This window comes from Cervus canadensis, chromosome 6, assembly GCF_019320065.1.
Source record: "Cervus canadensis isolate Bull #8, Minnesota chromosome 6, ASM1932006v1, whole genome shotgun sequence".
In the NCBI taxonomy this organism is placed as follows: domain Eukaryota; kingdom Metazoa; phylum Chordata; class Mammalia; order Artiodactyla; family Cervidae; genus Cervus; species Cervus canadensis.
The window spans coordinates 4,629,578-4,772,781 of NC_057391.1; the positions used below are offsets into that span (position 1 = coordinate 4,629,578).

At 49.1% G+C, this 143,204-nt stretch overlaps 1 protein-coding gene across 2 annotated transcripts; it reads right to left on the reverse strand.

Moving 5' to 3' along the window:
- Positions 1 to 6,997: 6,997 nt before the first annotated feature.
- CPLX2 (complexin 2) lies at positions 6,998 to 94,199 on the reverse strand. Of its 2 annotated transcripts, none has more exons than XM_043470671.1 (4): positions 93,923 to 94,199; positions 12,196 to 12,314; positions 11,889 to 12,064; positions 6,998 to 11,146 (listed from the first exon to the last, which is right to left on the reverse strand). In XM_043470671.1, the coding sequence occupies exons 2-4, from the start codon at positions 12,224 to 12,226 to the stop codon at positions 10,949 to 10,951; spliced, it is 405 nt and encodes a 134-aa protein (XP_043326606.1). In that variant the 5' UTR covers positions 12,227 to 12,314; positions 93,923 to 94,199; the 3' UTR covers positions 6,998 to 10,948. The 2 variants fall into 2 exon arrangements, with proteins under 2 accessions (XP_043326606.1, XP_043326605.1); XM_043470670.1 differs by lacking the exon at positions 93,923 to 94,199 and adding an exon at positions 19,428 to 19,681.
- Positions 94,200 to 143,204: the final 49,005 nt, after the last annotated feature.

Consider the following 143,204-nt stretch of genomic DNA (forward strand, 5'->3'; position numbering starts at 1 on the left):
AACTAAGAGGAGACCTGGATCCCCATTCTGCTTCTGCTGTGGGCTTGATGTGTGACCTTGAGCAAGTTACTTCTTAACTTCTCTGGGCCTGGCTGTAAAATGAGGGGGAGAGGTGGGATGCTTTCCAAGGGACCTTCCAGCATCAACAACCCTACCACTTGGGGGCATTTCCCATCTGTTTAGTCCATCTGTTTTCTTATGCCTCTAGATGCTAGTAGTAAGAATTCTTAGAAAACCCAGTAATTTCTCTGTGGGGGAAGTTTTGAGAATAGGGCTAAGTTTGGGATCTGCAGTAGGGCCAGAGATACTTAATCTTCCAGACAAAGTGCTGGATTCATGTGAGAATTGGGGGCCTGAGCAGATGGTCAGGGACTACCAGGACTTAGGGCTTGTCTGCCACTGGGGCTCAGCCTCATCCTGTGCCTGGTGTCAGGGTTAGAGTGTGACCAGGTGGGGGTCTTTGTGAGAGTTGGGTTCATATACGGCTGAAGTGGAGACTCAGCCTGGGTCTGGTCAGCAGTAGGGGGCAGCTGCTATAAGCTGGTGTGTGGGTGACCCACGTGTCATATAAAGGAGGCTCTAGCCACAGGTGACTTTTCAGGCATTTATTCTCATCTAGCATATTATGTCTTTTCCTTATAATTTTGTATCTCATCTGCCTCTGATCAGAATGTCAACTCCATGAGCTCGGGCACTGACTTTGTTCTTTGTGGACTCTCCAGCTCCTAGAATAGTGCCTGGCACGTTGTCCATGTTCAGTAAACAACTGTCGAGTGACTAAATGAGTGTGGAGGGACATGCATCTAGGTGAAGTTACTGCTGTGTGCACCAGACGAGCAGTTCTCCAACTCTGCTGCCCATGAGAACCTCCAGGAGAACTGATGAGACCCCCAGTGCCCAGGGGGCACCCCTTACCAACTGGATCAGAATATCTGGAGGCCTGAGCCAGGCATCAGTGTTTTTTAAGGATCCCCAGGTCGTTGCACTTTCTGCAAAATTTGCCAACTGCTCACTACATTAGACCACGTGAAGTGTGGGTGTGTGTGTGCCAGGGCTGGGGCGGGGGTGCCCATGCCACCTCGTGGGGACACGCGAAGCAGGCCACACACAGGCAGGAGAAGGGGGACCAGCGACGAACAGCAGTGAGCTCGGGTTCTGGGTGGCAGGATGGAGACTTTTGTCCTAGATCTCTATCACTGTCTCCGCACACCTGCCACGGAGGTGATTACTTTGCTATCACAGAATAGATTTTGGCTGTGAGTCAAGAAGAGCTCTTGCTTCCCAGCTAAATGATGGCAAATCAATTTGAGGTCTCGGCCGGAGCTTCTGATTAGGGCTGGCAGCCAGGAGCCTCAGGCTGTCAGAGTCACCGCAGGGCTCAGCTAGGCCTTTGGGAGGAGGTGACAGGCAGGACCCAGGGGTCAGCCTTGGGGTCAAAGAGCCCCAATTTTCTCTTGCTGGGCAGGGGAAGCCTAGATGGGGCCACTGTCCAGATTTGGGAGTGCAATCTCCATTTATTTAAAGTAATAATACTGAAAGTATTAGTCATCATTTATTGAGTACTGAAAGTATTAGTCATCATTTATTGAGAACTTGCTATGTGCCAGGTATTTTAAGACACTTGTTGCAATTGCTGGCCAGTGCAGATACTATTATCGTTTTGTATGGAGGCTCTGAGGGGTAAAATAACTTGCTCAAGGTCAAATGGCTTCAACATTACAAGCTGGGTTTGGGGCCAGAACTGATGGGAAAAATCCAAATGTTTGCTCACAGTGACTTACCATGTGTTGGTGTGTGTGTCTGAATTCTCAGCTCTTATGACTATGTCATTCAGATTGGAAAGTCAGTGCCTAGCCCAGCATTTGGCCATGAGGAGGCACGTGGGAAGAGATTGCCATGTGGATAGATGAATAAAGGAATGTTTGTTGACTAGAGTCTAAAGGTGGGCTGAAGTAGCCTACCTCCAGGATGCCTCCCAACCTCCAATGCCCTTTCTTCCTGGTGCAATCCTGGGCAGTATCCTCCCACATTGAATCAGAGCTAGTTTATGTGACAAACAGAATGTTGCAGAAGTGATGGTGGTGACTTCTGAACCTAGGTCATGGAAGATGTTGCAGCTTCTACCTTGCCCTCATGGATTACTCACTTCAGGGGAGGCTGGCTGCCATATTGTGAGGACATTCAAGAAGCCCTCAGGAGAGGCCCTCCTGACAAGGTAGCCTGCCAGCAGCCAGCACCAGCTTGCCAGCAGTGTGTCTGAGCCATCTTGGCAGGGGATCCCCCAGCCCCAGTCAAGCCTTCAGATGAGACTGCAGCCCCAGCTTCACTAGAGATCTCAGTCCAGGACCACCAAGTCAAGTCACTCCAGAATTCTTGACCCATAGCAACTGTGAGAGAAAAGAGATGTTCATTGCTTGAAGCCATTGAGTTTTGCAGTAATTTGCTATGCAGTGACAGATAACTAATACATATTCCTAAGCCTCTTTTGAGCTGAAGAGAGCTTATTGGAAAAGACAGTTACTCCCTTCTGCCTTCCTTCTCACTTGTGACCCTTGTCTCCCAGCTTGTCTTGTGTTACAGTGAAAAGACATGAAATGCATTTGGCTTTAAATCCAGGCTTCTCAATTTACTATGGAAATTAATTCTTTTCCTCTTCATTTCCATATCTTCTCCCTCCTTTCCCGTCCTCCTCTTCATCAGTCTGCCCATGGTAGAAGTAGCATTTTGCAGTAATGGCTGTCACTTTTTAGGTACCTGCTCCATGCCGGGGTACTGTGCCAGTAGACCTACAGACATTATTTTCTTTAATTCCTTCAGAGACCCTGGTGGTGTTAGTCAGGTTAAGCATTATTGTACTCAATTTTTTTTTAAAGATAAAGAAACCAAAGTTCAGAGATATTGAATCATTTATCCAAGACCAGACAGAAAGAATCAGGATTCAAAGCCAGGTTTGTCTGAAAACCAAAGCCTGTGCCTATTCCATTATAAACCTCTACTTCTGAGCATTGGTGTTCTCATGAGGAAAATGAGCACAAACCTGACCTCAGAGATTCCTGTCAGGATGAGCAGAGGTGATGCCTTTTTTTTTTTTTTTTTAGTTCTACCAGTTTATTGCTACCAACCCATCTCCCTCCACCCTTGTGCACACATGCTCAGTCATGTAACCCTATGGACTGCAGCCCGGCAGACTCCTCTGTCCATGGACTTTTCCAGGCACGAATACTGGAGTGGGTTGCCAAGGTGATGCCTTTAAAGCAATCAACCCTGTGGATGCCATGTAGCAGGGGCTTAGTAAGTGGAAGCTTCCACCCCCTGCCCCATGTACTTTAAGATGCACTGCTTTGACCCTCTTGTAGACAAGCTCATGCCAAGTGCCTCTTACTATGAGAGTCAGTGTGAGTCAATGTGGCCAAGACCTGGAGACCATGGGCCTGTCCCAGGATGGAGTGGATGCCTGGCCCTGGAGCCCAAGGAGGTGGTAATAGCAGCCCCTGGCCCTACCCATTCAGCCTGTACCCTGCGTCTGTACCACTTGGTGCTGGCCTGGAATGGGGACGAGCCCTGCAGGAGCCTGTGGCCACAGTCAGCACACCATGGAGAGGCCAGTGTGCAGAGACAGCTCCAGCTGGAGGATCCCAGCTAAGAAAACATTGTCCTTGGGGGGTATCAAATCATCTCTCAGATAAGGCAGAAAGCCCCAATTAATTACAGGCACTAAGTGAGTGGTTTGAAAGCAGAGTTTTGCAGCCAATTAAAGGGAAACTGGAGGAGGCTTCATTAACTCCCTGTCTCCTGGCAGCTCTTGGTTTAGGACCTGTCCACTTCTTTCTGTAAGGATCTCTCCCACACTGTGGTGGTGGGGACGTGCAAGCAGAGTGCCCTTTACCAAAGATGGCACAGGAGGGACTCCTGAGTAGCATAGGAGGATGCATTTGACTAAATCCTCTTCCCAGTCCAGGTTTCTTGATCTCCTGTGCTTTGCTCCCTGTGGTGAACTAAATGGTCAAGGCATCACTCCATTGGAGGGCTAGCCCAGCAATCACATGGTTTGTGCTTCTCCTGCCCTCCAGACTCCCTACTGGACTCTTCCCCAGGTGCCTCAAACCCAGAAACCCAGACCAGACTCATTATCTTCCTCCACTCCTGTCTCCTACCACCATTATAGATCTTGGAGAATGGAACTATTAATACTTAAGATGGAGACACAAGCATTGGCCTACACGCTCCTTCTCCAGACCCCTCACAGGCAATCCTCAAGTCCTGCCAATCTTCCCTCTTATATGGCTTTCTGGTCTAGCCACTTCTCCCCACTCACTTGCCACTGCCTGAGGTCAGGTGTTGCCATCTCTGATCTTGATGTTGCCCCAGTTCCTCCCTAGGCTCCTAGTTCATCCTCTTCACAACCCTAATGGTCTTCCTCAATATGATCAGGTCACACTCTTCTAAGGACCCTTCAAGGGCTCCCCACCACCTACAGGAAGCGCCCAAGCTCCACTGTGGGACATCCCACCCTGATTGATATCCTGACTCTCAGCTTTTCACCAAGAACTCAAGTTCCTGTAGAAATCTCTCACCTCTTCCTACCCTACTGCACCACCCATGTCAGACAATGCCAGCTCGTTTGCCTGCGGGGTCCTCCTTCTCCACCAGCTTGACTCTTCCTCATTTAAGACTCATTTCAGATGCCACCTCTTCCAAGGACCCTTCCTCAAGTGCCTGGAGTTTGCCTGTATCATTGCAAATGTTTAGGTGGGTAATAGGTCTGTTTGTCTGCCTGTTTATTCCACTAACAAGTAGATTTCTGGATGGAAGGGCTGTTAGTTGATGTTCTTGGTACCTAGAACTACCTAGTGCTGCCTGGCAGGTGGTGGGAGCACAGTAAGTACTATTTAACTGACTCTTTAGGACAAGACATTCAAGGCCCAGAGTCAGAGGATTTCCCACAGGGCACTTTGGGGTGCATCTGAGGTAAAGCAGAGGAGAGGGAGGCAGAGAATAAACATCTGGATGCCTGGAGCTGTTAGTGTGCTGAGGAGGGCCCGGGGCCTTGGAGGGACACTGGCTGGCCCACTGGTGAAGCACACAGGTGGACTCCCAGGGAAGCAAGAAGCCCTCACAGACCATTCTTCTCCAGCTCCCAGACTACGAAAGAGCCTCGGAACCTCGACCCCAGCTCTGAGAATGGCCTCAGTCTTGCAGAAGCCCCAGGAGAGCACACCACTGGCCCCTGCCCTGCTCTGAGACACTTCCCCCAGCACCCAGGGCACAAGAAGTTTGTGGTTTGGCTCCACCGAAGCCCTGCTCAGCTCCTGCTCCTCTGTGGGGAAGGGCTGCCTCGGCCTCTGTGGGAGCAGACTCTGAGATGACCCGAGTGGTCCCTGTCCCAGCGCTTGTACCCTTGTGTAGTCCTTTCCCTGAACTGTGGTTGGAGCCTGTGACTCCTAACCAATCAGTTTAATTCAGTGCAGCTTCTCAGTCATGTCCGACTCTTTGCGACCCCATGGACCGCAGCACGCCAGGCCTCCCTGTCCATCACCATCTCCCGGAGCTTGCTCAAACTCATGTCCATTGAGTCAGTGATGCCATCCAACCATCTCATCCTCTGTTGTCCCCTTCTCCTCCTGCCTTCAATCTTTCCCAGCATCAGGGTCTTTTCCAGCATCACGCAGGAGGTGACAGTGAAACTGGGTCTTGAGAAGTTAGGGAGGGGGAGGGTCCCATTCATTTCAGCAGAGGGGACAGAATAGGCAAATATGAAACAGCATGAGATGTGTGGGAACTAGTTGGTGGGGGGGAGTGTTTGGAGCACAGTTAGGTGGGGTCAGACCTAGCCAGTAGGGGTCACATCACACATGGCCACTTTGACAATGGTGATGTTGCCCTGTAAACCATTGACGGGTGCTGGGCAGCAGAGTGGCATGGCTAAGTCTGGGTTTCAGATGAGTCTTTTAGGTGGGATGGGGTGGTGGGGAGAGGATGGGTGGAAGGGAAGAGACACGGTTTAGGAGACCAGGGTGTGGGGAATGAGTGTCTATCCAAGCAGAGAGAAGAGGTTTAGCTTAAGGAAGGGTTATGTGGGGGAGGGGTAGCAAAGGTGGTCTAGTCCTGACTCCTCAACAAGGCCTGGCATGTGTCTGTGTCCAGGAGCAATGCTGAATGGCATCCTTTCTCTGAGTCCCTGGCCTCCTGCACACAGCCCAGCAGAGGTAGAAACTGCATCAATGTTGGTGGGACAACAAATGGCAGACTTAGTTGGACTCTGAAGAAAGCTGAGCACCGAAGAATTGATGCTTTTGAACTGTGGTGTTGGAGAAGACTCTTGAGAGTCCCTTGGACTGCAAGGGGATCCAACCAGTCCACCCTAAAGGAGATCAGTCCTGGGTGTTCATTGGAAGGACTGATGCTGAGGCTGAAACTCCAGTACTCTGATGCGAAAAGCTGACTCATTGGAAAAGACCCTGACGCTGGGAAAGATTGAGGGCAGGAAGAGAAGGGGACGACAGAGGATGAGGTGGCTGGATGGCATCACCAACTCAATGGACATGGGTTTGGGTGGACTCTGAGATTTGGTGATGGACAGGGAGAACTGGCATGCTGCAGTTCATGGGGTCGCAGAGTCAGACATGACTGAGCGACTGAACTGAACTGAACTGATGTGACTTGACTCTGTGGCAGGATGCCACACCCAAGGAACTTGTGGGAAAGGGTGGCAAGAAATGGGGCGTGGGGCTTACAGTCAGGCTGAACCGCCAGCTCCTGGGGGTGCCAGCTGGCTTGGAAGGGCAGGAGGATGGCCCTGAATCTCTGGAGCCAGCCCTCACTCTGGCCTCAGCTGGTTTCTGGGGCTCATTGTCAGAAGGTCCCGGCCAGAAGTGAAGGTAAAACGGAAGGTTTTCTGGGGCCTCTCCAGCTCTGTGGGTTGACCCCTCATCTCAGTTGGGGTCCCATGTCGCCCAAGCGGTGCCGATGGACAGAAGAGGACAGACAGACCGAGAGCTACTGTACAAGGTCTTTTCTTTGTGTCATGGTTGGTTTGGTACATCTTAGCATCTGCGTCATACAAAGGGGGAGCAACAGCCATGGCTTTTGGTCAGGTTCGGGGGGCGTGAAGGGGCGCCCCTTGCCTCCCCCCAGGCACTGACACATTTAAAGGAAGCAGAGCAACAAGGACACAGCACAGATGTGGGAAAGGGGGCCCCCACACGAGTAGGATGGTCGTCCTCACCCGGGTCTCACTAGGACCCCCAGCCCCACCTGAGGGCCAGCAGGAGTGCCTCTTACTCTCTTTCCAGTGAAGACGGGGGACACGGGAGTGGGGAGCAGAGCAGGGGCCGTGTAGGGGGAGGCATGTCCCAGTGCCAGTCTGACCCCCAGCCCCTGTGCTGGTCCTCAAGTCAAGGGCGTGAGGAGCCCAGCAGGATGGAGCGGTGGCATGGTGGTGGTGGTCAACCCTGCCAGCTGGGCTCAGGGGCTCCTGGGGCTGCTGCTTTGCCCGCCTTTTACTCTAGCCAGGGGCCTGTGGGGAGGCTGCTTCGCTCACCAGCTGTCTTATCTGGAAGGGACCTGAGCTGAAGTTTTTCTGTCCCCTTCTCTCGCTGGCTCTTGCCCTCTCTCACAGCCGAGAGGGTCTCTTGACCTTGCATTTGGAGGAGACTGCTTCGTAGTTAAGGACACCTCCCGGACCTGGGGTGGAGGATGTACCTGTGTGGAAAGCCCAGTCCTCACCAGTGCCCCACACAGGGGACCTCGAGAAGCACCTTCTCTCCTCTCTGGTGGTCAGCTCCCAGGCGCACCGCAAGGAGGTGGCCTTCCCCGGCAACCTGGCCTTCTGTTCTGCTTTCACTCATGGGCGCTGAGTGCTCCTTCCTTTCTCCTGGCTAGGGGGTGCCTCCCTTGTACACTGTGTGTGTACGTGGGAATTGTGGGGTTACTCCCGCCTTGCCCTGCCTCCTGAGTGTGTCGCAGGCACACTGCCCTGTTTGGGTGTGACATATGCTCTGCGTCCTCCCATCAGCGGGCCTCACGTCCCTCTCACCTCATGTACTTCTTGGGACCATCCATTCCCAGCTAGAGTGCCCCACAAATATTCTGTGCCCCCACAAAGGTGTTGCCCATGACATCCTCTCTGGTCACATATTAGCCTCTCCCCACAGTGAGGTCTGTGTCAGGAACGATGGTCATTGTGTTTCCCTGGACCCAGGAGTCATTCCCTGGAAGTGTATGCCCCAGCAGAAATTCTTCCCATCTCCTCCTCCAGAAAGATGTCTAGTCCTGCAGCTCAGAAGCAGGCTGGAGGAGTCCGGGGTGTACATCAGCCTGAAGCCAGACTACCTGGAAGGCGCTCTCCTCTGGGAAAAGCCCTGAGCCCACTCTGGGGGTGCAGAGGGGCTGTGAAGACTGTGAGGGGCGCCCTCTGAGGGTAGTGCTCCTCGGGCCTGCCTGGGGTGTCCCACATGCATGGTTGGGCTCCCCTGCGCCTCTGGGGCCCCTGGGCCCCAGTCTTCCCTGCTCATCTTGCATTCTCTGTGCCTTGGTACCACCTCTGAGGTCTGTGGGCCCTCGTCAAGAGGGAGGCCTTTCTAAACACTTGGGGTCCATCCCTGTGTCTAGGTGGAACCTACACACAGGGTCTGGGAGGTCTGGGGCCCCAAGATTGGACCCCGCCTGTTTCTGCCTCAGGCCCCTAGGGCCCCTGAGAATGACCATCCTGCCCAGGATAACAGACACAAATAGACAAGCGGACAACAGGGGTGCAAGGTGGCTCCCCATCACAGACACAGGCAAAGACACGGGCCCCCTGGGGGGCAGGACACAAGGGCACAGCATAGGTGGTGGGGGCGGGGGAGAAGGGCAAGTCCAGGGAACTGGAGCTGCTGAGGCCCTGCTCCCCAGAGGAGGGACAGACCAGGGGACTTTTCTGGTTCCCTAAACATATGGATTGTTTTGTCTTGTCTTTAAAGTATTGCAGTCTAACTGATATGGCTTTAACTATTGGAAACAGACAGAGAAGACACATGTCTGTCTCTGAAATAAAAGCATAAATTCACTAAAATGGAAAACCTGCAGAATGCAAACGGGCCAATGGGGCAGGGGTTTCGGGGCAGGCAAGGCGCCCCCTCCCTGGCCCCTGCTTTTGGGGCAGGCCCTGGTGGGGCCAGCATGGCTTCTTGGGCACTGCCTGGGTCTGTCCCAGTGGACTTCTGAGGACTTCAGGCAGGAACCCCCCAAGGGCAGGAGGACTCCAGGCCAAGGACAAGGTCTCCTGTTGGGTGTGGCCACCCGTGATTAGTGGTTTTGGTTCCAAGAGCAGTCATCTTACCAATATTCCTTTTCCCCAAGCACACACCCAGTACACAACTGCTTTTTCAGAGCCCACACACATGCATACAATAGTCTCAGCATATCTGACAGCTCTCTCAAACACATACTTTTACAATATCTATCATGTTCTCATCACTCCTGATGTATACACTATTTCTGAAAACAATTGCAGATGTGAGCTAACTCATGCAAGCTGTAACACACACACGAGATGGTGAGTTCACACATATGACACAATCTCAACTCAAACATACCACCTCAAACAAACATATATATACAAGGCTGCCTGACATACGTGGGTCTCTGACACAGGGATGATGACTAACACACGCATAAAATCTCAAGACACTCTAATCACAGGGCTATGTATATAACCTCTGGACACACAGTTGCTGACACGGTCTCCGCCATGCACATTCATGCACGGCTGGACACACACCTTGCTCTCTCACGTGCTTCCTGACTGCCTTGTTCTCACACAACTGACTGAGAAGGAGACCTTGAAGATCTGGGATGGGGGGAGCAAATGTCCATCTCACATCCCAGAGGAGACATTGTTCTTGGCCAGTGAGATGAGTGGACAGACACCTTCTGTCAAGTGGGAACTGGCTTTTCCCCAAAAGCTTGGGGCTTTGGCCAGGAAGGTCAAAAGTGGTCTTCCTGGGGACTGTGGAGCCCTGGAAGCCTGTGAACAGGACAATGTGAGGAAGAGGGGTGGGTAAGGATGGGGACAGTGAGGCTGTGCCAGTGGGCAGTCCCACGGCACGGGCCATCACTGCCCAATGGCTCCAAGTGTTTTCTGGGGGCCTGGGCAGCCCCTTGGCTGGGCAAGCTGGGCCCAGCCTGGCAGTGGGGCTCCAGACCTAAGTGGAGTGGGGGAGAGACAAGGGGCTGCCCTACCCTGGGGTCCCTCCATAGATGAGTCAAAGTCCACAGAGGATCCGTGTGGAGGGACTGGCTTGGCAGGAGCTGTGCCTCTTTGCGGGGGAGGTGGGGGGGGTGGAGGGGTGCTCCTGGACCGGGTGTCATTAGAGGGAGGCAAGAAGGAGAGCCCCAGCCTCCTGCCCAGCCCCGGGCCTGGCCACAACAGAGCAGGCCAGCCTCAGGCTAGGCCCTGACAGGCCAGACTTACCCAGACTCCCTTTCTCAGAGCCAGGCCACTCAACCCCTGCCCTGACCTGCAGGCCCACGGGGATTCAGAGGCCAAAGGTCAGCATGCTGGGCAGGGCTGGAATGTGTCATTACTTTGGCTGGCTGGGGACAGTGGTCCTCCTGGCAGTGGGGCGCATGAAGGAATGTATGGGGATCACCACACCAGCACAGACCTCAGGCTTTCGGAGGGGGTCTCCAGTGCCTGCCGCCTTGGGCTCAACACCTCCTGTTGGAGAGAAGCTGTCTTCTTCTTTTAAAGCAACTTGGGAGTGAGGTGATGGAGGCAGGATACCCTGGATGAAGGCGGGCGTGAAGGAGTGCTGAGGGGGAGGAGCCCCTGGCCGGGGAAGTGGGGCAGAGGCCAACTGAGGTTTTCCCCTTCAGAACTGAGACTTAACAGAATAAAAAGAAAAGAAAGAACCAAAAAAAAAAAAAAAAAGTAACAAGTGGATGGGGTCGGGGGTGGGGGCGCCGGTTACTTCTTGAACATGTCCTGCAGCGGCCCAGGCAGGTATTTGAGCACCGTGTCCAGGATGCTCTCCTCCTCCTCTTCCTCCTCATCCCCGCAGCCTGCTGGGATGGCCTTCTTGGGCCGGGTCAGGCTCCCCTCGCAGGGCTGCTCCAGGGCTGCCTTCTCCTCGGCCTCCTTCTCCTCCTTCTTCTTCAGCCCATACTGGGGAGGGGAAGGGTGGAGAGGGGCGTGAACGGGGCGAGGAGAGAGCTGAGTCCCACCGTCATGCAATCATGCACGTACAGCTGGGGCAGTCTCTGGGAACTTGCTAAGCCTCGGGCCTCTCATCTGTAAAATGGGCATAAGGGCATCTTCCTTGTGGGACTGTGCCTGTCTTCTGCGGGCTTTTAACAAGAGAGAGACGATGCATGGGACCCCCATAATTTCTCTGCTTTTGTTTGAAATCTTTCAAGATCTGAAAACTGAAGGGTCTCCCACATGCTTGGGGCTCAATTCTGGTGACAAAACTTGTCTTGAACTGATGGAAGGCTGCTTAGAGCCTTGGTTTTTCTGCAGGGCAAGCAGACAAGTATTGAACTGTTTGGCACAGGGTGGCACCTGCAAATCCACCAGAAGCGACACAAAACAGCGCTCAGGGCACTACAGTCCTTCCCCCAAGTATCTAAATTCTGGATTCCAAACTTGTGTGGTCTCTAGGATTTCGGGCACAGGGTATGGACCTATAGCAGCAAACATTCGGGAACACTTACTATGTGCACTGTCTTATTTAATCTCCAAAAGGCCCTTGAGGGAGCTGTTCTGTGACATGAATCTTTCTGATGAAAAGAGTGAGGCTCAGAGAGAACTAGGTCTAAGGCGAGCGCCGGGATTCAGGGAAACCCGAGGTTGTGGGGGACCTCTTTTACCCCCTACACTCTAGGACGGGCAGGAGGGCGGCGCTGACCTTGTCTCGTATCTGCTGCCGGACCTTCTCGCGCTCGGCCTCCATGCGCGCGTGCTTGGCCTTGCGCTCCTCCTCTTGCTGCCGAAGTGCCTCCTGCCGCTCCTCTTCCTTCTTCTGTGCGTCGGGGTCCTTCTCCTCCTCTCCGCCCAGCATCTTCCCCATGTCCTTGGTGGCCCCTGTGGGGGACGGGTTGGGGAGGAAGAGGGCGGCGTCATGGCGGCAAGGCTGGCATAGGGAGGCCCGGGGCACTGAGGCCCCTGGGTTTGGACTGGAGAGGGGGGAAGGGGGTGTAGGGCTAGAGCCTCACCTCCAAGGGCCTGCTTCATGACGAAGTCCATGCCTGCAACTCGGGTTAGTGTGCCCTAGCCAGCAGCTGAATTTGCATGCAGCGCTCCAGGCAGGCCTGGCTCGGGGCGATGCGGCTACCTGCAAAAAGAGGAACTGGAGGTCAGATGGGCGAGGCCTCTGCGTAGGCAGGATGGTGGAGTCAGACAGAGGACGTCTCATTCTAGTTCGGCATCAAGCACCATCAGTCAAGGCTAAGACCCAGTGCTTGGTACTTCAGGGAAAGGGGATGGAAAGGAGCTGTTTCCCGAGCACTTGCTTCGTGCAAGGCGTGAGTGCGTGAGCCTGCTTGCTCAGTCCCTCAGCCTGTCCGGTTACTCTTTGCGACCCCACCAGGCTCCGCTGTCCATAGGATTTCCCAGGCAAGAATACTGGAGTGGGTTGTCATTTCTCCCTCCAGGGGATCTTTCTGACCCAGGGATCCAACCCATGGTTCCTGTGTCTCCTGCATTGCAGGTGGATTATTTTTTACCGCCGAGCTATCGGGAAGCCCTGTGCCAGGCACACGCACGCTGCCAAATGCCTTTTGATCCATATTTTAAAGCCTTCATGGTATCTGTATTAATTTGATTGAGTCCAGGAAAGCTGGAGAAAGTGCGGACTCTGGATGCAGGTGGAGCTGGGTTCTAATTGCCACCCTGTAAGACAGAGATGGCAGTGCCTCCTTTCTCAGGGCTGCTGTGGAGACTGGAGAGAATTCCAGCCTGGGTTGCTGCATCAAGCCCTAGAAGGAGTGAGCTTGCACTTGGGGACCCAGCAAATCAGAGGTGGGTGGAAAAATGAGAACAGCCAGCTTATATTGAACATATCCAGACTTCTGAAATTAGACAAATGGAGAAATAAGTTATTTTTATTGCATCATACATGTAAGTTTTGTGTTTTATAGCTTAATACTGATTTTTATTTTGAATTATGCATAGGAGGCTGGAGACTTGATAATCTTCCTGGGGCTTAGGCCTTTAAAGTACCAAGCACTGGGTGTTATAAGCACTCAGCTCATGTTAGTCTTCCTTTCCTTCTCCCTAGATCACCAACCTTCAGTTTCTATTGTATTTTTTATTGTTATTTTTTTGCCTCAGAAGATTTTCTCCAAATAAAATCTTAATGGGAATCTCATTATGCGAAACACATAAAAATGGAAGTATTCCAGCAGCAGTGGGAGTGGACGGGTAGCCCGGAGCCTTTCTCTACCCTTGGCCTCCTTCTTACGCTGTCCTTCCTGCATCCCTGAGAATGTGAACCCAGATGCTCTAACTCTCAGACACTTTATTTTTATTTTAATCGTTCAGTTTCACTGGTGCCTTCGTAGGCAAATCCACCACAAATCCTTTCTCAGGTGTGGAGGGGGACATCAATGAGCTAATCAAAGTGTCGTGTGCCCTGATGGTCAACTGAAGCCAGACCTACTCCCCAAGGCCTTTTATTCTACACAGCCTTGGGGTCTTTATGCTTGGCTAGGAGGATAAAGGGGTCCTAGGAAATGGTGGCAGAGGAGTCAGGCCGGATATTACAACCAGGTTGAGTGCAAGGTCACTGGCTGTTTTCTGATGATGAATTTTCCTCATTTCTTTCAAAATGAGAAGACATATCAGCAGACTGAGATCTTTTCATACAATGGGTCCTGGAAGTTCATCTGAGGACTTCTACGTGATCAGATCGCCTGATAGGTTGTTTTGAGGAGAGAAAGTCATGATGGAGTTGAAAACCATCCCCAGGGACTTTGGTATCAGACATACCTGGTTTGAAATCCTGCCCCCACCCCCAGTCCTCACTGGCTGCAGCTCCCTGGGAAAGCTTCAGGTTGTTCCCTGCAAAATGAAGGAGTGTGAAAGGCTAACCCTGCACTGATGTTAGAAGGGGAAGATAAGATACTGGTCAGGTGCCTGGTGTGTAGCTGGTCCTCCTTAATGTCAGCCATCACTGACTGCATGTTTATGAAGACACTCCAGAAAGGAACATGATTTCCAGGAAATGCAGGAGAACCCACCCTGATCCAGAATTCTGAGTTTGAAGGCGGCTCACTCAGTCAATCAAGATGTTTTCATTTGACTAAAAATATTGTAAAGAGACTGCATTTCTAAGAACAGGAAACGAATAATAATCAAATGATTTCAGGAACTCTTGGGTTCCTCCTCTGTGTTTACTGGCAGCTCAAGGAATTGCCAGGTGGTGGTGGAGGACGCAGGAGTCTAATTTGAGATGTTTCAAATTGGTCCACGGGGCACCTGGGCTTTAGTTCCTGCCTCATCCCTAACTTGCTGATCTGGTAAGTCTCTCTCCAGAGTCAGATGATCTACCGGGCCCTTTCCCCAGCTCTTCTGCTGGAGCAGTTCTGAAGCATTTGAACTGCTCCCCACCCCACTGTATCCTCAACCCCCTCTCCCTCCTTGCTTCTGTGACTCAGTTCTCTCCTCTCCCTCCTGCTCCTTCTTCCCTCCTTTCATCTGCTGCTTTTCTTCCTCTTGTCTCTCCAAGTGGGTTCTCCAGGACTCTGACCTCAGTCCTTGTCTCTTTCTCGTCTCTACTCTTTCCCTGGGGGAACTCATCCTTTCCAGGGGCTTAAACGGGCGCTAACGCTGATGGTACCTAGACATCTTATCTGGGCACCAGACCAGATACTCATTCATCCAACAAGCATTAGTTGAGCCCCACCTACTGCATGTCAGGCAGTGTGTTAGGCACTGGGTAGGTAACAGTGAACAAGACAGATCAAGTCCTGCCCTCATGCAGATTACGTTTTGGGGTGTGTGTGAGTGAGTGTGTGTGTGTGTGTGTGCACACGCGCGTGTGTGTGAAATAGGCAAATTAGTCAAGAACTACACTTGCCTCCCTCTTCAATGCCTCCCCTTGAATGTCCCATGTCACCACTCATACTCAACATGCCACCCCTCTGCCACCAAACCATCTCCTTCTCCAGACCCTCTGTTTCCTGCATTCATTCAGAAAACTTCGGTTACCACCGCCCACTCCCCCGCATGCAAAGCAATCAACTCGAGGACTGGAGTCTTCTCCAGGCTACACCCCTGTCACTCCAGGTGCCTCTTACTCCCCGCTTGCCAGGATCACGGAGCCCAGCTTCTTGGGTCCACCACCAAGGTCCTGCGGCTGACTCCCAGCGTGGCCCTTTCATTTGCTGAGCCATTTCTTCACCCTGGTGAGACTGCCCCTAACCCATCTGAAGGTCCAACCTACTCCTTCCTCATCCCTCTCAGCAGGTGACTTCCTTCTCACTCTGTGTGGTGTGGTGCATCTGAAGGCTTGGGAAGTCTGGAGTCAGGCACATCTGACTCAGATCCCAGATCTGCCGCTTTTTAGCTGAGTGATAGTGAGTAACTGACATAACCTCTCTGAGTCTCGGTCTCCTTTATAGAGTGAGGATTATAATACCCTTTTGAAGGCTTAGAAATAATCTATGGAATGCAGTTGGCATAGGATGGAAGTTCAGTAAATGGTGGGTGTTATCATTATTAAAACAATTACTGTTTTGGTAGTGTAAGCTCCTGCACCTCTCCCCAAAACTCCCAAGGGAGAAAAGTCTCCCTCCTCCCCCCCGAAGCCTATCCATCTGCCTTAGCGTCAGAGTTTCTCTCTTTGCATCTTCTCCTGGATCCATTTATGACTCCCGTTCCCTTACATCTTCAGTCTTTTCTCCTTAGGTGTCTTTCATCCCCTTCCTTCTCCAGCTCCTGCTCTGACTCCCATCTTTCTCTTACTCTCTGCCTCCTAGCTTCATGATCAAGAGGTTTCCCCTTGGTGTCACCACTCTTCCACCTCCCGGTCAAACCCTTGGTCTCTGTGAGATCAGAGACGTGTGACTGCTGCCCTTGCCACTGAAGCTGCCCTGGCCGGAGTTGCCAGAGTCCTCCGAATCACCGGACTCAGGACAGTTTCCATGGCCCTCCTCCCCCTCTCCCTCCATCCCTCTGCAGCATCAGAGGCCAATGAGGACCCCTCACCCCACTTTCACTCGCTCTGCTGTTTTCAACCTTCTTCTTGCTTCTCCTGAATTCCATGACACAGCCCTCCTGTGTCATCATCCTGCTTTTCAGATGGCCTTCCTCTATCTTTCGCTGACTCCCCTCCATGGCCCCTCACTCCCCCACTGTCTCCCTGGGAAATTTCACCTCCCCTTAATGGTTTATACCCTGCTTCAACCCTCTCTCTCTCCCCAAACCTGCGCATTTAACTCTCTGCTAGATAGTCTCACTTTGAATCTATCCAAAGCTAGTCTCATCCTTGCTCTTTTGCCCCTTACCCCCACCGACCACCTTTTCCTTAGAATGCTTTCTTCCCATGGCCTCAGTGGAAAACTCCAGAGTCAGTGAATGCTTCATTCATTCCTTCACTCACTCACACTACAAATGTTCTTTGAGCATCGTCTGTCTGCCAGGCATTGTTCTGGGTGCTGGGCTGCGGCAGGGAACAAGGGAGTCCTTGCATTTGGTCTCACAGCATTCAGTCAGCTGGGGAGGTAGACGCTGAACAAAAACCGCAACGGGAATTGGCAAGTTATAATTGGGATGGGCTTCTGAGGGAGAAGCCGGGGAATTATAGCTTCATAGTGTTCCCTGCATCCACACATCCCCTCTCCTATGGCTGCTAATGCCTTGGTTCAGGGCCTCAGTGTTCTGAGTTTGTGCATAACCTCTAACTCTACCCCTCCCCTACCTTTCATCCATCCTCCACAAGGCTGTCCAATTAATCTTCCTAAAGGGCAGATGTGCTCATGCAAACATACCCTGCAATGGCTCCCCATGGCCTGGTTAAGCCAACTAGAGTCCTTGTGCTGACCTTCAAGTCCTGCACAGTCTAGCATCTGCCTGCCTCACCATTCATTTCCCATTCCTTGCATGTGGCTCAGTATCAGCTATACCTCCACATATATCCTTTCCAAAAACTCCTGGGCATCTGTTCAAGCTATTTCCACAGCCCTGGAACCTCTTAACCTTATCTCTGCCAGTTCAAGCCCTGGCCTCTCAACTTAGAGTGACCTTGAGCAAATGACTTCATCTTTTCTCATCTGTAAGATGGGGACAATAACACCTATGCCCAAATCATGTTGTAAGCATTAAATGAAATAATGCAAATAAAGTGATCAGTCCAGCATTTGGCACATAGTAGGTGCTCAGTACAATTAGCTGTCATCATCATCACCATCAGCAGCAGCATTAATTTTCAAAGGTTCCCTTCGTACATCACTCTTCCCATAAAATCTCCCAGATATCCTTGGTGAAATGTGATGGAGTCTTCCTCTTTTGAGACCCATGGCACTTTCTAGGGCAACCCTGCCTGCCTCCAGCTCAGGCACTCTATACACCTATGCGTCTTTTCCTTCCCAGCCACTCTGAAATCTTCCCAGGGCAGGGCTTGTATCTTGTGCTTTTTTTTCCCCCCCTTTCCCAGAATCTACAACCTCTCCTAGCTAATGGTAGAGCCTCAGGACATGTTTGCTGGATTGAATTGAATGGTGTGTGTTCGCGAGTATGTGAGAGTGTACTCGTTCAAGGTAAGCTCCTGCGCGTCTGAACTTAGGCATCATTGTGATTCTGCGTGAGCGTGTGTGCAGGCGTGCGTGTAGATGTTTTGCCATATGCCTGGAGGAGTGCTGAGGTCCGGCAGGTTGCCTGCCGTTGATGATTTTGGCCAGACCGCCAGGAGGCGCTCCTCAGCGGGTCTGCGGGAAGCTCGGTCGATGCCTGCGCGGGAAGGGCGATGGTGGTGTTGGTAGTGGGGACGATAGGCTGGGGGAGGGGATGCCAGGAGGGGTGGGGGAGGGATGCTGCTGCAGCAGTAGGTTTCCTTGCCCTTAGCGCGCCCGGGATGCAGCACGCGCCTTCAGCTTCCGCGCCCAGACTCTGCCAACCCATCGCAGCCCGAAGGCAGCCGAGGCACCTCCTCAGGCTCGACCATCTGAGCCCCAGGCAGTTTTTAGGACTGGGCCCCGCCATCTGACCAGCAGACTCGAGCACCTGCAGTGTTTGTCCTTGTGACTGTTTATCCGTTTTTGTTTCTTTTCTTTTTTTTTTTTTCTTTAATAGCTCATGTCCGGGCCATGTTCGCGCTGCAACTCAGTTCCACACTCATTTGCTTTTTGCGGGGGACTCTATGCGAATGGCGGTACAATGACAGGGGATGTCCCCCTATCCCCCTCCCCACCCCCGCCCCTTGCTAGACGGGAGAGCACTAGGGGAGAGGAAGGAGCAGTGGAGGGTGGGAATGGGTAAGCAACTGGCTCCTGGAGAAAAGCGGAAGAGGCGGGGGCTTCGTAATTCTCCCAGCAGAAGAGGGGGACCGAAATCCTGGCGCCCCTCGATCGGTCCCCCGCGGAGATCAACGCAGCCGGCTGCTCTACATGGAGCTCGTGGTTGGCCACTGAAAGCGCCCCTCCCCACCGCCCCCCAACACTCAGAGCTCCAACCTCAAGACCTGGCCAGGTCTCAAACTTTGCTGAGGGAGGGGGCAGAGTAGGGCCGGCGACCGTCCTAACTGACCCCAGGCAGCGGACAGGGGCAGCCTCAACCCCGATCCTCCTCCTCCCCTGACAAATAGAGTCCTCTCGATCTCCCACCTCCCGTCGACGTGTGGGCTGTCCTCCCCACCACCTTCGGTCTGTCCGCCCCACTCCCGCCGCCCTCTGACTCACTCCGATACCCGAACCGTACCCCTTGGCGGGTGAGGAGGGGGCGTCGCTCTTCCTGGGCTAAGAGGGCCCTGGCGGTCTCCAGGTTAACCACGAACCTGAAGTAGCTTAGATTGACGTGCCCCCATCCCTCCGCCAAGAGCCCGAAGTTGTTCTCCAGGTTCAGACTTGAGTCGCCCGCCGCCTTCGGGGCGGTCCTGGCTCCCAGGGAGCCGGGCAGTTTGGGGCTTCTGCCCGAGGGTCTCCGGCTCAGGGACCCACCCCTCCTTCCCACTTGGCTAGCGCTTCACAGCCTTTCCCTCCAGCCTGCAGGCGTCCCCTGCTCGCGGGGAGCTGTCCTTTCAGCACCACCGCGAGCGCGCCCGGGGTGGGGGGGGTCCCTGCTGCGGCCGCGCAGCCTCCGCTTCCAGCACCCGGGTAGTCGTGGGGAGCTGTTGTCCCCCCGAAAGCGGTACTCCGCAGCTTCCCGGGCTACGCTGCGGCCTCGAGGCGAAAGCCCAGACCCTGTTGCCCACAGCCCGGCTCCGCCCTCCCGGCCCGCGGCCAGCACCGACCTGGCGGTCCTCGCAACCGTCTGAGCCACTGCAGGGCTCCGGCCGAACTCAGCGAGGCAGTTCCTTCTGCGATTCCAGCTCCCGCTGCCGCCTCGTGCAACTCCGCCCGGTGAGCTGGGGCAGCGGCTACTGCCGCGGGCGGCTGCCGGAGGCGCCCTCCAATCACGCCCGTCAGCCAGGCCCTGACGTGCTACCGCTCCCCTTCCAGATGGGAAATTCAAATCTCTCTCTCTCTCCCCTCTCTCCCCCCTCTCTCTCCGTTTCTCCGTCTCTCCCTCCCTCCCTCTTCCTCCTCCCCCTCCGTTTCCCTTTCCCATTCTTCCTCCTATCCCCTCTCTTAAAAGAAAAAAGAAGTCTCCCCTCTCCTTCCTTCTCCACCTCCTCTCTTCCACCTTCTCCTCCAGACGCCCCCAGCAATCCCTCCCGCAGGGATTCAGGACAGAGCTGCCTATCCCAGCCAGGATTTCTGGACGGCAAGCTTGCTCCTTCAATGTTCCAAGGGGTAGTGCTGGTCAGGAGACGGAGGGAGGGTTTTTTTTTTTCTTCTTTTTTTAAAGCAGAAATCCAAGATCCACTGCTCAGGAAAGCCCACCTTGATTCCTCCAGGCAGAACTGATCACACTTGCCTCAGCACTTGCTCAACCCCCGCTCAAGCCCCAGGCACACCCCTGCTTCTCTATTTGCTTGCCTCTTGGCTGTGAGCTCCTACAGGATGACAGAACCACCGTCAGATCATCTTTGCAGCCCCTCAGCATCCTGTCCTGTTATGTGAACACTCAGGAAACTGATGGATCATATGGGCAAGGCCTCCATAGGCAGTAAGGAACATTCCACATGGACCCAGAGGGAGAAAACTGCTGCAAAATTGCTGTGGACCTTGGGCAAGTCACTTGCTAGGACCTTCTAGATCTGATATTCCGTGAAGAGCAAGGAAAAGGAATTCTTTGGCAAAGTTTATTCTGGAAGGCCATATTTTCTCTCCTTTGCCCAGGGAAGAAAAAGGACTTCCAAGAGGCAGGAGAACACATGCCCCTCCCCCCTACCCCAGCCTTTCTTTCCTCCTCTCCTCACACTCATCTTTTCATTTTATGACTCTCTCCTTATGAGCCTCTCTATTCTGCTTGCATCTTTTGGCTCTAAAATGCTTCCTTTAATCCAGCCCAATGTGTAGGAAAATGGCTTCAGAGAGGAGGGGCCATGCACCAGGCCTTTGAAAGATTTGCAGGAGTTTATGCATCAATCAGGGTTATGTCAGAGTGGAGATGACTCCTGCTTCTGTAAGGGATGGCTTCCTTCCAAGAAGGGAGCAGTAAGAGCAGCAGAAGGACAGGATCTGGGAAAGGCAGGAGGCATGATTTTATTCCAATAAACAGGGACTCTTCCTTTATTCATGTCGACAGCAAAGACCTCAAAATGCGGGACCCCCAACCCCCGCCACACACACACACACACAGACACATCAGAAGTCATTGGAAGACCTACTTTCCTCACCTATGGAGTCACCTTCTAAAGCTTCTCTCTGTTTTCCCCTTCCAGGCTGTGAGACTGGGTGTAGGGGAGTCCCTTCCTTTATGGCTGAGTTTTCCATTCCATGCTGTGTTGGCCCATCAGCAGGCTCATTTAAAATTTTTCTTCCTTTTTCAGAGGCGGACACTAATGGAGGGGGCAGAGGGGAGGTTGTTTGATTAGAGTGACTTAGACTTGCCACTAATGCCTGGAGGGGAGTTCTGGGCAGAGAGATCTGACATCCTGTCATTTCAAGAGTCATAGTCCTCCTCTCTCCTCTCCCCTCCTTTTCCCCTGTTCTCCTAGAACAGAAGCTCAGTGAGTGGATCTGGCTGGCAGCACTCTAGTTGCAATTTGCCTTTTTCCACAGTGGGCATCGCCTTTGACATGGATGTTGACTAAGCTGGGCTAAAAATTCAAATTAGCCTTCAGAAAAATACTAAGCTCAATTTTGGTCACAACACTTTAAGGTAGACTTTAGTAGGCTCAAATATGGTTAGAAAAGAAGCAGGGTGGTTTAGTGGTGGGTGTCTGGAAATCCAGTTAAATGAGGGTTGGTTGAAGGATTTGAGGATGTGTTTTACCTGGAGGAGAGGGTTCTTAAGTGGGATTAGCCCTTCAAGGACTGGCAAGTTTTGCTCAGTTTGTAATTCCAGCACTTAGCAAGCCCCTGATAAAGCAGGGGCTAAAGAATGATTGTTGAATGACTAAGTGACCATTGCAAGGGAAAAAAGAGAACTATCATTCTTCCCAGTGCTGATGACAGAACTGGGGCAATGGGGGAAAGGTAAAGGAAGGCAGACGGACGCTCTAGGAGGAAGAGCCTTCTACCAGCTGGAGCTGTACAACCGCAGTATGGTCTGCCCATGTGAGGTGCTGAGTGCCCTATCCCTGGAAGACAGCAGGTGGGTGGTAAGTGACAGCTAAAACCCCCTTTGAGCCCCAGTTTCTCTGAGCCTATTAAAACTGCATGAGCTGACATGAGTCATGTCTAGCTGCAGAAAATCTTACTGGCGAATAAAAGGGCAGCTCAATCAAGTTTTGGTGGCTTTATCCTTTGAATGATTAAGACATGATATTAGCCATTGATGCTTCCTGTCAAAAAAAGATGAACACTTGCTCCTGTTCATTGTTACCACTGTACCAGTGGACAACGTTCAGTGTTACCACTGAACCAGTAGACATGGTTCCTAAATACTCTTTTATAACTGCCAAAATGTTGCTAAGTATTGTGAACATTTCCTACTGATTATATTATTGCTAATCATATGACCATCAGCTCCAATTATGTTTTAGGTACTCACTTCAGTGCTTTGCATAAAGTACGTTCTTTCCTCTAGTTCACACAGATCCCTATTTTCAAGGTGCAGAAGGCAAGGTCCAGGGAGATATAGTAAGTTTTTGGCAGATCCAAGACTCCAGCCCATGACTGCATGACACTGGGCTCCAGGGGCCTTCCACCAAGCTGGGCTGCTTCTCTTCTGACACATCCCACAGCCTATGGAAATGTAACTTTTGCTCTGCTGATACATTTTTTTACATTGACATTTATCATCTTCCCTGTTCTCCAGTTTCTCGCTTGAAAAAAGAAAAACCTGCTATGAATTCACACTCAGATTAGGGTCCTCTTGTCATGTGGGTTGTCAGCATTTCCTTCATCTCCTGCATCTCTAAGCCAGCCTGCTGAAGTCCCCACCCCCCACCCCGAGCCTTGGACCTTGCAGAGCCTGCTCTGTAGACAGCTTCTAAGAGTCACTTGGTAAAACATGAACGTGGTTCTGCTTAAGGTGTCTTACCCTGGCTAGTGTTGAATTTCTACTTTTATTTATGAGCCCTGTGGGCTGGGGCAGGGGGCCAGATTTGAACAGATTTTTAAAAATGATTATGTATATGTCTCGAATGCTCACTAAGAAGCCAATCAAGAGAGCGAATGTCAGTACTTTGTGTGAGGATTGAGGAACAGTGTGTGAGGAGTGACAGCTGTCAGAGACTGCAAATGTGATCAGTGAGAATGGCTCTTGCCAAAGGTCAGCCCATCTCTTTCCTGCAGCTGCCTCCATCCAAAGGGCACCCCGGCTGCCATGTGGGAGATGAGGAGGGTCTTGCTGAGCTGGCCCTGACCTCAGCTAGGAGTTGAGCTGGTCAGTGCAGGGAGACACTTGGATGCTCTAGATGCTGAGTCTACATCCTGCCATTCTAGCTGGAGCCTGGAGGGGCAGAGCTGGTTTGAGGGGGTGGCTGTATGCCAGAGGCAGGACCAGAGCTATGGGGGTGGTGCACAGGAGAAGGCTCTAGGCCGCCTTACTCCTCTGGTGAGTGCCTCCCCTCTTGTCCCTGATAAGGCTAGGGTGGCATCACTGTCAGGCAGTGAGGTCAGGGTCCCAGTCTCTCCTTCAACATGGAGTGACACGGGGTGAAGGCAAACCCGCGGATGTGCAAAGCTGCATGTGTGTGTGTCCACTTCTGGACACTGTGCAGGTGCGAGTGGGCAGCATCCCTGTGGGGGGATACAGGGGCTAGCGGGGGTGGGTCTGTCTCCGTGTGTGGGGCTGTACCCCTTCTGATCTGAAGTGACTCTGGTGTGAGTGTGTGATTTCGTGTAGAGCTAAGTGGGTTGTTGTTACAGTAGAATATGATAATGGCATGGGGTGATGATTTGAGTGTAAGGCACAGGTATTATATGCAGATAGACTCTTGAGTTATGACCAACCTAGACAGCATATTAAAAATCAGAGACATTACTTTGCCAACAAAGTTCCATCTAGTCAAAGTTATGGTTTTTCCAGTAGTCATGTATGGATGTGAGAGCTGGACTATAAAGAAAGCTGAGCACCAAAGAATTGATGCTTTTGAACTGTGGTGTTGGAGAAGACTCTTGAGAGTCCCTTGGACTGCAAGGAGAGCCAACCAGTCCATCCTAAAGGAAATCAGTCCTGAATATTCATTGGGAGGACTGATGCTGAAGCTGAAACTCCAATACTTTGGCCACCTGATGCGAAGAACTGACTCAGTAGAAAAGACCCTGATGCTGGGAAAGATTGAAGGCGGGAGGAGAAGGGGATGACAGAGGATGAGATGGTTGGATGGCATCACTGACTCCATGGAAATGAGTTTGAGTAAGCTCCAGGAGTTGGTGATAGACAGGGAAGCCTGGCGTGCTGCAGTCCATGGGGTCGCAAAGAGTCGGACACGACTGAGCGACTGAGCTGAACTGAATGCAGGGTGTGCTGTCCACAGCCACAGAGGGTGCTCTCTATGTAGACCATGCCAGGAGCAAAGTTCTGGGGGCACGTCAGCATTTCTGTGTAATGACGGGTGTGCTAAGTGTTCCTGCCCATGAGAGATGATGCCTCATGTGTCAGCATCAGTGTGAGATGGAGCAGTCACTGATGGTAAGGGTGCAGGTATGAGTATGTTACAGTGAGTTGGCACACACGTCACTGTGCGGGACAGAGGGGCTTGCACGTGCAGCCAGGAGTGTGTCCTCACCACCGTGCAGGCAGACAGCCTAAACGTGTCACCAAGGGTGACTGATGCTTTCTTTTCCATTCCCCCACTTCCAGAGAAACCCTTGGTAACCCAGCCTGCTCCGTCTGGGAAGCCAGAAACTTTTGGCTCCCTTCTCCATCCTCCGCTTTTGTTTCTTAGGAAAGGGATCCCAGGTTCCTCAGCTGAATCCTGACCCTTTGATGGCACGTGGAATGTGTGTGGGAACATTCTGAGGAAACCCTCTCTATTCCAGACCCTGCTCCCCAACTGAGAGCTCCTCCCCAGCCCAGCATCTGCCTGCCAGCTCCTCAGAGGTCCTCTGCTACCTTCCTCCCATCCCCAGCCTCCCAGATCCAGGCACTCATTAGCATGTCAAGGCAGTCCTCTTTCAGCCCACACGTTGTACCCTGGGATATCCCCACACAGTTGGCTCCCTCTTGTCCTGGGTTTTCCTGAAACCTTACATTTTCATGTCTGCCAAACCAGTCTGCACATCCCCCACCATCCAGCACAGGCGCGGGGAGGGTGTGGGGGTGCATCCTTCCTCCCTTGCCACAGGCTCTTTTTTGAGCTCTCTGCTTGACTACTGCCTCCACTCTTCCAGCCTCAGCTCTTCCAGCTCTCTGGGACATGGCTGGATCTCTCTGTCCATCGGGAATCCCCCTGATGGTCCCACATGCACGTGTCATCCCAGAGCCAGCCAACACACCCGCCAAGCTTCTTCATTTGAGTCCTAGCACTGGACCTGCTCAGGTAGATCAGTAGAGCATCAACCTTTGTGCTGTGCCCACAGGAAGTCCCCCTTCCAGAATGTCCCTCTAACCCCATGACACTGGGTCCCTTTTTCCCTCCCCCAAGTAAAAACCTTTACTCAGAAAGATAATCTGTAGACCTTGGAATCTTGTTGTTAGGCATATGGAAACAGAATAAGAGTTCCAGAATACTAGAATCATAAGCAAAAGGCCATTTTAGAATCACAGAATCTAGAATGACAGGTTCTCTAAACACTGTATGTCCAAGAGTGGTTGCCTCCTACTCAGATCCCATGCAATGGGAGGAACTGTTAAAAAGATTGCAGACTTTTGGGGCTCATCCCATGTGGATGGACCACAATCTTAGAGATGGGAGCCCAGGAATTTGCATTGGTTACCAAGACCCCGGGTGTTCTGGATACACCTGCTAGTTCCCTGGGGGCTCAGACAGTAAAGAATCCACCTGCAATGTGGGAGACCTGGGTTCGATACATGGGTTGGGAAGATCCCTTGGAGGAGGGCATGGCAACCCCCTCCAGTACTCTTGTCTGGAGAATCCCCATGGACAGAAGAGCCTGATGGGCTACAGCCCACGGGACCATAAAGAGTCAGACACGACTGAGTGACTCAGCACCCATACTAGTTGAAACATCCTTGTCTTGGGTCAACAGAATCTGACTACCATATGATCCTAGGTCTTATAGGAAAAAAAAAGACTGAATCAAGGAATCATAGAATATTTTACAAGCTAAGATTCAACACACACATGCACTCACAACTTTAACAATGTTTTGAATTGTGGATTTGAAAGTGGTCACAGTGTGATTTTGTTCTTGTTCTAGGAGGAATTTTTCTTTCTCAGCATAACTGCTCCTTTTGGAATGGAAAGCTTTTCCCCCTGTCCCTTGCAGGGCTGCCTCCATGGTATTGCCTACATTTGTGAAGTTAAATGTTCTTTCCATCTGGGTGCAAAGGCGGCAGACAGAACCCCTGTGTTTATGGAGCAAGTAAGCTGGAAATGACTTCTACTTTCCATTTAGGACCAGCACACCCTGGCCCACAAAACAAATTTTGCTGCTTGATAAAATGAATCTGAGGGGACATAATCACTGTTTTACTAAAGCAGTCATAGCTGAGGAACATGGACAACAATGGTTAGTAACCTCACGGAGCTTCTTCTGGTCAAGGAAATGAAAGACAGAAAATGCCGAGGGCTATTTTGGAGACTGACGCATGTGGGGTGTGTGTGTGTGTATGTGTGTTTGGGGTGGGGGTGAATGGAGGAAATTAAACAGGCATGAAAAAGCACATGCATTTCAGCAGCACTGAAAAGGTACGTTTCTGGTCTTCTCACCCAATGTAATCAACTCACAGATGAAGGCACCAAAACCCCCAAAGGGGGAGGGACTTTCTCAAGGCCACACGGCAAGTTAATGAAACCTCTAAGTCCTGGGTAAGTAGTCCTTCCCAGTTGTAACTCAGCATCACGTTCTTAAAAACCTTCAGCACGCCAAACACTGTTCTAGGGATGCTGTAGATATCAACCCTTTCAGCTCATGACAACGCTATGTGGTAGGTCTTTTTTACTCAATTATTCATTCATCAAACATGTGTGTAAGGCCTCTGACACCAGGCAGTCTCCTAGGCAGACAAAGATAAGAAGTTTCAGAGTTTCTCTTCTCCTCTTGATTCTGCAACGAGAGATGCAAATATTCCCCAGAGAGATAACGCAGGACCAATTCAGACGCTCGAGATCTTTTCAGATCAGAGGCTCTGATTTGAAGCACTCAGGAGTGAGCGGGGAGAGGTGCCCACCAACAGTCAATGATAAGACAACATACTAAGTGCTATCCTAGTGAAGAGGCCGCTCTGAGGAGGAGAATCAAAAACACACAGCTTGCAAGCCAGATGGGACTGGAAGCCCAGAGCAGGGAAGGACAGGGAGGCTGGCTCCTGGGCTGTGCGAGTCATCTCAGAGGCACTGTGGAGGGGACAGCAAGGGGCTCTGCTCACACAGAGACGTGGGTGAAATCTCAGCAGCTCTCTGCCTTTTCCAGAGACAGAGGCTTTTCTCCGAGACTCAGTTTCCTTTCAGTGAAATGGGTTAACAATCCCGACCTCCCAGGGCGATTGTTAGACTCAGATAAGACAGGGAATCATAGCACAGTTTCAGCAAGTGTCAACCTCTTTCCCTCCAACAGCCGAGGAAGGTGGGAATTTCTTCTGGTGTTTGGGGCAGTGTGATCATTAGACAAAGCCTCTTTTTATGAACTTCGTGGTCAGAGGACTCTGCATCACGAGCCCCCTGAGTTTGGTCAAGTTGGGGTGAGAAAGGAGAATCGGAAGCTTAGAGGAAGCTGGCTTTGGGGAGGGGGATGTTTCTTCTACGTCTTTACCCCTTCTTGGGCTTCCTCTCCAGCACATGTGGGGCTGGAGCATCATGTCCTCACGTGGGAACTGCCTGGTGGAAGTCCAGAGGGGGCTTAAATTCGGGCCTGTGAACATGAAGAATTTTCCACCCACAAATCTAAAAACGGCTGCTCTGTGCCACTCAACCTCCAGTTGTTTCTTTCTGGCAGGAAAAAAAAAAAAAGACACCTTTTATTTGGCAAACTAGCAAGGGGTAGGAAAGGTCTTGGGAATATGAAACCTGGGAGAAGCTGAAGGGTTTGAAGAGGAAGGAGTTTTCATATCCTGAACCTCTCACTGTGCTAGTGATTCATATCTTTATCTGCTTAAATCCCCACACCGACGCCTCCCATACCTTAAATGTCAGCACGTCCACTTTATATTCAGGTAGTGATATTCACACTCAGAAAGGTTAAGGGCTTTGGGTAGGGTAGCACAGCTGAGAAGTGGCAGCATCAGCAGCATTGGAACTTGGTATGTCTGTGCAGGTGGCCTCATTTTCAGAGGGGGACTAGGTGGGTTTCTGGCAACCAAGCCAGGATCTGCAGCTTTGGGGCAACTGGTCCCAGAGGATAGGTGACCCTGCTCTGGCTCCTATACGGGGACCATGCCACAGGCTGGTCCTTAATGGGGCAGGGTGCTCCAAATCTGAGGTGATGATAGGTGATGGGGGCTGTAAGTCAGGGCCCTGAGGGTTTAAATGAAAAGAATCCCCCCTCTGTCACAGTCCTGGGCTCACTTCCACTCAGTCTGGCTCAAGCTGGCTCTTCACACTGGCATCTCACCATTGCTTCTGCCTCTGGTCTTCCTGCACGTTGACTTTCTAACTGGCTTCCAGATCTGTAGGAGAACCATAGCTTTCTAAAACACGGCCTGATTGCATCAGTCTCCTCCTCAAAACACATGGTGGTCACAGCTTATTTTGCCACCTCGCACCCACTCCTCCCGCGCGTGCCATCAGCTCGGGATGAGCCAGCCTATGTATTTAATCTGGAGCCATGGATGCGATCATGTGACCTGGGCTAAACCAATCATCATCGTGTTCTCCTTGCTTCCCCAGATCAGCTCAGGGATGGTCCCAGGGCCCAAGTCAGACCAGTCGGGGCTACAGAGACACTCGATTCTGGAATTACTGCTTGAACTAAGGGACACGGACGCTCTTTCGCTTCACTGAGCTCTATGAATCAGATTTCCCAAGAGCTACCGTGAGGAGCTTCAGAATGGGGACCAGCTCAGAGCCAGTAGAGTCAAGAACAGGAGAAAGGAAAAACCCTAGCCTGGTGACCTTCTTTTCCCCCTTGGCTCAAGCTGTCCCTAGAGCTGTCCTAGGTCTTATCATTTTTATGAGCTGATAACCACCCTTCCCCTTTTTGTTCTCCTTAAAGCTGCTTTAGTTTTTTCTCTTCTTGCAAAGAAAAGGATCTTAACTGACACACAAAAAATTCTTTAATGTCTTCTGATTGCCTTCAGGAGGAAGTGCCAATCTTTTAAGCTGGCCCTTCAGGCCCTCCCGGACCGGAAATGGTCTCCCCAGCTCCATGAACGCCATCTGAGTTGCCCGACCCCTGGAGCTTCTGCACCTCTGCCCATGCTGGCGGCCCCAGCGGAGGTCTGCCTGCCCCCAGCGGAGGTCTGCCTGCCCTATTCCGCTTTGACTGGCAGCTGAAGTAGAAAGGAACACTTCTGGAAAGTGAGGCTGAGTCCAGGGTGTCCTGTGTGTTCCCACACAGACCTCTTCATTGTAGCACCCTTGAGATTTTACAATGGATGTTGATTTTCTTGTCTTTCTCCCTAGATTTTGAGGCCTTTGGGGAGGGGGGACTCCTTGAGCGTGAGGGATTCATTCAGTCAGCGAATATGTACTAAGCTTCTACAACAGGCCAGGGGCTCCTGTAGGTCCTGGAGATGCCACGGAGAGAAAAAAAACAGCTCACACACTTCTGTCTTGTCTGATGGGGGAAGCAAACGCCGCCCCAGTAAACAAACACAGCCCTGGGCTCATCTCAGAAGGCGCTCAGGCTGTGAGGTAACAAGGGGAGGCCTGCGCCTGTCTCTGGGCTCAGAGGCTAGAGGAGAGCCAGGCTCAAAGCAGGCCCTCAGGAAGCAGTTTTTTCATGAATGTCGGACATCCCCAGACAGCCGGGTGCCCCTCAGCCGTCCTTGATGACGATTGCTCAGAACTCGACCAGGACCTCTTTGTGAGTGATTTACTCCCCACCTCCAGCCTATGCCCTCTCTTGTGGGGGTGGGGGCCCCAGTGACGTAAACGGCGTTTTTTGTTTGTGTGACACTCACCTGTCCCCACAGGGGTTAGACAAAGCCACCTTCTCTGTGACTTCGTGGTGCGGCTCCATCCGCAGCTCGGTCCCGCGTCAGAAAGCAGGGCGCGCCTCCGCCGACTTGGATCAAGTCTTGGCCTGGCCTTCGTCTTCCCGGCCCTCACTCTGTCGTCTCCCTCCGCAGGCCTGTCGTCGGCCCTTTGATCGCCTCTGTGACTCTCCTTTGGACTTCATCTGGCTGCATAAAGCCGAGGAGACCTCTTCCCGCTTGTGTAACCCCGGTGCGCTGAAACCTTCGGTGACTCACCACTGCCCACAGCAAGTCCAGACCCACGAGGGCCTCCCCTGGTCTGCGTTCTGCCTCCTGCGCCAGCCGCTCCCGGCTGCGGTCCACTCCACACTCTGATGTTCACTTCGTTCCTCTATTAGCTTATGTATCCTTGGTTGTCTTCTGCTGCTGGAGTGTAAGCTGCTTGAGGGCAAGGAATGTGTCTTGCTCATTCCTGAATCCCCAACATCAAACAGTGAACTTCCTCACTGTGGATGCTCAATGACGATCTCCAGACGCAACATCTGTGCATCGCATCGCCCTACCACTTGCGGTTGAAATGGCTTGTGGGTCTTGAGACCTTCATCTTAGCTGCGGGCACTTGGAGACCTAGGCTCCTTGCTGGGCCACAGACCACAGTAACAGTGCTAGCATCCTCATTTGAACCTTGTACTGCTCCCCACTGTCCCCTTCTCTTTCTGTTTTTCGCATTTCTTAGCCCCTACACATAACCCCCAGAGTCCCTCCCACGCTTTCGCCCCATAACTGTGGGGTTTTGTCATTGGGATGTTTCTGGTGTCATTTGCTGTGGTGACGCACATTTTGGCCTGTTTGGCATCTCTTTGGCATCTTTTTCTCCCCTGCTTTTAGACTTTATGATCCGGGTGGGCGTTAGACCCACAGCCAGCCAATGAGCACTATTAGCTCTGGCCACTGTGGTTGGCTCAGGGTGGGCAAGTGACTCAAGTTAAGCCAATGAGAGTCAGCTCTGGGACTTTAGTAGGAACCAATGAGAAAGAAGCTTTCTATTTCTATGGGATTTGCAAGGTTGGCAGAATGTGGGCCTGAGCAGCTGGACCTTTTTGTCACCACCCAGAGAGAGCCTGCCTGACGGTGATGCCAACACAGAGAAGAGAAGAGCCAAGAGAAGGGAAGGAGACAAATTCCTGATGACAGCGTTTGAGTGTCCAGATCTCGATGTGCCTTCAAGCATCATCTGCTCATGTACTTTTCCATTATGTGATCAGTAAATGCCATCTTTCTGCTTAAATTGTTTTGAATGAGGCTTCTACCTTTGCCACCTACAAGAGACTTGCTGGAATCTGTGATGCTCTATGTCCCCTCCTTCCGAAAACTTCTAATCCAGCAGGCTCTGACCCTGGAAGGACCCTCTGTCTAATGTTCTCACATCCCAGGAAAGAAACAGCAGCTCATCCTGGTCCCAGTTTTCTGTCTCTGTCACCAGTGCAACATGGTCCCCATGGTCATGTTGATTTCAGCGAGAGAAGGAGCTCACATTGCTAAAGCCCAAACTTTATATCCACAGATTCCAGTTCACATAGCCGCATCCCCTCAAAAATGCACATATTTTTGGCCAAGAGCTCTGCAATTTCACCCTTGAGTGGCATCAGCTTTCTTGGGCGGGTGCCATCTCTTTCTGGCGATTTGTCTGCATCTCGTTTGTCAATTGGAGTCAGAACATTTGCCCGTCAGAACAGCGCCTTTGGTGTCCCCACTTCCAAAAAGCAATTTGGGAGCAAGAATTTCCCTGAGGTCCTCCGCAGTCAAGGCTGACACCAAGGCTCCCTCAGATAGTCTGGACTTCTCCTTTTCATCTCTGAGCTCCCTCCCAGAACTGTGATCAGAAAGCATCTTGCTGGTCCTTTATCTGACCTCTTTCCATTTGATGGATATAAAAGACCTGTGATTCTTGTCCCCACAGTCCTTCTCAAGGTGACTTTTGGGGTGTCTTTGCACTGCATCATTTCAAGGTCTCACTGTCCTGGGTAAGCTTCTTGAGCCTAAGACATTAGTTTGTAAAGGTTTTTCAAAAGTTGCCTTTCTCCTTGCAATGCCTCTGAGGCACCTCTCTTTAGCTTATTGTTCTATCTTGTTTTGTTTCTGACTATAGTAGTTAGACCATGCTGAGCTGTGGCTGGGAGAAGGAGGTTCTATGCAAGGTTGATGAGGCTCAAGGAAAGTTCTACCATCTTGATGATGCCACCAACTTGATATGCGGCTTCCAGGGTCACTGTGGCAGGAGGGGAGAGCTGGAGTGTCACAGGGGTTCCCACGGCCTCGGCTGGGCGTCGATCTTGTGGGCTTGCTTCTGTTTGCTCCTCCAGATCCATCCTGCCCCTCCCTGCCCAGCTCTGGGCCCACGAGGCTTATCCATCTGGACCAGTCACCAGGCTCTCTTTGCCCTTGAGCTTCTGGTTGTTGTTTTTTTTTTTAATGAGAGTTACTGGCAGGGATCAGAGGATGTTTAGAGCAAAATGAGAGTGAGCCTTGTCTGAAGGCCACTGCTCCCGTAAAGTGGTCCCTTCCACATATGCACCCTCTCCAGGTTTGGCAGCTACTCCCTCCTTGCCCTTCGGGCTTAGAGGTGGTGATGGCTCCCCAACAGTGCTGCCTGGGGGAGCGGCACTGTCCCCGTGGTACATGCCTGTCCTGCCTATGTTTCCTCATTGGCAAAGGGGGCATCGCCACTTTCTTTACGGTGCACTGGAGAGCTGAGATCGTGCATGTACAGGCCCTGGCACATGGAGGCATGCAGGAAAAGGCAGCTAGAATTAGCCATCACATCCCCACCTTGGAAAGACCAGCGTCCGGGTAACACGGTTCCCCAAGCACCTGCTCGGGGCTGGGTGTGTCTCGGTGCTGGAAGAGGGATAGACAAGACAGAAGAGGTGTCTGCCTCGTGGCGTGTTTCTGGCAGGCGTGGTCAGGCAATTAACAAGTAAATGGAAAGACACATATTTCAGAGAGTGGCGGCTGCACTGACGGACCATAACGGGGAGATTTGAGAAAGAAAGATGGGGTGGGGGTGTCTGGGAAAGGCTTCTGGGGATGACACTGTAGCTTGGCCTGAATGTGGGATGATGTGGGGCAGCAGATTTGGGCCGAAGGAACCCCCCTCCCCAGGCTGAGTGTGAGAGTGGCCTATTCCTGGAACAGAAAGGAGCCCGGGTGGGAGGAAGTGTAGGGAGCCAGGGGTAGAGAGCTGGGCGGTCCTCTGGGTCCTTGTCCGCCACACTGAGAGGCCAGGGTGTTCCTCAGCTGGCATGGGGTCATTTGCTAGGAGGTCAAGGGTCAGGTCAAACGCGCAGAGAGTCTCTGGTTGAATTTTGTTGTACCCAGCCCCAAGTGCCCTGACCTCATCAGCCAGGGTGATTTCCTTCTCAAATGGCCATTTTGGGAGAACTGAGAGCCTAAGCAGATTGCGGATCTAAGCAGATTCCTCCCTCGCTTCCAGGAATCCGACGCCCGCAGTCCCTGGGTCAGGCCGTAGTCCCCTTGGGTCCCCCCGAGGGAGCTCACAGCCGCCAAAACCCCTCTGTGCTCAAGGCACAGTGCAAGCCCTGCATGCACGCTCTCCCCTCCCCTGGCTCCATCTCCCAGAAAAACTGGCATGAGCCCCTCGGCTCCCTCGATGTGGAAACTGAGGACCCAGCACCTCCCGTTCCCTCCTCACCTCAGGACGGCTCCCTCTCTCCTGCAGCAACCCACACGGCATCCTGTAAATAACCGCATGTTCCCAACACCTCTCCTCCTTCTCCTTGGAAACCTGCTCTCTCTTTGGATTCGGGCTGCCTGGTTGTTAGGTTCCCCTCTGTGGTTCCGAGCTGAGCATGGCGGGAGCTGAAATGCTGTATCTAAGGGCCTGGGCTGGGCCCCAGCTCTTCCTCATTAGCTGGGTGACCTTGGGCAGGTCACATCACCTCTCTGAGCCTCAGTTTCCTCACCTGAAGCTTGGGTGGCAGATGGTAACTAGCGTTCATGATGGAGATCAAACGAGAATCTGTAAACAAGAGCCCAGCTGAGTGCGGGACAGGCTCAGGGTGATTCATGAATGTGATTTACCTCTTTTCTTGCTTCTGTCATCAGCTCTGCCTCCTAGATGTTTGGGTCGGGGAGGGGGGTCGGTCAGGGTGCATAGACCAGGACAGCTGTAGGATCAGACAGGTGACAGACAGGGGACACAGCTGAACTCCTTGGGAGTGTCCTGTGAAGAAGCTGGTTCTCTGAGCAGACCTGCAAGAGCCTCTAAGAGGGAGGGGAGCCTGGTCCTTGGGAGGAGGTAGCCAGAGTAGCCCAGGGTTCTGATGCCCACTCCTGGGAGTTCACTTTAACTCAGGGCTGGCTGCAGACTCCCCAGATGACAGGGTCTACTCACTTCGATTTCCTGTTGCCCCAGAGTTTCATATTTCCATCTAATGTCACCAAGTGGAAGGTCAGATATGGCCTTTCATTGGCTTTCGGTGGATGTCCTGGAAGAGGGGGGAAGGGGCTTTATCTGTGGGGAGGGATGAATCAGCACGACCCCTGAGGTTCAGAACCTGTGGAATGACGTAGTGACAGGAGCCGGCCTGACTGAGCTGCTGTATGCTTTATACCTGCTACCCTGTTTATGCCGTGCAACCGCCTTAGGAGGCGTTACCGCTGTACCCATTTCACAGAGGAGGAAGCAGGCAGGGACAGGACAGGAAAGTGGTCAAGGTCACACAGCCAGAAGCTGCCATTAAGGATTTGCATCCAACCTGTCTGGTCCTGGAGTCGGCACTCACCTCTCTGGGACCAGGGTATCTGCCTGGGGTGGGACTCACTCCATGACCAGGCTCAGGCTGAGATGACGCTGAGAGATTTTTGAGCACTGTCAGCGTGTCACCGGCTGCCGAAGCACAGTCCCCCTGTGCCTCTGTGTGCTTGCCGTGGTAGACACGGCTGTCTTATCTTGTCCTGTAGCTTTTATTCTGCTCAGCAGCTTGGTATTCCTTTGAGGATCCACCCTTCCCTTGTCCTCTGGCCATGTGGTTTGGATGGAGTCCTCTGGTCCTCTTTCTCTCGAGCTCTAGGGGCTGGTACATAACCCAGGCCTAGGGATGGATATGTGACTCAAGATGGCCCAGGGACACTCAGTCCTGAAGCTTGTTTTGGAAGCGTTAGAAAAATTCTCTTTCTGTTGGAGTTACTGAGCTGAAAAGGTGTGAACCTAGAGCTAGCTGCAGGGTCATGGTGTGGAAAGAGCCTGCCTAAGGGGGAAGCCTTGCCAGAGAGAAACAGAACTGATAGAGAGGGAGAGAGACCGAGCCCTCATGATAGTGCATGACTCCTGGATCAAGCCTTTCCTGAAATCCACTGCTCTTGACTTCTTCAGTTACACGAACTAATACAATCCTTTTTTGCCCTTAAATCAATCCTTTTCTACCATTTTCTATTTCTAAAATAGAATTGACTGGCATTGTGCTAATTATTCCATGTACGTTATTACATTTAATCCAGTGAGATTATTGGCATGGTGCCCATTATGCAGATGAGGGAACTGAGGCTCAGAGAGATTTATTATATTGGCGAAGGTGTCACAGCCAGTACATGTCAGAGCTGGGATTAGACCTCAGGCATTTTGACTCTAGACACCTTGATCATTTTGCCTTACGATAGAAGGCTGGTTTTACCCCCCAAATAATCTCTTATAATCTCTACTCTCCTATCTCACCCAACTGCTCTCCTTGCTTCTCTGATCCCCTTTAATCCCCACTTCCTATGAGAAAGAAGCCTTTCCCATCTATACCCTCAGACTAAGCTCTGTTTCCTAGCAGACATTTTTATGGCACGATGTACTTTTTCTTCTTAGCTCCACTGAACTTCAATAATGATTTGTTCCAGGTTTATCTCTTCTACTGGGTGGGAGTCCCACGGGGGCAGAGATGACGTCTGTTTGGCCATTCTGCAGCGCTGATGCCTGGCACAGTGCCTGGCCTGTGGTGGGTGCCTGGTAAATGTTTGCTGAATAAATGAATTGTGCAGTTTTTTCGCTCCCACGGTGGCCCTGGATCACTGTGCACCTGTTTGACTGCAGTTTTGTATCATTCTGACACTGCAAAATTCTCTCCTGCTCTACTCTAGTTCACTCCAGCGGAGGGTACCTGTGACCTTGGATGCTGACTTATCGTAGTGTATTTACCAGAGAGTGCATTCTTTGGAGACTGGGGCAGCGTCTCCAACCATCATCCCTCAAGTAGTAGTAATAATAATAACAACAACAATACAAGGAATAACAGTAGTAATGATCACTTACTATTTGCTAGGCTCAGCTCTGAAGCTTTAACTTGCATTGCCTCATTTAATCCTTATGCCAAATGTCTGTGTGCATACTGTGGTGACCCTTTATACTTAAGGGCAAACTCAAGCTCAGAGAACTTATATGGTCTCCTACGCTTCTCTAGTTTACAGCTGAGATTCTGTTGCATGCAATCAAAAGAGAACTTGCTCTCCTAGTGACTTTAGTGGGGGAAGGCAAGTTGGGTGGGAAGGCAGGAGGAGTAGCAGAAAGGCTGAAGGGGGGCTAAAAGGGCCTGGCTGTGCCTTCTTGGAAGGAGAAGCATCTTCACTGTGAAGGTCAGTGGAGGGGTGAGCAGTGAGACGGGAGGGGAACCCTGAGGGCCTGGGAGTGGGGGTAAGCGGGGAGAGCTCGGGGGTGCCGTAGAAAGGGCACTGGCTTAAGCTGGAGAGCCTGGGTTCCTGCCCTGGCCCCAGGGCTTCTGGCTGTGTGACCTGGGGTAAGGGGCTGCACTTCTCTGAGCCCACGTTGTAGGGCAGATGTCAGCCTCGACAGAACACCTGCCAAGTGCCTAGCCGGGGTCTGACACCGAATAACAGGCACCATGCATGGGGTGGGGTGCAAGCCCCTTGTGGGGGCTGCTGTGAGTTCTTCCCCTGCATGAACTCAGGTGCCCCTCTCGAGACCCCTAGGAAGTGGGCCCTGTGCCGGCCCCACCCTGCAGAGCGGGCCTGGCGGGCCGCGCGGCCTCTTGGCTCAGCATCCCCCAGCATGTGCGAGGCAGCTGGACCGCGCCCAGGCGGAGTGGGTCCACACCTGCCTTTACCCCTGTGCTCTTCTCAGGAAGGCTGATCTTGCATTTCAGCGGGAGGAGGGGCCAGGCGGGCAGTTACTTGCTTGGCACTGTCGCCTCTTTGAGGCTCCAAGTTTCTCTCTCCATGGTTCTGCCTTGAGGGCCATGCCCCTTCTCCCTGGTGATCTCAGGGGGCAGGTGTGTGTCCGCCCACCTGCGGGGGCCTGCGTGGCACCGGGCCCAGGAAAAACAAGGCCCCGAGCCCAGCCTGCTCTGCAGGCGGGGAAGTGCTGGAGCTGGCTTCTCAGGGGCCCGGGCAGTCAGTTCCAGGGACTCCGCGTGGGGCTGGTGCCAGCCGCGGCCCAGAGGTGAGGCGCCCGCTGTGGCGGCCTCACTCCCTGGAGTAGCACCTTCACGGGTTTGTCACATCTGTATACCACCTCTGCTGTTTACTGAACGCCACCCTCTAATTCCACTCACTTGCAAAAATAAAACCCTTCACTGCGTTCACTTTAAAAGGAAACCTCGACTCCCCGCTTCACACCGGAAAACCGGTGTCACTTGCTGTAACGGGGTAACCGCGTGCACGCACAAGGAGAAGGACCTGCGTGCGGGTGTCCAGCTCGGGGCGTGGGGCGCGGGTGCACCCCACGTCTGCGGGCGGTGAACGGGAGGGCTCGAGTTGCAGAGCTGTGAGGACTAGGCCTGCCTCACAGGTGCCATGGAACACTGAAGGAGAACTGGAAGGGAGGCGTAAACTCAGCCAACGACTTGCTCTCTGAAGGGGTAGCTCCCGAAGGACCTGCAGTCATCTGGGCCCCGGAAAACACCCGCAGACTCCGCCTGCTCACCTCGCCTCCCTCTGTCCAGAGGCCGCCCTGGCCTCAGTTCGTGCAGCACCTCCATCACCAAGGAAGCCACGACCTTGCAGACTGGTTGCCGGAGGAAAGGCCCCAGGTCGAGACGGCTTTCCCTGTAGCCAGGCGGGAGGGTGCTTTGTCTCTCTGATCCTCAGTCTCCCCATCTAGAAAATGGGGATGGCAGTTCCTATTTCCAGGACTGTTTGGGAAATTAAAATGAGATGCTGTGTGTCAGAGTGACTTTGTATGGTGCCTGGCACAGTGAGCGGGGACTCAGGCGGCGTGCCTTCCTGCCTTTTTATCCCAATCCAATCTAATTTAAAATTCTGCCACCACCTTTGCTGCAATTCCATTTCCTCTCTCACAGGCTCTTGTTTCTTTCTTTCTTTTTTTTTTCCATCTAGAGACTCTGACAGCCTTGAACTCAGTTCTTCTCTCCTTCATGTTCTCCAGGGTCAGGTCACTTCTCTGAGCCTCAATTTGCTCATCTTTAAAATGGGAACAGCAGGCAATTCCCTGGTGGTCCAGTGTTTAAGGCTTGGTACTTTCACTGGCAGGCCCAGGGAGGAAATCCCTGGTCAGGGAATGGAGATCCCTCAAGTTGCAAGCATAGCCAAAAAAAAAAAAAAAACCCCAAACAAAAGGGATCAATAGCAGCCGCCTCATCAAGTTGCTGTGTGGGCAAGAAGACACTGTCATTGGCAAAGTTTGGTACACATGGAACTACTTATTTTTATGATTTGTGACCCTCTGGGATGGGAAGATTGTTGAAGTGTTTCTGAGGTTGGACTGCCAATACCCTCGGGGGAAATTATCTGAGTTTGCGCCCACATGAAAGACTTCTGGAGTTCACGACAGGCACGAGCTGATGGCTCTGCAGAGGGGGATGTCGTGGGCTCCAGCTGAGGCAGCTTCTGTTTTTAGCTGGAACCATTGCTGCTGAATCCTGCCCCCCCACCGCACCCCTCCCCCATGTGGGAAAAGGGAATGTGGTGCAGAAATAGCCCGGTCCCAGGGGCTGCCCATGAGAAGGGCTTATTTTGACTCAGGATGCTGTAGAAGCTGTGGCAGGCTTGTCAAAATACATCTGCCTCTTCCCGAGCGGCCCACGGAGCTTCAGACTAGCGCCAGGACCGAAGCGCTGCTGCCAGACGTGCACATGTGGAACCTGGCCCCTGGGAGCCAAGGACAGGCCCTGCTTTGCTTCCAACAATATCCACCTCCCAGACACCGGAGGGCAAAAATAGATATCCCCTGGCTGCGGCATGAAGGAGCCCACCTGGGTCTCCAGGCTTGTTCATCTCAGTGACTCCCCCACACCTGCCTCATTCATCTCTGCGCAGGGCCTGGCAGTGCCTGGGAAGTGGATGAGAGGGGATCACAGCCCTTCCTCCGGGGTCCTTACAGAGGAGCCTGCCATGAGGGTTGTTATACCCATTGCACAGGTGGGAAACCTAAGGCCCAGGCCTTGCAGGGACTTCTTGTGATGAGACTTCTTCTCCAAGCCCTTCTTTGCAGAGCTGCCGTCGCTTTCCCCCCGGGGTGCCCTGCCTCCTCTTAGGATGGCTCGTGACTCAGGACACACGTCTCCTTCTCTGCGCAGAGCTGGTCCCCGCCTCCTTGGGACTTGCGCCGGTTCCCAGATGGCTCTTGTTTGCCTGCCTGGTGACTTGGCATAGCGGCTCGTCTCAGCGAGGGCAGTGTCTCTGCACTGCTGGGCTGCGCCTGGCCGGCCCAGGCTGGACCTGACAAATGTTTACTGTGGGAATGAATGGCTCTGCGGTGTTTTCATCCAGGGGCTCCCCACTTAAACCACAGGGGCCGACTGAGTGCTCAGTTCGGGAGGAGAGGAGGGCGGGCCTCCTTGAGGCTCCCTAACCCGAGGGTAGCTTCAGGGAGACAAGAAAGCAGGCTCATGGCTTTGGAGGGTACAGACACCTGCCCACAGGCTCCTCCCGTGCAAGGCGCCTCAAGCTGGACTCCTGCACCCAGCATCAGAGCTGTCCTTCGGTGGCGGCTCTGCCATCTCCCTGTTTCCTCAAGCCCACAGCAGTGTGAGTGCCCAGCTCTGAGTCTGAACTGCCCGCCCCGTGCCATCTCTGCCCTCCCTCCTCCCCGGGTACCCCCCAGGCCTCACCAGCTCCCCTGCACTGTGCCAGCCACCTGGCGTGTCTCCCCGGCTCTGCCTGGCTCCCTCAGCCCCACCGTCCTCCACTCCCCTTGCATGAGGCTGACTCACAGCTCCTCTGTGCGCTTAGCTCTGAGCACGCAGTGCTGACCCTGCTCAAAACACTTAGCAACTCACTCCTGTCTCCCCTGGCGTTTTTCAAGTGGACCGTGCAGGTTCCACAGGGATTCTGTGAGGAGGGGAGCCCTCTGTCAGGTGAGTGGGGATTGCTGGGCTAAGTGAAGTCCAACAGATTGTTCCCTGCAGGAATTTTCAGGGCCTTTGATGTGCTGTTTGGATTACGATTCTCTGGGAGGCGACATAGCGCCTGGCATTTCTAGAGCTTATTTGAGCATGGGACTTTCCGGCGTGGAAGATCAAGGCGAGGGGTGTTCTGAGGCCTGCGCTTTGGGAAATGCTGCAGTGTTGGCTGGAGCCTGAGTGCCTTGTTCTGGCGGTCAAGGTCCTTCACAGCACGGCCCAAGCCTGCCTTTCCAGCTGCTAGTCCACTAACGTCCAGAAATTTCCACCCAGAAAGCAAACCTCCGGATGCTCCCTGTGCCGGCTGTGGCTGTCTGCCGCCCCCTCTCCCACCTGCCAGCTCACTCTCTCCGTCTGTCCAGAGCTGCCTTTGCTTCAAGTGAAAGTGAAGTCGCTCAGTCGTGTCTGACTCTTTGTGACCCCAAGGACTGTAGCCCACCAGGCTCCTCTGTCCATGGGATTCTCCAGGCAAGAGTACTGGAGTGGGGTGCCATGCCCTCCTCCAGGGGATCTTCCTGACTCAGGGACTGAACCCGGGTCTCCAGCATTGCAGGCAGATTCTTTACCATCTGAGCCACCAGGGAAACCCCCAGCCCAAATGACAGCGGCTCTCCTGAGTGAAGGCATGGGAGTTCTCGCGCCTTCCTCTGGCCCCACGGTCCCAAATCTTGCTGCCCTCAGGTCATTCTGAGCATGACGTTATTATGGGGAGTTCTTTGGATCCCCTCTAATTTGCTTTGAAAAATTTGCAAACTTGAGTATTTTAATCCATATCAGTGCAGGTCCCTCACTTACAATGCGTGTCTGGTGTATCTAGCTGCTGAGGGTGAGGCTGCTACACAGACAATGCCTCCCCCAAGGGCGACACGTGTGTGTGTGTGTGTGTGTGTGTGTGTGGTGGGGCACTAGGAACTCCTGATTCGCTAGGCAAATAGGACGTTTGCAAAGCCGTGCTTCTGATGCTCAGCTCACAAGTCCATTCCCCCTAAAGGAATGATCTTATTAATGTTCTGGGAGAGGCTAGCGTTTACTGAGAGCTCTCTTGGTGCGTGGCACTGTCTTGACGCTGTACACCTCACACATCACCTATTGGCCAGAAGGGTGCCGGGAGGGGAGCTCCCAGAAGGATGGAGCCACGGAGCGGCTGAGGGAACAACGTGGAATTGTGACCCCAGCCCAGGGTGGCGCCAGAGCTGGGCCTCTGCTCTAAGGCTCCCAAGCAGGACTCACGTCACAGGACTCCTCTTCCAGAAGCCTTCCCTCGCCCCACAGACCAGGCTGCCTACGCTCAGCCAGAGTCTCTGCTCCTGTGTTTGTACCACCCCACTGGGCTGGGAGCTCCTCAAGGTGAAGTCTTATTTGTCTTTACACCTCCAGTCTCTAGCATGGGGTTTGGCTGCATGCATGAAGTTGTGCACATGAGGGAGGGATAAGTGTGTCCAGGCCTAAGGAAGATTCTGGGCTTTTGTGGGAACAGTCCTGAGAAGATACAGGCTGAGGTCCAGTGCCCTGAGTCTCGCCATCACACATTCCTATGAATTTCCCTCTCTTTTGGCTCCAGGGTAGCTGGCCTGCCTGATGACTAAGAACGTCACTTCTAGCTGCAAACAGCCACCTGGAGCTGGCTGGTGACAACAGATAGGTCAGCCCCACCCAAACGAGAGAACTGACTAACATTTGTTCTCTGTTGGTACCTGCTGAAATGTGGACGTGGTTACAGCATGCTCTGCAGCACTGATTGGCATTAAAACACACCAACACAGTCTTCCTGGCATGCGGAGGAATCCTGAGAAAATGCAAATTAGATCATTGCATGCTTTTGCTTAAAACCCTCCATTAGCTTGAAAAAAAAAAACAACAACAACAACAAACAACTACACTTGGAATGAAATCTGCCGTCCTGGGCCTTTCCTGGCTCTTCAAGGCCCCCGCGGGAGCTGGGCCCTCTTGCCACCACTTGCCCCGCATTGTCTCCACTCCGGTCACACCGATGCTGTGTCTTCCCTGCGCTGCGATCTTATTGCTGCCCCAGGACTTTTGCACCTGCTGTTCCTTCTGCCTGGGACACCTTTCCGCCACATCCTCACCAGGCTGGCTCCTTCTTGATATTCATATTTGTCTCAAACATCCTCTCTTTAGAGGCTGCCCCTCTTTTACTCTATCTAAATTCTATTTAAAAGAGACCATCACTTCCTATCGCCATTTAATGGTCTTCGTGTCACTTGCCACTGTCTGAAATGACTTTATCTTTGTTTAGATGTATTTGTCTGCATGCCTATTGCTCATCTCTCCAGCTAGAATACAGTCTCCACGAGGGCAGGAACCTCCTCTGGTCTGTTGACTGCTGTGTCCTGCCGCCTGTTTCAGCCATTGCCAACAAGAGGGCAGTTGGGAGCCAGTGGGGTGGTTCAGAGTGTGGGCTTGGGCTAATGGCCAGGGTTCAAATCCCAGCCTGCCATTCACTGGCAGATGGCATTCCCACTTTACAGATGAGGAAACTGAGGCATGAGGAGGTTAAGTAGCCTGTACACAAAGCACCCTGGTGGCCCTGGGTAGGAGCCATGGTCCCATTAGCTGAGGGGCTTGAGGGTGGGAGCAGGGGAGCAGAAGCTGTGGTCTTCGGACTTTGGACCTGCGTTCTTACCCCGCTGCCTGCACCTGCGCAAGGCACTGCTTCCTTTACCCACCATCCGGCTTGTCCCGAGGCCACCCCCCTGTGACCAGAGCCTGCACTAGGCTGGACCGCCATTCTGGCTCTCTAGCTGGACTGTGGTCCCCTGAGTCCCCCCACCCTCTGTCCCAGATCTGATCAGTGTCACTCCCCCACACAGAAGCTCTCAAGAGCTTCTCCCTGCTTTCCAGATACAATCCTGCCTCCTCCACATGGTAGACAAGGATCTCTGCCATCTGGTCCCTGTGATCCTCTAGGGCCTTAATCCACCTGCACCCACCGCCCTGCCCCGGCATCTCTCCTTTAGCTGCTCTGAGCTGCCTGCGATTTCCTGCAAACATCCCATTTGTTCTCGCCTCCATGTCTGGGCACCTGGCCCTTCCCTTTGCCTGGGGCCCTTGTCCTGTCCCTGGGTTCTCACTGTGCCTCAGCCTTGGACGCTCCTCCGTCTTCCCCACCCTTCTCTGTACCTGGCCCCCCATGCCCCCCAGCTCTGTAAGCAGGTGTGGTGGGCCTTGGGGAGCCTTCCTGAGTTCCTTGGCTGGATGAGGCGCCCCTGTCTCTGGAAGCTGGCTGTGCACCCCTATCACACACTTACCATCCTGCAGCTTCCCACCTCCCACTCCAGCCTATGGGCTGTGTGAGGGTGGGGATCTGTCTAAATGTCCCTTGGTGTCCAGGACCACGTCCGGGACCCAGTGTCCAGCAAGCACTGCAGACGGCTTACTGAATGAACAAGCAGTGACCGTCAGCCCTGGGAGGCGGCTGCCAGGTGGTGGCTGGGAGCCACGCTGACAGCATCACTGGCCGGAAACCTCACTGCAAGAAGACCTGAGCCTCACAGGGCACTGCCCAGCACAGGGTGTGGGGAGGGTCCCGGGCTGGGCCAGAAGCGCCCCCTTCTCCACGGTGCTCGGCTATAGGCAGCTCTTTCTGCTGCTGACTAGTCAGGCCTGGGGAAGCCGGGGTTAACTCCGTCGTGATTGGTACCAAGTAATGGAGCCGGTCTGGATCCAGGCATGTTTTGTATAGGCTGGCTGATGCCTCTCCTGGACTGGAGGGCCCTGGGCTGAGCAAGGCTTTCCACTCTGTCTAATCCTGCCCTGGACTGAGATGAGGGCAGAGAACGCCTATCAGAGACTCAGGGTTCCGGGGACTGGCCCATTCCCACCCCCCCACCACCAACTTCGAGTTTCTGTGACTGCATGGAGGGCCATTGAACTCGATGTCCTATAGACCTGGGTTCAAATCCCAGCTCCCCAGCTTTAGCCGCAGCTCTGAGATGGACTGGCTGGCCAAAGGCAATGTGCAGGAAAGTGCTTTATCATGGTGCTAAGTCGCTCCGTTGTGTCCGACTCTTTGCGACTCCATGGACTGTAGCCTGCCAGGCTCCCCTGGCCATGGGATTCTCCAGGCAAGAATATTGGGGTGGGTTGCCATTTCCTTCTCCAGGATGCCATTTCCTTTGTCATTGCCGAGGGGCTAATGCAGCTCAGGAGAGGAGCCAGCTGGAGAGTTTCCGGGGAGCAGACCTTCAGCCTGGGGCCATAAATGCAAGCTGGGTGGGGGAAGAAGAAGCCCCCAGCCCCAGCCTGCTTCTCAAACTGCCTGGGATGCTGGAGGGCTGGGGAGTGGGGGGGACCTCATTTATAAGTGTTTTCCAGGCACAAATCCTGCTCACACTCCTCCACACAGCTCTTCCAACCCAACCTGTGTTGTGTTGCCAGAAGAATCTTCCTAAAATACTCCCATCATATCACTCCCTGCTCGGAAGCTTCCTGTGGTGGCCCCACGTTGCCTGGGACGAGCCCACCTCCTCTGCCAGCACCCGCAGCCCCCTCCAGCCTCGTGTCTCTCTGTCTCTGTACTCAGGGTCCCATCTGGAACCTCCTTTGTGTCCTTGGCACCACGGCCTCCTTGAGTCATCTCAATGTCCCCGAAGATCAGAGGTGCCCCCTACCCATGTTGTATACCAGGAAGCTGAGGCTAGAGAGGTGGGCTGACTGGCTTTGCTCTTTCTCTTTGGAGCTGCAAGATTCCTCAAAAATCACTGGATCCAAGCTGCTTTCCTTTTGCAGATGAGGGAACTGAGCTTCAGGGGAGGGACTGATCTGCCCAAGGTCACCTCTGCTACCAGTGGGTGGAGAAGCCTGGAGCCTGGGTCCCCGGGTTCCGCAGCCAGCACTGTGGTCACGTCACCCCACCACGGGGCTGGCCATGTGCTCCCTCGAGCCCCCGGGGACACATGGGTGTGGAGCACTGGTGTGTCGCGCTTGCCCTGTGGAGTCACGGGTTGGCATTCTGGGGGTCCCGAACGGCTAGTGCTGGTCCTGTGCCCACCTCTGGGGAGGACTGGCCTGGCCCCAGGCTGAGGGGTGTGTGGGACATGGTCAGCAGCGAGTAACTGTAAGGCAGGCCTCAAAGGGAAGGGAGGACAGCGCCAGGGAGTCCCGTGGAAGGAGGGTTGCTGTCCCCACTGAGGTCGGGTCCCAGTGATTCAGGAGGGGGAGGCGTGAGCCAGGAGACTGGCTGTTTGTATCACTCGGGCTGCAGAGGTTGAAGTCACAGGTGACTCCCCTTTTCTGCAACTAGGACCACCCATCCCAAGTTCCCTCCAAGTCCTGGGTCCCTGGACTGGGTCCCATCTCTGGCCCTAGAGGGTCAAAGGCTTGGGTGATCTTGGACACAGGTCTATCCATCCCTCCCAGCAATCTCTCCTGGGCTCTTGCTCTGGGCCAGGCAGTGTGTCAGGCCCTCCCAACGAGAGCCCTGCCCTTAGGAGGCTCTCCATCTAGCAGGGCCCACAGACGACCCCTAAACAAACAAAAGACAAGGTAATGTCAGTGCTAAGTGCTCTGAAGACAATGAGCTTGGGACGAGGGGGAAGGGGTCGTGGGAGGCCTAACTCTCAGAGAGCAAGCCCTCCCGAGGAGGTGACATTTGCACTACAGGCTAATCTGCCAAGGGAAGGAAGTGGCAAGTGCAAGGGCCCTGGGTCAAGAATGAGCTTGGTGCTTTGCAGCAATGGACAGGAGACCAGTGTGGCTGGATCTGCAGCAGTGGGAGTTTGGGGAACCAAGCCATGAGAAGCCAGCAAGGGACTGGCCACACGGGGCCATGAGGGTCCCAGAGAAGACTGGATTTTAGTGTGAGTGTAGTGGAGCCTTGTAGAGTTACAAGCAGGGGAGGGACTTGTCCAAATGCCTTTTAAGAAGACCTCTCTGGGTGGTGTGCAGAGAACAGATTAGGGCGGGGGCCTGAATCGGGGCCAATGGGTGAGACACGGGTGGGTGGGTGGCTTCCTGGGAGAGACAGACAGTGAAGGTTGAGAAGAGTTTGGCCCCTTAACATCTTAGAGCTTAAATTCTATGCACCAGAAAAGGGATCTGCTAGTGACTCTTGCACAGGATTGCTGAGAAGTTAAAATGAGAAGCCTTCAGGAGAGTGAGCAGTTGGCCATGGCCTCTGCAGCCACAGCCTGTCCAGGGTGTTGGGAAGGCCTTCGGGAGTCACAGGTCAGGTCCGCCTGGGGTTGCTGTCTCTAAGAACTTATCATTTTCGGAGATATTCTAGGCAGAGGGGGAGTCTGGAAGCCCACCAAGCCTTGCCTCTGAGTCTATGCCAGCCTCTTCTGTCTCTCCCAGGGGCTACTGCATTGAAACAATATTTTCCAAAAATACAACCCAGCTCCCAAACAGAGACGCCGCTTTCCAGCCCCTGCAATTGGCAAACTCCCCATTGGGTCCTCCTCAGTGTCCTACAGAGTCTTGTAGGAATTCTGTCCTACACAATGTGCTATTGAGTTCCCTCCTCTGGAAATGCACTTTCCTACTCCCCCCTTCTCTACTCATTCATAGTCTCAAAGGCTCTCAGTCTGCTCCTCCGGGTGTGACAAGTTATTCCTGCCTCAGGGCCTTTGCATCTGCTATTCCCTCTGGTTGGGCTACCAAGGGAACATTTCATGAAAAGACGGGAACAATAAAGGACAGAAACGGTATGGACCTAACAGAAGCAGAAGATATTAAGAAGAGGTGGCAAGAATACACAAAAGAATTATACAAAAAATATCTTAATAGATCTTTTAAGATAACCAGATAGCCACGATGGTGTGATCATTCACTTAGAACCAGATATCCTGGAGTCCAAAGTCAAGTGGGCCTTAGGAAGCATCACTACAAACAAAGCTAGTGGAGGTGATGGAATTCCAGTTGAGCTATTTCAAGTCCTAAAAGATGATGCTGTGAAAGTGCTGCACTCAATATGCCAGCAAATTTGAAAAACTCAGCAGTGGACACAGGACTGGAAAAGGTCAGTTTTCATTCCAATCCCAAAGAAAGGCAATGCCAAAGAATGCTCAAACTGATGCACAATGGCACTCATCTCACACACTAGCGAAGTAATGCTCAAAATTCTCCAAGCAAGTCTTCAGCAGTACATGAACTGAGAACTTCCAGATATTCAAGCTGGATTTAGAAAAGGCAGAGGAACCAGAGGTCAAATTGCCAACATCCGTTGGATCATCGAAAAAGCAAGAGAGTTCCAGAAAAACATCTGCTTCTGCTTCATTGACTATGCCAAAGCCTTTGACTGTGTAGATCACAACAAACTGTGGAAAATTCTTAAAGATATGGGAATACCAGACCTCCTTACCTGCCTCCTGAGAAATCTGTATGAGATCAAGAAGCAACAGTTAGAACCAGACATGGAACGGTGGACTGGTTCAAAATTGGAAAAAGAGTACGTCAAGGCTGTATATTGTCACCTTGCTTATCTAACTTATACATCATGTGAAAGGCCAGGCTGAATGAAGCACAAGCTGGAATCAAGATTGCAGGGAAAAAATCAATAACCTCAGATACGCAGATGACACCACTCTTATGGCAGGAAGTGAAGAGGAACTAAAAAACCTTTTGGTTGGGTGAAAGAGGAGAGTGAAAAAGCTGGCTTAAAACTCAACATTCAAAAAACTAAGATCATGTCATTCGGTCCCATCACTTCATGGAAAATAGATGGGGAAACAATGGAAACAGTGACAGACTTTATTTTTTTGGTCTTCAAAATCACTGCAGGTGGTGACTGCAACCATGAAATTAAAAGATGCCTGCTCCTTGGAAGAAAAGTTATGACCAACCTACAACATATTAAAAAACAGAGACAATACTTTACTGATAAAGGTCTGTCTAGTCAAGGCTATGGTTTTTCCAGTGGTCATGTATGGGTGTGAGAGTTGGGCTATAAAGAAAGCCGAGTGCAGAGGAATTGATGCTTTTGAACTGTGGTGTTGGAGAAGACTCTTGAGAGTCCCTTGGACTGCAAGGAGATCCAACCAGTCCATCCTAAAGGAATCAGTCCTGAATATTCATTGAGAAGGCTGATAATGTAGCTGAAACTCCAATACTTTGGCCACCTGATGCAAAGAGCTGACTCACTAGAAAAGACCCTGATGCTGGGAAAGACTGAAGGCAGGAGGAGAAGGGGATGACAGAGGATGAGATGGTTGGATGGCATCACCAACTCAATGGACATGAGTTTGAGTAAACTCCGGGGAGTTGGTGATGGACAGGGAGGCCTGGCGTGCTGCAGTCCATGCGGTTGCAAAGAGTCAGACACGACTGAGCGACTGAACTGACTGACTACCTGGCCTGCTCTTATCCTTTATCTTCATATGGCTGGTAGCTTCCCATTCAGATGGCAAGACAATTTCAGGCCACCCCCTCAGAAGCCTTCTCTGATTTTTTCCTACCCACAAGCTACCTTCCTAGTCACTGGGGATAATTGCTGTATTTTATTTTTTCCAGCATTTATTGTCAGTGGGGCCATTATCTGTGTGCTTGTGGGCAGCCTTCTCCCACTGGACAGAAGACCCTTGAGGCAGGCCCTTGTCTGGCCCTGTTGGTCTCCATAAATCCAGCACCCAGTCCACAGTAGCAGCTTGGTAAAGGTTGCTGAATGAATAAATGACCCATTCTTTGAGACAGACACTCATTTTCCTGATGAAGAAAACAGAAGCTGCTTGCCTTCTGGCACCTCTGTTTCTCTCTCTCTCTCGCTCTTTTTTAGTGACAAATACTTTATTTCATGTTAAAGAAATTTCAGAATAAAAAATGTTTTTAATTTGACCCAGGATTATCTGAGTACCATGTATCTGACTTCCTAATAAACTTTTACAGGAATTTTTTGTTTGGTTATCACTAATCACGACTCTCCTTTTTTGAAAATTGAAGTGTATCTACCACGTTGTGTTCGTTTCTGGTGTACAACAAAGTGATGAGTTATACATATGTTCGTACATTCTTTTTCATCATGGTTTATTAGAAGATATCAAATATAGCTCCCTTTGCTAAGACCTTGCTATTTATCTTGGGTGGCCCCGTTCCTATGGGTGGTCCCCACCGTTTCCCCACCGCCTTCCCAGTACGATTAAAATTACGATTCTACCATTGGCCGTTCCTCCTTGCCTTGCCCCCAAACCCTGCTGGCCACTAGTAGCTCCACTTGGACAGTGGTTTCAGTCTGCAACACTCTCCGGAGACAGCCTCCTTTTATTAATAACAAGGCTCATTAACCTCGTCCTACAGACAAGGAAACTGAGGTCAGGAGTGAGGCTGAGCGTGCCGCCGCAGGCAAGCCCCTGGAGGAGAACTCAGTGAGGCAGAGCTTTCGCGCAGAGGAGATCTCAGGGCTGGAGGATGGCGTGGGCCCCCCAGGGCTCCGTGGCTCCTGCAAACCCTCTCATTCTGGTTTGCCCAGTGCCCTCCTCCCCACCATTCTGAAGGGTCATCGCTAGGGCCTGCAGAGCCCGCCACCCCGTCTGGCTCTCTCGATCTCTGCTTAACCTCTTGCTGGTGAGGAGGGACAGCCCTCTTCCCCTGAAAGGTCTCTTCAGTCCTTTAGGTGATGGATTTAGGCAGACACTTGAGTGCCTCCATTACAGAAATGCGAGCAGACGGGAGGTGGTGTGTGTGCCCTGGTGCGGGGGTGTGTGCCCACACGTGTGTGTTGCAGGTGTGTGTGCCTGGATGTGTGCTTGTGTGGATACACATGACTCTATAGGTGTGTGTGTGATATGACACAGTGTGCATGAACCTGTGTATGTGGGCGGCGGGAGGGAGAGAGGGACCGAGATCACAGTGTATGCTCCTGAGCGCCACTGTTTACAGCTCAGGGCATCTGGCTGGTGCTCCAAGGCTTCGTCAGGGGCTGAGAAGGGCAGGCTGCCGCAGTGATACAGCTGAGCTTGGCCAGTCCTCCCAAGACTCTTGAGGAAGGCGGAGATGAGAGGGTGTGAGCCAGGGCTGGCGTGTCGTCGCCGTCTGACCAGCCGCCCCTGCCCGACTGACTCAGACACTGCCTGCCAGACAGTGACGCTGTCCCCCCGGCCCGCTGACCTCCTGGGTCACCGGCTGGCTGACCCTGCTGGCTGGGAGACTCGCCTCTCTCAGGAGCCCATTCCCTGGGAAGCCCGCCTCAGTCCTAGCTCAGCCTGAAGGCCGGCTGCTGTTTGGAGATATGAATTCTGACTCCCCGGGTAAATTAAGAAGGATCTTTGTACCCTCAGACCTACTGTTTCCCCAAGGCCTCTGACCTCACCTCTGGGGCTTCTGGCTGTACTGTCCTCAGTCTTCTCCTCTGTGAAATGGCCACAAGTCCGAGGTGCTGTGAGAACCTTAGAAAGGCAGAGCTAGCAGATCCCGGGCTCGGAAAGGCTGCCTCCACCCCTAAAGGCCAGGCCCTTTGCCTGGGCCAGTGCAGAACAGCCTGGCAACTTCAGGGGGGCAAGAAGGGCCACTGAGGCCATGGGCCAGGCAGGGCCAGAGGAGCAGGGCTGAGAAGCTGGGAGCACAACCCCATGCTACGCCTCCCCAGGCTCCAAGTGCTCAAAGAGATGTGGGGCTGGGAGGACGCCAGGTGACTTCCTGTGAACGGGGAGGAAGACAATCAGGTCATGGGGGCCTTTGTGACAGCAGCTGAGAGGGGCATGGAGGGGAAGAGCATAGGTTTTGGAGTCAGGCTTGGTCCAGACCTCAGTGACCTTGAGAAGGTCACACCCCTTCTCCTGGTTCCCTCTTCTGTAGGATGAGATAATAATAGCTGTCTGACTGTATCGCTGGGAGTGTTGGTTCATTAAACAGGAACATGTGTGTGAAGTACCCAGCCACGCTGGGGGTCGTCAAGGAAACGATTATGAGGGGGCCGTAGTGGACCAGCTGCTCCTGACTGTACGTGGCCCTGTGGTACCACCTTGCAAGGCAGCCGTGGAATCGCCCCGCTAGACAGCCTCGCTGCATCTCCTCCTCTCAGCTCCCAGAGTGCCCTGGATCCCCTCCTTCCCAGCGCTTCCTGTCAGACAATTATTACCAGTTTGGATCTCTGTCTTCTCCATAATTCTCCGGCTCCTGCCTGGAAAAAGGGATTAGGGGAGAGATGCCTGACTGACTGAATGGTGTCAGTCTGTCTGTCTGCTGCACTGAGCTGTGAGCAATGGAAGGGCAAGGTCAGGGGAAGGTAATCAGATTTATTCAGCTCCTGCTAGCTGCTACATACTTCATATCCTTTCTCACAAACTTTGCAAGGTAGGTGTCATACTCCCATTTTGCTGATGAGGAAATTGAGGCTCAGAGAGAAGGGGGACTTGTCTGAGATCACTCACAGCAGGGGAGGAGGGGACCTAGATTCCCACTCAGTCTGTGTTTCTAATCACCACACCATTCTGACCTACGGTGTAGAAGGGAGACCCCTCACTTGTCCACCTCGGCCCCCCTGAGCAACACACACCCAAGCGCCACCTCTGCAGTAGAGGTGCCCATGTGTTGCTGCGAGCCAGGACCTCAATCCTCTGGCGCTGCAGGGGGCGGGGTGGGGTGAGGAGGAAGAGGAGAAGGCTTGGGGTCCCTGGACTCTAAGGATCAGATCAGAGCTTTGTCCATAGCGGGCGCCGGCACACAGCAGTTCCACACTCCGGCTGCCTCCACCTGTAGGTTCGGGCTGTGTGTTCCTGGCGTGTGTCTCCGGTGTGTCTGGGTCATCTCCATGTGTGTGACTGCTCCCTGGCTGGCCTCTGTGTGTCTCTGTGTTTGAACCCACATGAGCACATGGGTAAGCCTATGGTGCATCCGCTGGGGGTTTGTGCAAAGCACGCACCTGTGTGGCCATGGTTTCCGGCTGCTGGGCCTCGGAGTGTTTGTATCCAGGTGCAGGTTGCAGTTTGGGGGGGATGTTTGATCACGTGGGGGTCTAGGGTGTAGGTGAGAAGCAGCCACTGACTTGAGTCTCACCTTCCCCTTCAAACTCTGCTTCTGGAATCATTCACGTGACCAAATGTGACACTTTCCTTGTCTCTACTTTCAAGCAGTTCTGGCATGGCCTCTCTAGTTAGAGTTCTCAGTTCAAACCCCAGCTCCACCATCTGCTGTGCGGGAGGCTGGTGAGTTACCCACCCTCCCAGGGCCTGGTGTCCTCTGTCAAACTGCAGTGACGACCCGAGAGGACGCCCCCATGCCCAGCGCAGAGGAGGTCCTTGGAGCTCAATGTGCTATAGAAAGAAGTCTTGTCACACCACGTGTAATCCCTCTTGCTTCCCCATGTATGTGGAAACTGGATATTCCCCAGACGTCATTACCAGACAGTCGCCTCCTTTCTGGCCATGCTCATCCCTTTCTCTGGCACCAACTAATGCAGAAGAGGCGAGACCCTGTCAGACCTGCTGTATCTGAGAATAAGCGCACACTTGGGACGATGCGGCTGGGTGGGCTTTCTTGACAGTCCTGCCGTGAATTGTGCCGATTTTTCACCCTCTGCGGAAGGCTAGACGTGAAGCTCTTAAACCAAAGACAGAGGTGTTTCCTATTTTTAAATGAATGGGTAGCTAAAATTTTTGGAGCTACAGGCTTGATAAATGAAGGTGTGAATTTGTTTTGAGGATCTTATGACCTTTTCAAGCAGGGTCCACCTATTGGTGAAGTCAGACATTGCAACTCAGCTCTATTCCGGCTTGTTAAATACCCAGGGGGAAGAAATTTAGGTTTAAATAAGCTTTTTGAGAGCCTCCACTGAGCCAAGCTTTGCACGGGCTTGTCTCCATGTGGTCTCATTCTTTCGGTCAGATGGCAAGCTCATTTTATAGGCAAAGCATCCAGCCTGCTAGGGGTCATTTGCTATTAAGTGATACATCTGAATTTAAATCCTGGTCTCCTGACTCTGGGTCATCTCCACAAAGACGGCTGTTTTTTCAACCTCTTTCACAGAAATGGAATTCTCTTTTTAGATAAATTTGAAAATAGATAAGAACGTTAGAATAACTTTGCTGTCTGGGGTGATTGTGGGCCTGGAGACCCCTGCATGGGTCCCGTCTCATCCCAGAGGTGGACCTCAAGTCATCTTGTTGAATATTGGTGTTTCAAAAAACACAGCTGGCAAACCACGTGGCCCCCCCTCTGACTCCACCAGAAAAGCCTGGCTCTAGAAACCCTGGGAAAGTGGAAAGGTGATTGACATAAGAGGGGAGATATGGAAAATGCTAGAAACAGCTGACTCCTTCCTGGGGATGTAAGAGTGGGAAGCTGCTGTTTCCCTGGATTTGCAAGAATATGTTAGGGTCCATAGGGTCCCCAGCTCCAACAAAATCCTCAAGCCCGTGATTCTGTCCACTGTGACCCCTCCCTCCAGTTTGGGAAAAAGTGAAAGTGTTAGTCACCCAGTTGTGTCTGACTCTTTGCAACCCCATGGACTGTAGCCTGGCAGGCTCTTCTATCCACGGAATTCTCCAGGCAAGAATACTGGAGTGGGTTGCCATTCTCTCCTCCAGGGGATCTTCCTGACCTAGGGATGGAACCCAGGTCTCCTGCATTTCAGGCGGATTCTTTACCATCTGAGCCACCAGGGAAGCCTAATTTCTAGATGAACATTACAAGAAAAATAAGTCATTTTGAAACAGGAGGGGGAAAAAAAAGAAGGGGGAGGGGCAAGGCACAACCTTTAAAAGAATGACAGAGCCCTTGAGGACAGGGCATAAACTGGTTAGAACCAACTAGGTCAAAGATGTCAGAAGATTTGACTTCCAGCGGACCTTAAGCCTTATTATGTGCTCATTGTAATACAGTATATCTGAAGACACGCCCACAGCCCCATGACAGTTCTGAGGCTGACCATCAAAGGCCAAAAAGCAGGCAGTAGCCCAATTCCTACAAATCTCTGCCCCTTCTCCAAACCAACTGGAGCAATCCTCCCACTTATTAGCCTACAGAAGTACCCAGCCCACAAAACTAACCAACCCCCATCTCAGGGCCGTTCTCATCTTTTGAGATGGACAGAATTCTGATTACAGAATGTGTGTCTCTCTAAATAAATCCACTTCTTACCTATCTCTTTGCCTCTTACTGAATTCCTTCTGCGCTGAGACGTTAAAACTTGAGCTTCGGTAAGTCCTGACACAGATGAGCAATTTCAACTAAAGGACAGTGGGTTCAACTCCCAACCTGAGTTTTGGCTGGGTTCAAACTCCATCTGAAGTGTGGTTTCAACTGTATCACCCAGAAGAATTTAGAGGTGTATCGTGGTTTAAAAAAATACATTTATGAATTTGTTTTCTAACAACTTCACTGTCAGCAGCTGTGATTATCTTGCTTGCTCCGTCTCCCCAGTCAGATGCAGACCAGCTGCAAGCCAGCAGGAACCTTGTCTATCACGTTCTGCAGACTCCCAGGGCCTGGCCTTTGGCCAGCAAGTCGGGTGCTCAGCAAACAGTGGTGAATGACTAACTGAAACAAAAGGGAACACTATTCCCATTTCACAGATAAAGAAATCAAGGCTCAGAGAGGTTCAGGGGCTGCCCATGATCAGGCGGCTGGTAGACAGCCAAGTCAATTTGCATCCAGCTACAGCTTTCCTGTTCGCTGTGGAGCAACAATGAATTGGATGAATTTATTCACCCACCCCTGTCCTGCTGAGCAGAGATGGAGGTTGACTAGACTCTTGCCCAGCAAGCCCCCAATTCGCCCTCCAGCCTCCTGGTCTGGGTCCCATCAGCCCGGCTGCCGAATGGGGATATAAAGACAGAATCTCTCTGGGGCCTGGGGAGGATTAATCAGCAATTAGTGTGCAAAACATTTTCCAGACAAATGTTAAGTATTATTAGTATTTAAATTTAGTTTCATCTTCCCCTGCATCCCGACAAAAGGGAACAGATGGCCCTGGCTCCAGGTGGAGAGGGGGAGGGCGGGGCCGCACCACACCAAGCAGGAAGTTTCGGGGCTCTGCCTTCCAATTAGCCCCTGCCTGATGTGGGAGCCCAGGGCGTCGCGCTGCAGTGGCAGGGAGGTCTTAATAAAAGCCACATGAAGGTCATGGGATAGCAGGGTTTGGGGTCTGAATTTCCCTTCCTAGCTGCCTGACCTTGGCCAGGTCAGTGCTCCTCTCCAAGCCTCAGATCAATGATACGTGCTTTGCAGGTTCGGCGTCGGGGGTGAATGAGACCCAGTGTGAGAAAACGCTGGCTGTGGCACCTAAGCCGTGAACCAGGGTCTCCTTCCCATCCATGTCTTCAGGATGCCAAGCTTGGGTCTGCTTTCCTCTGGAGAGGCTTCTGAGAACTGAAAAACCCTGGGGTGTGGAATCCTGGAGATGTGAACGCAAGCTCTGGCTCCACCCCTTTGGGTCCTCCTCCCACCGCCGTGACCACGATCCCTATCTGTAAAACGGGCGTGATGCTGGTACCCTGCTCTGCGGCCGTGCAGGATGCAGATCGGCTGAGACGGCGGCTTTGTAAACTTTAAAGGAAGGTGTGGTCGGCAGTGACTGCTACTGTCTGCTTCCTGTTTTCTGCTCCAGGCCTCTGTCCTTCAGGCTGTGGGGGACAGCAGTAGCAGGTAGGAGGCTTGGACAAATCCGCATGTAACTCACTCTGGCTGAACCCCACTTCTGGGCCCCATCTCTCCTCTTGCCCTCTTCAGTTAGGAGACCAGAACCCAGAACACAAGTGTTCACAGGTGGGCTCTGGATTCCGGAGTGGCAGGGAATGACCTGAGCAGGAAAACCAGGGCAGCCAAGACAGCTATGCCGTTCAAGTTTCCCTTGGGTCCAGAAAATATGCCTGAAGTATGTGGGGAGCAGAGCGACTGTGGCAGCCTGATGTGCGGTAAAAATAGGCTTCAGAGACACCAGGGCTCAAATCTAGAATCTGCCCCTTTTAATCTCTGGGCCCCTGGGTATGCAGTTTTATCTCTCTAAGCCTCCATTTTCTGATCTGTAAAATGGGAATGCTAACACCCCCAGAAGGGCCACAGCAAGGATCAAATTAACAGAAAATATGGAACCCAAAGCTGGACTGCCTCCTGGGATGACTCTGAGTTTCCTTAAAGCAGAATAGAAAGGGGAAGGACTTCCAGTTGGGTACACTGTCTTGACATTACCATTACCCTTACCTCCTTACTTTCTGTGCCCCTTCTCATAACAGCCCCTTGCTGTATTGTCTGGGAAACTACCGTAGTCCCGCTGTCCACCCACGTCTAGCTCATCAGATCACTGTACCCCTCTAGTTTAGGGAGGCCACGTGACCTAAACCAGCAGTCCGCAACCTTTTTGGCACCAGGGATTGGTTTCCTGGAAGATCACTTTTCCACAGTGGGAAGGGATGGTTTGGGGATGATTTAAGTGCATTACATTTATTGTGCATTTTGTTTCTATTATTATTATTATTATTATATCAGTTCCACCTCAGATCATCAGGCATTAGATCCTGGAGGCTGGGGATCTCTGACCTAAACAAGCCAATTCGAATAAACCTAGGACTTCTGTCGGTGTTACAAGGAAAGGGGTCCTGCCTTTCCAGCTGGCTCGGAGCTGAGGGACAAACACTTGATGCTCATGGCAATATTTTGTGACCTGAATTCTTATTTTGGGCTGCACCAGGCGCTGACAGTTGTTATATCATCTGAATTTAGATGTCATGGTTTTCTGTTTTTACTTAAAAAAAAAAATCAAATTGTTTGCAACCTGCTTAAAAGGTACTAACATAATATAGTTAACTTTGATCTTATCTCAAAGCAGATACACTCTGCTTAATTTTCAACTTCCTTCACTCTGCGATGTCCCAAATTGACCCCGTGGTCCTACCTTCTGGCCTTTGCCCATGTTGTTGCCTCTGCAGGTCTCCTCCCTGACCTGCCCTAGCTTACACCACTGGGATCTCGGTTTTGCAAAGGTTTTTTTTTTTGATTTCCCATGCTGAACTGGCTGACTCTCCTGGCTATCCTTAAACCCTGTGCCTCTCCACAACCAAGCACAAATCATGTCATTTTGAACTTGTCTATGGCTATCTCTGTCCCAGATGGTGAAGTCTTTGAGGGCAGACCCTGCATCTACTCAGTTCCCTGTGAGATGCCAGCTCTGAGCACAGCGGCTGGCACATGGGTCCTAGATAAATGCTTGTTGAACGAATGAACATTTATCACTATTCATGCCCAAAATCACAGCAATAACACCACCTACATGTGCATGTGCCCACGCTCAGTCACTAAGTCGTGTCTGACTCTTTGTGGCCCCATGGACCGTAGTCCACCAGGCTCCTCTGTCCGTGGGATTTCTCAGGCAAGAATACTGGAGTGGGTTGCCATTTCCTCTTCCGGGGGATCTTCCTGACCCAGGGATCTAACCTGTGTCTCCTGAACTGGCAGGTGGATTCTTTACCACTGAGCCCCCTGGGAAGCCCCTATATATGCATACCTCTGAACAGTCTATGAGCAGTTTTCACGTGCAGCATCTCATCTGACTCTTCACAGAATTCTGTGCAGCTGGTATTATTGTCTGATTTGATGTTTGTGTGGACATTGAGGCTCAGAGCCGTGTGATGACTTCCCAAGCTGTGTAAGTGGCAAAACTGCCTTTCAAAGGTGAGTCTTCCTGTCTCTAGACCCAGTGATTCCCCCTCCGTCTCCATCACATGCCAAGATGCTGCTGGTTTGGAAAATATCGTAGGATTCACCCCGAAGTGAAATCTTGTGTTGAAACTGTGGCCGGCTGGAGGGGTGGTGCTCTAGGGAGGAGCACTGGTTTGCGACGGGGGCTGCCCTTCCAGGTTTGAGAAGTTCACAGCTCACCAGGAAGGGAGATGGGATGGAGGAGAGCTGTAAGCAGGAGTCTGGCAGCAGCTCAGCCCAGGGCCTGGGTGGGGTTTCCGAAAAGGGGCCGGTCATGACAGGAAGGGCTAAAGAGTCCTCTCCAGTCTGGAGACCAGCTGACTCTGGAGATGAGATCTACTATCCCTTCTCTGGTCTCCCATCCCTACCTCAGACTCTTGTTGCCAAAGCATTTCAGACCACGCCCATCTGAGGACTGTTGAAATAAGATTTCTCAGAGCGGGTAGAACTTGAGCTTTGGACTAGAAGCTTTGTTCTATCGCTTATCATCCCTTCCTACTCACATTTTCCTGCTTAACTCTGACTCACCCTCAGGCCTCAGTTTAGAGGTCTCCTCCTCCAGGAAGCCTTCTGTAATTATCCCTGTTGGAAAAGGAGTCCTTCATGTGCCGCTATCTTCCTTCACCATGCTTCTTTCTATCACAGCCATGAGTACACTCAGTCTATCACAGATAGATTGCCCAGGTGGAGCAGTGGTAAAGAATCTGCTCGCCAATGCAGGAGATGCAAGAGCCGTGGGTTCAATCCCTGGAGAAGGAAATGGCAACCCACTCCAGTATGCTTGCCATGGACAGAGAAGCCTGGTGGGCTACACTCCATGGGGTTGCAGAAGAGTCAGACACAACTGGGCACACACTGCTACTGAGTACCCAGAGGCCCCTGTGTGTCTGTATTTCTTGCCTGTGGTTCTTGGAGGGTGAGGGCCATGGTTTGTTCATCTGCACAGAGGCAGTGTTTGTCATCTGTGGAGGTGGCCACTCCTAATCACAGGGGGGCGGACTGTGAAGATTCAGTCATAAATAAGATTTTGAAAACTTACAAAATGTTATGGCTGACATGCGATGTGGACTAGTCATTTTCTTCTTAGCTGATGTTATGGAGAGCTTACTCCCAGCAAGCAGAATGCTGAGTCTCCCGCGCGTGGCCTTGCTGGGTCCTCATGGTGTGTACTTCCTTTCTTAGGCTGAGTAGTGAAGGGTCTGGGCAGGGAGGCTTCCTTATTAACAGAAGGCATGGAAAACTAGGAGGTCCAGCCATGTGCCCTGAGGCCTCCCCATGTACTCTGACCTTAAATCTTCTGGGCCCACATGGGCTCCTTAGACATGGGCGTTTGATCCCATTTTCTTTGAACCCAAGGGCAAAGAAGCCCCCTACTGCCTAGGGCCCTGCTACTGACTTGACAGGCATTTCCAAAAGGAACAGAGCTGAAAGCTTAGAGCACTCGGTGAAGAGATGGGTACAGACAAAGGAACAGCAGAAGCGGCAGTTTCCAAAGCCTGTGTTCCCGGTCATGCAGACAGCCAGCTGGGCCTGGCAGAAAGAACCAGACTCCAGAGTCCCACAGACCTGGCTCGACTCTACACACTGTGCTCAATCTCAAATACATCGGCTCATCTCTCTGAGCCTCAACTTTCTTTTCCAGAAATGGGGCCACCAGGACTTAAGTTTCTGTGCTGTAGTGGGGGCTCACACCCGGCATAGCAAGGCCCTCACTGAGCTTCCTTCCTCTCCCCCATGGTCTTCTCATCCCTCACTGCGCTGAGCATAGGTCCAGGGACATAGAAAATCAGGGGATGCGGCTGGCTGACTGCGCCCAATCCCCGCCTCTAGCTCCTGTGCCACTTTCAGGGCCAGGCACCTATCTGGGGCCCAGGATACGTCTGCTGAAGGAACGAGCAGGTTCTGTGTGGTGGAGATACAGGGGCACAGGGGAGAGAGGTGGAGGGCAGACTACGCAGAGGGTGAGGGTAGATCAGGAAAGAGCTGGATCTGGCTGGAATAAAGTGTGAGGATGTCAATAAGATCCCTTTGTACAGGCTGTGCCCCAGGCTTGGAATGCCCCTTCCCCTCAGTGTCTGACATACCACCCTGCCTCTCTGCAGTCCAAACTCAGACCTCACCTCCTCACTAGCTTTGCTCAGCCTTCTGGGCAGGCTCACGTGCCCCTGCCTCTGTGCAGAAACGCAGGAGCTTTTACCCCCAGGTCAGAGTTTTTGGTTTGCCTGCCTGGCCTCCTGCAGCCTCCTCGGGGCAGGCACCATCGAGCCTCTCTCAGGATCTCTGTGGGCCCAGGGTTCAGTAGCCAGTCAGCTCAGCTCATGCTCTTTCCCCGAATCAAGGCCGTGTTATTCTCGTGAATGTACTGCTCGGAGCCCAGAACAGATGCACCTGTGCCTAGACACCTCTCCCTTCTCAGTCGCTAGTTTAAAGCCCAGTGGGGACGAAGGGCTCAGCTGACCCTTACTTGCATGGGGCAGGCAGGGGGCAGCTGCTGACCTTGGAAATGCAGCTTCTGTGGTGTGACTGGGTAGACAGGCTTTAATGGGGAAGAAGTGAACCGGGCTCCAGTCCTCTCTTCTGCTGCCTGACGTCAGGCAGATCCCTTTCCTTCTCTGAGCTTTGAATTCTCCTTCTGTGACTTAAGCCGTGGAGATAGCAGGAGCTGAGCTCAAGAGGTAGCTTATGTTTCTCCAGCATCTAAAATTGCATACATTTACCTTCTGGGCTTCTTGGAGACTGACAGACACACATAAACACTCATGTGTATACACACCTACACACAGAAGTAAACAGATGCAGCTACCCAGACACACACACGTGTGCGTGCATACACACACAGATTCACATCAACATACTGACCTTCAGAAGCACAGAGACACCCACTTGCACATCACACTTGTGCGAGACAGAGAGACGCTTGGGCTGCCGTGGACACACACCACCCCCAGATACACAAGACTCCACTTTACAATACTCAACAGATGCAGTCTCATTGATACCCACGAGTGCTGCACCACAAGCATGCACACTGCCTTTGAGGAATCGGAGGCCCCTTCCAGCTGGTAGGGTGGGGATGCTTTCAGCGAGACACACGGCCCTTCCCCTGGCACATGACATGTCCCCCTGCCCTCTCTCCCAGGCCTGGGCCAGGTGGGGGCCCTGTGGTCCTCTTGGCTGAGCAATGAGCAGGATAAACGTCGCTTCCCACCAACAGGGGTGAAGACTGGGCAGGGGACCCATCTCCTGGGTTACTGCCTATGGATGCAGCTTTTTAAAATAGCTTCCTGCTGTTTCCAGGAAAGCCCTGGGGAATAAAGACTCCAGAGACTGGATTTTACTTGTTCCTTGCTGTCTGTGTTGCTGTGTGCAAAGTACCCCAGAGAGACCTCCAGCACACCTGCCCAGCCTCCCTGGTCGTGGCTGTGGGCTGTGGCCAAGAGGCAGAGGCTGAGTGCATCTGATGGCGAGGGTTGGGGGGTACTTCACCACTAAACCTGTCCCTCCTGGAGGAGGACCACTGGCTTAGCAACCCTGGGTGGGGGCTTTCCGCACCTCCTGGGGGTGCCATGACATAGTGGTTTATAACTGGTTCTGCCACTCCCTGGCTACGACCTGGAATCCCTTAACGTCTCCAAGCCTCAGTGTTTTCACCTGAAAAATGGTACAGATCATCTCCAAGAATTGTGAAAATTAAACCACAGAATATAGGTCCCGTCCTGTCTCCCTGCATGCCTCCCTACCTTGCTCCCCACACTGAGGTCCCCTCTGTCTCTGTGAGTTCTGGGCAGTCACCATCAGGGTGTTAAGAGTCTGGGCCTCATCCCCAGCTCTGTGCCCTCCTGACTGTGTGTCCTTGGGCACAAGACGCAGCCTCTCGTTTTTTCATCTGTCCTGGGTGGGGGACCTCTACTGTCCATGTCTCAGGGTCATTTCTGGGTCGACAGGCCATGGAAAGTACTCTGTCAGCCTGTATGTGGCCAGAAGACATCATCCCCACCCAGATGGAGACCTGGGAGCAAGACTTCGGATGGTGGAATCCTAGACCTTACTGTTGAAGGGACTAGGTCAGTCCAGAGACGGCAACAGCCTTTCCAACAGGCCCAGCAGAATTCAGAGGGCAGGTGTTGCTCCGGGCCCGCCTGTTCCTCCTGATCCTTTGGCAAACACTCACAGAGGCACTGGAGGTGCTGGTCTGTCTCTCACCCACTATGCTGGCAAAGGGGCACTTACCTAGGAGGAACTGATACTTCCTTCTGGAAGGTGAGCTGGTGAGCATCCTTGGGCAGGGAGTATGGTGCAAGGCATGTGGACCTCCTCCAGGGCCCTCTCCACTGCTTACTTGCTGGCTGACCTCCAACAATTGGCAGCTTCTCTGAGCTTCAGATCTCCAAGAAATTGGGGATAGTAATGCCTCCCTTGCAGGGAGCAGAAGAGGAGTGAGAAAAGCAAGAGAACTGAGATCACTCATGAAAAGGCAGAAGAAACGTTCTGCCTCCATGACACTGGTTTCTGCATCAGTTTCTTCTGCCCTTTGCCTGACCTGGTGGGATGAGGCCAATTCCCAAGATGATCTGTGGGTGAAGGGCCCATCCTGGGTGAGAGGGATGATGCATGCTGGAGGCCAAGTCAGGTGTTTGGGATACATTCTGCCCCAGGGGCTGCTTTCCCTCCACAGACCTGCCTGTCCCCCTGGCTATCAATCACAGGTCTCTACAAACAGAAGGTGCTTCACACCTGTAGGTTTGCTGGCCTGCTTTTCTCAGGCACTAGGAGCCCTGGGCTATACACAGGACAGAAGTTGCCTGAGTATACAGAGACATGTGTGAATACCTGAGGCAAGACATTTTGAGGAAGAAGAAAATACAGAGTTATCTAGATCACTGAGGCTCAGAGAGGGGCAGGACCTCACCCAAGGCCACACTGTAAGACAATGACTGAGGTAGAACTCAACCTGTGGTTCAGGAATCTCCCAGTTGGAAGAGTCTGAATCTTTTGGTACAACTTCCTATCCAAAAGTTTCTGCTTACATGCCTCCAGGGATGAGGAGCTCACAACCTTATATAGCAGCTTATTCATTTTGTGATAGCTCTGTCCTTAAATATTTCTCATTCACACTGAGCTAAAATTTTTTCCCAACCACTGGAACCTCTGCCCTAAAGATCAACATCACATTGCTTCCACAGGTAGATATTTGATAATAGGCATCACATGCCACCAGTATTGTGTTGTCTGGTCTTCAATTTTCCCCTGATCCAACAGGACAGATCTTTACCCTCTTAGTCTGTGCACCTTGTCAGGGCTCATATCTAGATTTCCAAAGAATAAGTCATGAAAACACTAGAGGCTGCCTCAATGAGAGTGTTCAATAAATGCAATAACAACTAGATTTTTTTTATTAGTAAAGACAAAATTGACTCAGAAGTAAAAAGGGAATTTTAGAGGCCTTTTCAATTTGTGATTTTCATGGGAGGCAGTTAATCTAAAAGTAAATAAAAGCATCCAAGTGCCAGAAAAAAATATGCAGTGAAATGTAATTTTTGGAGGGTAAATTTGACTCTACTAAATTATCAGAGAATTACACTTAAAATAGCCTGTGAATGACTTGGGGGAAGAGTCTGAGTCCTTCCATCATCACCCACAGCAGGCAGAGCTGGCCAGGGCACATGGGCGGCCAGTGACTACATGAACGAATAGTTTCAGTTGGTTGTTACTTTCAAAGTGCAAGAGGCCAAGCACATCTCCTTGCTCTAGACCTTAAAGGTGTATTGAGCAGGCCTGGGTACGTGATCTAACACAGATGCCAAACTCCGGAAGGCATGGTGCCCTTTCTACATAGCTCCACGCTGCAATGGAAAGGAGGTCAAGAGCTGGTAGTTTTGCATACTAGGCTCCCATTTCCCTTTCTTTCAGTAAGGCACCCCCATTTCCTTTGGGGGAACGGCTCCTCTCCCCGTCTCCTTCCACGCAGTTTAACTAGAATAAGCCAAGCAGCCTGAAGCTCCAGTAGACGGCGCATGGCCAGGGTTTGGCCAATCAGCGCTACAAGCCCAGCGCTTGTTCATCTGGGCTACAGTGATTGGTTCAAGGATGGGCATGTGACCCATGAGAGACCAATGAGGCTCGGCGCTGGAATTACTGTTGGAGACGTTGGGAAGCTTCCTTCTGTGGTGGGTTGCTAAGCTAGCGCGGTCCAAGTGCAGAACGGCAGGGACCAGAAGCTGACTGAACATGAAGCAAACACCAAAGGAAAGAAGAGCCAAGACCTGGAGAGAAGCTGAGATCTGCTCTTATTATTCGAGTTGCCTTATTCAGCTAGGGAGGAAGCCAGTCGTCCTTTGAATTTCTCATCACCTATGCCAATAAATTGTGCTTTTTGCTAAATTTACTTTCAACTGAGTTTCTTTCAGTTGCAACTGGGGGGTGTGTTGACCAGCAGGAGAGTACAAGCGTTAAACTTCCTCTTCAGTTTTGGGAGGTAGCTGATGGGAAGTCATCCTTCTCCAAGCTTCCTTGGGAACCTGAGTTGGCCTGGACATTGGTGGTCAGGTAGAGTAGAGAGGCAGGTAGGATCCAAAAAGCAAGGTGCCATCCTGAGAGATTTCTTGCTGTCTCTCATCCCCACATCCAATCAACCATAACATCCAATACATTCACCCTCCACAAAACCTCTCTAGCCTAGTCCAAGGCCCCTCTGATTTTCACATCAACTGTCACTCATGTTTCAAAACATCTGCCTCTAGTTTTGTCCTTGTGAATCTATTTTCTACAAAAGAGAGCTCTTTCTAAAATGCTAATCTGATCACAGACCCTCTTGTGCCATGGCTTTCCAAGGCCAAAGCCTGGAATCCTTTACCACTGGCAATGGCATTCAAGACCTTTCACTACCTGACCTAACCCAACACAGCTTTCCTTATGTCCACCCCCTTCCATTCATACAACCAAGAATCCTCCTTAAAATGTTCTCCCATGGCCCTGTCTTTCCATCTGTCCCACTGTCTGAAATTGACTTTTATACCAGGTTCAGCATAAGCATCAGCCTTTTGTGACGTTTCCCCATGTTGCTTTCTGCATTCAGTCAGCCCCACCTATCCCTTGGGCCCCCACACCCTGCCTAGAGTTCTAGCACAATCTCTAAACTGCCCAGTGGTCCTAGCTTGGCTTTGCGTCCGTCTCTCCCTCCAGTCCGGGAGCTCCTGCAGGGCAGAGCCAGGGCCCCCTCATCCATCAGTCTTCACCACTCAGCTCACAGCTGGCCCTAGGAGGAGCCTCACAAATCTCTGATACATTGCATAATGCCCAAGGAATTCTTGGTGTTCCATCCTACTTACCATGTCTATTGAACTTAATCATTTAAAACCATTTTGGGGTGGGAGGGACCAGGGAGTCAATTGCTCAACCTCCCCCTTGTCCAGGGCAACAACCATGGCAGGTCGAGGAGGTCGCCCTCTCCAGCTGCTGGGAGCTAAGATTTCCACTTAGAGAAATAAATGGGGTTTTCAGGAGGGTGGGGGTGTTGTGTGGAATTTTCAAGACATCTTGACCTGATACCAACAAAACCAGACATGGCATAAAATGGTGATGGCCAGGAGAGCATTCACACTGGAGGGATAGACTTGGCTCTTGTCTTAGAATTATTGGACCAGAGGAGGGCAGTCCACTTAGTTGATAACAGAAGGAGAACAGAGCAATACTTTTCTTATTCCAAGTCTAGGAGATGCCCCCAAACATAAGCAATCAGATCTCTCACCCTGACTTCTGTCAGTTTGGATTTTTAACAAGTAAAGGGGAGTAGGAAAGGAGAAGCCAATTCCAAATGCTGTACCCCAAGGTCTGTGCTGGAGTCTTGAACATCCATTGTCTCTTCTCACCTTCCACAATCACTCAAGGAACAAGATATTACCCCAGTTCCCCAGGTGAAGGAATGGAGGCTCAGAGAGATAGGATCAGTAACCAAATCACACGGTTGGTAAGAGGTGGGCAGAACTTGAGATCCAGTCTGAACGGCTGCCTTGTTTCCTCCCAGCTAGACCAGTGAGTAGAATGAGTATGAATTTCACAGTCAATGGGAGAACCTGCTGGAATCCTGATCTTTCACTTTCCAGCCAAGGGGATTATGTAACCCACAGAGCTTCTTTGATGCCCAGTTTCCTCATATGCATAACGAGGCATAGTGACCTCTCCTCTCAGGGCCATTGTGTGGGAACACAGTAGGAGTATATCTACTGGGTCAGGTGCATAGTAGGGTTCCGATGAAGGTGCTGCCTATGAGGCTTTCCCCCCTGCCATCCTCTTACTTCCATATCCCTACCTCACTGCCAAGTTCTAAATCAACTGAAGCTGGAGAGGCCAGACCTCAGCCTTCAGTTCCCACTGATTCTGAGACTGAGTCAAGTCCCTTCATCTTTCTGGGTCTCAGTTTGCTACTCTGTGAAATGAGCGTGCTGCCGGAAGCCCTGTATCCTGGCTGCATATGCATATGTGCTCAGTCATTTCAGCTGTGTCCACCTCTTTGTGACCCCATTGATTTTGGCCCTCCAGGCTCCTCTGTCTATGGAGATTCTCCAGGCAAGAATACTGGAGTGGGTTACCACACCCTTCTCCAGGGGATCTTCCCAACCCAGGGGTCGAACCAGCATCTCCTGCATTACACACAGATTCTTTACCCAGCAAGCCACCTAGGAAGCTCTTGTTTTCCAAAAACAGTAATGAATGGGGGTTGGGGAGAGAAGGTGGTTTTTTTTTCTAACAGCAAGGTGGGTTTGGCTAACAATGTTGTCAGATTTCTCGGTTTTGGGTTGGAGTGATATCCTTGTGACTTACTTCTTGCTGAACAAAGCTCTGACTGGCGGTTAAGTGTCTTTGATTAATAAAAAATGGGAAAAATGAATTAATCATGACTTAAATGCAGTGTGTTTGGGAAACAGAATCTTTAAAAGCTCAAATCTCCTGGGACCAGGAGAGGGGGGAAAAAAGTGTCCTTGATGGTGAAAGGCTGAGGACCCCCGATGTCCATGGACCCTCCAGCTGTGGACAGAGGACCGTGTGGCTGGGGTGTGTGTGGGCTGCCCCTAGGGACCAGAGGCTTGGTCTCTTTAAGGCTCTTCTCCCCTCCACCAAGCCCCGGGCCTCTGCGGAGGAGGACATGCATTATTGAAAGCGCATTTCAATACCTATTCACTCTCCTGCTCCTCCTCCTCCTGTGGGTGGCAATCACAGTTTACATAATCTGTCTCTCTGTCCTCCCAGGCAGCTGCTCCCTTCTGGCTGAGTGGTTTGAGGAGGGGGAGGGAGGGGAGAAGGGAGAGAAGTTAACTCTGTGCTGACCCCCTCAAGGAGTGGCCAGGTTCCCTTGGAGTGAAAAAAGGAGAGCAGACCTTGACATCACACAGCCCTGAGTGCAAGTGTCTATGATGTGATGGGTGTGACTTTGCAGCATCACTCGCCCCCTCCCGCCCCCTCCCTGGTGGTCTTGAACGACTCTCAAGGCCTCCATAATCGCCTCCAGGCTGATAGCTCTCAAATCTCTATTTCTACCCCAGACCTCCCTCCTGAATTGCAAGTTCGCCTGTCAACAGCTTAAGGGACATCTCTGTACTCACAGGCAGCCTATGCTTAGCACATCCCAAACTCATCCTACTACTTCTTTCATCTATCTAGCCAATCATCCATCTCTTCATTCTTCCATTCATCTTCATCCATCCATCCCTCCACCCACCCAGCCACTCATCTATTCATCCAACCACTCATTCATTTGTTCATTTCAACCATCCATCCATTATCCATTCATCTAGCCATCTATCCATCATCCCTACATTCAATCATTCATCCATCCGTCCATCCACTATTTACTAAGTGTCTAGCATTTGTCAGTATGAAGGCTACCATAACACATAAGACAGGCACTGTGTTTTTATTCCCAATATTATGAAGGAAACAGACAAGTAAGTAGAAAGTTATAATAAATGTTATGAGTATGACGGAAAGGGAAGCATAAGGTGCTGTACCCATGAGGGTGGTGGTCGTGATGGTACCCTATACAGCTTTGAGGGATCAGAAGAGAATTTTGGAGGAGATGACAACTAGGCTGAGACCTGAGAGACAAGAAGGAGTACATCTTCTTTTCCTCTGTGTTCTTTGTCTCCATTTTCCAAGTGAATTGACACCCAGTACCCATTACCCAATAAAGAAGGCTGAATGCCAAAGAAGTGATGCTTTCTAATTGTGCTGGAAAAGACCCTTGACAGTCCCTTGGACAGCAAGGAGATCAAAACAGTCAATCCTAAATGAAATCAACCCTGAATATTCATTGAAGGACTGATGCTCAAGCTGAAGTTCTAATTCTTTGGCCACCTGACATGAAGACCCAACTCATTGGAAAAGACCCTGATTCTGGGAAAGACTGAGGGCAGGAGAAGAAGGGGGCAACAGAGGATGAGATGGTTGGATGGCATCACAAACTCAATGGACATGAATTTGAGCAAACTCTGGGAGACAGTGAAGGACAGGGAAGCCTGGCGTGCTGTAGTCCATGGGGTCGCAGAATCAGACACAGCTTAGGATAAGTGATAAGTCATAACAACAACAACAACCCGTTAAAGTGAAAAAAAATAGGATATCCATTACCCCTACTTATAACAGTGTAACAGTGCCTGCTTGGGAGGGCCTACCCCTTTCCCACTCATAGTCATGGGTTGGGTGGGAGGATCACGTCATCACCAACTTCAGGGTGAGTGTGTGACCCAGGTCTGGCTCTAGGGATGGACTAGGAATCAGTTCCCTGAGATTCAATCCCCACTGGGAATTTGGTATCCTATTTCCACTGGATTGACTCAGCTAGTAGAAGGTGGTTGCTGTGTTGCCACTCAGAGGGGGAATGCCTGCCTAAGAATGATGCCAATGTGCAGAGAGCAGACCCAAGAGCTGCAGAAAGAGATGCTTGAGGTTATCATTTGAATCTCCGGGTCCAAGTGTGCCTGACACAAGCTGTGTCAGACTTTTCTTTTTTACTTTAAGCCATTTTGAGTTGGATTTCTGTCCTTTGCAGTCAGAAGAGCCCTCATTAACGGTAAAGAGCCTCATTAACAGTAGGAAAGCATTTTCACATCCTTTGTCTTATTTGATTTTCACAACAGCCCTAGGAGGCTGTTTACAGATGATGAAATGAATGCTCAGATTGTTGAGTCAGTGAGACTCAGACCCAGGGCTTTCAGACACAAAGTCCATGCTTTATTCAGGATTTCTTGGAGGTTAAGTAAGGAGGACACAGTAAGATTTCCATGTGAGAGGGGAGCACCGAGCAGCCAGCCCACGGGAGGCAGTCTTCCTCCCCACAGTCAGCCCACAGTCCGTGACATGACCATGTCCCAACGTCTGACTAAAAGTCACCTCCTCCATGAAGTCCCCAGGAGCCCCTCTCCTTGACTCCCTTCAGCCCCCATCTGTGTCTCCTTTATTACACTGGTCACTTACAGTCTCCCCATTTCACTTATTTAAGTGCATGACTCATCTCCATTCCAGGGAAGTGCATGCTTTACTCATCTTTGATTAGACCCAAGCTCCTTGCCCCATGCCTGGCACCCGGTAGGGGCTCAATGCATTTTAAAAAAAAAAAAAATCAGTATTTGAAGTAAATTAATGTCCAAGAAAGACATACATTTAGGATGTGAATTAGAGTGACAGGGAGATGGGGCGGGGGGGTGGACGGGATCAAAACGAGACACAGAGACAGGCACACAGAGGATGAGTCAGCGAGAGGGTAAAAGAAAGAAGAGGGGGTCTGAGAAGGAGAGGTGGAGAGAGAGCGTCCTGGGCGGGGGGAGCCAGGAGGGGCTGCTGGCCCTGACTGGGGCTCTGTTGGCCTTGCCGCTGGTGCTATGCTGGGGGAACCAACTAGAAAAGACTGTTTTCTCCAAGTCCAGTAGGATTGGAGGGTTCAACCTATGGGATGGGTAGGGAAAAGCTGGTGGATAGAGAAAGAATTCCCAGGACCATCTCCCTGCTGCTAGGGCCCAGAGCAGGCAGACTTTGAAGGAGCTGGTTGGAGGGGAGGGGGCAGAGCTGTTAGGGGTCAGCAGCAGCTATGACCTTCTGCTACAAAGTCTTGGGACCTCCCCACCGTGGTGGCTGCAGTGGGACCCTTCCCTCCAGAAGCTGAGTTTGGAACCCAAACCAGAGAAGGACATAGCCTTGCAGGCAGTGGCCTATCCTCTCCCCCTCTGCCCTGGGATGGAGTGGTTGCCCACCTGGCCCCCTCCATCAAAGGGGGCCTTTCCCCATGTCATGGCTCTGAGTACCATCCAAAGGGATCCTATTTACAGTACCCACCTGCTTGTTTATTATCCATCTCTTCCCCGAAGGGAAAACTCCATGATGATAGAGACCTCGTGGGTGTCCCGATGCCTAGCACAGTGCTTGGGATGCTCCCTACGTGCTGAGTGGGTTAATGAATGGAAGGACAGGCAGGATGGCACTGTGGGGTGTGTGTGTGGTGGGAGAGGGGGTTTGCTTGGAGGTGGTGTTGACAAAGCACTTTACCAAGCAAGGCTCCCAAAATAAAGGTGTCTGGGCTCTGAGCTGAGAGCCCTTGAGAAGAGAAAGGCCCTTCTGGGGTTAATTGTGTGGCTGTCAGCCCACATGGGAAATGGAGCTCCTGGTGGGAGGGGAGGGCCACCCTTCCTGCCCCTGCCACACCTGCGCTTCAGCAGTGAGGAGCCCTCCGGGGCCTGTTGCGGCTGCAGGAGACAAAAGGATGCTGCTCCTGCCGCTCAGGAAGGCAGGAGTCAAAGAACGGGGCAGTGGGCAGGATGGGGAGCCCTGCTCCCAGGGAGGGAATGGGCATGTCACCTAGACTAGGGCTACCCCTCGCCAGGCAGGGAGCTGGCTCGCTGGGTCCCTTCTGCAGGCTCTGAGGAAGGCGGTATTGAAACAGACGAAGAGCGTCAGGCCCAGGGAGGTAGTGATGAGTCTAGGGCCCACAGTGGGCGGTGGAAGGCGGGGATCTGACTCGGGTGGGCCCCGTTCCTCCCTTCACACCACTGGGCACCCAACACAGTATCAGGGTTGGTGGGCATGTGGCTTCTGATGGCCCCGCCCTCTGCTGGGCTTCTGGGGAGAAGGAGGAAGGGAGAGGGGAAAGGGAGAGACAATCTGCTCTTGTGTAAAATGAGTGAGGTGTCTGTGTAGTTGTTTCTTTACTTTTCTTTCCGTTTTTTTTCCTATTCTTTTTTCTCCCACAACATCCCACTCTAGTCTGAGACTGAGGATATGAACTGAGGGTCCGAGGCCCACACTCATGGGCTTCACTCTCAGCCCAACTGTGAAATCTTGGGCAAGTCATTACCCCCTGTTATCGCAGTCACCTCATCTGTGAGAGGTTGGTAAGGAGGCATTTGAAGAAGCAGAAGAAGTAGATGAAGTCCAGCACCTAAGTGAGATGCCATTGGTACCAGCCAGAAATTTCAGAGAACCTACTTCTACCATCTCCATCATCCTACTTGGCCACCCAAGATGACTTTCTGAAATGCAACGTAAACCTTGTCTCTCTTTTCCCAAGGACTTGAATAAGTACTTCAGGAAAGATGATGATCAAATGGCCAGCAAGCCTACAAATAGGTTTTCAACCTTACTAGTCATCAGGGAAGTGCAAATTACAATCAGAGCATTCTCACAAGAACGGCTTAAATGGAAAAGTCAGAAAATGTCAAGTGTTCCTGACAATATGGAGCCACTGGAATGTTCATGCAGTACTGCACGGACTGTAAATTGGGGCTACCATTTTGGACACAAATGTTTGTTCTCCTTGGGGAACCTGCATCCTCTAGGATGCGTTGATTCTACTTCTTGGTATAAACGCAACAGAAATGTACATAAATGTTGATCCAAAGCCACATACAAGAATCTACACTGCAGAACTTTTCACAGGAGCCCAAGGTGAACACAGCCTGAATGCCCCTCAGCACCAGAGCAGTGGACAGATTTTGGTACAGTTGCACAGTGGAATAAAATTTAGCAATGAGAATGAACACTGTGAAAGAATGCAACATGATGCAACAATGTGAAAGAATCCCAAACATAATATTGATTGAAAGAAGTCAGACACAAACACCGCATGACTTCATTTACATGAAGTTCAGAAACAAGACAGCTAACGCATGGGGTTAGAAGTTGAGACGGGTTTCTTTGCCGGGGATGGTGTCTGGGAAGGTGAGTGAAGGGGGCTTTGTGCGCTGCTTTTACCTTTCTGTTTTTTGATTGGTTACAGGGGTATGTTCGTTTTGTGAAAATACAATGAGCTGTAAATATGTGATACGACCACTTTTACAAATGTGGGTTGTGTTGCAGTAACAATCTTCCACGAAGTCTCGCACCTTTCCAAGCCTCCTCCTAGTCTGGGGAGGGTCTCAGCTCTGCACTGTCATTCCAGGCCCTCTGCTGCCTGCTCCGGCCATCTCCCTGCCTTAAGCAGCAGGACAGAGCGTAGGTCTTTCCACAGGCCAGGATGTTTCTCTTTTTTTTTTAGGATGTTGCTTATCTTTGTGTCTTTTCCTATGTTGCCCCACTGCCTAGCATCCCCATTTTTGCCCACCTCCTCATCCTTTCCTAAACCCCCCATCCCCAGGTGGGTCTGGGACCCCTCTTCTGAGCTCTCACAGTCCCCATACTTCCCTTTATCTCGGCTACTCCCTTCATATGGGTTTAATATTATTATCACATGGTCTTCCCCAAGATCAGGCCCTATGGCTGACTCATGACTCCAGTGCTCAGCATGGAGCCTGGCATAGAGGATAGTGAATGTTTGCGAAATGAATAAAGGAATGTTCATTCTTATTCTGAACTCCTGTTGGCTCCCTTGTAGCTTCCCTCATTTAATCCCAGGCTAGGCCCCAATCATTGTCCTGTGACAGTCTCCCAGATAGTTTTCTTCTCTGGGATCCTGTCTCCCATGTGATGAGTTTCTCTGTCCTCTCTCTGTAAGCTGGAAATGGACACATATTCCGCCTCTCTGAAACCCTCACCTCCTTCATTCCCACTACACTTATCTTCTCCTAGGGCAGAGGTAGTGATCAGTCATCTAGAGAGGAGAGCTGGGTCAAGCGCCTTTCCCCCACACTCCAGTCCCCAGGGACATCAGATCCTCTCATTACAGATACCATGGGAGTGGTTAAAAAATGGAGCAGGGTGCTTGGGGCTTGGGGGCCAGATATATAGTGAACTTCTTATCAACAGAGGTGTGCAAATGGGAACTTGCTGACTGCACTCAGGAGTGCTATTGATAGGTTAGATTCGGTCCTTTCAACCCAGTGGGGAAAAAGAAATGATGTCAATTGAGGTATTACTGTGTACCAGGCCCTTTACATGTGTTACCTCATAGACTTTGCACAATTGTTCTGGGAGGAAGGTGTTACCATTGTCCGCATTTCCAAGATGATGAAAGAGGTTCAGAGAAGTGAAGAGTCTTGCTTGGAATTTAACTTATTAGGAAAGAGCTAGAATTTGAACCCGGGTGTTTTCGGCTCTCAAAGCTTGCCCTCTTTCTAGAGCACGTCTACCATCCTGTGATTCCAATCCAAGGAAACATCTGCGATTGCATTGTGCCCAGCCTGTAGAAGGCATGATGTGTTGTGTCTCCAGCCTCTGGGGGGCCCACTGACCCACCTTGGCTGAGTTTCTGGCCAAGGGTGGCAGTGAGGGTCAGGATCCCTGAATGCATCGGCATTTGACCACAGAAGAGAGACCCTTTGAGTAGCAGCAATCATTCCCAGGCCATCATGGACCTCAAATGAGATGCCAAGGACTCAGATGTGATTTCACTATAAATGGTTTGCTCACTGGTGTTTGACCTCTACTTTCCATCAATTTGATTTGCAGTTCCTAGTGTTTACTGATTGGGAAAAAAAGTTTAAGCTAACAAAATCTCTCCCTACTTCTTTTCTACTTTGCTGGATGTCACAAATTAAGAGGTGTTTCCATGCAGTGACCTTAAGAGTCCCATTGTTTCCTGTGAATGAGGGGCCCTGGCTGCCTTCCACCCATATTTCCAGGCCTTTATAGGGAGGCTGGTCATGGGCCTCCTTCTGGCCAGTGGCTGTGAAGAGAGCCGGTGAGAGTCGCTGCTAGGCTGAGGCTTGTCAGAGGGGGTGTGAGTTCTCCCCCGGTGCTCTCCCCCCACCCCCTAATGAGGGAGCTAGTCTGGTTCCATGAGTCACCGCTCAGAAAGAAGCTGCCTGGAGAGCTGCAGGTCCCACGGCAGACTCCACAGGAGAGAGACACAAGCCTTTGTTGTATTAAGCCAGAGAGACTGCAGGATTAATTTGTTACCACTGAATAACCTAGCCACCTTGACAAACGCAGTCCCCACAGCCCCCCTTCAGCAATGCCACAGCACCCTGTATGTGTCAGGCACTGTGCTGGGAAGAGACACGAGACACAGTGGGTGTCCTCACCCTTGACGAGGCAGCAGATGAAAACAAATGAGTTTTTATAATGCAGAGTGTCAGTACTGTGACAAGAAGAAATACAGCATCTACAAGGAATCCAAAGAAAGGGTGGACACGGTGGAGGGAGGAAGAAGTCACAGAAGGCTTCCCGGCTGAGAAGTCCCTGCTCAGCTGGGTTGCAGTGGATGAATAGAAGTCAGTCCGACGGCTGCAAACTGGTGGTTTGTACCATTTGGTCAGCGCAGTATTTTAAATGTTAATAATATTTAAAAACGAGGAGCCTTGTAAAATTCTGGGTTTGGGTTTCACTTTAAAAACTCAGGATGAAGGGATTTCCCTGGTGGTCCAGTAGTTAAGAATCCACCTTCCAATGCAGGGGATGAGGGTTCGATCCCTGGTCAGGGAGGTAAGATCCCACATGACGCAGGGCACCTAAGCTGGCCTGCCACAACTCCTAAAGCCTGCATGCTTTAGAGCCAGTGCGCCACAGCCAGCGAGGAGCTTCCACACATGCAGCCAGGCAAAGTCTTCATGCTACAGTGAAGAGCCCATGCACCAGAGCGAAGGCACAGCGCAGCCCCCACCCCCCAGAAAGAATCCAGCTCCAATAACTGGTTGGAGCCGGCAGTGGCATCCCCTCTAGACAGGCATGGCTATTCCAAGTCATCTCAGTTACCTTCATGCATTTGCTCTCTGCCAGCCAGCAGACAGTTGGGTTTGCAACCCCTGAGCGTGCAATTCTCATTAGACTTTCTCAACCCAGCAGATCCTTTCCAGCCATGAAAAGTCTGAAGAGCCATGAGCCAGGCTTGTCCAGCCACTTCCCTCTCCCAGACCATCGGAGACTCCAGGAGCTCCTCATGGGAAGCATAAGAGGTCCCTGCCTCAGCTGACCATGGCCCGGAGTGGGAGGAACCTGGTCCAGCCAGGGTGGGGGAAAGGAAACCCCCTTATGGTCCCAGAGAGGCAGGCCTGCACCTCACCGCCCACCCCTTGTAGAAGACATGCGCTACTGGGTTTTGACTGCGCAGAATCAATTCCTCCTCCTTTAGTAACAGTCCTTTGATTTTCTTTCTGGGAACAACCCCTTCCTCAGTGTTCAAACTTGGATTGAGTCTAATCAAATCTCAAGGCTCTCCATCGGCCAAGAGGAGGACACGGGACACGGGCAGGATGGCTTGACCCCTCCTGGGACTGTGACTCACGAGAAGACTGAGGCAGAGGGGAAACAGCAGTTGTGGCTGATGCATCCCAAAGGGGAACTTAGGGAAAAAATGACTTCAGTCCCTGCTCCCAAACTCCTAGTCTGCCCCGGCCCCGATCCTTTCCTGGGTCTGACAACCAGCCTGGCCTTTGATTCTGGGAGCTGATGCTCTCTTTATAATCCCTGCTTCTGTCTGAGTGAGGCTGATTGGTTTCTGTTGCTTGCTACCAACACACCCTAACTCATACCCAGCCCCTCTCAAAGACTGGTATGAATGGTTTGGGTTCATACCAGATTTCCCCTGAGCACCTAGCTGGTGCAGGCTGTGGAGTCAGGCCTTCCCTGTTCCCAATCCTCAGCCCCTTCGTCCCCCTCAATCAGAGCCATCTTCTGCCGGCCCAGCCTCACTAGGAACTAAAGGCCCGGCATCCCTCCCAGGCCCACCGTCTGGGGTCACCCCTAGCTGTCCTGACTACTATCCGGCCGCTGCCCTGGGCAGCCTGGCAGCTCAGGGTCATCTGCCCAGCAGTCTGACCCCTTCTCAGGGTGTGGCCTCCTCTGCCCTCCCCAGGACAATGCTTGCCGCAAAGCTTGTGGCCGAGTCAGAAGACATCCTGCTTGTGGGCCGGCCTGGACTCTGGAGCCGTGCCTCTGCCAGGCTGGGATTTTTCTTGGTCAAGGACTACATTTATCTGTTTCTATGTCTCTATCCTGCTTGTACTTTCATTATCTTTATACTGAACAAAAGTAACACTCTCCCTTTTAACCTGTAAAACATGTATTTGAAAAGGGAACACGAGATCCTTCTCATAAACAGATCTCATAAACACGAGATCCTGTATTGTGTTCTATACATGGAAAGTAATAGTAAAAAAAAAAATACACGGAAAAGACAACATTGTTATTCATTTTCAGCCAGAAACTCTTGGCAGCTGAAGACTGGGTCTCTGTCTTGGAAATGAAGATCAACAAGCATTAGAGAGGTCTCAAGGAGGTGCTACCCTCCAACTGAGACTTCCCCCTTGATGGAATCAGCTGAAAAGGAATTAACTCTCTCCCGGGGGTATTTGACTTGTGCCTGAATAACTCTCCAAGTAATCTCATAGACCACTCGTGGTTGGCACCATGGATGCTGCCTCAGCAGCCAATGTCTGCTTCAAGATCCTGTGGCCAGCTGGCTGCCAGGACCCGATCGGTGCTGCCCTCTGGGGCTTGACCACTGCTGTCTGCCTGAAATTGACCTTTGCTGCCTGCCCCATGCCCATCAAACACTGGATTCCAGACTGACCAGGCCTGGACAGTTACTTTGCCCGAGTAGAGAGCTTGGTTCTAGGCTGAGCCATCCCAGCAAGGTACAGAAAGGTATAAGAATTCACCATTTAGAGCCCTCCCTAAATGACAGGCACTATGATAGCTGTTTTATATATATCACTTCAAATATTGCCACCTTTCAGTCATTCATGTATCACCTTCATGATTTCTGCGGTTATCAGTGCTGTTCATTTACTTAGTGTTTTTCTTTAAATCGATTTGCCTTTCAAAAAAGCACAGAATTTTATTTTAAAAGTAAATGCTATATTATTTCCATAAATCATGGAGTCTAATATGCTACTTATGTTTCCCTAACATGCATCAATTGTGAGCTATTAAAATAATAAATATTTATCCTTATACCACCTAAAACCATCACACACACCATCAATCACACATGCACCAGCCTTTGGGAAATACTACAGCATCTTAACTAATGCTCACACATGCTTGGAAGAAGGACGGTTTACAGACAAGAATGTGGAGGCTCAGAAGGGCCCCATTCTGATGTTCATAGGTGGAAAGTCTAGGGGCTGAGATTTGCATCCAAACAGCCTAATGCAGATGCCTAGACTATTTCAACATTGGTGTTTTCCAAATGGATTTTTTCAATCCAAAGAATCCTTTAAAAATGAAAATGTGTGGAAACCCAATATACATGTGTGTGAAGTCACTTCAGTTGTGTCCAACTCCTTGTGGCCCCATGGACTGTAGCCCACCAAGCTCCTCTGTCCATGGGGATTCTCCAGGCAAGAATACTGGAGTGGGTTGCCATGACCTCCTCCAGGGGTTCTTGCCAGCCCAGAGATCGAACCCACATCTTATGCCTCCTGCATTGGCAGTTGGGTTCTCTTTACCACTAGCACCACCTGGGGAGCCCAATCCAATGTATAAAATAGATAAAATTGCAGTTTAAAACTTTGAATGGCACGGTCTCGGGTGGGTCAGGGGAATTTCCCTTGCTCAAATTCACCCTAGGGTGGTCCCTGGGAGTCTGCCTCGGAAGCCTGAGACTCTGAGGAACAGTATTTTAAGCCTACACTGCACCACCCTTTCTTGACTCTCCTTAGCCCAATTTTCTCTATAAGCCACACTTCTGAGGGACAACTTTTGAATCTATGCTATCCTTTCTGGCTGGACGTCTTCACCCTGGGCTTTTGCCATCTTGAAATCTTGAAATTTTCCATCTTTCCTTCCTGAAATCTTCCACTGGCATTGTAAGCCTTACTCTGCCGTCATTATTCACTCACGGAACGTATAACCGGTACCCAGGTTTTCGGACGGCACGGGGGGCTGATGGGTCTCAGGCCAGTGTGGGAGAGGGGCTCACACAGACCCAGCTGCGCACGATCCGGAATCCCGTTTTCTCCCTCAGCTCCTTCTCCCGCAGACGCCTGGCCACACCCTGAGAGGGGTGGTGACTGAGGCGGAGCCAGCAGAGGGGACCCAGCAGTGCTGGCTGGCCTCAATGGTGGGACGCCAGAGGTCTTGTCTGACTACTCACTAATGTCCCCGCATTGCTGCTCCCTTTAGTAACCACCGCCTGATGGAAGTCGAGACTTAGACTCATACTCCCTCAGAACCCCAAACCTTCCCCGCAGCGGGAAGACCAGTTTATGACTCTCCCAGCGTCTGCAGTATGGGGGCTCTGCCTAACTGTGGGCCGTCACAGGCCACCTCATGGTGAAGCTGATTTGGCCCCTCAAAACTAGAGTCCATCCCCCACTGAAGTAGGTATTCCCCAAAGTCCTTTGTCTCCCAGGAGAGAAGACTCTGTTGCCCTAAAATATGGAAAGATCCTCATAGAGTTACAGTACGTTTTAAAGATTCCTAAAGGACATTCAGCCTTGCGGTGCCCCCGACCAAGCCAAGGCTGCTACCTTTTTTCCTCAGTCTTGGCAATGGCCCTGTCTTCTCTGAGATGCCTCCATCTTTGGAAGGCTCTGAATGTCCCCATAACATCACATTTGGGGTCTCCCCTGTGCTGAGGGACCATGTCTAAGTCAGGCCTTCTCCCTTGGTAGTCCTTAATTTGAGTCCATTAACAAATGCAAAACAAGTCAGTTCAAGCCAAGTCAACTCAAGTCAACTCTACTCAACTCAACCCAACTCTGTGCATTTGTTGTTGTTGTCCAGTCGCTCAATCTGAACTCTGCGATCTCATGGACTGCAGCACACCAGACCTTCCTGTCCTTCACTACCTCCTGGAATTTTCTCAAACTCATGTCCACTTAGTCAGTGATGCCATCCAACCATCTCATCCTCTGTTGTCCCCTTCTCCTCCCGCCTTTAATCCTTCCCAGCATCAGGGGCTTTTCCACTGAGTCGGCTCTTTGTATCAGGTGGCCGAAGAGCTTCAGCTTCAGCATCAGTCCTTCCAGTGGATATTCAGGGTTGATTTCCTTTAGGATGGACCCCCTTGCAGTCTGGTGCATAATTACTGCATACTCATACCTCAATGCGTACCTACCGCACATCTCTCTGTCTACTACCCTGAGTCAAGCTCTTGTTTGGGAAAAGTTAGAATCTGACAACCAGACACAATCGTTACTCTCAAGGAGTTTTCTATTTTGAACCTATATTCAGCACAAGATTTCCTGAGGGAATGAATACCTTCCAAAGGGGCCACAGAAAGAACATCCCTCTCTGGCTTGGAGACAGTCCGACCAGTAGCTTAATCCCTGCGGTCGGTGACACAAGACTTTTCAAACTGCCCTTGGACTTGTCTGACCTCAGTACTTCAGACTGCAGAGTCAGTGGTCTCTCACACTTCAGAGTAGGATAGTTTATTCATAAGTGTCCTGAGTAACTCATTCATTTGTTTATTCATTCACAAACATGTATTGAGCATTTTATGTGCCAGGTACTTTACAGCCATTATACCTTTTAATTCTCACAGCAATCGGTGTGGGTGCAGAACCATTAAGTGGTCAGCTAGGATGTAACTCAGTCCTAATTCCAAAGCTTGTTCTCTTTCTATCTCATCCCACTGTCTCTTAGAACAATTGAGTAGAATCCATAATAAAGCATAGAGATCACCAAATGCTTAAACAAACACATTCTATATGGAGGGAAAGAGTGGATTAATGAATATTTTATGTGAGGCAAAATCCCACCTGACCAGTTTAGTAGAATGCTTTGAGAAGTGAACTATATACGGAGATAAAGGGTGACTTTTACAAAAAGCCTTTGTCAAGTTTTCATCCCAAAGCCTATTAATAAAATTGATTCATTACAGAACTGGACAGAAGTGGGTGGTGAGTGGGAGGGAGTCTATTTTTGCATGGATAAAGAACTGGCTTAGAGACAAGAAAGAGAGGGTGGAGAGAGATGGGTGCTTTTTCAAACAGGGAACTAGGATTCCCCAGGAATTGGTACTGAGTTTGGCCTTATATAACACCCAGGGCACTAGCATCGAGCCCCTAGCGTATACAGGTCCTGCATTAAGCATGGGGGGTATCCAAACAAGCCAGACTCAGTTCCCCTCTTGGAACAGCCCATGAAAGGGGATGCTCAGGGTCAGCTCTGGGTTTACAGAGAGGCTCCTGTGAAGCGGCGTGACCTCGGAGAGGAACTGAAGAAGGCTGCTGGGGGATGGAAGGGAGGACCAGACAGCACTCAGCAAATCTGAACCCTGGGACCAGCTCTGCCCCCGACTGGCTGTGGGACACTGGACGAGTCCCTTCCGCCTCTGGCTCCCAGTTTCTGCTCCTATACAATGAAGAAGCTGGACGAGATGAAAGGGCTGTGGTGTCCTGGATGGAGGACAAGGATTTGGAACAGGGCTTGGTTATGAGAAAGTCTGTATACACTGTGGCCAACACGTCTCCTTCTGTCCCTGCGCGGTGGTGGGAGAGACCACTCCGTCTCTGTCTCTCTCATTTGTGAAAAGTGAGGATGAGGCAAAGAGCCACGAGGTCTGTGATGCTGGGGCTCAGAGCCCAGCCTGGAATCCCTCAGTGGCATTCTCTGCGAGTGACTCAGCATCATAAATAGCTCCCATCTGGATGAGCAATGATATCTATAGCGATCAAGCGATCTCTATATCCACACACACTCTCTCTGTGCAAATATGTGGCTCAGTGTATGCTAAATACGAGGTGGCCTGGAGACGTTCCTCCTCTTAAAAGACTATTTGGTATGAAACTCAAGACTGTTTATTTAAAGAAACAAGTTTACAACTATGCACGTTGGATTACTGGTAGTGGGTGGTGAGGAAGAGGCGAGGTGGATGGATGAAGGGATGCTGGGTGTGATCCAAGCTTGGGGGCCACCTGGAAGAGTAACCAAGGCTGACTGGCCCACCTTTCATCATTTAGTCTGCTGCGGGGGTGGGGGTAATGAACATCACACATGAGATGCTTGAGGTCCTGGGGTGGGGGTGCAGAGCGGAGTGTTAAGCTCATCAACGCAGAAGCTCAACAAAAGGCATAGGAGCTGGGAGTGAGAGGAGAGTAAGCTCCCAGCTCTGCTCTGCCCTGCCATTGATCTTAGGCAATTCGTTAGTTCACTCATTCATCTGTCCAACAAATACCAACCACCTAAAAGGTACGTGGGCCACTTGGGATACAGACAGGAAAAAGAAGGTGGAAACTCAGGCTTAGCCACCTGCAGCTGTCCGTCTTCAGGCAAGTCCTTCCCTTGCTCTGTGCTTCAGTTTCCTCATTTGTAACCTGGGGGTGATACCTCAGGTGTTTTGGGGAGGGAGGGTCATCATTGAATAAGGTAGCACACACAAAGACGTTCTTCTCTGTTGTAATGTGAGCTAGCGCCATTCTAACGTGTTGCCAGACTGACCCATCTCATTCCCACTGGGGAGTGCTCTTGGTGACCACCATGGGGAAGTAACGTCACGACCACCTTCACCAGGAGTGGGGGGCGCGCTGAGCACCGCGTATGGGCGTGAGCCTGGGCAGCACCCTTACTTTGCTTCCTGGCTGAGCTGAGAGGCAGGAGCCTTCAGTTACCAGGCAGAGCCGGCAGCGTGCCAGAGACCCACAGACTTCCCGGAGGGGGAGAGGGTGGTAAGGGCGGAGGGGAGAGGGCTGCAGGGGGTGGGGCGGCTTCCTGAATGGGCACCCCTCCCCAGACCCCCCTGACAGATGAGCCCTTGCCCCTGTTGAGGCTGCACTGATTCTCTGGGTTCTGGCAAAGGGCTGGGCAGTTCAGGAGGGGTCCTGCTTGGCAGGAGACCCAACCCTGACCCCACCTCGCCTGCTCCTGACAGCAGCCATCCATCTTAGTCTCTGGTTCAGGCAATGCAGCTGCGGTACCACTGAACACACTGCTTTCTGGCTTCCTTGTGATTTCTGACTGGTGTCAGTGGGTGGGATTTACGGTCGGTCAGATCTGGGTTTGAGTTCTGGTTTTGGGGAAATCCATTCCATTTCTCTGAGCCTGTTTCCTCCTGTATAGAATGGGGCTACTAATAGCACCAGCCTCATGTATTGTGCCATATAGGTACTTGTTACTGTTATTGGTTAGTTAATATTAGAGTTAGTCACTCAGTCGTGTCCAGTCCTTGGTGACGCTGTGGACTGTAATCTCCCCAAGCTCCTCTGACCTTGGGATTCTCCCAGCAAGAATACTGGAGTGGGTAGCCATGCCCCCCTCCGGGGGATCTTCCCGACCTAGAGATTGAACCCGGGTCTCCTGCATTGCCGGCAGATTCTTTACTGCTTGAACCACCAGGGAAGCCTCTAGTATTATTGGTGGTGGTGTTACGTAAGATAATGCCTGTGAAGATTTCTATTACATGGTAGCCCCTGAAATCCTAATTGCCTTCCTCTGCTCTCTTCTAGGAGGTAGCAGATATACCTAAAAAGGCAAAGGGTACCCAGTAAGTATTTGTCGATTGAGCAATGCTCAGCAAATTTGCTAGATTTGCCTTCACACGGCTCGGAAGAACGAGGTCGATGTTCCGCTCCCACGTCGTAGGTGCGCACAGTGCGCACACAGGGGCTGGAAGCGGACGTGATCCGCTCGGTTACTCACTCACAGGGGAGAGTGTGGGGCCGGGCGAGACCCTGCAGCCCTCACTCTCTCTCTCCTGCTGCAGTCAGCTCCTCTCTGGGCTGGACGCCAAGGCCTCAGCCACTGCAGGGACCTGAGCGCAACCTGTCATCTCCTCCTCGAATATTTTCTCTTCCTGCCGCCACCAGGGTCCTGCTTGCTGTGACACACGACGTGGAGATTCCGGTCTCGGCGACAGAGCTGGGGCTGGGGGGTTGGCCCCAGGTCAGGGGTTCCAACAGGTCAGCCCACTCGAGGACCTTTCCGTCACTGGCAATCTTCCGGGACCACCCTGGGTAGCACAGCCCTAACCCGCTGGGTCTCAACAGCTCCTGGCGTCATCACCTCCTAACAGAATCCCCTCTGCCCCCTCAGCCCCTCCACTGAGAGAGGAGTGGAGTGAGGAAGGGCCCTGCTGCTGGCTGCCCGGAGCCTGGCACTTAGCAGGGCTTGATAAATATCTGCTGAGTGAGTGAATGAACACGTAAATAAGAGGCTGGATGACTGTGCCAGGCCCTGTTCTAAACGTTGGTAACAGCGCAGTGAAAGGCCATGCGGGCTGCCTGCTCTGGGGAGGCTGACAGTATTTGAATTTAAAGCTAGCAGCTGGATTGGCAAAAGGGCAGAGCTGCTTTTTCCTCACTGGTGAGGTGGGGGTCGGGGGAGGCGGGTCTTTGGTTGGGCCTGCTGGCTGCCGGGAGCGCCTCTGAGCAGGGTCTGCGTGTTGAGTTGGGAGGCTGACCCTGATAGGCAGTTTGGGGTCAGTAGATGTGAACTGTTACATTTGGAATGGATAAACAGCAAGGTCCTACTATAGAGCACAGGGAACTATATCCAATCTCCCGGAATAAACCAGAATGGAAAACAATAAAAAAAGAATATGTGTATAACTGAATCATTTTGTTGTATAGCAGAAATTAACAAAACATTGTAAATCAACTATACTTCAAAAAAAAAGGTGGGGGGGCAAGGAGAGAAATGTAGGTGTTGAGATCAAGTGCTTCGTGTCTACCTACTGCTTTGCCTGGCACATAGTAGGTACTTAATAAATTTTGTTTGGTGAGTGAAGGGTAGGCAGAGAATGTGTTGGGACGACACAGGTCCGGAGACTTGTGGGAATCAAGAGTGTTAACTACTGGAGTCCTTATGACTCACACCAGAACGGGGCTTTGCTCTTTCTAGAGCTTTCGTGCCTGGTGATTCGCCCACTGGGCAGCTGAGGGACCCATTTGGCACGGGTTTACAGGGGAGCCCTCTATGCCTGGTGTCCGTGTTATTGACATAAGCAACAGGATGGTGACCGCAGCTTCAGTGTAACTGAGTTGTGTCGAGTCCTTCACATCCACAATCTCTAATCCTCTCGTTAGCCTGGCAAGGCCAAGGTCATCCTCCTCATCACAGAGGAGGGCACAGATGCTCTGAGAAGTGCTAATCTTGCACCGCTGGAACCCGGGTTTACTCTAGAGTGAGGTGTTATAAAGCTCACAACCTAATTGGGACCCAAAGAGGGAAGTGGATACTTAAAACACGATGAGCCACCCACCTGAGGGTGGGCTGGTCAGAGGAGACTCACTGCCAGGAGGCAGTGGGAGGGCTTCCCTGAGATAGAGTCTGGAGCTGAGGCTTAGGGACAGTGGGGCTGGAAGGGTTTCCCAGGCATAGGGAAGAGCATCTGCAAAGGCATCAAGAGAGCATGGTCTTCCCAGGCACTTGGAGGAGTTAGGTTTGGCCAGAGCCTTGGGGAGAAAGAAAGATGAGGCTGGCAGATTGTTGGTGCCAGGTTGGGGGGCTCAGTTCAGCAGGGTGTGGGCTTCACCCCGAGGATCCTGGAGGGCCCTGCAGGGCTTGGCTTTGAGCTCTAGAGAGCTCCTTCTGGAAGGGAGCTGATGTGGCTGGGGGGATGGGAGGACTCAGCAGGAAGGCTTGTGTTTGATGAGGCGCAGGGCAGAGGAAAGAGCCTCTCAGCCCCCAGGCTTGGGCGGTGTGTTGAGTACAGAGCTGTGGGTTCTCTGCAAGTCAGCCCTCCGGTTGGCTGACCCGCCCTGCAGAGTTGGAAGTCCTCCCGCAGCTCCAAGAAGACCAGTGGGTCAGGTCGTCATCTCTGCCCCAGCCTCAGCCCAGCTGAACCCTCCTCTGCCACCTGACTGCTCCCAAAATGTGTCCTAGCAACCTCGCAGGCTTCACCTTGGCAACTGCAACCTCTGCACTCCCTATTCTGGCCGGGCTGGAGTGGAAGGAGGAGTTGGGGTCCCTCCTGTACACTAGACTGGTCTTGCACCCCTGGCTGCCAGCACCTCACCCCGGGGCTGATCGGGTGGAGGCTGGCCTGTGTGATGAGGGGTGTGGACACTGAACAAAGGCCCTGGACTGAGAGCCTCGTGAGCTGCATCCTGACCGCAGGGCTGGTGCTCTGTCTGAGTAAACTCGGTCAAGCATCTTCCACTCCCGGGGCCTCAGTGTTCCCTTCAGTAAAATAAGGAGATTGAACAAGACCATCCCTAGTGTATAATATGGTCTTATTCCAGTTATTCCTGTGTTTAATCTTTTCTGTGGTTATTGTTGGATGCTCTGATGATGGCATGGATTTTAGTGTTGGACTCCAGGCATTTAAATCCTGGTTTGCTTGGACAAGTCACTGCATATTTTTGAGCCTAGAGTACTTTCCTCTATAAAGTAAATAAATCTCATGCTTTCTCACCCAAAGGATTGAGAGTCAGGTGATGGTATGTAGGAAAGTGCTTTGTAAATGACAAAGAGCTACACAAATGTTACCTATTTCATCACATGGACAGTGCTCAGTAATGATGTATTAGACGCCAACCACCCCACCAGCAACAAGGGCAAGCATTCAGTGATCTTTAGCACAACAATTTCATATTTCACAACAATCAGTAAGGCAGCTATTATTATTCCCATTTTCCAGGTGAACAAATGGGGGGCCTCCATGGTTAAGCATAGAAGGAGCTCAGCCAGACTCCCTGGCTTCAATATTTGACTGTTCAAAATTTAGTGAGGTGGCCACACCAGCATCTCGCCTCTCCATCTTTGGTTTCTCCTCTTGCCTCAAGTCAGGATCTAACTCAGGGTCTGGTGGGTACAGCGGCAAGCCTGTCATTTTTGTGTGCATCTTCCAAATGGCAAGAATTGACCGCTTTCTCAGGCTTTCACAAGCATGCCACCCCCTCCCAGGAAGTCTCGTTAAAATGCAGATTCTGATTCCATGGGTCTGGGAAGCAGCTGCACTTCCTCATTTCTAATACGTTCCCAGAAGATACTGACTTTGCTGGTTTGTGATCCCCTTGGTGTAGCTGGGTCCCATGTGTGCGTGCGTGCTCAGTCGCTTCCATTATGTTCAACTCTCTGCGACCCCATGGACTGTAGCCGCCCCCCCCCCCAACCCCCGCCCCAGACTCCTCTGTCCATGGGATTTTCCAGGCAAGAGTACTGGAGTGGGTTGCCATGCCCTCCTCCAGGGGGTCTTCCTGGCCCAGGGATCAAACTCATATCTCCTGGGTCTTCGGCATTGCAGGCAAATTCTTTACTACTGAGCCTCTGGGGAAGGCCCAGCTAGGTCCTAGAAGACTTAAAAGTGAAAGTGAAGTCGTGTCGGACTCTTTGTGACCCCATGGACTGTAGCCTACCAGGCTCCTCCGTCCATGGGATTTTCCAGGCAAGAGTACTGGAGTGGGTTGCCATGCCCCCCTCCAGGGGATCCTCCCAACCCAGGGATGGAACCTGGGTCTTCTGCATTGCAGGCAGATGCTTTACTTTCTGAGTCACCAGGGGACTTTATCTTATTGAATCCTGGGGATCAGGTTTAATTGGCACCAGGGTCACAGATGGGGAACTGAGGCTTGAGAGGCAAAGCGCCTTACTTAATCCATCACTGTGCTTGCCCTTTGCCTGACCTGCTCAGGATCCCACCATGTGCAAGACATGGGTTTGAACTGCTTGACTAATGTTGTGCCCTGGGGGTTGTGGGCCTAGCAGCGCCTCCAAGCTGTGTGGTCCCTGCTTGAGCTCTGTCTCCACAACTGAAGCAAGCGGTGATCTCTGAGTTCCTGTTTGGAGATGTTTGTTTCTTTCACTTCATCAAGAACAGACTAGTTTTAGATGCTGGCTCCCTGTGGGAACAGGGCCCTGGCCCAGGAAGTGTCCCTGCAGGGGAGTGAGCATCTGAGAGTTAGGATGACATCCTGCACATGAATGACTCATCTTTCAACCTCTTTTGGAATCCTGTCTTTATTTGAAAATATTTTGTATTTTAATCATCATAGATTTTTTGCATTAATCTTATTAAAAAATACTGCACAAAAGGATATTTGTGCTGATGGCTGAGCTTTTTAGCACCCCCTTACATTTTGCACCTAAGACAGGTGCCTCTCCCATCTGCCACCCCCCCAGCCGGGGCCGGCCCTGTGTCCTCTCCTTCCCTCTCTTGCCTCACGGCATTAGGATGCTGCCTGCGAGGCACTGCGGTGCCCACCCGGCAGCCAGCCAGCTGATGGATTATTTCCCAGCAGGAGAATCCATCATTTTGCTTGCCCTTTGGCTGACCTGCTCCAGAGATGGCAGTGGGGACTGTGGGTCTGAAGAGGTCCCAGGGATCTCTCTGATGTGGGCTTTGCCACGTCAGGCCCCTTATGGCTAGGGAGATGGAGGTAAATGACTCAGAAGTTAGATTCTGTCACCTCTCTGCTTCAACCAGTCTTCAAGGCCCTGCCAGCTCTGCGCTCTTCTCTACCACCTTCCCCTTTGCTCAGTAGGTTTCTGTCCTGTGATCTCATCAGGCTTATTCCTGCCCCAGGCCCTTTGCACTTTCTGCCTGGACAGCTGCTTCATGGCCAGCTGCTTCTCCCTATCCAGATGTCGGTCTCCATGCCTCTTCCATCAAGCCTCCCCAGCCTGTCTTACCTAAGCAACCCCACTCTCCTTAGCACACCTCCTCTTTTATTTCCTTCCTAGCACTTACATAACTTGGTGGAATTATATTTGTTTACTCGCTTGCTTCCTCTGTCTCCACTAGAATGTGTTTTCATTTCATTCTTCACTGACTTTCCAGCTCCCGCAAGAGTTACTGGCCCATCACAGGTGCTCAGTAAGTACTGAGGGGCCAATGAGCCATATCCTGAGCTTCAGTTTCCACATTTGTGAAATGACGTACAACCCTAAGCCCATGCTGTCAGAATCAAACGGCCTGGGTGGACTGGCTGCAGTGTTCCCATTTCACAGATGATGAACCTGAAGTTCAGAAAGGTGCAAGGACTTGCCCCAGTTCACCCAGCTGGGAAGGGCTGGGGCTGGGGTTCTCCCCAGTTTGGAGATGCGCCCACTTTCATGCCTGGCTCAGAGGAGACAGTCAGCAACACGAAAACTGGATCTGAGTGCCTCTGAGTATCTTGCCATCTGGTGCTTGAACTGCAAGACCCTACTTGCCCGCCCGGCAGTCACAGCTCTCTGACAAGTCAGAGACAGGAATTCTAAAGGCTGGTTTTTGTGGAACACAAAGTCCTGCTTCTCGCCAATGGAGAGATACATTTTCTCTGCATTGGCAATTACCACCCTGAATGTCTGCGGAACGATTCTCATCTTCCAGGCACTTTACCAAGATTAACTTCTGAACCCCATGCAGCACTGCTTGCTGCAGTTTGAGGGGGTGCCTGGCGGACTGTGGGCAGCAGTGTCTCTGCCACAGGGGAAGCTGGGGTTTGGAGGGGCTTGAGGCCCCCAAGTCAACATCTCCAGGAGTTTATTTTTCTGAGAGCAGTTTCTCCACTGTCCAAAATGCCCTGACCTTCTCGAGGATTCAAGGATTCTGACTTTCCCTGCCCATTTGTTCATTGGTTCAGCAGCGTATCTACAAATATTTACTGAGACTATCCTAGGCATTCTTATAACCCTGAGGCTGCAATGGAGAACAAAATAAAATATATACTGTCCTTACCCTCCTACAATAATGGATCTGTAGGGGAGACAGATGACAGTGTCTAGTAACTGGCTCTGTGACTCTGGGTAGGTTCCTTTCTATTTCTGGGCCTTTGGGTTTCAGTTTATTCTCCACCCCTAATTCCCCCTGCTTAAGAGACTTTGATGACTTCTCGCTGCAAAAAAAAAAAGAAAAAAGAAAAAGAAAAAAAAAATGCAAGATGGGAAACTTCCCTGGTGGTCCAGTGGTAAAGAATCACCTTACAAAGTAGGGAACCTGAGTTGATCCTGGTCAGGGAACTAAGATTCACATGCCCGAGGGCAACTAAGGCCATCGCCACAACTACTGCACCCACATGCTCTAGAGCTCACGCCCTGCAACAGGAGAAGCCCATGCACCTCGATTAGAGAAAGACCAAGTGCCTCAACAGAGACCCAGAGCAGCCGTAACAGCCACTGGCTTGCAGACAAAAACCAGACAAAACCAAGGTGGGCCTCCCTGGCCTGATCCTCAAGGCCCCTCAGTGTGGGGCTCTAGTTGAACTTTCCCGGCACATGTTCCCTGCCTTCCCACCCCCATTTTGCCACATTTTTATTTAACCAACGCTCATTTGTCACTTTCTCAGTGCCAGGCACTGTCTAAATGCTTCACAAAATGTAACTTGTTTAATCCTAACAGAAGCACCTTGAAAAGTGTTGTAATTCTCATCTCCATCTTAAAGATGGGGACCCTGAGACACAGAGAGGTAGGTAATTTGCTTGAGGATACACAGCTGCTAAATGGACCCAGGCAGGCTGGCGCCCACCCCCTGCATCCTGCTGCCACTCCGTGCCCTCTCTGCCTGTTTCAGACACTAACCCTACCATCTCCTTTTCTAGATACAATTCAGCAGACATTGCCCACTTCCAGGAAGCCTTCCCTGATGTCTCCGAGGTTGAATGAGTTCTTCTTGTCTCTGGGTTCCCGCGACGCCTTGCACATCTCGCCACAATAGCCCTTCCCATGGAAGACTGTTGTTCTGGTTTGGGTCTTGTCTTCTCTGTTGGATGCTGAGCATCTCAACGGGGGAGGCTGTGTTTCACCCTCTCTGCTCCCTCTTGCCCAGCCCAGCATTCCCGGATCATCCACTCTCCATGCAGCAACCAGAGGCAGCTTTTAAAAACAAAACTAATTTTTATCACTCCACTGCTTGAACCGTCCAGTGACAATCCATTGCACTTAGAAGGCTTTGCATGGGCTGGTCCCTGCCCACCCCTCCTTATTTGCCGCCACTCCCGTCTCCCTCACTTGGCTCCTAGCCACTTTGGTTCCTGTCTGTCTGCAGACAGTCCAGGCTCACAATAGACACTCTATCGAGCTATTTCTTCTCCTGGAACATTTGCCCCACGTCCACACATGACCGACTGTTTTTGTGATTTGGGCTTCAGTCCAAATCACAGTCTTTGCAGACAGACCTCCCCTATTGTTCGTTTGCTTAGATGTTTTCACCTTTTACTTATTGTTAATGACTGTGTCTATTGCAAGTCTGTAAGCCCCATGAAGCAGGGGTCTGGAGGGTCTTGCTCAGCACGTGGAACAGTGCCTGACATAATAGCCACTCAATGAGTTCGTGTTGAAGGAAGAGTAGATACTCTCCAAGGTCTCTTTGGGGAGCTACAATTCAACTAAGCCTGGATAATATAATATAATTTATCTAATTTGGCCTCATCTCAGGCTAAAAGCTGGGATAATTTCACAAGCTGAAATTCATGATCTTCATTACCTTCCTACTTCTTACCTGCAACCATGCTCCTAGAAATAAGGCCACTTTATTGACTATTCTCTGCTGACTTCTCTTCATCAGGGATGCTTAAACTTCTTATACATGTTTTAATTTGCCCAACTAAGATTCAAGGAAACTTGTGAGATATTGCCCTTACCATTTTGCAGGCAGGGACATCCCTGAAAAGCAAGACTGTTGACTTGCAAAGTGCCCAAGCCCAATGGGAGTGCACACACTCATCACAGCCATCACATTTCATCAATAACAGGGGAGACATCATGCTCCAGGAAGGCACAAGAGCTGAGTCCTACCAGCGCCTGGGCCAAACACTACTCATTTAACACCCCAGAGGAATGGCTATCTGTAGCCAAGAGGGATGTGCAGCCAAATTCAGGGCAAATGGGAAGTCTTCACGTGCTTCTGGTTAAAGCAGGCAGGATGGACACACATGCACAGAATTAAGGTCTAGGTGTCTGACTGCAGAGCTATTGCTAATGTGTAGCAGCTGGAACAGAGGTACCATCATCCTCAACTTTCTCCAAAAAGATATAAGAGGGAGCTGTGTCAGGGTACCTCAGAGACCAAGTGTCAGACATTGTCATCCTCTTGAGAACCAGAAAGGACCCTTCTTGCCCTACTTCTGCCTCTTCCTTCCAGCTTCTTTGAGATGGGGAAGAAAATGGCATCTCAACTGGAGGGCCTGAGAAACTCTAAGGCCTAATCTTTTGGGCGAAATGGAGAACTGAATAGAAGTCTGGGTTTTAAGTTCAAAGGCCTTGGCTCTGGTGTCAGCCCTGTAGGAACTTGGATGCATCCCCAACTGTGTCCCTTGTCTTCTTCATCTGTAAAACATGGCTGTTGGGTTGGATGATTTCCATGACTTCATACCTTCTATATTTATGAACTTATGATTCAGATGACTTGAAAGGGAAGCTCACTTTTTTTCTTCTTCTTTATGGGGCTCTATTTGTCTTTTGATCAGCTTTGCCAATAGTCACTGGCCCCTGGTCACTGTATAGGTAGTAGAGATTACCCTGGCTGGGTAAAATCTGTAGAGAGTTGATGTGCCCTTTGCTTTTCCTAAAATAGTTTCTCTAAAGCATGTGGCTTGTCACCATAGTGTGGGCTTCTCTCAAAACTTTATACTAAGGAACAGGAATGTTCAGAACACATTAAGAAGAGAAAGTCATGGTTTGAGTTAGTGACTTCTAACATGGAATGCCACTTGAATGGCAGAGGTTGTTGCTAATGTTAAAAATATTTCTGTATGAAATGACAGGATGTCTTAGCTTTGCTTCAAAATAAGTCTGTGTTTGTGTGTGTTTGTACATGTATGTGTGATTAAAGTGGACGTGGGTACAGAGTGGACGTGGGTACAGATGAAATAAATTACCCAACTGTTGAAGTTAGATGATGGGTATATGGGGGAATAATAAGAATATTATACTATTCTTTCTATTTTTAAAAAATATTTGAAATATTTTATCACAAAAGGGCCTTTGGAGACTGACTCCAGCTTTCTCTACACTCTCATTTCCTAGTCCCCATCCTGAGGACCCTCTGTCACAATGACATCACCCTGGTGGCTGTGGTTTTACACGTGAGGCCTCTACACACAGTTCCATCTGTTCAAGGTAGTTTTCCTCCTTTCCTCACAGTTCATCACTCCTGCCTCTGTGATCTCACAGCCTCGCACACACACTCACCTTAATTACAGCACGATCATATCATATTGCAATTGTTTACTTTTCTGCTCCTTGTGCTGGTCTGTGTCCTTTTCAGGACACTTCTCTGCCTCCCTAGTTCACAGCCAGGGCATGTAAGAGCCCTCAGCACATGTTTACAGAGGGACTAATATCAGGAATAGTAGTTATTATTTTTTGAGCACTTATTATGTGCCAGGCACTGCCCTAATCTCATTACATAGGTGTTTCATTAAAGCCTCACTACAAGTGGGTACTACTAACCTGTCTTCTCAGAAGGTCACTTCCAAGGTCACAGGCTAGTAAGTGACAGAGCTGAGATTTGAACTCAACTGAAACGACTTGGCCTTTCTTTGCACATCTGGTATTTTAAGACTTCCCTATCAATCTTACACAAGTCCAGGATTTGTGGAGCCTGAATTTTAGGCTCAATTTTGCTACAAAATTGCTAACTGACCTTGGGCAAATTACCTTTGCCCCCTAAGCTCGGTCTTCCCATCTCCCAGTGAGACTCTCAGTAAGCGAGGATCACGTGATTCCAGGGCCCTCCCTGCTTCAGCAGAGGAAAGGTTTCCTTTTCCACATTTGATCTCCTGTCGCCGAACCGGCCTCCCTGTTTGAGAACCTCCCAGCTTCTCATCCTCTTTTCTTGCCACTTGCAACCTCCCGGGGTCAAGCCATTTTCACAACCTGCTGCCCAGGTCCCCTCCTTCCCCCTTCTTTCCTTGCGGGCTTCACTCTGGAGGTGGGGGCGGAACCCTAGGCAGGAGGGAGGGGGAGCGTGTAGCCGCCGGCTTCGTGAGGCTTCCCCGCGGTTTCTCGGCCCCCTTCCCCCCACGGAAACTCAGCCTCACACTTTCTAGGGATGTTCCGGGGACAGTCGGAGTCAGTGATTGCAGCTGCCAGCCTTAGGCATCTGTGTTAGGCTCTGCGATGGAAGTCCGCGGTCCCGAGCTAGCCGCGGAGGTGGGGATTTGGAAGAAAGAGGGGGCGGCGCACTCCTTCCTCTTAGCCTAGGCCCAACCTGCCCAGCTGTAGCCCGGGACCTTTTGTGCCCGTCTCCCCTCCCATCCTCTTTCCGACTTCCAGCTGGGACCCGCCATTGCACCGCCAGGCCTTGGCGAACTGCAGACCCAAGGCAAGAAACGCGCGAATATGACTAGGCCCCCTCCCCTGATCGCCTCTGGCACTGCTCTGGGGGAAGTCGAAAGACCCGCACGGAGGCAACCACCCACTCCCAAGGAACGCGGAAGGCCCCAGCCAGCCCCCTGTCTTTGTTCGCGGCTCGCTAGGAAGCTGGCGCCCGGCGAGAGCTGTCCGCCGCTACGGTGCTGACGCGGGGAACGGAGCCCGCGGGGGCGGAGGACTGTCCTCCGCGACCGTGGTACTGAACCCAGACCGAACAATTAGACGAGCCGGCCGGGCGGGCGCGGTCCGCCGGTGCGAGAGCTGACCCCAGGGAGAGGACGCTGCGGGGCGCGGGAGCTGTCCCCGAGGTGGTGCTGAAGCGAGTTGGAGCCCGTGGCGCCCTCCGCCTCGCCCCGGAAGAGCCGGCGGCAGCGCAGAGCTACCCGGAGAAGGAAGGAGGGCGGAGGAAGCCGCCCTCAGGGAGCTCAGCAGCGCGGGGCCTACGGCTAGGGTCTCTCCCGCGAACCTGCTCCAGCGGAGGAGGTGGCGGCTCCGCAACGGAGAGCGAGCGCGAGTTCTACGAACCTGTTGGAAGCTGCAGCTCCACCGCGGCCGACCAGGGCGCCCGGGACCGAGGTTGTGGAGCGCCTCTCCCTGCCCCCTCTTCCTGGACTCCTCCGCGGAGGCGCTCCCTCCTGCCCGGGCTAGCACATGTGCACGCAGGGGGCGCCGAGCCCCTCTTCGATCCGCCCCGAATGCCCGTCGGTCTGCAGGGCGCCGAGTCGACAGGCCTCCCCCAAGGGCAGACCCGCTCCCAGGGAGACCCAAGCTTCCTGAGAAAGGAGGCGGGGGCTGGCGACGGGAACGAGAGAGGGCGCCAGCAGAGGTGTCAGTAACTCAGAGGGAGGCATAGGGGAGCTCCCCAGGGTCATTTCTGTCCTGAAGTTTAGAGACAGCAGGGTCCTGTTGCTTAAGGGACAAAGGGCATCCTGCTTTGGAAACATCTCTCCCCCACCCGGCTTCGTTTCTGGGATCAATGACCAAATGCAGACCTTGTACCTGCTCTGCTGCAAACTCCACTCACTGGTCCGACTGCCTTTAGTACCTAACTCCAGTCTATCATCTACCATTCCCTGGAGAGAGCTTTCTAAACCTGCCCTATTTATCGTGCATCTGTAATAAAAACACAAGCTTCCCTGGTGGCTCAGACGGTGAATCCGTCTGCAATGCAGGAGACCTGGGTTCGATCCCTGGGTTGGGAAGATCCCCTGGAGGAGAGCATGGCAACTCACTCCAGTGTTCTTTCCTGGAGAAACCCCATGGACGGAGGAGCCTGGTGGGCTGCAGTCCACGGGGTCACAAAGAGCTGGACATGACTGAGCGACTAAGCACGAGCACCAGTAATAAAATATAAGCTCTTTGGTCTGGAATTGAAAGATCTTTTACCAGGAAGACCAAGGGCCTCCTCTCCAACTGTGTGCTTGTCAGGACAAATGAGCATTTCTTCTGAACAGGGTCACTGCAGTGCCTTGGCACCTGCTGCTCCCCTTGCTGGAACGTTCTTCCCCCTTACTACTTATGCTTTGTCTGCGAGTTAAAGTGTCTCCATTTTTAATGAAAATTTCCCCAATCTCTAAGGCACAATCAACTCTTTTCTAGGCTCTCTCAGCCTCTACATTCCTTTATTAGGCTTCTTGTCACACTGTTTTGTACTTACTTGTGTATCTATATCCTCTGTTGTGAAGTCACTCAGTCGTGTCTGACTTTTTGTGACTCCATGGACTGTAGCCTACCAGGCTCCTAAGTCCATGGGGTTTTCCAGGCAAGAGTACTGGAGTGGGTTGCCATTTTCTTCTCCAGGGGATCTTCCCAACCCAGGGATCGAACCCAGGTCTCCTGCATTGAAGGCAGACGCTTTACCCTCTGAGCCACCAGGGAAGTCCCATATCCTCTGTTACCAGGCTCATAAAAACTGGGTTCATATTTTGTCTTTCTCTGTATCTCTGTCTCCTAGCACGGTGACTGACACACAGTAGAATAGTTGAATTACATAGGCTGAGTGAATGCACACGTGAGAAACAGGTCAAAGTCGCTTCCCTTCCTTCATGTGATCGCTCATTTGAATATATATGCATATATATTGACTATATCAATATATAATTCATTCAACATATGAATATATATTCAAGTGAGCAATCTTATAAAGGAAAGTAATATATACATATATGTATATATTAAATATATATATAATCACAGCCTGCAAAGTCCCATGTGGCAGCGTTCCTGCCTAGCCTTCCTGCCTCATCACCATCAACTCTCCCCTGACTCAGTCACTTCACCTACAGAAACTTCTGTTTTGTACCAAGCTGCTCTTGTTGTGTGCGTGCGTGTAGCAGACTTTTATTATAGTATAAAAAGGAGCAGAGAAAGCTTCTGACACACAGACATCAGAAGGCGGGACAGAGAGTGCCCCCTTGCTAGTTCCAGCAAGGGAGTTACAACTTTTAAAATCAGTTATTACAATAAATCAAAAGAATGTCTCAAGGTTGTAAAGATCTTACTAGACCCACTCCCATAATTTACATTTTAAGATAATAGGATTAGCCAGAAGGTTTTCAGGAAGGAGAAACTGTCCTCAAGGAGGATACAATGTTATTATATAATCTTCAGTACAGAGTTTAAACTGAGTTGTTTGTTGTGTAATCATCAGTTCCCGGCTTAAAGAAAAAAATGTTTTCTGTTACTAAGACTAAGGAATGTAGAGAAAAAATGATGCTTGTCCTTCCCTCCTCCTTGAGAATTCCAGACCCCTCTCTCCTCTTGTGAACCTGCCTAGGAAATGACTCTCTCATACCCCCTTTTCTTTTAGGAGAATTATGTTGCCAAGGGAAAGGGGTGTCGTTTCATTCCACAACTACTTCCTGCTGTGACGGGCACTGTCCCTAAATTGTTGAGGCAACATATTCTCCTAACCCTCATATTGAGGGTCTCTGATCCAGGGGCTCCAAGTAATAGTTGGGGAAAATTGTGGCAATCGTAGGAGCTTGGACAACCATTTGCAACCTAAAAGCTTTCAGATGGTTAGAAACAAACCCCGTTTTACAGTTACAGATATAAGGTAAACAGCAAAAACAGAACAATTAGAATTATTATCATTAAGATAGTTTTCCACCATGGGGAGCTAGTTAACATTTCCCAAAGTGAGGTGACTGAGGCTTCAGGAGAATCCGTAGTCTGAATCATCTTGTTCATGTGTTTAGTAAAGTGAGTAACTCATGTTGGGTATGAATAATGGCACAAATTCCTCCTTGTGCAGCCGTCAGAATATCTAAGGCCAATCTGTTTTGTAGAACCACCTTTCTAATTTGTATTTGTTTAGCAGTAGGGGCTGAAAGTTAGTCAGAGCATCAACTCGTAGCATAATATCTGATCTGTGGTTCCAGAGAGGGAGTGGATATTGTAGCCAGATAATCATACCAGTGAAATGCAGATCTTGCCCAACGAGTTTTAAGGTGTGGCAGATTAGTAGGCTTCTCTGGAAGCTCTAAAAATATGAAGCCATGAGTAAAAGTTAGACCTAGGGTGCATCTCCCTATCCAGCCAGGGGGAAGCAAAACCCATAGGTAAGAGCCATGTATCCAGTAGGTCCCGTTTGGAGCAAACCAGCATGACTGAAAGATCCAGTCCCACCAAGCTGCTTTTTAAAACTTTAAAAAAAAAGTTCTTTTTTTTTCTGTTTTCTCTATTTTGGACCCTTGTAACCTTGGTCTGAGTCCTTCTTGTCTTTCGGGTTTCAGCTCAAGTGTCTGCTCCTAAAGAGACCTTTACTGGCCACACTAATGTTTGTTTTCTGAATGACTCTTTGACATTGTCTGCTTCATTTTTCTTAGTAATTATTATTCTGACATTATTTTATTTGTAGGTTTTCTTGCTGATCATTGGCTTTCCTTCAACTGGAATTGAGACTAGGGCAAACATCATGAATGTCTTACTCCATGCAATATTTTAGGTGATTAGCAATCCAAGGGGCACTTACCTCATACCAGTGCATCTATAGTCCCTTTCTCCCTGGGAAGATTTTAGCCATTGGGCAGGTCATTATGCAATCTTCTACTAGGTATAAATTAACTGAGAATATTTAAGGAAAGAAGGTCACACTGACATTCTGTGGGATGGGGAAGAAGAGGAAGTGGAGGGCCATGGATATGTGGCTGTGAGATGACAGGCCTGAATCACAGCCTCTTTTCTCCACACTGGCTCCCTTCTCCATACCATAGAAAGCACTTCCATACCCACAATCTCATTTGATATCCATAGCAACCTTCTCTGGTAGAGATTGTTCTCCCCAACAGAAAACATAGCTGAGGTCAAAAGAGCAAGACTCACTTAACCAAGATCACACAACTTGTAAGTGGTGATGCCATTCCTGGTACTGTGCTGTGTGCTGGGGATCTAGAGCTAAGACGTGGACCCTGGAGAAGGAAATGACACCCCACTCCAGTACTCTTGCCTGGAAAATCCCATGGATGGAGGAGCCAGGTGGGCTAGTCCATGGGGTCTCAAAGAGTTGGACATGACTGAGCAACTTACACTTTCAATGCAGTTTAATGAATAACAGTAGTAGTTCTCAACCTGAAGATGGACGAGTTGGAAAAGAAATGAATAGGCTGCCAGGTGCAGAATAAACCAAAATTCTTTTCAATAACAATTTCAATTTGTTCAGTCCTTTCCAGGTATCAGGTATTATACTAAGTGTTTTACACATGTTGTCTCCATTTATCATTCCTACCTATTTCTATCCCCAGCTTTTCAGAGCTAATAGAACCTTTGGGCCAAGAAGTTCCCCTGGAGGAGGGCATAGCAACCCACTCCAGTATTCTTGCCTGGAGAATCCAATGGACAGAGGAGTCTGGTGAGCTACAGTCCATGGGGTTGAAAGAATGGGACACGACTGAAGTGACTTAGCATGCAACAGAACCTTAGGGAGGTTGACTAACTTGGCTAAGGTCGGGGGCTGGTAAACAGCTCAGCTGGGACTTAAGTTTGTTTGACTCAAAGCCTGAATTCTTAACCATTACACACCCCAGACCTACTGAATCTGAATGTCTGGTGAGCATGGATGGCCTGGAATTTAAAGATGATCTTTAGGTCATTCTATTGTATCTTAACCCCTTTGAGAAGCACTCCTGTAGAGAGTGTGGCAGAAGGAGAGGAAGAAGGGATGAAAGCTGTCCGTGGGGAGGGGAGGTTGACATTTGGTCTTGAAGGATTAAGAGTTTCTAGGCAGACAGAAGGTAAAATATTTCAGTCAGAGGGAATGGAATATACAAGATCTTTGAAGTATGGAAATTAAGGGACTTGGTTTGGTGTGAATGGAGACTAAGGCTGATGGAAGGGATGAGAGATGGGAAATGAGTCTGGAATGCAGTTTGAACTTGACTGTATGCCTTTATCCTACAGGCAGCAGAGAGTCATTGAAAGGCAAGAGCTCTTCTTTAATAACTGCCATCATCACCTTGATCATCTCGCAAGAACAACATTGGATAAGTCCTTTATAATTTGCAAAGTGCCTTCTATAATACTAACAGAAATACTGCTCTAGAGTGATGTGGACCTGAAGCTCCATGAGAGCCCCATATCCTTGGGCTTTTCTTATTGTTCTTAGTACCTAGCAGAGAAGCTGGTACAATGTAGGAGCTCAGTTAGTAAGTATCTGTTGAAGAGGGAAAAATTGGAGGAATCTAGTTTAGAGGCTGCCACAATAATTCAAGTAAGAGAGAAGTGATGAGAAGCATCACTTAATCCACGAGTGTAGAATTCTTTGAACTACTGACTCTGGAAAGTAAAAACCTATGGCCGCCTACCTCCAAGCACCTTCAAGAGGTTGGAATTTAGTTATCCAAAATGGTTGCTGAATAATTGCAACAATTTTCCTCTCCAACATACCAAAAAGAAAATTGGCACCTAGGCTGCCAACACCCAGCCAAGCCAGGATTTCCTCTGTTGTATGCTCTTTATGTCTTTTGGCTCCTGAATTTTGGTCCCGATGGTCTCTATTATGTGGCAATAACATAACATGCCATTGTTTGTGTCAGTGTTTTAAAGGGCAATCACCACGCTAATGAAACTCAGTCTTGGCTCAAGAACTAAAATCTACCTTCTGTTTCCCCAGCCCTCTGGGAAGTCCACATGGACCCTGATAATGGCTAACTTACAGATGACTGACTTATATTAGGCTCCTTTAGAGCACTTGGGGCTTCTCTGCTGGCTCAGATGGTAAAGAATCCGTCTGCAATGTGGGATACCAGGGTTCGATCCCTGGTTTGGTCTTGCCTGGAGAACCCCATGGACGGAGGAGCCTGCCAGGCTGCAGTCCATGGGATCGTAGAGAGTCACATGACTGAGCAACTAACAAATCATTTTTTTTCCACTTTATAGCCCTTAACATATATTAACCCTGTGAGGTAGGTATGACTCAGATGAAGATAAAAAGGAGTCATGAGCTTTGCCTGACAGAGACAGACCTCAAACTTTGGCTATTTGACTTGAGTCTATAGTTTTTAAGACTATACCTGACTGTCTCCCAGATACAAAATTTCCTATTCTGTTTCATCCCAGACTGCCTGTGTAAGCCTGGAAAATAATTTAATCTCTGAGAGCCCCAGTTTCCTCTTCTGTAAAGTAGGGATATAAGTAGCCACTAAGGCAGGTTGGTTGGGAAATAAGAGAGGTAATATACGAAGACAACTAAATGGTGCTCTTTCCTTTCCTGGTCTTCCTCATCTGGGCGAGCGGTTCCACATCCACTCAGCTGCTTGGGCCACTATTAAATTCTTCCTTCTCCTCAGCATCCAGTCCATCAGCAGACCATTCAAGCTTTCCCACCAAAATAATTCCTGGATTAGTCTACTTCTTCCCCTCTTCACCACATCCCATCTTGTCCACCCCATCATCATCTTCTTCACGGACTCTTGCAAGAGCTTTTAAACTGATCTCCCTGGCTCTACTCTTGCTCCCAAATGTGATTTTTTAAAATGCTTATCCCAAGCAAGAAAGAACAAAAATTGTGAAAACAGGTGTTCAGTTAATCACCACAAAGTGATCACAGCTGTGCAACCAGCACCAGACAGTCAAGTTCCTTTCATGGTGTCTCAGTTATTGCTCGCTCACTCTGCCTCAAAGGTAGCCGCATGTCTGACTTCTGACACTACAGATGAGTGTTGCTGACTTATAAAATCATCTACCATGTGTTTTGTGTTTGGCATCTTTTGCTCAATACCATGTTTGCGAGATTCATTCATATTGTTGCCTTTGTCAGCAACATGTTGCTTTTCATACTATATAGTATTCCACTACACAGTGGAAAAGATATACCCATCTCAATGAAGAGTTCCAAAGAATAGCAAGGAGAGACAAGAAAGCCTTCTTAAGGGAATGATGCAAAGAAATAGAGGAGACAATAGAATGGGAAAGGCTAGAGATCTCTTCAAGAAAATTAGAGATACCAAGGGACATTTCATGCAAAAATGGGCTCAATAAAGGACAGAAATGGCAAGGACTTAACAGAAGCAGAAGATATTAAGAAGAGGTGGCAAGAATACACAGAAGAACTGTACAAAAAAAGATGTTAATGATCTGGATAACCACAAAGGTGTGTGTGGTCACTCACCTAGAGTCAGACATCCTGGAGTGTGAATTCAAGTGGGCCTTAGGAAGCATTACTAAGAACAAAGCTAGTGGAGGTGATGGAATTCCAGTTGAGCTATTTCGAATCCTAAAAGATGATGCTGTGGAAGTGCTGCACTCAATTTGCCAGCAAATTTGGAAAACTCAGCAGTGGCTACAAGACTGGAAAAGGTCAGTTTTCATTCCAATCCCAAAGTGCAATGCTGAAGAATATTCAAACTACCAGACAATTGCACTCATTTCATATGCTAGCAAGGTAATTCTCAAAATCCTTCAAGCTACACTTCAACAAAACATGAACTGAGAATTTCTAGATGTACAAGCTGGATTTAGAAAAAGCAGGGGAACAAGAGATCAAATTGCCAACATCCATTGGATCATAGAAAAAGCAAGGGAATTCCAGAAAAACTTGTGCTTCATGGGCTATGCTAAAACCTTTGACTGTGTGGATCACAACAAACTGTGGAAAATTCTTCAAGAGATGGGAATACCAGACCACCTTACCTGCTCCTGAGAAACCTGTGTTCAGGTCAAGAAGAAACAGTTAGGACCAAACATGGAACAACAGACTGGTTCCAAATTGAGAAAGAAGTACGTCAAGGCTGTATATTGTCACCCTGCTTATTTAACTTCTAGGTAGAGTACATCATACGAAATGCCAAGCTGGTTGAAGTACAAGCTGGAACCAAGATTGCAGGGAGAAATAGTAATAACCTCGGATATGCAGATGACACCATCCCAACTGCAGAAAGCAAAGAGGAACTAAAGAATCTCTTGATAAGAGTGAAAAGGGAGAGTAAAAAAGTTGACTTAAAACTCAGCATTCAAAAAACTTAGATCACGGCATCTGGTCCCATCACTTCATAGCAAATAGATGTGGAAAAAGTAGAAACAGTGACAGACTTTATTTTCGCGGACTCCCAAGTCACTGTGGATGATGGCTGCACCATAAAATTAAAAGACACTTGCTCCTTGGAAGGAAAGCTGTGACGAACCTAGATAGCATATTAAAAAGCAGAGACATCACTTTGCAGTCAAACGTCCAGATAGTCAAATTTATGATTTTTCCAGTAGTCATGTGTGGACATGAGAGTTGGACCATAAAGAAGGCTGAGTGCTGAAGAAGTGATGCTTTTGAAATGTGGTGCTGGAGAAGACTCTTGAGAGTCTCTTGAACAGCAAAGAGATCAAACCAGTCAATCCTAAAGGAAATCAACCCTGAATATTCATTGGAAGGACTGATGCTGAAGCCAAAACTCCAGTACTTTGGCCAGATGATGCGAAGAGCTGATTGATTGGAAAAGACCCTGATGCTGGGAAAGATTGAAGGCAGGAGGAGAAAGGGACTTCAGAGGATGAGATGGTTGGATGGCATCACTGACTCAAAGGACATGAGTTTGAGCAAACTCTGGGAGATGGTGAAGGACAGGGAAGCCTGGCGTGCTGCAGTCCATGGGGTCACAAAGAGTCAGACGTGACTTAGGGACTGAATAACAACAATAAGTATTCCACTATATGACTAATCTCAATTTGTTGATGGATTTTTCAGTTGTTTCCAAATTTTGTGTAGATATTTTGATACATATATGTAAGGTTTTTAAAGAAATATTCCCATGAATGAAATAAGTATATGAGGTGTGTGTGTATATTCAAATTTAGTAGTTATTTCCAAAAAGTTCTCCAAAATGGGGATACCAATTTGCACTCTTAAAAGCTGTGTTTGACAGTTCTGCTAGCTCCACAACCTTGACAACACTCTGCATTGTCAACCTATTTTTACTTTCAGCCATTCTATGTATGCAGTGAATACATAGTAGTGGTTTCAATTTGAATGGCTGATCAAGTCCTTATTCACGTTTAATGATTATTTAGAAAATTCCTTTTGTGAAATTATTGTTCATTTCTTTTATCAGCTTTTCTATTGTGTTATCTGTCATTTCCTTATTGATTTATGGGAACTCTTTACATATTCTGAGAAAGAATCCTTTCAGGCTACATATATTGTAAATATCTTCTCCCAGCCTGTGACTTGCCTTTTTCCTCTCTTGATGGTATCTTTTGAGGAACAAAAGTTGCTAGCTTTATTTTGAATTTATCAAATTTTCCTTTACAGTTAGTGCCTTTTGTGTTCTGTTTAAGAAATTTTTGTCCATCCAAGATGATGAAAACATTCTCCTTGTTATCTTTTAGAATCTTTATTGCTTTATCTTCTATATTTAGATTTACAACCCACAAAGAATTGGTTTTAGTCATGATATGAAGTAGGGGTTAAGATTAATTTTTTTGACTGTATGGCTACGCCATTGACATAGCACCATTTATTGAAAGAAAGACCATTTTCTCTTGCACTATGTGCTATCTTTGTCATAAATCAAGTGTTCATATTTGTTTGGGTCCAATGTGGCTTTATAAAGTATGAAACAGATCAAGTTATTAGCCTCTTACATCTCTAATATATCTTTCCTGTTGAATCCAGAATAAAACTCAAACTTCCTATCATAACCTTAAAGATTTCACATGGTCTGGTCCCCATCTGTTGTTCAATCCTTTTATTCCACCACTTACCCTCTTGCTCTCTCCACACCAGCTGCACAGTTTCTTTTCGTTCCTTGAATATATAACCTCTCATTCACAGCTCAGGACCTCAACTCTTTCCGTTGTTGAGCATCCGTCGATATGCAGACATTGTTACAAATGTCTCCTCTGGGAAGTTTTAGCGGCCTGTGTTCTCTAAAATAGCCCCCAAGCTACATTCCATATGATTACCTTGTTTTGTTTTCAATAACACTTTTTGCCCTTTGAAACACTTGTTTTCTGTTTCTCTTACTAGAATATAATCTCCGTGAGAGCAAGTCAATTGCTTTTATCCATGAACCCACAGTGCTGAAAAGGTGGCTCAAGGAATGTTTTCTGACTCGGTGAGAATGACATTCTCCACTCTGCTTTCCATGTCATCCAGCTCTTGTGTCCGTGCAGTGCCCAGCATCTCAGAAGTTGTGGTGTTGTGTGACATGAAAAATTTCAACATTATCAATTTCATGCCTGACTTATTTTCCTATTTTTATCAATGTTCTTAAAATCCCAGATGTCATCAAATCAATTTATGAGGGGAATTCTCCTAATTTTTCAGGGGAAAAGGAGAAACATTGATATCTCTTGAGCACTTATCTCATTCAACCCAAAAAGAGCCATTTGAAGGAAAGTGTTCTCACCCTCAGTTGACAGATGAAGAAATAGGGACCCAGAGAGGCTCATAGTGTAGTCAGTCCTCATAAAAATATTTTAATCAGATTGCACAAAGATTGCACAATGAAGCCAGTTCAAGCCAATGTCAGGGCAATTCCACAGAATTTGTGGCACGTGAAAATGAGGCATTTAGCAGAGGATTTAAATTTGGTTAGGGGACTAGGACTTGGGTTCTGGACTTGGTCTTTTCCCTTAAGAAATTTGTGACACTGGAAAAACCACATGAAACCCAATTTCCTCATACCTAAAGTGAGAATAAAATAGAATCTATTTTTTAGGATTATCGAGGGGATTAAGTGGAAATATGCCTGTAAAGTGCTTGTATATAAAAAGAGCTCAGTAAACATTGGTTGCTATTATTATTGGTGTTTTGAATAGTAACTCAGCTTGCTCTTTCAAGATTTGCTGAGGAGTTGTGATAGGAGATGATTAGAGGTAATTAATGTAGAACTTTAGAGTTGTATGTAAAATCCTTCAAACCAGAACTTTGAGAGTCATCTTCTGGTGGAGAAGAACATTCTGAGTAGGTCTCCACTTGCCTGTACAGAGAAAGGGAATAGGCTCAGAGAGGTGAACTGACTCATTCAAAGTCACAGAGCTTGGATCCAAACCCAAACCCACTTCACCCTCAAGCTGTACAATTCAAGGTACTTAGTCCCCTCCCCTGGCTCCTGAAATCACAGCCCCTCCCCTCTCCATTGTGTCCGCCATAGGGATAGAGAAAATCCAGAGATAATCCCCAAGCCTCATTTGAGCTAATAATCACATCATTTATCTCCCCACCAAGCTGCTTATTGCAGCAATGGACAAGCAGTCCAGCTGATCGGTGTCAGCAACTCCTCTGGCACTGCCTGGCTGGGGGGGTAGAGAATGTTCTAATGACTGGGTGGGAGGCAGTCCTACAGAGAAAACAGCACAGTCAGACCCGACTCATTGGCTGGGGGTGGCATCCAGGGCCTGAAGACATTACCCATAGCTCTCTCGGGCAAAAGAGAGACAAGTACTTCATGAGCCTTTATTCGGGTTCAGAGACCAGAGAGGATAGACTCTCTGAGCTTCAGTTTCCCTATCCACAAAAGAGAGATAAAGACATCTGTGTTGCAGGCTCCTTGTGAAAATTCAATGATATGTTGAATCACAGGGTGTTGAGATGGCCTGTTTCGAGCTCAATGACACCACAAAAGCCAGAAATAAAATATAGGTGCCAAGCACCCCTAGGCAAAGTGAGGTGCCCGTCCACCCATGAAAGACATACTAATTGATTCTGAAGCAAGTTTGTCATCATCGTTGTTGTTCAGATGCTCAGTCATGTCCTAGTCTTTGCGACTCCATGGACTGCTGCACGCCAGGCTTCCCTGTCCTTCACCATCTCCCAGCGCTTGCTCAGACTCATGTCCATTGAGTCAGGGATACGATCCAACCATCTCATCCTCTGTTGGCCCCTTCTTCTTTTACCTTCACTCTTTCCCAGCATCAGGCCCTTCACTTCTGGTGGCCAAAGCACTGGAAGCAAGTTTGGCCAAACTTAAGGGCACAAAGAGATTGAAGTTAAAAGAGAGAAAGAGAGAAGGTATCTTTGGAGTCAGTGTCCTTCTGGGCACCACCCTACTCTCCTTCTGTGATGGGGATGAAAGAGGAGCACCTTAAGGGCATGAAGGGCTCCAAGGAGATTCCCCTGGAGAGTCTGATGTCAGAAGACACGAGGCTGATATCATCTATGTCTAGAGAACCCTAAAGAGTATGATTAGATGCCTATATTGATAGAATTCATTATTTCAACAAATATTTACTGAACACCTACTATGTGTCAAGAATGGTTTCAGATACTTAAAATTCATCCATGAACAAAACAATCCCTGCCTTTGAAGTGCTCACCTTCTCATGGGAAGGGAGATACACAATAAACATATATATGAGTAAGACATTTGCTGTGAACATTGTTATGGGAAATTTTTGAGCAGAGATGGAGCTAGGAAGTCCTGGGGATTTTAATATTTTTTCTGGTGGGTCAGAGAAGTTCTCACTAATAAGGTGCTATTTAAGCAACAGCTGGAAGGAGGCGAGGGGACAAAGCCATGTGGGCATCGAACAGCGACTGCAAAGGGGCTGGGGTGGGAGTGTGCCTGGCACACCTGAGGAATCCAGTTGGAGATCCAGTTGGCTGGACTTGGGTGAAAGGGAAAGTGGTTAGAGGGGGAGTCAGAGAAATAGAAGTGGGGGAGCTTGACTGCTGTGGTGAGGACTTTGGGCCCAGGTAGATCCTCGATGAACACTGAGGCAAGAACAGAAGAAAGAATCCAGCGGGGTTGTTTTGGAAACTGGCGGTGAATCTGCCCAACGAGAAACAACGCTGTCAGCGGGCCTTAAGGCAGGACGAGTCATCCCCCAGACTCACAGATGGTGGAATGCAGGGTTTTCAGAATCATAAACATAAAACTGGCTGTCATAGTGCATAGATTTGTGTACTGAGGGGAAGGCAGGGGCCAAGAACGTAGGCCTGGACCAGGTTTTGCCATTAACGGGCAGGTTTGAATTTGGTTTTCTAGAAACTTATCTTGTAAGAAGTCAGTAGCACTTTCATGAAAAAATATAGAATTTAGGAGTTCAAGTTCATTTCCATTGCTGATCTGTCATGCATTCTTGGCTTGACTGTCAGCTTGCTCATCTGGACAACTGGGTTACTAGTATTTACCTTTCAGAGGAAGTGTGAGGCTCCAAGAAGGTGCTGCATGGAAGGAACGTGGTAAAATGTGAAAAGGTGTGAGACTTAAATTGTTATCACCCCCTTGGGGGAGGTTAAGTACCTTAACACATTCTCCATTCAGGAAGTATGTAGGACTTGTGGTCTGGAGTCAGTTTCTAGTCATTCAACATCTATTTTCCCCTTTGTAAGAGCAGCTTTCATCTCTCATCTCATGTCTCATCAATATCTTTCATCTCTGTAGTCATGGAAATTACACGAGGATCAGCCAGTGACATAATCAAAGTCGGCCAATCAGGGCCGATAAGACCCAACACTTTTTCTCTTGTTCAGCAACCTCCATCTCCTGTCCCCCTCACTTTTATTTTTCCTGGAGTATTTTAAAGCAAGTCCTAGAATCTTACCATTTGACTTAGTTTGTGCCTCTTACCAATAAGAACTTTTTCTTCCTTTTTTACGAATAACCATAATGCCATTATCATGGCTCGTAAAATTAACAATAATTTTATAAAGATTTTTGACAATAGCAAACTGAAGCATTAGCTAGAGATTCTAAATAAAAACACTGGTGATTAGAAAACCTGTAAAGATGTACTGATCCAGGGACAGAGTTAGATGGTACTATTAGAAATCGTATTGTAAAAGAATATTAACATACGGAAAAGTTCAAAATGAGTGTATATAGTAAACATTTTGTAAAGTATGAAGTATGTATAACATTTTTATTGTGTACAAATGTATATATGTATGTATACATATACACATATATAATCTGAAGATGGTGACTGTTGCCGTGAAATTAAAAGGCGCTTTCTCCTTGGAAGGAGAGCTATGACAAACCTAGACAGCACATTAAAAAGCAAAGATATCACTTTGCCAACAAAGGTCTGTCTAGTCATAGCTATGGTTTTTCCAGTAGTCATGTATGGATGTGAGAGTTGGACCATAAAGAAGACTGAGTGCCAAGAATTGATGCTTTGGAATTGTGGTGCTGGAGAAGACCCTTAAGAGCACCTTGGACTGCAAGGAGATCAAACCAGTCAATCCTAAAGGAAATCAGTCCTGAATATTCTTTGGAAAGACTGATGATGAAGCTGGAACTCCAATACTTTGGCCACCTGATGCGAAGAGCTGAATCATTGGAAAAGCACCTGATGCTGGGAAAGATTGAAGGCAGGAGAAGGGGATGACAGAGGATGAGATGGTTGGATGGCATCACCGACTCAATGGACATGAGTTTGAGCAAATTCGGTGATGGTGAAGGACAGGGAGGCCTGGCGTGCTGCAGCCCATGGGGTCCCACAGAGTAGCAGCTAACATGCTACTGAACACGAACATGCCTTAGTGACTGAACGACAGCAACAACAACATATATTTTAAGAAGCTGAAAAAGCATATACTGACTGATATCTCCAGGATTATCTGAGAGGTGATACAAGTGTTTATTTTTTCCCTTTGCATCCTTTTATGCTTTCTCTCTCTCTCTCTCTCTGTGAATGTGTGTGCATGTGTGTACTGGGGACCAAGGACAAGAAGAATGTTGGGGGAAGGATCACTCTGATGGAGCTGAATTAATGTAATGATAAACACTCATTTCTGAGACTTTATATAGAGCTGTTGGCAAGTGAACTTTAGTAATCTTAGGAGATACTGACAGATGTCCTCTGACAAGGGATTAGCTAGCTTTAAAATGAAGATATAGTTGTAGTAGGCAGAGAGGAGAGATGGAATGAAATTGGATTCTTGGTGGCATCATTTGAGAGCCTGAACCAAGCCTTCCCTGAAACTAAGCCAACATCTGCCCTTTCCATTTATGTGAGGCAACGAATTTCTCTTATTGTTTAAACCAGTTTAAGTTAGATGTTCTGATACTTTCAACATAAAGAATTCTAACCACTGTCTAGTTGGTTCTGAGTCCCCAAAGATTTACGAAAAAAGATTGGATTTGGAATTTCCTGATGTGAAGTCCCATTCACAGACCTCTTGCCCCAAGGCAGTGTAGCTTGTCAATCTCAGTTTTCCTTGAGAACGAACGCATGGTTAACTGCTACTTCTTTTTCTTGGTGATAAATGGGGCCAATCTGACAGAAATGTAATCGTTGTGAACTGGTGTTGGGGACTGGACGGAACTGGTCTGTGTTATTTCCTGGAAGAGGCTGGTATCATCCGAGCAGACACCTGGAATGAAGAGAAAGCTGAGGCGAGCACAGAGAAGAGGGTAAAGAAAGACGAAGAACTAAGGAGGCAGAGACAAATGGAAACGCAGACTGGGAGGTGGGATATGAGCTATTGTAGGTCACGGTGGGGTTGTGGAAAGACACAGCTGTCCCTGACGCCCTTTGGCAGTGGGTGCGAGGAAGGCCTGGGGCATACACTGAAGGATGGGCAGGCTGGCAGCGGGAGGATATCCTGAAAGATAAGGGAACATCCGCTTCTGATAGTGCTAAGGAAAAATCAAGTCTGGTAGCCAAGGAACACAACAATCACATATATGGTCACGGTAATTGAAGAGGATCTTGATTTATCAAGATTAATTGGGGGCCAGAAAAAATACCCCACTCAACATGAACCACTCCAAGTAGGGGCTATCACTTAGTAGTAAATGCAGGCTAATAGATTTGATTTGGACTTTGTCAAGGGTTTAAAAATGAAATAAAATGAATGATAGCCTATATTTAACAAAACAGAGGTCATAATGAAAATGATATGTTGGTTTTAAGGACAAATAGGAATTGAATCAGGTGTTGAATTTAAGGATGTTTATTTATTTATTTTTCAGTAAAATTGGACAGCTCATTACAACCTTTTTTATTTTTCACTTGACTTTTGCAGTACATTTATCAAGAGGCTCATTTTTGAACAAATATTCATGGATTAAAAAAAATTTCCCAAGGGTGTCTCTTAATACTTTGATATCAAAATTATGCTTTTTGAAGTGCCTTTGCATCCATTTGCATGGTGTTCCAGTTACTTTCGCTACATAATAAGCCACTTCAAAAGTTAGTGGTTTGATAAGAAACAATCATCTATTTAGGTCACTAATCCAGTCTGGGCAGGGTTTGTGGGGAAGGCTGGTCTCAGCTCCACGCAGCATCGTCTGGGGATGCTTGGCTGCTGACTTCAACCCTGAGATTGCTGACTCACACCCTGGCAAGTTGGTGCTGCTGGTCAGCTGGGAGCTCAGCTGGGACTAAGGGCTGACGGTGGCCCAGTATCTCTCCACCTGACCTTGTCACAGCTGGTCAGCCTTCCTCACGTCTGGATTCCGGAAGTGCACATCTCAAGAGAACCAGGCAGAAGCTGCACGCCTCTCATCTAGCTTTAAAAATCAAACAGTGTCAATCTTTCCATACTCTGTTGGTCAACCAATTGCTCAGTTTGGCTTTGATCCAAGAATAGACATAGACCCAAGCTCTTGATGGGAGGGATGTCAAAGAATTTTGGAGTCATCTTTGAAAACCACCGTGGTCTACTCCCTAATCAGAAATGATTTGCTTTTCCCATATGCAAAATATATTAACTCCCACTAGTACTTTCCCTAAATCTCATCTATTATGTGGTTAGGTGCAAGCTCAATGTCTAGAATCACATCATCTAAATCAGGTTCAGTTGTGGGTGAGGCTCTTCAGCGGCAGGATCTTGGTATAGTTCCCTGAGTGTCACTCCTCTTAATCGAAGAACTGGGGCACTAAACAGTTATATGTTATATGCCTCCTCCTTCAACCTAAGTGATGAGGCAAGCACAGTATATCTGCTACAGACACTTTCACTGGGAAAGGGGGAAAACAAGCCAGCCCCTTCTCATCAATCCCATATTAAGCAGTGGGGTAACTGAGGCAGGAGATGTGGCCCTGATAAAGTAACTTTTGGCTCCACTTTGGAGGTGTTTATTTTTGAGGTCCCGTATCTTAGTATTTGTTTGGAAGGCTTTGATTTTTTTTTTTTGTTCCTTTATGCACAGCCAGCCAACCGAAGCTTAGAAGTTTCTTCCCAGTGCTCCCAACATTCTGAAAAGCTTTGCAGAATAGTCCCCCTTTTCTATTATTCCCTCAACAAAAATAAAGCAAATATCAAGATTATATGAACTTAACCTATGGGGGCAAAACATGGGTCATTCACTATAGATATTTTTAAAGTTTTATTTGGAAATGATTCTAAACTTACAGAGAAATAACAAGAGGAATAAAAAGAAACTCAAAATGCTCTTTACTCAGACTGAAGATAAAGAATTTCAACTAATTGGCTCCCAACTCCAAAAGAGACTTTAAGTGAAAAGAGAGGGCAGGATGTCTCTGAGAATATAGGCAAAGCTTGGGCTCACCTCCAGTTGCAATTTGAGCACAACTCTTTAAAATATCCAGTAATGGATATCATTTGACTGCTGGCCAGCAACCTTCCCCCTTCCTCAATGTTAATAGGATTCCAAATCTCCAGACATGTGCTTTGTTTGGGATTGATCCCACCATGGATCTCTTACAACAACCAAGCATGGGCTTTGGTCCTAAGCTGGTCCAATCAGAATTAATTTGCTAGAATTATGCTAAGAATTCTGTGACAAAGAGCTGCTCTTCCCTGGTGGTCATAAAAGTAGAAACATATAGCCTATGGAGCTACTTGAATCTATCTTGGGAATACTAGGGTAGCAGCTTTGGGATGAAGGCAACACTGTAGATGACAGAGCTAACAGAGGGAAAGAAACCAGATCTTTGGTAATGTCACTGAGCTACTGGATCTAGCTTTGCCTGAAGCCTGAAATACTTCTAAAATTTTTAATGTCCGTCAGCTGATAAATTCCTTTTATTTTTAAAAGTCAATTTGAATGAGGTTTCCTGTTACTTGCAACCAAAGGTTTGTTGATGTGCTCACCCAATGCAGATAGTCAGTTAGGGACTGGGGATATTGGGCCAAGGATAAATTCCAGCGAAGGAAACAGATCGTTAAGTTGAAGGAGAAGCATGGTATTGTCTGATGTGCTTTAGAGAGTACAGCTGGGTTTCTTTCAAACTTCCTGATTTGTCCAGACCTGGAACAGAACTGGGTCTGTAGAATGGTGGTCAGTGGGCCTCAGCTGAGGATATGATGAGAGCAAAAGCTGGTACCTGATGCTGGGCAAGAGCACACCACCTCTGGAGCAGATCTGCCTAGAACCTGGAGAAAGATGAAGGCAGGGGCTGGACAGTTGCAGGGGGCAGGCAAGCAGGGGAAGCCTCAGGCTCTCAGAAGCTCTGAGTGCAAAGAGCCTTCTTCTTGAACAGTTGTAGAGGAGGCTACACGGGCGCAGTGGCTCATAGGAGCACACAAGTGTGACTTATCACGTGCCTGTGAGGGTGACAGTGATGACAGTGATGTTAGTAATGACGGCAGTGATAGTGACAGAAATGATTTTGAGAACTAACCCTGTTTGTTGAAAATTAACAAACCCTACGCATGCTTATTGATGTCTATGTTTTGACATGTCCAGTACAATTCTATCTATAATAGCCTCCTTACTTTCCTTTGGATACTTTTTTCTCCACTATCAGTCCTTGTTGGAACTGGGTGGGATTCAGCCAGCCTGGAATCCAGAGTTTCAACCACGGCCGCTGCTTAAGCTTGGCCAGTGGGAATGTGGTGCTTCGCTGGTTACAGTGATTGCTTGAGGAGTAGACATTTAGCCTAAAGTGTGCCAGGCAAAGCCCTTTCCAGTCTTAAGATTATTGGTAAAGAAACATTCTCTGCTGGTAGAATATAAGTCTAGGGCTGCTTCAAGGGAATATTTGTTTGAAAATAAAGCAATTTTGGAGAACAGTAGAAGAAAGAGGCAGCAATAGAGAGAGATCTCCGATGATGTCACTTGATGGCCTGGCTTTTGAAGTTAGATGTACGCTTGACTCTTCACAGTTACACCTTGAACCAATAAATGCCTCCACATTTCTTTCCCCCTTGAGTTGCATTCAGTGAATGTTGGTCATTTCTAATCAAAATAGTTCAAATAATGTGTCTCTTACACGACCCTTACAGTAACCCTATGAAGTAGACACGTATTATGTCTCTTTTACAGATAAGGAGACAAGCTTAGAGTGAAAAGTGCCTGTCTCCACCTGCAGAGCTGGTAGAGGGCCGAGTTTGCTGAGAATCAAGAGTTTTTCTGGCTCCAGGGTCAGTGAGATGCACATTCCGTGGCCTGGATGAGTTCCACGCTCCTTCCCAGCACTCAGATTGGATCTCTCTGTCCTCGCTGCCTCTGAGTTGGACCGGAGCCGGGTCGGGGGCAGCAGGTAGCGGACCAGCTGCTGCCTGGGTCAGGAGCCCAGCATGTTCTCAAGGACACAGATGGGCTGGCAGCCTTATGCATGGGCAGGGAGCCTGAGGCGGGGGTGGACACTGGTTCCTGGAGGAAAAGCTCATTCAAGACTCACTGACACCCAGCACCAGGCTGTAAGCCCCCGGGGTGCGGGCTTGGCTCGGTTACTCTCTACGTACCCAGTGCCCAGCATGCAGTGTCTGCTTAACTCAGCCCTTGAGAGCGCTTACACGATCGGGGGGGAACCCCCCTTGGCGATTGTGATTGTCCACTTGGATGTGTGTGTGCAGTGGGGAGAAGCATGGCAAACTCTGGAAGTGTACCCTAGATTTTCAGCACCCAGGGGAGCCCCAGAAAATCTTGTGGAACCGAGAGGAATAAATATCTTAAATCCCTTGGAGTTACTAGACCCATCACTCTAGAATTACAACTCTCGGATTTCTGTAGGATTAATAAAAGAATAGATGACATTTTGTGGATTACAAACTACTAATGACTAGTTAGCACCATTTATTGAACAACTATTATGTGCTCGGTACTAGTTTGGAACTTTACATTCGTGATCTCATTTGATTCTCAGTATAGTCCACAAAGAAAAGAATCTGCCTGCAATGCAGGAAACCTGGATTTGATCCCTGGGTTGGGAAGATCCCCTGGAGAAGGGCGTGGCAACCCACTCCAGTATTCTTGCCTGGAGAATCCCCATGGACAGAGGAGCCTGGCGGGCTACAGTCCACGGGTCGCAGAGTCGGACATGCCTGAGCGACCGAGCACATGGCAGCACAGCGTAAGGCCCATGAAGATGTATTTTTATCCCCACTGATGGGTGAGGAAACAGAGGCTTGGAGACATGAAATTGCATATTCAAAGCCTCATGGAATGCATATTAGCAGAGCTCGGAATTTCTACCCAGATCTGGATGATCTCAAAACCGTGTTTTTTTCCACTGTACCTGTTCTGCTGCCAGTTATTGAATCGAGCAAGAGCAATCAAATATCCTCAAGGCCAAGAGTGGCTTTCACTTGATTTAAGCAGCTAGAACAGCCCTGCTTCTGAGAGGCCATCTCCTCAGTAGGTCTGAGCATCTCTGGAAATCTTCCGGCTGCCTCTCAAGCGTATTAAATGGCCAACACAGAGGCCTTCATCTTCCTTACCCTAAACCTGCCCCTGCCCCTGCCTTCCCCATCTTACTGGGGGCAGGGTGGGGACAGCTGATGAAGACAGAAGCCTGGACATGACCAGAGACTTTTTCCTTCCTAGTGTCTAATCCGTTGTTAGGTCTGGTGCGGGCACCCCCATCCCCACCTTACTCCCCGTGTTAGTTTAAACCTCTTCATCTCTTGCCAGGTGGCTGCAGCAGCCTCCTCAGTGGTCCCCCTGCCTCCATTCTCCTCCAATTCTCCCTTCTCTATGTCAACTGCTCAAGCGACCTTCTTGGGCACAGATTCGTGTTCAATCACTCCTTGTTGCCTGGAGGATAAAGTCCAAATGCTTTAGCCTGGTAGCCAGGACCTTCACAGACAGATGCCTGCCTGCTTCCTCCTTCCCAGCCTCATCGTCTACCAGATCCACTTCTCTCTCCAGCCGCTCACGCGATACGCCCTGATGACTTCCTGTCACCAGTGTGAGGCAGGAGACAAGAGCTGAGAGCCCTGAAAGTGAGAGGAAGGGAGGCGGCTATGACAGGGAGCTGTCTTTTCCTGCCACATGGACCCTACCCACTGGTTAAAACAGGCTGTTCAGAGTTGTAGGGTCTTCTCTTTTGGGAGAAGAAGGGGCAGAAGCATCAGGCCGGAGCATGGACAGGTCCTCCCCAGCATGGACACTATTGGAAGGGGGTCAGAAGTATAAAAGCGTCTCTATCTGGCTTTCACTTAACTATCTCCCTCCATAAATGACTCTTCCCTAATCCCAGAAGATGGTGGCAGGCAAAAACCAAGGCCAGTAGCTTTTTCTCCAGTTGAGTTGACACAAGTCCTCATGTTCTGCCAGTTGAGCTGCAGTGTAGCAGGAGCCCTTTGTATTTTTTACCTTGAAATAACTCATTTTATGGAGTGTTTCCTAAGTATTTAACCTAGCTTTCACAGAAACAACCACATTCTCTTTTTTGCATTCATATTTTATCAGTTCATGTCATATTTAACTAAAGAACATAATTACAAGAAGGAGTTCAATACAAGTAAAATACAGGGAAGAAAGTCCTATTTCTTTGAGAACTAAGTTGAATGCTTTTGGAAACACTCCATAAAGGTCAGTTGCTAAAATTTCTTTTCTGTCCAATTATGTGTGGGTGAGATACCTGTAAAATATTAGGGAAATAAGCATAAAAATTCAGAAAGATTCTGCACTCAAGGTTGCTTTTTCTAGTTTCATTTTGAGGGTGCCTGAAGTGTAAATGTTAGACATATTATGGCTATGGTTTATGGAGAAAAGAAAGGCAAAATTCTATCAGCAGGGCTATTCTTCAAGGCCTCAGAGGCTTCCATCTAAATATTGCTCTGATACACGTACATTTTACATGTTTTCAGTTAGAATAAGATGTTTAGCAGCAGTATGGGTCTGAGCATTTGAGCACCCCGCCCCCCACTAAATGTGTATGTTGAAATCCTAGTGCCCAATGTGATATTATTAGAAGATGGGGGTCATGAGGGCGGAGTCCTTATGAATGGGATTAGTGTTCTCATAACAGAGACCCCAGAGAGCTCGCAGCGCCTTCTACCACGTGAGCACGCAGCCAGGAGGTGCTGCTAGGATCCAGACAGGGAGCCTTCACGAGAACACGGCTGTGCTGACACCTTGATCTTGGACTTCCCAATGTCCAGAACTGTGAGAAATTTCTTTTGTTTAGAAGCTATCCTATTTAAGCTGTGTGGTCATATCTACCTGATTGGACTAAGGCAGGCTGCATATATTTTATTATCTAAGTTATTTTCCTGCTTTAATGGACTTTTGTGATTAACCAGTCAACTCCCAGCCCCAGCTAGGTGAATTCAGTTATAGTCACCAGACACAGTGCAGAGTGAGGTGATATTTTTGTTCGGGGAGCTTAGGAGTTGGGAGACCAGACAGTAGATGCAGACATACAGAGACAGAAGAGGGGAAATACAGACACAGGTATAGAGAGATCCATATACAGTCACATTCTCCCACCATCCCCAGCTCATGAGGATGCTCTGTGAAGTGTTTCCTGCCCCCCACCCCCAGGCAAAATCATACATTGTCACTTGCATTCTGTCTCACTTTCCATGTTGTACACTAACTCTTTTGTGTTTTGGACATCCAGAGATAAGTTTGCAGTAGCAGGAGCTCAAGTTTTGAGACCAGACAGACTTGAGTTGGAATTTCAGTTCTGTCCCTTGCTGGCCGTGTGACCTGGGGCAATACTCACGAACCCTCTGAACCTGAGCTGTGGTCTTCAACAAGAGCACATACAAACAGCCTAATAAATAAGTGACAGGTGTTATAATTCTTGCTATGGGACATCTTCTTGTTTTGTACAGTTCTGTTGATGCATCATTTTTCTCTGGAGCTCCCAAAGTGCACAGCGATGTCCTATTCTACTTTGTATTCTCAGCGGCCCTCGATCAGAGTGAGAATCCCCTGAATTTGTAGAATTAATTCATCTTGTACTTCTTTGATGGTAATAATTTTTGAATCATCATCAGGGGCCTTAGGGTGCTTCCTTGAAAGTTTCAGGGGGGATGAGGGGAAGGAGAGAGGAGTCAGAGTTGGGAGGAAGACAGAGGGAGAGAAAGAGAGAGGCAGGGCCTGGGGAGCCGGGCTGGCTCTTCCACCCCCTTCACGGCCTCATTAGCTGCCGGTGACCAGGTGGGAGGACCCTGCTGCGGAAGACGCCTGAGATGGGGGGCTGGCTGATGGAGATGAAGCTGCTCTGTCAGCCAGAATGTCAGTTTCCCTCAGTCACTCCCGTCCCTCTGGCCGGGAAGGAAGCTGGTACCAGAAGCCTCGGGGAGGCAACAACAGACGCACTGGTGGGCGCAGGGGAGGGCGTGATGGCATTCTCGGAGGCCTTGCTGCGTCTTTGGCACGGGGCTGGTCCTTGTTACCCCCATCCTCATTTCCTGCTCAGGTCGACCCCAAAGAGGAAGGCAGTAATTATTCTGCCGAGTTAAGTATGAGAAGCTGAAGACGAGGGAGGCTAAGTGGACAGTCACACAGTCACACAGCTGCAAAGAGGGTTTGAAACCAGATTAGCCTGAAGCTGTGTACTAGGCTTTTTTTCTTTTTTTTTTTTAGTAAGGTGTCCTCCAGTCTTCTGCTCTGGCAGAGCTGACCAAAAGCCGACCAAGAACACAGGATCCTGTGAAATAAACCACCTTAGGACTCTTGACATGGATTGTCACTGACTTAGGTCAGGAGCCCAGTGCAGATTTCCAACCCTGCCATTTCCTGGCTTTGTGACCTTGAGCAAACCATTCCACCTCCTGCAAAAAGGGGCAATAATATGTATCCTGACTAACAAGGGGACATGTTGGAAAGATGGAAAATATTAATAACAGTTATGGAGTGTGTGTCCTATGTCAGGAACTGTGACAAGCCCCTACGAGTGTTATTGCATGTAAACTTCACACAAACCTGGGGATAGAGGTTACTGTTAGTGCCATCTGAAGAACATGGAAAATGAGGCTTTGAAATGTTATATAAGCTTCTCCCCGCTCACACCTTTAGAGTTGGAGGCAGGCTGCCTCATAGACCACCTGATGCAGAGCCTGAATGCTCACCTTCCCTAGAATGTGGGTAAAAGCTTTTTAGAATGTAAAAGAAGAACAGAAATCTGTTACTTAGTGAGGCTACCATGGAGCAAGTCTTTGCTTACGGCTTCCCTTGTGGCTCAGACGGTAAAGCGTCTGCCTGCAATGCGGGAGACCCAGGTTCGATCCCTGGGTTGGAAAGATCCCCTGGAGAAGGGAATGGCAACCCACTCCAGTACTCTTGCCTGGAAAATCCCATGGACCGAGGAGCCTGGTAGGCTACAGTCCATGGGGTCGCAAAGAGTTGGACACGAATGAGTGACTTCACTTCTTTACTTAATCTGCATCATTTCACATACTCCCCAGCTGCCCTGGAAACCAAGGTCCAGCACACTGTGCCTCAGAGAGGCTGATTCATCTGCCCAAGGTCACACAGCCAAAAGTGGGATACAAATCAGGGGTGCCTGATCCCAAAACTCTAGGGTTGATGCTCCCTTTGTAGATGATGATGGCGACTGACTTGGTCCTGGGGTGACGAATTCAGAAGGTGGCCCCAAAGTGATGCCGTCACCTCCCGAGCGCCTGGATGAGGTAGTGTCCTCAGTGGCCCTCTTGCGCTTCCGCCTGGAGACAGCCCTGTGGATGCTGCTGTTTTGTTTTCCTTTTAATATTTTCACTCATGTTTCAGCTCAGCTTTTCTGTCCCGAGGCGCTTTAATCATCAGGGGCCCTGTTCCAAACGTGCCATGCATAAATAATGAAGGAAATAAAGAATGCCTGCTGCTTCCACTACCAAGTTGAGCGCGGGGGGGGGGGGGGGCAGGTGCAGGGGGGATGCAGGATACTGGGGAGAGGCAGGGATCTCCCAGGGTTTGAGCCCCACCCTGCCTGTCCTGCAGTGTGACCTCTGCCAGCCCTCTGAAGCTCTCTCTGCTTCAATTTCCTCATTTGCCAAATGGGGAGGAAAGCGCCACTGCAATCCTCACAGAGACAGCCAAATCAAACCGTTCTCAGGAACGTTTGGGGAAATGTGAGCGGGTGAACAAGGCAGGCTGAGGGTGTGATGGTGGTGACAGCTAACGACCCGTGCAGTTTAGGTGGATGACCTTCCATCTGCTTCTCACCATGGCCCAGCCAGGAGGCACCAGGAGCCCAGGTTTACCGGCAATCAGAGGCGAAGGTTTCAGCATGACACCCCAGATCTGGGATCATGTGTCTCCTAGGCAGGTGTTTTTTACATCCAGGCTGCAACCCTGTGGGGAACAGGTGTCCCAGGCTGTCCTTCCCCAGGGAGGAGGTTTTTCCTTTGAGTAGAAACCCAAAGACCTGCAAAGCTCCTGCCTGCTCAAGACATAAACAAGGGCTTGCCAATTGGAGTGGAAGGGGCCTGGTGCCTCTCTGCACCCACACGTGCAAGCCAGATGTCCTTAGAGACACTCAGGATGGACAGGGGTAGAGAGTGATTTCAGAGGGAAGCATGCTGAAGGTAGGCCGACTGTTTAAAGAGCAAGGACCACCCAGGGCCTGGAGGTAGGAGACAGGCATGGTACAGAAGAGGCCCCAGGAGACCATCCCTAGGACAGTGGTGGACCTCGGGGTCCTGGAGGAGATATCCAGCCATATTCCTTTGCTATCAGGATTGCAGGCTCTGGAGGCTGGTGGGATTGAGTCCTGTAGTCTTGTCACCTCTCAACTGTGACTTTGAGTAAGCGACCTAACCCTTCCTTATATTGATACTCTTGTCTCATAGGCTGGTCATAGAGGTTGAGTAAAGATACATAAAAGGCTTGGTGTGATGCCTGGCAAACCGTGAGTATTCAAGAATTTCTGTCGATTATTCATGTTTGCAAAAGTAGAGTTTGAATATCCTCCCATCCATACACTAATCCATCTGCTCATTTGTCCTTCCATTCATTGGTAAATCCATCTATCTGCCTATTCTTCATTCTTTCACCCATTTATTCAGTGAACTTTCATTGAGCCCTACCCACGTTCTAGCTCTTATCAGTGCCGACCCCTGGAGTTCTGTGATTAAAAACAAAACCAAGCAGAACGAAAACACACAGTTTTCAGGCCCTGGGAGCTCATAGTTGAGCTGCGGGGTTGGCTATGCGTGTCAGATCAGGGCCTTGTCAGGAACAATTTGAGGACAACTGAAAAGGGTTCAGTGCACAGGATGGGGCCAGGTTAGAGGGCCAACAGGAGACGCGGTATCACCAGGGAAGCTGTTACCACCCTCGCGGGACACGGGACAACAGGAAGAAATGGCTACTGGAGCTCTTCCAGAGCTGTGGCACAAGCTGGAAGGAAGCAAAGCTGGAATCAAGATTGCCGGGAGAAATGTCAATAGCCTCAGATATGCAGATGACATCACCCTTATGGCAGAAAGCGAAGAAGAACTAAAGAGCCTCTTGATGAAAATGAAAGAGGAGGGTGAAAAATCTGGCTTAAAACTCAACATTCAAAAAACCAAGATCATGGCATTCAGTGCCATCACTTCATGGCAAATAGATGGGGAAACAATAGAAATAGTGACAGACTTTATTTTTGGGGGGCTCCAAAATCACTGCAGATGGTGATTGCAGCCATGAAATTAAAAGATGCTTGCTCCTTGGAAGAAAAGCTATGATAAACCTAGACAGCATATTTAAAAAGAAGAGACTTTACTCTGCCAACAAAAGTCTGTCTAGTCAAAGCTATGGTTTTTCCAGTAGTCATGTATGGATGTGAGAGTTGGACCATAAAGAAAGCTGAGCACCGAAGAATTGATGCTTTTGAACTGTGGTGTTTGAGAAGACTCTTGAGAGTCCCTTGGACTGCAAGGAGATCCAACCAGTCAATCCTAAAGGAAATCAGTCCTGAGTATTCACTGGAAGGACTGATGCTGAAGCTGAAGCTCCAATACTTTGGTCACCTGATGCGAAGAGCTGACTCATTGGAAAAGACCTTGATGCTGGGAGGGATTGGGGGCAGGAGGAGAAGGGGACGACAGAGGATGAGATGGTTAGATGACATCACTGACTCAATGGACATGAGTTTGGGCAAACTCCGGAAGTTGGTGATGGACAAGGAGGCCTGGCGTGCTGCAGTCCATGTGGTGTCAAAGAGTCGGACACAACTGAGCGACTGGACTGAACTGAACCAAACCAGAGATGTGACTCTAGGAGGAGCATTGCCTAAGGGCGGGGTGGGGTAGAGGGCAGCTGGAATGAAGCCAGAGACTCAACCCCCACCCCAGTCTCCTCCCCACTCCATCCTTTGCTGGTGCCTCCCATTGCTAAACCAACTAGATTAAGATCCCGGCTGAGAGGAAGGTGCAGAGGGGGAGGGTGAGCGGCAGTCCACTCTATTCTGTAAACAGCCGGGAATGATGCGTGCATCTTGCAGGGGGAGACGGTTCTGTGGCATCACAGCAGAGGACTTTAAACGCTGGTGGGAGTGACGAGGGCTTCTTGGACGACAGGACCTTGGGGTCCAGCGATGAGTACGTGTTAGACTGCATTCCTGACCAAGAGCTGCCTGAGCATGGAGATCCGGGCGCAAAGGGTGCATATGCAAGAGGAGGGGCAGACGGAGAGGCTCCCCGGAGAGGGACAGGGCGGGTGATGGGGGAGGTGGGAGTGGGGTGCAAGTGCTTCCTGGTGGTCCTGGAGTGAGGAGCGGAAGGACTGGGGTCACATCCAGGTCCAAGGCCTTTCTGGTCTTTTCCTTCCTCTAGGACTGCATTTCCCAGTTAGAGTCATTTTTGAAAAATTAATTTTTAATGGCACAAGTAGGCCCTGAATATATTCTCCCTGTCAAAAATGAAAGTGCTGTGGATCCATCACTCCTCCTGAACTGCCTGCCCCACGGCTGGGGTTTGGTCTGTGACTTCCTTTGTCTAGTAGTTCTCAACCAGGGGCAACTGTGCCTTCCGGGACATTTCTGATTGTCACACTGGGCATTGGTACTACCCACATCGAGCAGGTTAGGGTTAGGGTTAGGGTTAGTAGTAGGGTAGTAGCTGAACACTCTCCAATGACAGGACAGCCTTGTACAATGAAGACTTCTCATCACAAAACATCAGCAGGGCTGAGGCTGAGAAATACTGGTCTAGTCTGGGAATTCTTTACTTGTTTTTTTCATTATTGCCCCCTAAAGAGTCTCTCTCTTTTTTTCCTAAATACTAAAAAAATACTAAACACATCTCCTCTCACCCATGAATTATTTTTACTGTATCGTTTATCGGCTATGTACTCTATGAATATCTGCGCTTTATATACAAGGAGGGTAAGACTTCTTAGCCTCCCTCAAATTGATTTTTGACCCTTGGTAACATTGCTGTCATTGAGAATGTAGGGTGTGGGTATTTACACAGTAGCCACATTCTTTGTGTGTGTGAATTTTAATATAAATGGTACCATTCTACATAAAGAGTTCTGCGACATAGCTTTTCAGGTCAGAGAGAGTTTTTTTTCTTTTTCCTTTAGCTTCTACCAATATTCCATTTTATGGAGCTGATGTTATAGACAACCATTCCCCTTCTTAAGAATATGTAATCTGTTTCCAGTTTTTTCCCTTGAATACAAGCAATACTACAAACAATTATTTTTTAATTAAACTATTTTGAGATAATTGTAGATTGACATGCAATTGTAAGAAATGATACACACAGATCCTAAATACCTTTCAATCAGTTTCTCCAATGGGAACACCTTGCAAAATTATAGTACAGTATCAAAACCAGGATATTAACAATAGTAGAGCTGAGATACAGAACAATTACAACAGACTGATATGTATGTATATTACATTATATGGTGTATATATATATATATGGTATATATAATGTTAGTATATATAAATTACATACTCTTAGAACTTCTCAAATATATATATAAAATAAATATATACTTCATTTACCTTAGTTACTTGTCCTTGTTGGATATGTAGTTTACGATATTTTCTCCTAGTGTGTAGCTTGTCTTTTCATTCTATTAACAGGATCTTTCACAGAGAAACTTTTTTTTTTTTAATTTTAATGAGATCCATCCAACTTATCAATTTTTCCTTTTATTGATTTGACTTTTCAAATCAAATCTAAGAACTGTCTGCTTGGTTCTAGGCCCTGAAGATTTTCTCCTATGTTTTTCTTTTTTTTTTAGAAAGTTTTATAGTTTTAGATTGAACACTGAAATCCATTTTAAGTTAATTTTTATATAAGTGATGAGATTGAGTTTTTTTTCTCCTATGGATGTCCAATTACTTCAGTATTATTTGTTGAAATTCAATGAAATGCTTTTGCACCTTTGTCAAAAATTGGTTGAGTATATTTATGTGGGTGTGTTCCTCGGTTCTCTATTCTCTTCTTTTGTTTCCTGAATATTCTTTGGAAGGACTGATGCTGAGCTGAAACTCCAATACTTTGGCCACCTGATGCGAAGAACTGACTCATTGGAAAAGACCCTGATGCTGGGAAAGATTGAGGGCAGGAGGAGAAGGAGACGACAGAGGATGAGATGGTTGGATGTCATCACTGACTCAATGGACACGAGTTTGAGTAAGCTCCGGGAGTTGGTGATGGACAGGGAGGCCTGGCGGGCTGCAGTCCATGCGGTCGCAAAGAGTCAGACACAGCTGAGCAACTGAATTGAACTGAACTGAATAGCTCCATCAACACCATACAACCCTGATTACTATAGTTAAATAATAAGTCTTCAAATCAGCTAAGATGCTTTTCCCACTTTGTTTATTTATTGAGGCCTCACTGCATGGCATTCAGGATCCTAGATCCTTGCCCAGGGATAAAACTCTGAGATGGAAGCACAGCATCGCAACCACTGGGCCACCAGGGAAGTCTAGTCTTCTTTTCAAAACTTGCAAAGTTCCTGTGCCTTTTAACATAAATTTTAGAATAATCTAATCTATATCCACAAAAATATTGCTTAGATTTTGATAATGATTTTTTTAAAACTTAAATATTAATTTGGGAAAAATTGACCTATTAAGTCTTCCACTCCGTGAACACAGGATGCCTTTCCATTTATTTAGATCTTCAGTTTTTTTAATCAGCATTTTATAATTTTCAGTGCACAAGTTCCATACATGTTTTATTAGATTTATGCCTAAATGTTTCTCTTTTTCCAAGTGTTTCTAAATGGCATTGTGTTTTTAATTTTGGCATCCATGTATACATTGCTAGTATATAAAAATACAATTGATTTTTGTATGTTTATCTCATATCTTGTGACATTGCTAAACTCATTTATACTCAATCTGGTATAGGTTTGCTTTGGGGCTTTTTTTGTTTGTTTTAAATTCTTTGGAAATTTGTGTGTTTGTGTGTGCTCAGTCGTGTCCGACTCTTTGCAGCCCCACAGGCTGTAGCCTGCCAGGCTCTTCTGTCCCTGGAAGAATACTGGTGTGGAGTGCCACTTCCTACTCCCAGGGATCTCCCAGTCCTGGGATCAGCCTCGTGTCTCCCGTGTCTCCTGCATTGGCAGACAGATTCTTTACCACTAGTGCCACCTGGGCAGCCCAGGAAATGTTTATATATAAAATTATAATCATGTCATCTGCAAATACTGACAGCTTTATTTATTACTTTCTGGCCTCATGCCTTCTTTTTATTTCCTCATCTTGCTTTATTGCACTGTCTAAAACTTCCAGCATTGTGTCGAATAAGAAGAGTGACGAGATCAGACATCTTGGCCTTGTTTTTTAATCTTAGCAGGAAATGTACACTGGGCTTTCAACATTAATGCTAGCTATTGATTTTGTGTAGAAGCTTTCATCAAGTTGAAGAAGTTTCCCCCATTTCTGTTTTTCTGGGAATTCTTATCATTCATCATGAATGGATATTGAATTTTATCAAATACCTTTTTTGGATCAGTTGGTATATCCTGTGATTTTTCTTCTTTAGGCCATTAATATAGGTTTCATTAATTGTTTTTCAAATATAGACCAGTGTTGTGGTGTATAGTTCTTTTACATAATGCAAATTCTATTTGCTAATATTTTGTTAAGCTTCTTGTGTCTATATTTAAAAAATTTTATACTGCCTTTATCTGATTTTGGTATAAGAGTAATAGTAGATTCATAACACGAGTTAAGTTTTTCCACCTATTCTATTTTCTGGAAGAGATTGTGGAACATTGATGTTAACTTTTCTTAGATGTTTGGTAAAACTCTCTGGTGGTCCAGGTCTGGAGATTCCACTTTTGGAAGTTCTAATATTAAATTATGAATTTAACATCTTTAATAATTTTGAAAATGAAAGCCACTCAGTGTTGTTCAACCCTTTGTGACCCCGTGGACTATACAGTCCATGGACTTTTCCAGGCCAGAATACTAGAGTGCGTAGCCTTTTCCTTCTCCAGGGGCTCTTCCCAACCCAGGGATTGAACTCAGGTCTCCCACATTGCAGGTAGATTCTTTACCAGCTGAGCCACAGGGGAAGCCCAAGAATACTGGGGTGGGCAACCTGTCCCTTTTCCAGTGGATCTTCCTGACCCAGGAATTGAACCCGGGTCTCCTGCATTGCAGGTGGATTCTTTACTAACTGAGCTAAAGCCCTTGGGGCTATTCAAATGATCTATTTAATATTTGATGAGCTGGGGGTAGTATGTGCTTTCCAAGGACTGATCCACTTTATCAGAGGTGTCAATTTATGTGTGAAGAGTTGTCACAGTGTTCTCTTATTATCCTTTTGATGTCTGCAGGGTCTGTAGTGATATCCCTGCCTTTAGTCCTCATTCTCCCTTCTCCCCTTTGTTAGTCATTCCAGAAGTTTGTCAATTTTATTGACCTTTTCAAGGAACCAGCTCTTTCTTTCCTTGACTTTTCGCCATTTTTTAAAATGATTTTCAGTTGTATTTATTTCTCCTCTTTATTATTTTCTTTTCTCTGCTTATTTGGGGTTTATTTTGCTTTCTTTTTTCCTAAGCTCTCAAGGTAGGCACTTTGATTACTGATTTGAGGCTTTTCTTATTTTCCATTGTAAGCACTTAGTGGTATAAATGTCTGTCTTACCCTGAATTGTGGCATAAATTTTGATATACCCTATTTCCATTTTTACTCAGCTCAATGGACTTTTTGACACCCCTTGAGACTATCTCTTTGACTCATGAATTCTTTGGAAACATGTTGTTTATTTTCCAAATATTTAGAGATTTTTCTGCTATATTTCTGTTATTGATTTCTAGGTTTACTTCATTGTGTTTGAAGAGCATACCCTGTGTAATTTCAGTTGTTTTAAATCTGTTGAGATTGGTTTTTGTGTTTGTTTGCTTTTTTATTTTTTTGAGTATTAATGGCCCAGAGCATGGTCTATCTTAGTATATGTCCTGTGGGCACTTGAAAAGAATGTGTATTCTGCTGGTGTTGAGTAGAGTGTTCTATAAATGTCAGTTAGACCCTGTTTGTTGTTGTTAAGCTCTTTAATATCCTTACTGATTTTCTGTCTAATTTTTATGTCTAATAGTTTTCTCAGTTATTGAGAGAATATGTTAAGGTCTGCAAATATACATTAGATTTTGTCTTTTTGTTTCAGTTCTATCCAGTTTTACTTCATATATTTTGCAGCTGTGTTTTTCATTGCATACACAGTTAAAACTGCTATCTTCTTATTGAACTGACTTTGTAATCATTATATAATGTCCTTCTCTGCCTCTGGTAATTTTCTTTGTTCTGATGTCACTTTATCTGATATTACTATCACCACTCCTGATTAGTTTAGAAAATTTCATCTTTGTCTGGGACTACAATGATGTAAATGTTAGATATTTGTTATACTCTCATATGTCTCCAAGATTCCTTTAATTATATTTTCAATCTATTTTCTGTCTGTTGTTCGGATTTGGTAATTTTTACTATTCTATTCTCAAGTTCTCTGATTCTTTCTTCTGTTCTCTAATTCTACTGCTGAACTCATTCACTTTTTTGTTTGTTTTTGTTTTTAAGTTCAGTTACTGTATTTTCAGTTCTAAAATTTCCATCTGATTTTTTTATAGTTACCTACCTTTTGCTGAGGCTCTGTATTCCTTTTCCCAACTTTCTATTTTTTAATTTCCTTCAAGCATATTCATGATTGCTTGTTGAAGCATCTTTAGGATGGCTACTTTAAGATCCTTGTTATATAGCTAACATCTTTGTCATGTTAGTTTTGGCATCTGTTGATGCCTTTTCTTGTTCAGTTTGAGATCTTCCTAGTTCTTGGTATGAAAAGTGATTTGATTAAAACCTAGGTATTTTGAGTATTATGTTATGAGACTCTGCATCTTAGTTAAGCTTTCTGTTTTAGGTTGTTTCTTTTGAAACTCCTCTGGCAAGAGAAAGTAGGTGCTATTATGTAGTTGCCAGATGGGGATGGAAGTCCAGATTTCCTGTCTTGCCTCTTTGATACCTGAGGTGGTGGGAACTCCTCATTACTGCTGATTGGGTGTGGAAGTTCCAGATCCCCACACTGGACTCCACTGACACCTTCCCTGGTTGGGAGAAACAGGAGTGCCGTATTACTGCTCGCTATATGGCCTCTGGGACATCATGGGTGGAGTGTGGGCTCATTTCTGCCCCCTGCTTGGTTTTCTTTGACAGCAGTTGGGGCTGATGGGGTGGCAGATTGGGGCACATTCTTATAGCCTTAAGAGGACGTCACTCTAGTCTCGCTGATTGGTTGGTATGGGTGACGCTGGAATGATGATTTTTTTGGAATAGAGTGGTTATTGTCTAAAAGATTTTTGTCTTTCTCAGTTGTCCCCTTCCCAGTCCACTGGTTAGAGAAAGCAAGCTTTTGTTGAGCCTTTTGTATCTATGCTTGTTGGCATTTCTTGGTTGCTGGCTTCTTCAGCTCTAAGTCTGGAATGTATGAGGCAAACAATACAAAACAAAACAAACAACAAGAAAACCCCAAACCAAAGCAAAAGAAAACAAAAAAACCCTGGGGAGCTTACCATCATGTTGTTCCTTGGATTCTGAGGTCCCTAGCCAATTTGCCTGCTCTCACCTTTCTGTCTTTTAATGTTTGTTTTATGTACAACATTCAGGGTTTTTAGCTGTACTTTGCAGAAGAAATAGGGAAAGTACAATACATCTACTCCATCTTCCTGAAAATAAGAGTCTTCTTTTGTTCATTTATGATTGTTAACATTCCATTTTATGCAGACATAAGAATTTTTTTACAGATAGCTACTGAGAAGCAGAATTGCTTGGTCAGGAACTGTGTCTGTTTTAAGGTTAAAATTACCTTCTAAGATGGTGGGCTCATTCACACTCTCATTAGCTGAGTACGCAGTTACCCCTTCCCCCTACAGTCTTGCAATATGCAGCACCCTCAAACTTTAGAAATTTTACCAACTTATGTGAAAAAATAACCTGTCATTACTTTACCTTGAAATTTCTTTGATCACTAGTGAAGGCAAATATCCCTTTCATAGACATATTGACTGATTACATGGATTTTACATTTTAATAAGGGAGAGGAACAAAAGGCAAGCAAGCCAAGTAACCAGGTAATTTCAGAGTGATAAGTATTATGAAGAAAATAAAATAGAGTAGTGGACAAAAGTATTTGTGGTTTAAGAAATTTGGGCCTCATCAAGGAAAAAAAATGTGACTGTGAGAGGTAGTAAATGGTGCTTAGCCAGGGCTGCATATGGTGTTAAGTCTCTCATAGCAGGAGTCTGTCCAGAGGCTCATGGCAAGGAGGCCACATCCAGAGGGGAACTCCTCGGGGGCCAAAACCAGTCCCCCTGCAGTGAAAGCATGGAGCCTTAACCACTGGATCAGCAGGGAAGTCCCAGTAGCTTTGGTCTTATAAACTCGAGCCCTATCTTGCCAATGACCAGTAGATACTAGGTGTAGCTTTGTGCAGTATGCAAATCAATCTGGCCTTAATTGACTAAAATCTGCCTGTTGGTTTTTAAAAATTTGAGTTTGGTGGGCTTTTGAGCTAACAGGTGTCAAAGAAATAACCTAGGGGCCAGTATACAGTGGGTGTCTTTGGCTGATTTAAAAAACAAACAGTTATGGGGGTCAGAGGATTCCTTTAGATGGGGCAGTTAGGGAAAGCTTCTCTGAAGAGGGGACTTTGAACTGACACCTGAGGAATGAGATGGAGGCAGCTGTAAGAAGATACAAAGGCCTTGGAGGTAGGAAAAAGCTTTGCCTGTGTGTTCAAAAGACATAAGGAAGCCAGAGGGGCTGGAGCTGAGTGAACAAAGATGGGCCCATGATCAATGAGACGAGGTGGGAGGACAGACCGGGGGATAGGAGACACTGGTATGCCAGGATAAGGGCTGAGCTTCTATTTTAAGTCCAGTACAAAGCCTTTGGAAGATTTTGATTAATATTTTAAATATTCCGGTTTATATTTGGAAAAAACTCGGGCTGCCATGTGGGGGAGGAAGCGGGGTCAGGGGAAGCGGGGAGACTAACGAGCAGGCTCTAGATAATGGAAGATGGCCGCTTGCATCAGGAGGTGGAGCGGAAACTCGTGAAGAGAGTCGCAGGTGGGGGCTGGGGCGCAGCTGGAATTCTTGGGGATGCTGGGGAGATGTGAGGCAGGGAGACAACCAAGGATGTGGGGGTGGGGGGTGGGGTTCCATTTCCTGTGCTGGAGTAGTCCAGGAGAGGAGCAAGGGGCAAATCAAGAATGGCCAGCGTGAATCTTACCCTCCTTGCAGTGTGGATACTGAGGGGGCAAGATGATGCTTCACTGGGCTATTGGCTCTAGAGATGACCTGTTCTCATGTATGGATTTAACTGGAACATCTGGACTATGTGCAGAAGACTCCAGAGGACTCTGCGTAGCCAACCAAGAAAATGAGATACCAGCCCTTAAACTGTTATTCAATCAAGGAGTAAAAACAAATTCTGAATTAGCCTCTGCTGGCTGCATGTGAATTACAGTTCCATTTAAATTGCTTCTTCTTAAAGGCAGGGTGGTGGGGGTCTTGGGTGGGATAAGGGAGGGGGAAGGCCGTGGCAGTGTCTCACACCACACAGGGCATGCCCCATCTGTCTCCTCCCAGTAAGCCCATCATGTTGTTTCTGTTGTCCCCGTATTACAGGTGGGGAATCTGAGTCTCCAGAGGGGAAATAACTTGGCCAGGGTCTCATAGCCTGTAAGCAGCAGCACCAGGTCAGAATCCTGCTCTTTCATCTCCAAAGCCTCTTCCTTTATTTTACCACCCATGTCAGGTACACACCTTTCTATATTCCTTCATTTTCTTTAACTTGGTTTAAATTAAAATTCAACCCCCTGACTCATCTGACAGACCAGAAGGTCAGCGTTGGTTATTAGGGGAGCAGCCTGCGCCTTGGTTTAAGGCAAAGACCACACATTCTTAGGCCTTGTCACAGCTTCCGAGAGATCCCCACTCCCGCTGGGTGGGCATCAGTGGTGTCTGTCAATCACCATGGAGACGTCCCCAGTCCTGGCTCCAGCAGAACTGGTGGTTCTGAGGTTTCTATGCCACCCATGGGATTCAAGGGACTTTGTCAAGGTGGAGCCCTGTCCAGACTGAGAAAGCCTCTCCCGCTCCTCTATGGCCAATAAAATTCCACCTGCCCATCACTGAAGACCTAAGCAGCCTCGCCTCCTGCCCCGTCTCAGCCTCCCTGTGAGTCCAGGAGCACAAAGTTGCCGACTTGTGTGAGATGCAGGAAGAGAAAAACCTCTCCTTGAGCAAAAAGCACAAGCGATTCTCTCCATCAATTACCCAGGAACGCTTCTTTCACTTCCCTCGGGCTGGGCCCTGCCCCAGGTTATGGTGGAGCATGTTGAAACATGTCAGAGCAGCCCACGCTGATAGCAAGCCAGGAGGCTTATTTTTATTTTTTAACACTTTATCTTGGACATATCAAACCTATACAGAATTAGTTGTTGTTGTTTAGTTGTTAAGTCGTGTCCAACTCTTTGCAACCCCATGTACTACAGTGTGCCAGACTTCCCTGTCCTTCACTTTCTCCCTGTTCGCTCAAATTCATGTCCATTGAGTCAGTGATGCCATCCAGCCATCTCATCCTCTGTCACCCACTTCTCCTCTTGCCCTCAGTCTTACCCAGTATCAGGGTCTTTTCCAGTGAGTTGGCTCATCGAATCGGGTGGCCAAAGCATTCGAACTTCAGCTTCAGCATCAGTTCTTCCAGTGAATACTCAGGCTTGATGTCCTTTATGACTGACTGGTTGGATCTCCCTGCCATCCGAGGGACTCACATGAGTCTTCAGCATCATAGTTTGAAAGCATCAGTTCTTCAGCATTCAGCCTTCTTTATGGTCCAACTCACGTCCATACATGATTACTGGAAAAATCATAGCTTGGACTATACAGATCCTTGTTGGCAAAGTGATGTCTCTGCTTTTTAATGTGCTGTCTAGGTTTGCACAGTTTTTCTTCCAAGGAGCAAGAGTCTTTTAATTTCCTGACTACATTTACCACCCACAGTGATTTTGGAGCCCAAGAAATTGGAATCTATCTGGGTCATTAAGACCTTTCTTGTATAGTTATTCTGTGTATTCTTGCCACCTCTTCTTAATTTCTTCTGCTTCCGTTAGGTCCATACCATTTCTGTCCTTTATTGTGCCCATCCTTACATGAACTGTTCCCTTGGTATCTCTAATTTTCTTGAAGAGATCTCTAGTCTTTCCCATTCTGTTGTTTTCCTCTATTTCTTTACACTGTTCATTTAAGAAGGCTTTCTTATCTCTCCTTGTTGTTCTCTGGAACTCTCCATCCAGTTGGGTATATCTTTCCCTTTCTCTCTTGCCTTTCCCTTCTCTTTTTTCCTCAGCTGTTTGTAAATCCTCCCCAGATGGCCACTTTGTCTTCTTGCATTTATTTTTCTTTGGGATGGTTTTGGTCACTGCATCCTGTACAATGCTATGAACCTTGTCCACAGTGCTTCAGGCACTCTGTCTATCAGATCTAAAGCCTTGAATCTATTCATCACCTTCACTGTGCAATCGTAAAGGATTTGATTTAGGTCATATCTGAATGGCTCAGTAGCCTTCCCTACTTTCTTCAATTTAAGTCTGAATCTTGTAATAAGGAGTTCATGATCTGAGCCACAGTCAGCTCCCAGTCTTGTTTTTGCTGACTGTGTAGAGCTTCTCCATCTTTGGCTGCAAAGAGCATAGTCAATCTGAGTTTGGTATTGACCATCTGGTGATGTTCATGTGTAGAGTCATCTCTTGTGTTGTTGGGAAAGGATGATTGCTATGACCAGCATGTTCTCTTGACAAAACTCTGCTAGCTTTTGCCCTGCTTCATTTTGTACTCCAAGGCCAAATTTGCCTGTTATTCCAGATATCTCTTGACTTTCTATTTTTGTATTTCAATCCCCTGTGATGGAAAGGACATCTTTTTTGGTTGTTAGTTCTAGAAGATCTTGTAGGTCTTCACGGAGCCAATCAACTTCAGCTTCTTCAGCATAGAAAAGTATTTAATAACCATCATATATCCATTACCCCATTTTCAACAGCTCCTGGCTATTCTTGTTTAATCTATACCTTTAACCATGCTCTCTCTTCCATACAATTTTGAAGCAAATCACAGACCTAGTATCATTTCAGCCATAAATATTTCAGTTTGTGTCTTAAAGAAGTGTATATATATAAGTACAGATATAAAGATATATTTACATTGAAGTATATGTTTGCCACTCCCTGGACTGTGGCCCACCAGGCTCCTCTATCAATGGAATTCTCCAGATAAGAATACTGGAGTAGGTAGCCATTTCCTTCTCCAGGGGATCTTCCCAACCAAGGGATGGAACCTGGGTCTCCTGCATTGCAAGCAGATTCTTTACTGTCTGAGCCACCAGGAAAATTGACATAATTAAGTTACAATATTACATTAGTTTCAGGTGTAGAAAATAAATAAGCAACAAGGACAGATATGTTTTTAGAGGAAGAAAAACTTCCCAGTTGAAAACCTTTACTTATTTGGAAATGGAGGACCATGATCCCCAGAGAGAGATGGGAGATTCCAAGCTCTTCCTGACCCTTCCACTGTGCAGGTTGATCAAGTTCTGTCCCGTTATTGCTTCCTCTTCCTCATCAGCAAAATGCAAATAAGAGTATCCACTTTACAGATGAGAAAACTGAGGCCCAGAGAGGGAACAGGATTTTCCCAAAGTTACCAGATTTTAAAGTACTTATGCTAGCTGGAGAAAAGGGGTCCTTTAAGCAGGCTAATAGTTTCTTCAAATCAGTATTTTTTAAATACTTGGTCAAGACTTACTTAGAGGTGATGCTCAGTGTTGCCCAGATTAGGATGAAGAAAGGGGACTCTGGGGACCACCTCAGCCTGTCCTTCACTCTAGCAATTCCATTCTAGTCCCAGCTTGTATAACTTACCTAGCAGAAATCTTGCAGTTACCCTGCCCACTCTCCTTTGAAGGCAGCTTAGCAACTGTTATTCAATCAGCCCAGAGCTGGGGGGTGGTAGTGAATCACTCTTGCCCCAGCTTCTTCAGTGATTTCTCCCAGTCTCACAGAGTTCTCTCACTGAGATGAGGAGAGGTGATGCAAGTGACAGAAAACGCAATTCAGTTACCTCAGCAAAAGGGAAAATGTATTGGTCAACATAAGTCCAGTAGAGTCTCCTTCAGGCTCGGCTGGATCCAGGAGAAATCCATCACTGCCCCTTTCTGGCCTTGCTTTCCCTGGCACTGGCTCCCTTCTCAGGCAGGCTCTGCCCTCTGGGGCAGGATGCTGGCCTATTTCTGGCTTACATCATCTCCTTTCATCAGCCCAGCAGAAGGGAGAGATTCTCTTTTCTGGCTCTCATTGGCTCATTTTGGGTCACATGCTTATGCCTGAGCCAGTCACCATGGCCTGGAGTTGAGGTATCCTGGTTGGATTACATCCAGATCATCTGGGGTGGGTCAGCCTCTCACAAACCCCAGTGGAGTGGGGCTAGAGGATTTTGATTCCCAGAGGAGAGTCAGTGGGTTGGCTGAGGAAGAGGGGTAGATACTGAGCAGCTAATAATGGATTTCCACTCTCCAGTTATATTTCTAGGGATATTTAATGCCTCTGAGTTGAGCTCTGGGCAACCACCAGCTGCTCTGGCCTTTATTGCAGCACTGGCGTTGTCAGAGCTCTAATTATAGGCCGGGACTCCCGGCTCTCAGCCGAGCTCTTCAGATCCGTTCCCTCCCTCTTCCAGGTGTGGTCTTACAGACAAACTGCCCCGGGCACCTCTGGGCAGGGCCGCCTGTGGCAGGCCTGCCCCTCATCTTGACCAAAAGCAACTCTCAGCCTCTTAACCTGAGAATCAGAGAGCTCTTTCCTATTGAAACTGTTGCCTGGTTTGCTATGACCTTGAGCAAGCTCTTCACATCTCTGAGCCTCAGTTGTATATTTTAAAACATCCGTAAAATGGAGCTAGTAGTGATACCTATCTCCCAGGGCTGTGAGACGCTAAAATGAGCTTATGATTTGTAAATGAATGTAAAAATGAAAAGAATCATACTCACCATTACTATTGCTACCTGTTTGAGCTTATGATTTGTAAATGAGTGTAAAAATGGAAAGAATAATACTAACCATTACTATTGCTACCTGCTTCTTCCTCCAGGGAAAATTTTTTCCACAGCCTACCCGTTTTCTTTTTTTTTTCCCTCCCTTTCCCCCAGGGGAGCAGCCACTTGCTCATGGCTTTGATCAAGATGAGTTTTGATGGCTTGGAAGCTTTCAGAGCCGCCCACTCTTCCTCCTCTCATCCTGCTGAGCTGACAATTTCGTATGACATCAATTCCTCTGACAGCCGTGTAAACAGATGGTGGTCCCCGCTGCCCGGGGTGCTGGGGGGAACGATACCATGGTAACCCGCTAAACTGCGACAGGTGCCAGGACGGTGGGAAATCCAGGGCCTTCAGACGTGCACGCACATGGCTCCAGCCGCAGGCCCTGGGTTACCGGTTTATCTCAGACTCCGGCAGGCGGGACTGGCCCTGCTGCAGCAAGGTCATAGGCTCCAGTGAGAACCCGCCCGCTTCCAGCCATGTGACCAGAGCTAAACCACTTCCTCTCACCTGTCCCATGGGGGAAACAGCCTTATCCTAGAGTCAGCAAGGGTATGGACGAATGTGCCTAACTCTGGAATGGCTGTGTTGCTGGTGCCCAATAAACGTTTGTTGAATGAATAAAGAAATGAGTGAAAGAGACCCAGAGGATCAACTCAGTAGCTGATTGGGAACAGGGCTCCTGGCAGGTACTGGCTGAAAAAATCAAAGTGCGTGAATATCTGGGATCTGGCCACCACCCCTACTCTCTCTCTGAATAGCTGGGACCCAGTGCTTTGCAAGTGGTTGGATCCCATTCCCAAGTGCTCCACGCCAAGGAGGATAAGTAAGCACTCCTAGCTGGCAAACTGGTGAGTGGACCTAGCTTTTAATAACTCTGCCTAATTGCCTTAGTTCCCAAATTGTCCTCTCATCCTTGCTGGGCTTGGAGCTCTGCTTTAAACTGTGGGCTATTCCAGGCTCAGAGAGAGACAGTGACTTGACTAAGGCTACGCAGCTAGCCATACAAACCACCTGAACTTGGGGAGCATCTCATTCTACAGCCAGGCTTGGTGTGGGTGTGGAAGTGACCTCCCCAGCCTCCTGTCAGCCCTATGAGCCCTGCTCTTTCACATGGCTGCCCCAAACCAGCCTCACCCCCTCCCCTTTCTCGCTGTCTTCCTGTTGTTCCGCAGGCATGCCTGCTGGATTTGCCCCCTGCCTGCATATGCTTAGTCACTCAGTCACCTCCGACTCTTTGAGACCCCATGGACTGTAGTCCACCAGGCTCCTCTGTCCATGGGATTCTCCAGGCAAGAACACTGAAGTTGGGTTGCCATGCCCTCCTCCACGGGATCTTCCTGACCCAGGGATCAAACTCAGGTCTCCTGAATTGCAGGCAGACTTTTTACCATCTGAGCCACCAGGGGTGCCCTGCCTGAATAATAAGTATCAGAATGAAGCAGAGCTCAAGCCCACAGTCAGGCTGACTTGGCCAGCTAGCTGTAGCCTTGGGCAAGTGACTTCAACTTTGGAAGTCAGTTCCTTCATAACACAATGGAGAAAGATAGTTTAATAGATGGATTAAGTTAGACAATTTCTGCAAAGTGCATGGAAGAGTGCCTGGCACATAGCTAACTTTCAGTAACTTGTAGTGATTTTTAATGTTATGAAGACAGGATCTCTCTTCCCTATGGAAAGATTGCTTTCCGCCAATGGGACTGACTTCAAGCAGGATGCAGAGTGGCAAAAGCACAGGTATGGGAGACAGCAGGACGTGTGCAACCCTGAACAAGCCATTTGCCTTCTCTGAGTGTCTGTAAAATAGGTCCAGTGATCCCAACCTACAGAGTTGTTGGGATCGGATGGGCTTGTGGAACAGAGCAGGTGCTCAGTTCATGCTAGCATGATGCTGACTGTGGTACATTCTCCTGGAACAAGGGTTGATTTGATACCGCTGAGTGCCAGGATGCCTCACACTGCATTCCAGGAAGGTGGCAGCATGGCGGCCTCTGCTTGCATACCTCTAGGGACAGGCCACTCGTTCCTGAGTAGTTGGATAGCTCTGCTAGAAGCTCAACCTCTGTGGAGCTCAGATTTGCTCTGTGTGGGTGGTGCTAGTGGTAAAGAACCCACCTGCCAATGCAGAAGACATAAGAGATGCAGGTTTGATCCCTGGGTCGGGAAGATCCTCTGAAGAAGGAAATGGCAACCTACTCCAGTATTCCTGCCTGGAGACTCCCATGGACAGTGGAGCCTGGCAGGATACGGTTCATGGGGTCGCAAAGAGTCAGACATGACTGAATGACTTAGCGCTTAGCACAGGCTTCTTCTCTGGGGTCTCTAGTTCCGCCCTTGGGACCACCAAGACCGGCTTTCCCTCACTCTCTCGGGGCTCGGCAGCCTGCTCCTCTGAGCTGATGGGAACCAGGATGCAGACGGCCCAAGCCCACACCCACGGCACCCCCTTCTCTTCCCTCCTCACCTCCAAAGAGCTTGTTGACCTTGTTGGCCACGCTGGAAGGTTTGTGAGCTGACAGGCAAGTACAGAAGATTGTCTTTGGGCAGGCTAAACGGGCCATCTGTCCTGGCTGAGTCCCAGAGTGGACCGGGGTGAAGGACCAGATCACGGCCGTGCCCAGGATGGATACCCAGGTGTGCTCGGCTGTCTCACAGGCCCACGTATGCATCCAGCTCCTGTATTCACGACTGAGTTGGAGGGTGGTGACAATTTCTGCTTCATAGGGTTCTTTGAAGGATTAAATGGTTGGAGATATTTTAATGTCTAACATGCTTTTTGGAATCTGCTAATAATCATTTTTTTTTTAATCCCTAATCAGTGAATGGGTTAATCTCCAGTGAGAAGCTTCAAACAAGGCAAGCTTTTAAACATTCATTACTTTTTCAGCTTCAGAATTTTTAAAAAAAAATTTATTTTATGCTTCTTTTAAAATTCATCAGCTTGGGGCAAGCTGGCTGCCTTAATAACAACTAAGGAAATGTTGATAAAGTTCTGCCAATAACAGCTATCCTCTGGCTGGAAGGCAACATCAAAACAGCCTCTGGAGACTTCCAGGGTTCCCTTTAGGTCTTTAGGTGAGACCTGACACCTCGAGACCCTTTCCCATGACTGTGTTAGCCACACGGCTCCCGCCTTGTCTACAGGAGACGGGACGACTGGAAAGAAGGCAAGCAAAGACCACAAAGACAGGAGGAACCATGCCATAATCCCCCTTTACTTGTGGTCTAGGTTCCAGTAAAATTTGAGGCTTTGGCTATTTGCTTTTCCTACTTTTGTTTTCATTTCCATCACACATCATTATACTCACTCATAGGCATTATAGGGGAGGACACAGATGGGAGAAGGAAAGACTCTCAAACTTTCCTTTTCATTCTGGTTCTGAAAAAGCTATGGAATCCTGAACTTAGAAGAAAACTAAGAGTCATTCAATGGAGCTGACTGCCTACAGAGGGGTGCTGTTGTCTGAATGTTTGTGTTCCCCTCCCCTCTCCCACTGCCAAATGCAAAGTTAAATCCTATTCCCCAAGGGGAAGGGTGTGGGAGGCAGGGCCTTTGGGAAGTGATTGGACTGTGAGAGTGGAGGCCTCATGACAGATTAGTGCCCTTATAAAAGAGGCCCAGAGCACTTCCTGACCCCTTCCTCCCTCTAAGGATGCAGCAAGAAGTCTGTGGGCTGGAAGAGGGCCTCCCTTGACCATACTAGCACCCTGATCTCAGACTTCCAGCCTCAAGAACTATGAGAAATGAATTTCTGCTGTTTGCAAGCTACCCAGACTGTGGTGTTTTGGTATTGCAAGTTTAAAAATGGACCAAGATAACTGCAGGAAATGTCCCTGGGAAGGATGTGGGCATCCAAGGCCCCTTGCACACTTCTCTGTGGTGGAGCTTCCGACCTTGCAAAAGGCTTAGGAGAGGGGAAAGAACTCTGAAATGTCGAAATATGAATTCTAGTCTTGCCTGCACTGCTGAGCTACATGATTTGGACAAGTTGATTCCTTTCTCTGGATCTCCATTTCCTCACGGATCAAATCAGAGGGCTGGACTATCTGATAACAATAATAACCTGTAAGTTGTCATTGTTTGGGCTTCCCAGGTGACTCAGTAGTAAAGAATCTGCCTGCCAATGCAGGCGGTGTAGGTTCGATCCCTGGGTTGGGAAGATGCCAAAGGAGAAGGAAATGGCAACCACGCCAATATTCTTGCCTGGGAAATCCCATGGACAGAAGAACCTGGCGGACTGCAGTCTTTGGGGTGACAAAGAGTCGGACACGACTGAGTGCACACATGTCATTGCTTGGGTGCTTTGTGTGGACTGGATTCTGAGTTACGTTTATGACATAAATGATCCATTTTCACCCTCCCAACAGCTCTAAGTTTCTTTGGAGAATCTGAGTGTGAATAAAGATCATATTAAATCCTAGGTCTTCTGTGTATCTGAAAATTATTTCAGTCACGTTTTTATGTGTTTGCAGACATCAGCCTCTTGATAAAGAACAAGGAATTTGCAATTAGATATGTATCAGATAGGATTAAGTGCAGCTGTATGTAACAGAAATCCCAAACAGGGGCTTAAACACACAGGATTCACTTTGCTACATAAAACAGTCAAAGAAGTTGGAGTGCAAGGTTGGAGTGCAAGGAAGCTCCAGAAATTCATCAAGCCACAAGGGAAGGCCAAGAATACTGGAGTGGGTACCTATCCCTTCTCCAGGGGATCTTCCCAACCCAGGAATTGAACTGGGGTCTCCCGTACTGTAGGCAGATTCTCTACCAACTGACCTATCAGGGAAGCCCCTTGTGGCTCAGCTGGTAGAGAATCCGTCTGCAGTGTGGGAGACCTGGGTTCGATCCCTGGGTTGGAAAGATCCCCTGGAGAAAGGAACAGCTACCTACTCCAGTATTCTGGCCTGAAGAATTCCATGGACTGTATCATCTATGGGGTCGCAAAAAGTCAGACACGATTGAGCCGCTTTCACTTTCATCACTGACTACTGCTGCTGCTGCTGCTAAGTCACTTCAGTCGTGTCCGACTCTGTGCGACCCCATAGACGGCAGCCCACCAGGCTCCGCTGTCCCTGGGATTCTCCAGGCAAGAACACTGGAGTGGGTTGCCATTTCCTTCTCCAATGCATGAAAGTGAAAAGTGAATGCAAACCCGCTCAGTCGTGTCCGACTCACAGCGACCCCAGGGGCTGCAGCCTACCAGGCTCCTCCATCCATGGAATTTTCCAGGCAAGAGTACTGGAGCGGGTTGCCATTGCCTTCTCCCTCACTGACTACTAGAAACAAGCAAATAGAATGTGCCGTTAGAAGGAAGTGTGCTTTGGCTGAATCAGCTTCCTTGAGGCACCTTCCTGGAACACTCACAGTTCACTGTCATCCGCACATCACTGGCCAGAACTTAGTCATGTGGTCACACCCACAGGCACAGGGAGAGTGGGAAATGCAGTTTCCTTTTTAACTGGGCACATTGCTGCCCTCAATGAAATCTAGGTTCTGTTCCTAAGGAAGAAGAGATCAAGGGGCGCTGGCTGACAAAGGGGACTCTCTGTTACAGCTGATTATCTGCAAGGGGCTGTCTGCATAACCACAGGCCAAGTGGACCATTTGGCAGATGTATTGATGTAGTGATTTGATCCTGGAACATAAAATACCAGTGTTTGTATCAGTTAGGATTCTTTTGGTTGTGAGAGAAACCCCATTTCTAACTGGCTTAAACAATAAGAACGTTTCTTAGGACACATGTTTTACTTCCAGAGGAAAGGTTAGCTTCACAGTTGGTTGATTTAGCAGTTCAACATCATCAAGCCTGGGGTTTGCCCACCAATCTGCTCTCTGGTACTGATGTGACTTATTTTTTTAAGTTTATTTGTTTCTTTTGGCTGTGCACATGGGCTTTCTCTAGTTGTGGTCAGGGCCGCTCTTCAGCCAGTGCTCAGGCTTCTCGCAGTGGTGGCCTCCTTGCTGTGGCGCATGGGCTTCAGCAGTTGCAGCCTGCGGGGTCAGAGGTTGTGGAGCATTGGCTTTAGGTGCTCCGCAGCATGTCTAATCTTCCTGGATGGACCAGGGGTCAAACCTGTGTCCCCTGCACTGGCTGGCAGAGTCTCCTCCACCGTACTACCAGGGGAGTCCAGTGTTGACTTCATCAGAGGTAACTGGCTACACTGGTTCCAGGAATCCCATCCAGACCCAACAATATCCACACAAGGACAAAAGAACCTTATTTCAGTGACTCTCTCTTAGGAGCTACTAAGTCTTCTCAAAAATCGCTGGTGGCTCAGTGCCAGCCTTGGATCACAACCTACCTTTGGCCAAATCATTGGCAAAAGGAAGGGGGCAATTAGGCCATATCCAGAGCTGGGAGCAAGCTTTCACCTTGACGTGACCTGGGGGAGCAGTAGATACCTTGAAACAACTGGGTTTTATCCACAGGGGCTGAAGGAGGAAGTGCGCTGATAGGCAGCCTACAGTGTTCACTACAGTTTGGAGACAGGTACTGTCCTCTCCATTTTGCAGCAACAGGATAGAGGCTCAGAGAAATGAAGTACAGCCAACGCACAGCAGAGACGGGGGCTGAGCCAGGGAGGGCTGTCCCAGAGTCACATGCTTACACCATGCTCTGCAACCAGAGGACGGAAGGGTTTCAAGAGCCAGCCCTCTCCACGCTTCCCAAACTTCAGCCACTTGTCCACCACCTCTGTGGCACTCTCCTCACATTTACCTCTGTCTGCATGATGATTTACTCAATATTTTTATTTAGGTAATACAACTTTATAATTCTTGTTCAAGTAAAATCACAATTTTTACATCAACAACAGCATGTAAAAAGGAAACTAACACACTGACATAAATAGAACACTAGTACTGCTTGCCAGAAATGGAAAGTTAAATCACCAGAAGACACACAGTAGAGACAGCACTCGCATCTATTCTAGGGAGATGCCTCACCCGATAGAGGTACTGAGCGCAAGTTCTGGTCTGTTTCTCTTATGAAGACGTGACCAGGAGTGAGGAGAGAGGGAAAGACTTACCAGGACCAAGCTGAAACCTCCTCCTTGATGCAATAAGGTGTTACAGAAAATGGGAAACAGCAGTGCTTTCTTATGATGCACTGCAACGTCATGGAAGGCTCCTCCATGCCCTTGGGAAATCATCCCACATACAATTATTTGAGAAACTTTAACTTGGAGTGAAGCCCTACAGCTTAGAATTTGCTGCATTACTCTCTGACAGGATCTCGGGGGCCATACAATAGTAGCACTCATTCTCAGAGATCTGTGGTTTAGCTGGTGCTCAGCCAATACCGGCAGGAATTCATTGGGTAACTCTTCTGTCTAGCTGAGAACAGGGTCAGCAAACTTCTGTAACAAATCAGAAAGCAAATGTGTTAGAATCTGTGGACCACACAGTCTCTATTGCAACAACCAAGCACTGCAGTAGTGGTGTGAAAGCGGCACAGACACCACGGAAATCAATATTCAGGCATATGTTTCAATAAAGCTTTATTTATGAACACTGACATTTGAATTTTTCTCAGACAGTAAAGAATCTGCCTGCAATGCAGGAGATGGGGGTTCAAACCCTGGGTCAGGAAGATTCCCTGGAGATGGGAATGGCAACCCACTCCAGTATTCTTGCCTGGGAAATCCCATGGACAGACGGGCCTGGTGGGCTACAATCCATGGGGTCGTAAAGAGTCTGACACAAATGAGCAGCTAACACTTCACTTTTCACAGGCCACATAATGTATTCTTCTTTTGATTGTTTTTTTTTCAGTCATTTAAAAATGTAAAAACTTCCTTAGTTCCAGGGTCAAACCCAAACAACTGATGGACAGAATTTGATCTAAAGATCATCATTTGTTGGCCCCTTATGGCAGAAAGTGAAGAGGAACTAAACAGCCTCTTGATGAAAGTGAAAGAGGAGAGTGAAAAACTTGGCTTAAAGCTCAACATTCAGAAAACTAAGATCGTGGCATCTGGTCCCATCACTCCATGGGAAATAGATGGGGAAACAGTGGCTGACTTCATTTTTCTGGGCTCCAAAATTACTGCAGATGGTGATTGCAGCCATGAAATTAAAAGACGCTTACTCCTTGGAAGGAAAGTTATGACCAACCTGGACAGCATATTAAAAAGCAGAGATACATTACTTTGCCAACAAAGGTCCGTCTAGTCAAGGCTATGGTTTTTCCAGTAGTCATGTGTGGATGTGAAAGTTGGACTATAAAGAAAGTTGAGCACAGAAGAATCGATGCTTTTGAACTGTGGTGTTGGAGAAGACTCTTGAGAGTCCCTTGGACTGCAAGGAGATCCAGCCAGTCCATCCTAAAGGAGATCAGTCCTGGGTATTCATCAGAAGGACTGATGCTGAAGCTAAAACTCCAATACTTTGGCCACCTGATGTGAAGAGCTGACTCATTTGAAAAGACCCTGATGCTGTGAAGGATTGAAGGCAGGAGGAGAAGGGGACGACAGAGGATGAGATGGTTGGATGGCATCACCGACTCGATGGCATGGGTTTGGGTGGAATCTGGGAGTTGGTGATGGACAGGGAGGCCTGGTGTGCTGTGGTTCATGGGGTCACAGAGTCACACGACTGAGCGACTGAACTGAACTGAACTGACCTAAAACAGAAGCTATCACTGCTTCTGCCGGGCTGGCTTCCTGGGCATGTGCCCTATGAAACTGCACAGGGCCACACATAAAAATCACTGATCTTTCAATTGTG

Coding starts and splice junctions, on each gene's coding strand:
- CPLX2 (XM_043470671.1), bottom strand. CDS start 12,226: ATGGACTTCGTCATGAAGCAGGCCCTTGGAG. Junction 12,065..12,195: donor CATGAAGCAGGCCCTTGGAG/GTGAGGCTCTAG, acceptor CGTCCCCCACAG/GGGCCACCAAGGACATGGGG. Junction 11,147..11,888: donor GGCAGCAGATACGAGACAAG/GTCAGCGCCGCC, acceptor TCCCCTCCCCAG/TATGGGCTGAAGAAGAAGGA.